Here is a 107,811-nt window from a genome sequence, read left to right as displayed (position 1 = left end):
CGCCCGCTTCACCTGGGACCGAGTACTTCCTTTCGTCACGTAGCTATCGCGCGCACTATGACTTGCAACGCCCCACCACCTCCGCAGCGCACTGGCGGCCGAGCTCACAACGAGGCAGCGATGCAAAATGGCGAGGGTTTTGTCTTTCCAGAGATCCGCAGACACCCATGAGCCCTCCCTTATCCTCCTCATCTCTCGCGAAATACAGCGTTCACTGAAGCGATAATCGAGGGCGCGCCAATGAGCGCTCGTGACGTGTTCAAAAGGATTTTGATCGCTTGTCGTGACAGCGTGCGACCGCATGCGTTGCAGTCTTTCTGAACGCTGGTTTCATTTCCTGGTAATGAAAAAATAAAGCAAACGATTAAGACAGCAGAACGAGACGTCTCGCCAGCAAAGCTCAGAGTTCAAATTTTAACGCAGTTGTATACAAAGCGCCGTATAGGGTTAACAAAGCGCGCATCTCATTTTCTTTGCTTATTGCAAAAAGTGCGACCTCTTCTGCAATTCTCATGTCTTTAATGCAGCATTAGCGGCTAGCGCTGCGAACAGGGTGCGCCTTCCTTCGCTCTCATACTTTGCTCGCGAAGCATTTGTAGTTTCCCATACCACATCGCCTATGCCATTCCTTTGCATAATTTTTTTGTAGCGATAGCTAAATTACGGCAGCATTTCAAGCTTTCAGCGTGGCGGCGCCCCCACGCTGTCACGTGGTTGGTAACGCGGTGCGGCGTCGTGACTGGCCACTTGGTTGACCACGAGACCAGCCACGTGGTGCGGAGCAGCTGCTGTTGCTGGCGGTGCGGCGCGCTGGCGAAACTGAGTTGCAACAGCTGTGCGCATTTGCTGTGTCAAGTGGGATGAACGAAGGAACGCCCGGCGGAACGGAGCGGGGAAAGACTGACCTTGCGATTCAACTGGACAAGTTCCACCCGGCCGGCCGTAGGTGTCGCGTCACTCCAGGTTTAACGAGAGCTAAACCACCGCCATAAGAGAGCCAGAAAAGCCACATTGACCACGCCAAGCACGCTCAAGTGCACCGAAGCATTATCCTTTCGGAGGGAAAAGGAGAAGGCCCTCCGGAATCGTCTAACCCTCGCTTTTTTTTTTTCGCGCATATCTCGCATGCTTCGATGTGAGCTCGCCCACCCCCCAGGTCAATCTGCGGCACGCTCCAGAGCGTTGCAAATCATACTACGCGCGTTAGTACGCGTGTACGTAATACAGCTACGCAGACGTACAACCGACGGGGTTTTCTCCTTTCTCTTATATGGCCACCGTGGGCACCATCCGTCCCTAACGCCCTGAGCTTTCCGAGACCACATCACTTTCCGAAGATCACCTGGATGCCGAAGAATGCCGGCAACTTGCCCGCTGTTTCACCATGCATCTGCAGTGGCACCAGAAGCACCGTCGGGATTCCTCACCTCTGGCGCCCTCGTTTGGCTCTGGTGCCTTCCTCCACTCCCGGCCTCGCCACGAAACTGATTTCTCGCTATCACGGACCTTAATTACCGCGTTGTGCAACAAACTTCTCCCGTGATTACATCGTCGGGCCACGCGCCCCCTCTTCGGAGGCGCGAAACTGCACGTTTATAGCGCCTCAAGCCATTATGATCCGCCCACGCTTTCTTCCCTGTAAGTCGACAGGATGGCTCCCTTTTTCGTCGGGGAAGTAACTGTAATAGGACAGACCGGCAGCAGTTCAAGCAGCGCAGCGAAGTGTTAGACGAAATGCAGCCGCGATTTTGAGTGACGCCTATATATGAGTGTGTCTGTCGTGACGCTCTTCGACCAACGCCCACCGACCTACGCTTCGAATAAACTACCTTTACGATATATATATATATATATATATATATATATATATATATATATATATAACACCGACCTACGCTTCGAATAAACTACCTTTACGATATATATATATGTTGTGTGTGTGTGAAAGAGGCTTAAATTTTTAACTGTATTATTTTTCACACCAATGGATGGTTAAAATCTCGTTGAGGTTGCAGCATTTATTTTGGTAAACTGGTGCAGCTAGATTCGCATATGTAACTGCAGTCTTGCTGCAGGTGCAAAATCATGCGTGGCAGATGCCTCGATCTTCTTCATCGACGCCAGAACTGCGCGCTCGGCAGCAAAGTCCGCCGCAGGTATGGCCGCTGCGCTGGCTGGTGCTCGGCCACGGCTCCTCGCCAGTTGTGGAATGTGACGTGTCACGTGATTCGCTCTTCCGCTTGGCAGTTACATCGGGGGATTAAAATCAAGAAGGTAATCAGCGTAGGCTGACAATCTCGCACCATACAGAACAGCCAGGAAGGAGTACCCAACACCACATATATCCCTCAGTAAGAATTAGGAGACTTCAAACCCCTTGTCTTAGGAGACTATACCAATACATACCAACGCCAGCTAAGTTGCACCAGTGGTACCCTACACTATACTCTCCGCAGTGCCCACTCTGTGGAGAAGTAGCCAATCTCTACCGGTGTGGGCATGTCAATTTAATCCCATAGTTGACCCCATTCCAAGCCCTCATAGGAGCAGTGGGGGGCTATTCTGCTCAGCGATGATCCTGACACCGGGGTGACTGGGAATCAGAGGGCCTACGATCTAGCTCGCGAGCTTACCAACCGAGCAGATACATCAAGTGACCCTGAGCCCACCACAACGGTGGAACCATCGTACGCGGAAATCCTAAATCACTACAGAGGATAGCGTATCCTCCACCATACCAGCTATTAACGCAATATGAGGCAGTCGGTTGGCGTAGACTGCAAACAGGAAGCTTTCATAACTTACACATACTTCACAAAATGTTTCCGAACCAGTACGCGGACACATGCAAGTGGTGTGGAGCCACCCCCACTTTATACCATATTACATGGGAGTGTAAAAACAATTATTCATTCCATAAACTAAAAGAGCCCAATGCGGAACAGTGGGAGAGCCTGCTCACCAGCAGCGTGCTGGCGGTCCAAAAAGGACTGGTCCAGCATGCGTATGAGGTAGCAAGACTCAGTGGGGCCCTGGAATAAGGGCACCACCCCTGGAAGACTCGGAACTTCAACATGAAGACACCCGGGTCCCGCTGAATCGACCAATTTTTGGCGCCAATAATGTTTTTTCTCTCTCTCTTTCTCTCTCTCTCTGACCGTCAGCACTGGCTGGTGGGGAGGGCCAGCGCAGCAGCAATAACCAGTGGACTACCGGACCAGGCGGCCTACCCAAGTTCTACAAATATCCCTTCCCTTACGGCGCGGTTCAGGTGTCCAAAGATATATGAGACAGATACTGCTCCATTTCCTTTCCCCAAAAAACCAATTATTATTCAGCAAATAAAGATGTTTTCAATCAATCTTGCACTTGTGGCACATAATGCATCACGTGATTTGCTCGCTGACGACGAAAAAATGAAGACGAACCAAAGCTAAACCCCGCCGCGGTGGCTCAGTGGTTAGGGCGCTCGACTACTGATCCGGAGTTCCCGGGTTCGAACCCGAACGCGGCGGCTGCGTTTTTATGGAGGAAAAACGCTAAGGCGCCCGTGTGCTGTGCGATGTCAGTGCACGTTAAAGATCCCCAGGTGGTCGAAATTGTTCCGGAGCCCTCCACTACGGCACCTCCAATTCTTCCTTTCTTCTTTCACTCCCTCCTTTATCCCTTCCCTTACGGCGTGGTTCAGGTGTCCAACGATATATGAGACAGATACTGCGCCATTTCCTTTCCCCAAGAAACCAATTATTATTATTATTATTAACCAAAGCTAAACTGTGTCTAACCATACGTTTTCGCTCTAGCTGTATTTCTTGGTTCAGGTGTGTTGAGCCACAGCCACTTTATTTTTTTTTAAAGCTGAACATTGGACCACCTTATGCAGCGGCAATGCTGGGATGGTGGTAGGGTGCACCTTGGCGGAAGTTTCTCTCAGCGGTACGAAAAGGAAAGTAACTTAGCAAAAAAAAAAAAGAAAATAGCGCACTGGCCTCGAAAACATAACGTAAGTTATGGTGAGGCATAAAAAAGAATAAAAATAAATAATAATAATAACAATAATTGGTTTTTGGTGGAAAGGAAATGGCGCAGTATCTGTCTCATATATCGTTGGTCACCTGAACCGCGCCGTGAGGGAAGGGATAAAGGAGGGAGTGAAAGAAGAGAGGAACAAATAGGTCCGTAGTGGAGGGCTCCGGAATAATTTCGACCACCTGGGGATCTTTAACGTGCACTGACATCGCACAGCACACGGGCGCCTTAGCGTTTTTCCTCCATAAAAACGCAGCCGCCGCGGTCGGGTTCGAACCCGGGAACTCCATAAAAATAAATCGAATAAATCGAAAAAATAAATCGAAAACATAACAATCATCGCAGATAAGTCAGCTTCGCGAATAGTGCCATATCGTCATCATGGAGCTAAAGTATGATACAGATTTGAAGAATTATGCCGCCACCGTCTGGAAAACGTTGAAGTAACGAGCGTTAGCTGTTTGGTAGCGCAATCTATCGTCCATGCGATGTATTACCACGTGATTAGGCTACTTATCCATACCTCACGGCGAGCGGGCGCCTACCGCCTTGTGAGCTGCCGAATGTTGACGTCACGGCCAACGTATAGATATAGTTAAGCCTAAGCATAACTAACCTAATTAGGCGATATTGGTGTCTGACATGTTCTACTCACCAAGCCCATTACGAATATGCCATTAGTTAGGCCATGGCGTAATCGGTTAATTTATTATAAGAAATTAAAATTAAGCCTAACCGTAACTAAATATTAACTTCCTTAGTTAATATTGGCGTCTGACTTGTTCTGCTCATCTGGAGGATTCCAAATATCTAATGAGTTTTATGATGACCTCATTAATTGCTCAGTTATAAGCGATTATACATAGTCTCGTGAATATATAGTTAATTATGACGTCACAAAATCGGTGCCCTCGCATCAATCACCAATTGGGTTGCCATATAGATTTACTATGGAGGCCGCCATCTTGAATTCCTCCGACTCGAGAAACGTGAGCTAACGCTCTTAAAATAATATAATAGTAGTAATAATTGTTTTTTTTGGGGAAAGGAAATGGCGCAGTATCTGTCTCATATATCGTTGGACACCTGAACCGCGCCGTAAGGAAGGGATAAAGGAGGGAGGAAGGAAGAAAGAGGTGCCGTAGTTGAGGGCTCTGGAATAATTTCGACCACCTGTGGATCTTTAACGTGCGCTGACATCGCACAGCACCACACGGGTGCCTGTTGCTGACTCTGGGCCACGGTCCGTGGGGTATCGTATTACTCCGCTGGCTAATCGCAATAGCAAATGAAATCACATTTTTAATTTTTGACTACAATAAACAAACCAGGCATCGAGATTCATGAGCTTATGTCTTTTTTCTTGGGATTACCTTCTTATTTGAGTAATAATACAAGTTTTAACAAGGATCTACTCTTTTTGTCGTGAAGGAATTCTGTGCGGTGGTCCTGAATGTTGGCGGAGCTTCACTGCAGTATCCGACTATAGCCAGGCCAAGTCGCAGCATTAGACGCGCAACAAGTTGACCTTGCTTTGCCGGCAGAAGAAGCGCGGTAAATACAGTTGCGACGCTCGAAGGGCTGAAGGGAATACAAGTGGCAGTTTTCCTTCGTTTGTTCGTCCAAGTGTATAACTGCGCTTCTGCCAGGCCTTCCCTGGGTGCTGTCTCTCTTGCGTGCGAACGCATCATGTGACTCGGTCAGACCAGCTTGCGTGCTCTGCATTGGCATTCGTGTCTGACATGAGCCACGGCTCCTGGCCCAGTCGTGGTCGTTGGCGGTTCCGACGGCGCGCTGGCGGCTCGAGGTTCGATGCTAGTCGACGGCGTCCGGTTAACGCGGCTGTCGGGGGCGACAACAGTGAGGAGGACAGCAGCCAGCCGTCTCCCGATGGCCGCCACCGCGCAGCCCGTCGCCATTCGCCGTACCCAGGCTGGAATCGCTACTTCCCGAACGAGGACTACTCGCCTGACGCAGCCGTCTTGCAGCGACTCGCGCTTCTTGAAGCGTACTTCGCTGAACAGATTCCCAAGCTAGTGGGGCCAGCGGGTGTCTTCGACCGGTCCCGCAGCTCCTATGAAGTCAACCTAGAGGAGATTGTGGCTGATGCACGCGTTCGGGAGGGCTGGCCTGACCTGAAAGTCTGCCTGAAACTCCGACCCTGCGATGTCCTCAAATTGCTGGGTGAGCAGGTTTCTGGGCCACGTCGCGACACGCACACCGTTTGCGAAGTTTGCTAGGTGGAATACTTGCACTGAAATACTGCATGTGCAACTTCAGTGTTGTAGCCACCAGTGGATGTGGCCTAAGTTATTTCATGTGCATGAACTGGTCGAAGATCATTATTCTTCCAAGCAACTTCTGCACTTCACTTCTCATTAGGGTTTTTCTACCTCTTCATCACCGTGCAAGCACGATGCAGGGCAAAGCTGTTAGTCATATGCCAAAATCAGCAAGTGACTGTAATGACAGCTATTTCTTTCCTTCCAGGTCTTTCATTACACCAAGCCTTCACAAAACACGACCAACATTATATGGACGAGGCCATGGAAGACCCGTTTCCGGAGCTGACAGTCCGCATTGCTGGGTTTGGGCCAGTGATGCCACTGCGGGATGTTCGCAGCACGACGTGTGGCTGCATGGTGGCTATTCGGGGCACTGTTGTTCGTGCGAGCGAAGTGAAGCCGCTGTACCGCACTCTTGGCTTCCGTTGCCTCGGCTGTGGCACAGTCCAAGCGGTTGTGCAGCCAGGTGGCTACTTCACGACACCCACTGGCTGTCCAGAGAGGGGCTGTCGGTCCAAGTCCTTCCAGGAACAAGTGGCGTCACCTTTGACTCAGCTTGCTGACTGGCAGTCATTGAGGCTTCAGGTACTTTTCACTCTGGCATTGTGCAGCAAGATATGGAAACATACAGCAGTTAGCATGCATAATATAAAACAGCAAAATTAACACACGTGACTGGGTGGGTGATTCTCTAATTCAGCATATGCTAACTCACCTAGTGATCCATTGTCTATTCCATGTTTCTGTGCTTTGACGAAATAGAGTATTTATAACCCTCTAACTATGACTGCAGAGGATCTATGTTTAACGGGTTACTACTTCGTGTGGGTGGCGCTGAGTGATTAATGAATTGGCTCTGTTACCCTGGTAGATTAAAAGATTCACCTATTAGTGGAGGAGTGTTTACTAGTCCTTGCCCTTCAGTTAGATGCGTCATGCTGATGTAAGTGCAGAATCTTTATTTCAACATCATCATGTTGGGGGTGCACACAAAAAGCCAAGAAGATGCCTGACGGGGAACGTGCCCCCTGTACAAGGCATAAGCAGTTACGTCGGGGGGATTAAAATCAAGAAGGTAATCAGGTTTGCATTTCAAAATTAGGACACAGTTTAATCATATAAAACACCATGTAGCACTCACATAGTACAAAGTTTGAATCATTTATGCTGGCATCTCCATGCATGAAACGAAAGATTAGTAAAGGCAATGATACCCGTTTATACTTATCTAGATGGTCATTAGGCAAGACAAGCATTATGTATACTGTTAATCATTTGACAGCTGGTTGTTTAACACTGTCTCTAAGGGCAAGAGAAATTGCAGGCACTGAACATAGAAAATTGATTGGGGTCTACAAGAAGTATTTGTGTGCATTTTGTCTGACTGAGTGTGTCCGGCATTAAATTAAGCTTAGGTGCCTTGTCAATAAAATCTCTCTATATGATTATACAGGCTGTGGTTAATAGAAACGCTGAGATGGTATTGAAATTTCTTGACTAATGCAAGTTTTGCGTGAAGTGCATGAGCAGAAAATGCATGAGCACATCACAAAAGGAAAGCGAAAAAAATTGGCGGTGGTTTAGCTTTGGTTAAACCTGGAGTGACGCAATAGCTGCAGCTGACCGAGTGGAACTTGGTCACGTGATCAGCCACGGCGCTGCTAGGGTCGCTAGAACTTTTTCAGGTGTGAAAAACGCGGCGCGTTTCCCTTGCCGGAAGTGGCACCACTGCGGACCGCGTTTAATTGCGTGATTTGCGCGCTGTGCTTTGCTTTTGGTATGCCGCTGACGGTGAAAAATGGCTCCGCGATGGTGGTTTGTCCACACGATGCAGTTATGAGCTCTGAGTTCTGCAGAATTATTCACCAAGCAGAACCGCTTTCTTGCGCAGCAGACGACAAGCAGTTGCTGGAATCCTCTCGCTTTGTTTCTTCAGCAGGGCATTTGCGAAGGTTTGATTTAAAGGGAACGGGAGAACTTATCAGGTCCGATTTGTGTGCTGGCGTGAAAGGCTGCTGCGCATACGTCCACACGTTTTTCAAGAACCCGCTCGAATGGCGCACTCGACTGTTCGTTTGTAACATGAAAAAAAGTGCCAAAATTTTTCTCCTCCCCCCTCCCTTCTTTTTCCGCGCCGCTAGAGCGATTCGCTCGCGCTGCTTGTAGCCTTTCAGTTTTAGGAAATTCTTTTGCTTCCAGATGGGCTTCCTCAATAATATGTGGTATTTTTGTTTGGCGTCAGCAGCCGCCGTGGTGGCTGAGCTGTTATTATTACCCTCAGCTGCTGACGCGAAAGACGCGGTTTCGATCCCGGCCGCGGCGGTCGAACTTCGATGGAGGCGAAATTTTAGAGGCCTCCTGTACTGTGCGATGTCAGTACACGTTAAAGAACCTCAGGTGGTCGAAATTTTCGGAGCCCTTCACTACGGCGTCCCTCATATGGCCCGAGTCCCTTTGGGACGTTAAAATGTATGAAGTGGGAAGTGAGTGTCTTACATCAGCACCTTCTCTTGCCTCCTGCGATGGGGTTCGCTAGGATACACACGTCAAGTAGCAAAGGATAACAACAGAGCAACTAGATCTGTTTTTCAAGAGCTTTGATTTGAAGCCCAAATGCTCTAACCAAAGCATTTGTGCTGCTATTGTGTTGAAAATTTTAACATATTCGGAAAGCGTTGCATGCTTTTCTTCTGCTCCTTAGACCATTATATGTCAAGACTACATTGTGTCGCATACGCATCTGTACTGTGAGAAATTCAGTGGGTGTTTACGTGCCGAAGCCGAAAATAAACAGTAAAAATGTAGTGGGGGGCTCCGGACTAATTTTCCACCGCGTGGAGTTTTTTACATGCGTTGCAATCTCAGCAAACGAGAATTCCCTTTTCAATGAAACGCTCCCAAGAAGTGTGGCTCATGAAGCATAGAAGTGTGACAAGGGCACTTCCCCAGCAAAACAGCACAATAAGAAAAAGACGCGTTTCTGGAAGATCGCTTATTTTCAGTTGTTCATCCACGTAGTACACAACAGCATGATAAGCCCGCTAAAGAACGCATGGTTTCACGGTTTTTCCGTTCTTTTCGTCTTCCTTTTGATTTACTCCTTTAAAAAAAAGTGAACCCGTGTTATAAGCAGTAAAACTTGGCTCGTGGGCATGAAACACCAGCGCTGGGTTGTTTTTTTTCTTTTGCTGTTGGTGGCATTCTCAAAGCTCGCGGCAGAAATGACGCATCTAGCGGTCCATGCAACTTAACTTCATCTGCTTCAGTAAGCAAAAATCAGCGCAAACGATGCTTTCTTGCTGCGAGCAATGCTCCGGTGGCTCACTCCGGGCTGCTCTCTCTGACGGCGCCGCTGTTTTCAGCGCCCCCGCGCTGCATCGGTGCGTTTTGGGGGGCAGCTTCCGGCGGCCGCTTTACACACCTCAAAAAGTTCTAGCCACCCTAGCGCCGCCCCGCCGGCAGTTGCTCCGCATTACGTGACAGCGTGGCGGCACAGCCCGCCAAGGCGCCGCCACACTGAAGGCTCGAAATGCTACCGTAATGCAGTTATCGCTACAAATGGTTGGCTGGTGCCCATCAGCTTTGTGGTCCTCAAACCAGAGAGAAGAGGAATTTGAAGGCATAAAAAGTTATAACTGGTAGTTGTCTAAAAGCAAGGGATATTTCTTTGAGGTATTGTTAACATAACGAGTTCACTGCACTGGCTGTTGGAGTGCAAAATTCTGCAAGCAGGCCTTTATGCAGGACAGAATATAGTGCCATAAGCACAGTGGCAATTTCTAGTTTAGTAGACAGCTTTGCATGGGTAATTTTCATTGATATCTTTGTTGGCAGTGGTGAGGTATCCTTTATCTGTTGTAATAATTGTACTATATCGATAATACTATGACCATACGAGTGTGAACTGTGTTCAGGGAAATATCCTATCTTCACACAGCCACCAACTACTAGAGTTTGAGTGAGAAGCGCAATTGCTGTTTTATAGGTCATTTTGCTCTGGGCAGATGATCCTCACAATACTTTTCTTAATAAAATGAAAGAGACTGTCGGTGACATGACACTGTATGGTCCTTATTGCGCTTTTTTGTGAAATCTCATGACTTTTTTTTTTTTTTTACTAGGAATTAGAGGAGGGTACTGAAGGCGGCCGCATTCCACGAATAATCGACTGTGAACTGACCGATGACTTGGTCGGGGCAGCTGTCCCCGGTGATGTGGTGACCGTGACAGGCATTGTGGAACTAGCACGGTCCGATACTCCTTCCAACTCTACGGGTCCCGTGGACTGTCACTTGGTAGCGAACCATATTCTCGGTGAACAGCGTGAGGCAGTCGTGGCCGCGACGCCACTTGGACCCGACCTTGGGAGGCTCGACTACTATGCCATCGAAGCAATCCATGACAAGCAAGACTTGTTTCGTCTTCTGGTGAATTCCTTGTGCCCCGCCATTTATGGTCATGAGGTCAGTGGCCTTCCTTTTCACAGTGTGTCAGATAAATTAAAATGCATGGCAACACGTTCTGCATGAAAGCAGGGCCTCTAAAATGTTGCTCTTTCTCATAGCAGGCCATTGAAGCTGCTATGAGCGTAAACTTGAGAGGCTTGCATTAGGCAGCATGGCGCCAACCCCCTGGTACTTGACTTACTCACAGTGTACATTAAAGGAGGATAGACACCTCATTTCAGTTGCATGTTTTCTTCTCTGCAATGATGCGAAAGGCACTACTATGCATGAATCACCATGTGGTATTCACCTATGACTAATAAGTAATTTATAATCGAATTTTTATGTCATGCTGTTTCAGTTTCGGTTCCATCAGCTGAACAATAGCTGTGACGTCAAAGTGTGGTTATTATGTTACGTGAGGCATGGAAAAACTACAATATAATCGTGGCTTCATCGGTTTAATTCTCTAGAGAGATGAAGCCAGCCTTCCTCAAGAGCCGGAATGACAACGAACGTAGAAGCAGTGATTATATTGCAGTTTTTTCATGCCTCACGTGACCTATAACCATGCTTTGACGTCACAGTCATCATTCGGCTGTTGAAACCGAAACAGCATGGGAAAGAAATTCAATTATAAATTATTTAGTGGATGCAGTAATCCATGTATAATAAAGCCTTAGGCATCATTACGAAGAAGAAAGCACGCACCCAAAAGTTAGGTGTCTATACTCTTTTAAGTCATTTAAGTACTACTGTTAGCAATCCTTCAGCTGTGGTCTTTTCTGGTATAGCAGTTTAAAGTGTTCAGTTGCAGCTCTGCACAATGGCTCCGATGCTCTTTCTTTGTTTCTCGTGCAACTCTGAAGAGATTGGAGCTGTGTAACTTTCGAATGGTGCTGTCAAATTTTTCTCTATGCTATGCAATCCACCCCTCGAAAGTTGCTATACTCCATCCCATAACTAACTTGTAGCACTACCAAAGGCAGAGACCTCCTCAGTCAATCAGGAGAGCACGTTAAACGTGTTCCTTCATGCCAAGCCGTCTGCGTGTCATCTGCTCGCAGAGTACACAGATACAGTTATGCTGTCTACGTACCATTACCCTATGCACGCTTACATACACTAAACTCGAGCATTTTACATGACGTTACACCATTTGTCACATTCGTATTTTAGTTCACTGCATGCAAACAGAGCCCCACAGTGGGGACTCAGCCTAGTGGTTTGAACGGGAAGCATTTCTGTCAACAAATCGGCTCTTACCTTTAGGACTAAAAGTGGTGGAATAGTCACTCTAAATAAAATTAAAGCAAATTTATTCCTTCCCCGCCGGGGGGCATCTGCTTCATGCAGATGTTGGTGAGTGGTGACACCACGGGTTCCTGAGTATCCGCAGGGACATCCCTGTAGGGGATGATGGTGAGCAGTGCATCACCACAGACTCGAGCACCCGTGCCTAGCCGTGCGTGGCATCGCCGTGTCCGGGGAAAAGGGGACTTGGTGGATAATCCTATGCCGAGCGTTTGGGCCTCTAAGGCCCCTTGCCGGCCTGACCCGATTGGGGGAAATCGGCAGTCGAGTCGCCTTGTGCTATCCTCTCCTTTGCTATCTCTTTACAACTCTATCTCCTACTCACTTCTTGGTTTTTCCTTTTTTCCTGGCGGCGAGGGTTAACCTTGTGTGGCCAACCACCCTGAGGTGTGTCATATTTGGTTATAGTTTGGGGTGTACAGCTGGCGTGGCAGGACTTGCTTGCAAGTTCCTGCCCTGACCCCTCGTTGGGCTCCGTGGTGGGCGGCTGGCACCGTGGCTGAACATAAAATCATATTCTATGGCTCCACCTCCTACACATAATGATCGCACTCTGAAAAGAGTGCGGTCCAATGACAGCACTACCCAATGCTTCAGGAAAACGAAAGAATCATTTCCTAAATATCATGTCCTTCATAGTGAGGAAACAGAAAAAACTGCGAGAACTATGTCCCCGTTCCTAGCCTCTGAATGTCTGACTGATGCCAAAGGTCCAGACTACAAACTGTCAAAAATGCTAAATGGTGACTTATTACTAGAGCTAAAAGACATTGTCCAATACTCCAAACTTTCTAACCAAGTGTCCATTGATTGGGGACAACATAGTGTCTATCACTGCACACCAATCCCTGAACACCGTCCGTGGTGTGATTTCTGAAACAGATTTTATCTGCCTCGCTTAGGAAGAGATGCTGGCAGGCCTGAAGGGTCAAAATGTCATTGAACATGCACTGTATAAAGATGAGGAAAGATGACAAAGAAATCTAAACAAAACATATAGTCCTGACATTCAACTGCAGCACACTTACAGAGTCCACAGAAGCAGGCTACTTGGAAATAAATGTACGCCATTACATCCCAAATCCACGAAGATGTTTCAATTGTCAAAGATATAGACATGCGTCACAGAGTTGTCGTGGCCACAAAACGTGCGCTAAATGTGCCTCAAAAGACCATGCTTCAGATAACTGTGAAGGAGCAACAGTACGCTGCGCAAACTGCAAGCTGCCTTGATCTAGTTTTTGCATCACCATCTCTTTTTAACGTTTTTAAATGGGATGCTTTAAATTACCCCCTGGGAAGTGATCACTTACCTACTCTCATCAGGCTCTCATCGTTTACTCCAGTCAGCCATCCCACAAAACTATGGCGCTGGAAAATAAACCTCGCCGACTGCTCGTTCTCAGTTTTTACAAGAAGTACCACTCTGGAAATATAATTTTGTGAAGACCTCAGCATAAATGAAGTTAATGAAAGGTTTACTGCATGCATAATATCAGCCGCAACACTCACTATACACAAACAGCAGAACTCGTACAGAAGAAACACTAAGTATGGTGGACACAAGAATGCACATTGGCAAAAAAACAGCAAAGTGGGGTGCCCTCCATCGGTACCCCACCGCAGAGAACTTACTTACCCTTAAGAGGGCCAAGGCCGGAGCACGGTGCGTGCGCAGAAAAGCAGAGAAAGCCTCGTGGTAGATTTATGTGTACTCAATTAATAGTTTAATATCGCCAAAGAAAATGTGGCAAATGTTTGTAAAATCACTGGTGACCGTACCCCTTTAACATTTTTCCGGTTGACAACACCCATCGCAAACATCTTTACAAGACGAGGCCAATATATTGGGCGAGCATTTTGCTGAAGTCTCAAGCTCATCCAGCTACACAAACACATTCCAGAAACACAAAGCAATAGATGAAAAACAAAAACTTCCACTTGGAGCAGGCATGCATGAGGACTACAACCAGCCCATCACACTGCAGGAATTAAATAGGGTATTATCTTCTGGTAAAAAGACAGCACCAGGCCCAGACAATGTACATTACACTATGCTTGACCATCTCTCTGAGGCTGCCATAGAGGCATTGTTGAAATTCTTTAAAGGAGTATAGACAATAATGGCCACGTTTGGGCGAGTTGGTTTTCCATGCTGAACGTAAAAGAGCAAAAAAAAAAAAGGACATAGGACATCCATTCTTTCTACGTATGGAAACTTGCGAAGCGCGGTTTCGTTGGTGGCAGCGGCTCTGGCCCGCGTGGTTCAGCGAAGCGGGCGTTCTGGGCTCGCTTGCCTGCAGCGCTATAATTTTGCTTCCGTCATCATCGTATTATCAGCGTCTGGCTGCAAAGTGAACAATAAAAAACTGATCGCGCTGCGCAAGTTTCCGTACGTAGAAAGAATGATTGTGGTGCTCCAGTGGCAAAACGCGAAAAAGAACGTCAAAGAAAACAGAAGCAAAAGTGTTGCAAACCGGATGGGCGCGCCTGGGTTTCCTGTTGACAGGCTGATGCGTAAGTGGGACCTTTGGCCAGGCTTTCTGCTGTTCACATTTCATTTGACGCTGATAGTACTTACAGGTCACGTGAGACATGAAAAAGTGCAATATAATCGCTGCTTGCTCATTCATTGTCATTCTGACTCTTCAAGAAGACTGGCTTCAGCACTGCAGTAAATTAAAGCGATGAAGCAGCGATTATATGGATGTTTTTGCATGCCTCACGTGACACAAAAGCGCTCTTGCTTGCAAGTTCCTGTCCTGCCCCCAAGTTGGGCTTCATGGTAGGTGGCTGGCACCGCAGCAGAAAAACACTCGTATTGTATGGCCAACTCTCTCTCATCAACTGATCGCCCTCTCGAGAGAGGGCGGACTGATGTAACTGAAAAGTTCATGCAGAAAAAAAGGCAGTTTTCCTAAATTCCATGTAATTCATAGTGAACAAACGGAGAAATCCGCCAGAATAATCTCCCCATTCATTGTCAAAAATGGCCAATGGAGACCTCTTGCTCGAACTCCGAGATAACATCCAACACTAAAACTCTCCAACATTATGTCCATGGGTGTCATACTTGTCTCCATCACTGCCCATCGATACCTCAACACAGTCAGTGGTGTAATTTTTGAAATCAAAGGGCTTGCTGAAAAAAACGTCGTTGAGGTTGACAGGATAAAAATAAGAAAAGAGGGCAAAGAAATCGCGACAATCCTGACATTTGCGCATAGTACGCTCCCAGACTCGATTGAAGTGGGTTATCTGAAAATAAATTTGAGGCCTTACATTCCTAAACCTCGACAATGCTTCAACTGCCAGTGGTACGGCCACAGTTCACAGAGTTGCCGGGTTGCAAAACTTGAGAGAAATGTGCTTCCAAAGTTCACTCTTCTGATGAATGCGATGGCGTCCCACGCTGCGCAAACTGTGAAGGAGACCGTGCTGCATACTCCAGGGCGTGTTCGTCCTGGAAGAAAGAAAAAGAAATAATCACACTGAAAAATACTGAAAACATTTATTTCAAAGAAGCAAGAAGGTGATGCTCTCAGACAAACACATTCTCCTTCACCGCAAAAACAAACTTCTTCAATGTGGTGCATGCGCGCGGCACACCATACCAATCTTCCGCATCTGCCCAGGCTACTCACAAAGAGCCTGTGGTGGGGCCATCCGCGCCCCTGGATGGATTAGCTAAGACTTCTCTGTCAACCCAAAAGGAGGCCTTGCAGACCTCTGGGTCGGTGGCCCTCAAGACCTCCTCCCACAGGTCGAGGTCTACGTGGCCTCCACGTGCTCTCCACGTGCCCTCTGCACGGTCGTCCAGCGCTTCTTCAGAGGCGATGGACATGGCCCAGGGCAGCCCCATGCTGTCCACGTCAGATGGTCAGCGGAGCTCTCTGGATCGGTCAAAAAAAGACAGGCCCCGAGTCACGGGGCCATAAACAACTTGAGATAGTTTTTCACTACATAGAAAAGCAAAATTAAGATGGCTTTCATAATTGAGTGGAACCGTTGAGGACTTATAAATAACTACAGTGACATAAAAGATATCCTAGGAGCTCACGCTCCTGTTGCTATATGTCTACAAGAGACAAATTTAGGGCCAAAAAAGATAATTTTCTTAAGAATTATACTGTTTTCCACTGTGACCGAGAACAGGCGAGCAGGCTGTCAGGAGGTGTAGCCATCATAGTGAAAAACGGTGTCCCGGCTAGTGAGCTTAAACTAAAGACACGACACGAGGCTGTGCCACCCACTCTGCTTGCACATAAAATCATTACAGTGGGCTCTGTATATATTGAGCCACAGCTGAAAATAACACTCCTTGACTTAGAGGATCTTTTAGAGTAGCTACCAGAGCCATACCTGGTAGTTGGCGCCTTTAATGCACATTCTTGTTTTTTGGGGAAGCGAGAAAACTGACGCTAGCGGGCAGCTTGTCGAGGATTTTATTCTATCCACCAATGTCTGTTTGCTGAACTCGGGTAAACCGACATACTCTTCCCCATCCTCGGGGAAAATGAGTGTTTTAGATTTGTCTTTTAGTTCACCGTCTGTTTTTAGCGATTTTAACTGGAGCGTTTTAGACAATCCATGTGGAAGTGATTACCTCCCTGTTATAACAGGCCTGTCCTCCTCGCCAGCAGTTATTCTGACAAAACCACGGCATTGGAAACGACATTTAGCTGATTGGGCATTATTTACAAAAAAAGACAGTTTACTGGATATAATTTTAGAAAACCACAGCATAGATGAGATAAATCAAATGTTCACAACATGCATTCTTTCTGCTGCACATGTATCAATTCCAAAATCCACAGGACTGGTGCACCAGAACCACAAAGTTTGGTACACACGAGAATGTAAAGAGGCAAAAAAAACAACAGAATAAACCGTGGGGAGTTTTTCACAGATACCAAACTCACGAGAACCTTATTTTTTTCAAAAAAGCGACAGCACAAGCACGGAGTATTCGGTGCAAGGCTGAGAAAGCATCATGGCACGCTTTTGTCTCTTCTATAAACAGTTCAACCACATGAAAAAAAATGTGGGAGCAAGTTCGAAAATTAAATGGCCTCTACTCACATTCCACAATTCCTCTTTTAACAGCACCTGGTAGACAAACAAGTATAGGGGAACAGGCAGACATATTTGGGGAGCACTTCGCTGTAGTTTCCGGTTCATCACACTATATGCAGTCATTTCTAAAACACAAAATTATAGCTGAAAAACAAAGGCTCCCAACTAGTGGAGGCTTTAATAAACAATACAATAGTCTTATTACACTTCAAGAAATCAATAGTGTACTGCCATTGGACCATTGAATAACCATTGAACAAATAGTAAACGATAACCTCTCAAACAGTGTTATTTACAGAGACTCCTTAAGTTTACTTACTGCTCTCCACTCTAGAAATGCAATCACTCCTATGATTGGTGACATCATGCACAACGTTGTAAGAGCCACAACTCAAGGACAAAACAAAACTGTGCTGGGTCCGGGTCGTGTAGGAATAAAAGGGAACAAGAGAGCAGATTTGTGTGGTGCTCAAGCGCGTGGCAACGAAATAAAAAAGTAAATATACCCTTTAAAGATTGCATTAACTTAGTACAAAGGAAATTAAAGAAAAAATGGCAGACAGCTTGGAACAACGAAGTAAAAAACCAACTGCACTTGGCAAAGTTCTATTGAATGGAAGTAATGTTTGCACCAGGAGCGTTTCATTGAAGTTATTGTATGTCGTCTCCGTATAGGCCACACGCTCATAACACGCAATTTTCTATTGACAAAAGAAGACAAACCGGTTTGTGAAATATGTGGAGATGAGCTAACAGTTAACCATATTTTATACTCATGCACAAGACTTGAAAAACTTGGGAAAAAATATTTTACTCATTTATAATGAATGCATTCCTTTACGCCCAATGTTGCTTTTGGGTGAAGATGCAATTGTTGACATGACTTGAGTTTTTAGCTTTTTAAGAGAAGCAGGTTTTCTTTGCAAACTCTAAATTTTTACCGACTGATTCGCTTTGTTTTTTTGATGCACCTCGGCCATCTTCTCATTCCTGAGAAGAAGGCTGAGGTTTTGTTTTACTGGTTGGGTGGCTCAACATCCTTGCCCATCCAAGGATGCCTGCTGAGTCTACCCGACCTTCTTCAAAGCCCTTAATGTCAGCCATTCGTAAAATTTCTTTCTTCCTTCACCATCAGGTAATACAAAACATTGTTTTACGCCCTTTACACCGCATAATTAATATTTCTAAAAAAGTGCAGAAAATAATATTTCCCTTAGCTTGAGTTCGGCACATGATGGCCTGAGTTGCCTATGTGCCATAAAACACAAACAACACACAGAATGGCGTACCCCAGGGGTGCATTCTAAGCATGACACTCTTCGTAGTAAAAATGAATTCCTTAGCCAAAGTAATACCCAAGTCCATAATGTATTCGGTTTATGTAGATGACCTACAGATAGCATGCACTTCATCCAGCATATCATCCTGTGAGAGGCAAATACAAATCACACTAAATAAACTGGCTGCTTAGGCAGAGAAAAATGAATTCCAGTTTTCTCCTCAAAAAACGGTAGCTGTTCTGTTCTCATTGCTATGAGGCCTACAGGTCCATCCCAATCTATACTTGAATCAAACTGCACTACCAATTAAACAAGAACATAAATTTTTAGGCGTCGCTTTTGACAAAATCACATTTCTACCACACATTAACAACCTTAAAAAGGTGGTCTCGCGAAAACGATGGGGGTCTGATAGAGCATGCCTATTACAAATCTATAGCTTTCTGGTGCACTCCAAGCTGTATTACGGGTGCGATATGGTTCAGCAAGAGCATCCTACTTGAAACGACTGGACCCTGTTCGTAATCTTGGTCTGTGCCTATCAACTGGAGCATGTAGAACATCCCCAGTAAACAGTCTTTATGTTGAAGCTAATGAGCTTGCACTAGACGATAGAAGAGTCACACTTACATGCTCATACGTCCTAACAACCGTTTTGTGTTTAAACATCTCTACCATCTCACTGTTACCAAGTGCCCATCTAAAAGATCATTCAACAATAAACCACATTTCATCAGGCCATTAATAATGCGCTTTGAAGATAAACGAGGAGTTAGCAGTACTAGATGCCCTACCGAATATTGCACAAAGATATGAATATTTGCTACCATGGTACAGCCTCCCTTCAGTATGTGACTTCACACTGACACACTTACACAAAAAGGAAACGCCGCATGAGCACATACTACAAGAAGACTATGACACCTAGGCGAATTTTACACTGATGACTCAAAAACAAGGTTATGTTGTAAGTTCAGTAATTCAAGGAAAAAAAGAAAAAAATGATACGATTGCCACAGTATGCATCGGTTTTTACTGTCTAGTGTCATGCCATCTTTGTAGCCGCAGAACAAACGGTAAAAGAAAACATAAAAAATAGCTTAGGAGGGTAGATGTGTAGGCCAGTTGGTGAGACATGAAGGAGCTAGACACCGCAGCGGACACGGGACAGAGAAAGAAGACGACGCTCAAAGCACTGCTCTCTAGAAATGCTGCTGACCCCATAATAGGAAACATCATACATAACATAGTTAAAGTCACAAAACGAAAACATAAAATTATATTCTGCTGGGTCCCTAGCCATGTTGGAATTGTGGGTAATGAGAGAGCAGATGCATGAGCAGCACAAGCTCGAATTGGTCAAATAAATCAAGTGAACATACCACACAGGGATTTTTTGAAATTATTGCACAGTAAACTTAGAAATAAGTGGCAGGTTGCATGGAAAGAACAGGCAAACAACAAACAGCATTCTATAAAGCCTGTTTTAGGAGAATGGAAGTCATGTAGACGTCAGGAACGTTTTACTGAGGTTATTTTATGTCGGCTACGCATTGGACACGCACACCTTACACGCAACTTCTTACTGACAAAACAAGACAAACCTCTCTGTGAAATGTGTGGCGATGAACCCGCAGTAAATCACATTTTAATTTCATGTACAAAACTTGAACAGCTAAGAAAAAAATATTTTAGAACATTCTACAATGAACACATCCCATTACACCCCATGTTGCTTTCGGGCGATCGAGCACTGGTTGATTTTTCAAGTATTCAGTTTCTCAGAGAAGCCAATGTTTCAAACAAACTCTAGGTATAAAATGCGTAACCTTTAACAAAAGCTGTAACTTAGTGTTTGGCGCTTCAAAGCCTCAGTTGCTTTTGCGCCATTAAAATCGATGTAACAAACTAAATTTATTTCTCACATGTTTTATTGTAGGAAAGGGGAGACAAAGCGAAAACTTGGTGCCCCATTTATGGCCATTGAACATACTGAAAATGGCAGTAACAAGGCAAGGGGTCCTGCTTTGAAGGGCACCACCATTTGGAAACAATGCTTTGGAGCACGCAAGAGTCACGCATGCAAAACTCTAGAAATATCGCACGTAACTTGAGCAAAAGGGTACTTGTCTGGGCTAGTCGGTATCGAGCGTACGATAAGGCTCGATATCAAATAGCGTTCGGCGCATGTTCACTTTAAAGCACCCTATCTCATATGTCCGTATGCCTATTTTATATTCGCACTACATTCCGCAGTGTGAGAATGTTGCCTGTGTACTCATCGCAGCTTAGGTAGTGCTGCGAGGAACTACTGGGATGGAGTATAGGCATAGCTGCTATCATGTTTTGCTGCCAAGTAATTATCTACAGCATATTGTTACAAATGTCAGATTCGTTGCTGGATATGGCAGCATGTAAAGAAAAAGACACTGTTGGAACTTGTTTTTGCATAATGTCTGTTCGCTTTTGAGTTAGGTGTTGATTGTATCATTCATTTCTTTGTCCACTTTGATGGACCCAAACTGCAATCCCTCATTTGGAGACAAAGCTGCAGATGGTGAGTTTTGTGCCAGGCTTTTAAAGAAGCTAAAATCTTGAATCATCATATTGGGGCCCTTAGCCATGCCGCAGTGTTGCTTGCGTCAGTTTGTACCAGTTCTATTTTTATTTTTTTTTCAAAGGTGACCTTTCCAGCTTGTTTCTTTCTTGGAGCTGACATAATTTTCCTACACCCAGAGTGCAAATTAGAGCAATATGTAGGCTGTAATTATTGGCCCGGGCCTGGCACCTTCTATCATTACCCACCCGAGCCTGGCCCGGTTTCTCTAATACGTGCCTGGGCCTGGCCTGAGCCCAAGGAAACTCTGACCTACCTGGCCCGGCCTGTCCCCCACCAGGTGTGCGGGCCCAGCTCAGGCCTGAAACAACACGACTATAAGTGTACTACACAAGCACTGATGTTCTTATTACTATGAATTTCAGTAAAAAAAAGAAATGCTTGGTTTTTAGAACAGAGATGTAAAATTCTCTAGTTTTTGGTTTTGTTTGACTTGGTCCTTTTTTTCTGGACAAGTGTCTTGAGTTCCGACATACCAAATTGCTAAGAATAATCTACTGAAGTCCGGTTTCTGCTTCATAGTTTAGGTTTAATTTTCACAAGCATATGTTAGACAGCCTGTGATCGGTTTGCCATCGACATAAGAGAGGTCACGCTATACCATTAGGCAGCGGGATGTATGCTGTAGTGTTTGTTCAAACAGCAGAAGCATGCCCCTCCCGCTCTCGCTTGTCTCTTACTGTTCAGCAACAACAAAATGCAGGAACATGCATTGGGCTCGGTTGGGCTCGGTTGTGCCAGCTTCTACAGGCTCCGTGCTTCGCTGAAACTGAGATTATTAACGCTGTCGTATCTTGGGCAATTTTTTAGAATTAAAGGGTGCAAAGAATTGAAAAAAGAAAAGGCTTGACAGGCAAAAGAGAATGTCTTATAGATGTTGCGTTTTCATTTGGAAAGTCCTTAGCACAAACACTCATAACGAAAGAAGGTAAATTGCACAATACGGGGGTGCTGTGGACTGAGCATTTATTGGATGCACCCTTGGAGGGTGCATCCAATAAAAGCCTCCTCTTTACCACCACATAGCAGGAGAAATAATACTGTTATCAGGAGATATGAGACTCGCTAATATCGAGTGTGGAGCAAAGGAGTGCGCTGTGGAGGAGGTAGTTGGAGTGCATTCAGAGCTGAAAATTTAGCACCCTCACAGTTCCTGTTGGTTATTGGACTGGTTAAAGTAAAATGTTTCGTCATTCTGCGGGTGGACGTCGTACTTATGCTTCTGCTATCGTGCTTGACGTTTCTCATAAAAAATGCTTCAGAACCTGAGAGGGTTGCAAAGGGAGCAGGTAAGCTTAAGGAAAACATGCTGGAATGTGCTGTTTTGTTTGAATTTCTGCATCGTTGTAATCTTTTTGCATGCTTCACTTATCACATGAAATATTACCGAAGGTCAAGAAGTTTGCACTCTGGAAATACAGTTGAACCTCGGTATAATGAAATTGTTTATAATAAAATAGTGGATATAACAAAGAATGTAAACTCCCCTTGAAAGCTCAGTCAACACCGGCTATAACGAAGTAATCGCCCTGCCTCTTCAGCTTCGTTATAACCAGGATCAGGTAGTTGAAATCTGGCACTGATTGCCCTGACCTGCCGTTTGTGAACCCCATGAGAACACAAGCTTTCCTGGAAAGTGCTCGTTCACTGCAGAAGCCCGGATCAGGCCCGGCAAAAATGTGCTGCACCCAGCCTGGCTTGGTCCACAGGCAGGGCTGGGCCCATGCTTTCGCGTAAGCCTGAGCCCGTGCAGTGTTATAGTGCAAATAAATTTAAGGTATTATAATCTGGGCCCCAAAACATGATTTTTTTTTTTAATTGGTTTTTGGGGAAAGGAAATGGCGCAGTATCTGTCTCATATATCTTTGGACACCTGAACTGCGCCGTAAGGGAAGGGATAAGAGAGGGAGTGAAAGAAGAAAGGAAGAATTAGGTGCCGTAGTGGAGGGCTCCGGGATAATTTCGACCACCTGGGGATCTATAACGTGCACTGACATCGCACAGCACACGGGCGCCTTAGCGTTTTTCCTCCATAAAAACGCAGCCGCCGCGGTCGGGTTCGAACCCGGGAACTCCAACCCGGGAACTCCGGATCATTAGTCGAGCGCCCTAACCACTGAGCCACCGCGGCGGGGCCCAAAACATGATTAAAATAGCTTTTGCTGCATTTCGAACCTTTGGCTGCATGAAGACAGGGGAAGGTCAGAGCTTTTGTGGCTCAAATATGTGCTTATGTGTGTTGGTTTCACTATCACTATAAGCACCTAAAAGTGCTTTACCACATGCACATGCGGTGGCTTTTTTTTTACTATGAAATGGGTTCACACTGACTCCCACTTTATGAAGGCTCCTGAAGAGGAGAGAAATGATGTATAACTTTGACTATACTCTTTGAATATATAACTTTGACTATACTCTTTGAATAGCAGCACAGGTTATTAATGTGGCTGAGAAAGCTTTCTACAGCACTGAATCTCCTTCCCTGGCTGCTGCGCCCTGCTGTTCTGCTGGCCTATATATTGACAAATTTTTAATTGCTGGATAGGATAGTAATGTGTGCATAGTGTCACAGGGACTTGCTTTAGAGGATCACAAATCCTTAAAAATCAGTATGGCATATTTCTTATTGCAAAACAAAAAATGACAGCCATTTTCTTTCCCTGTAACACAATCACAAGTGTCATCTTCTGCCAGGTTGTCAAGGCTGGCCTGCTGTTGGCCCTGTTTGGCGGCGTGAGGCGTTACTCGGACGACCCTGACCATGTGCCCGTGCGTGGCGACCCCCACGTTCTGGTGGTTGGTGACCCGGGTCTGGGCAAGAGCCAGCTGCTGCACGCCTGTGCCCGGGTGGCGCCCCGAGGAGTGTTCGTGTGCGGGAACACAGCCTCTGTCGCGGGTCTCACCGTCTCAATCAGTCGGGGATCAGCAGGAGAGGCATCTCTCGAGGCTGGTGCTCTAGTCCTTGCAGACAGGGGTGAGCATTTGTCTCAGCAGCTTTGTTGTTGTTGCCATGCTGATTGGACCACACTGCGGATAAAACATACCAGAGTGCCAAGACGGGCTTTGCGTGGAATCAGCTGAAGAATAGTGCAAATCAAATGGCACGGTGGTTACAAACATAAGCGCTGGGCTGTGTGGCCATTTTCCTTGTTTTCTTGCACTTTACTTTCCTGAATTTACAGCTTAAGTTAAGGACAACGCAGTGAGCCATGGAAAGAAAAATGATAGGTGTAACGTTAAGAGACGGGAAGCGGGCAGAGTGGGTCAGGGAACAAACGCGGGTTAATGACATCTTAGAAGAAATCAAATGGAAGAAATTGGCTTGGGCAGGGCATGTAATGCGAAGGCAAGATAACCGCTGGTCCTTAAGGGTAACTGAGTGGATTCCAAGAGAAGGCAAGCATAGCAGGGGGCGGCAGAAGGTTAGGTGGCTGGATGAGATTAAGAAGTTCGCAGGCATAGGGTGGGCGCAACAGGCAAAGGACAGGGTTAGTTGGAGAGACATGGGAGAGGCCTTTGCCCTGCAGTGGGTGTAGTCAGGCTTATGATGATGGTGAGGACAGCGGTGTGCGGATGTTGCCATTGCACAGACCTTGCATTGTACTAAGACAGGGTGATCATTATTTGAACTTGTCATGCACCGAGACATGGAGTGCATTGTCCGATTTCAACATTGTGACAAATGTGAGGCCTGCACAGAAGCAGCAGAGGTTGAATAATGACGCTCTGGAAAGTTTACAGGCAATAACAACTTTTGTGCCTTTATAGAGGGTCAGCTTCACAACAATGGATCATAGTGCTTTTTCAGGGCACCCGCTGACTGGTGCTGTGTGCATTAATTTTTGTGCTGCCATGGTTGGTGCACACTAGCGACAGAGGAAAATGAAAGCGCACTGCGAAGACAGGACTGAAGTTCATAAATGCAGATAAAGAATGAAAGCTTTCAACAGTGCTCTGTGCGCTTCTTGTTTTGCATTTAACTTGTAGAAGAAACTTGTGCCTTGTGAAATGTTTTTTTTTCTTTTCGTTGTCTGCAACCTTCCCAGAACCTGTGCAATTTTGTAGATGGTCAGAGTGTAATTCTCTGTTGACATTGGCCTGTCAAAGAGCAGATTCATAGTATGCAGTGTGCTGTCTATTTCGAAGGAAACGTTTGGGTATTTCGACCTCAAAACTTTGCAGTGCTTTGTGGCTGGCAGAAATGGGCCAATTCATTTTGGCTGTCAAATTAAGGACTTCAGTCAGCCCTTTATCAAAGTCAGCCAAGTTTACACAAGCAGGTATCAAGAGAGGTTCCTGTCCTGTGTCCTCCCAAGGGTGCTGCTGCATCGACGAACTGGACAAGATGTGGACGGCGCAAGGGGCCCTGCTCGAGGCCATGGAGCAGCAGTGCGTGAGCATAGCCAAGGCCGAGCTGACAGTGTCGCTGCCAGCTAGAGCTGGTGTCCTGGCCGCAGCCAACCCCCTCAAGGGCCACTACCACCGTGGCAAGACGGTGGCCGAAAACCTGCGCATGGGCAGTGCGCTGCTATCCCGCTTTGACCTGGTCTTCATTTTGCTGGACCAGCCTAATGCAGTGAGTATTTGTTGTGATTCCCTCAAGGATTGATGCGCAGGCATGTCCTAGTCTGATTTCTCCAGGAGGTATAAAACGCATGCTTGCTGGCAGGACATGTGCTACTAACACTGGAACATTACGTTACTTTTTGTTGTGGTCAAACAGTAATTCATGTCCTTGATGTCCTTTTTCTAACATTCCAGTAATGTTGCAAATAAGCATTGCAGCATCCTTTCCCTGATCGGTATGCAGCAAATAAAAGAACAAATTTGCTCAAAATTTTTGGTTTCTTGATTAATTTTTATCGATAACCTTCACGTTTTAAATAGTATCAAAATATGCAGCACAAATTTAGAAAATGACTTCTTTTTGTATGTGTGGCCATCAAAAATTGTGAGTGAATTACGCTTGGAATGGATGCACTGCATTGCGAATTCCATGGGTTTCCTGCGAGAGAGCACTGCCATATTGTTGTTCCCCTTCACAAAATGGCACATACCCACAAGGGGGATTGGCCATAACCAGGCGGTGACTGCCATCTTAGTATCATCATCACAGCTTCCATTGATCATCTCTGACAAAAAGGAAAAGCATGGGAGGCAATAAACGAGGTAGTGGGAATTTTATTAAGGTTGATTTTCTCAGCTTTTATGTTTTCGGTGATTGGTATCATTCATCTTTTCGGCATTTCATTACGAGTGACAGTAGAATGATTCTGTTTTTTGTGCATACATCCGGGCACAATTGAGTGCAATAACCCTCTAGAATGTTTTGGATACACACGTGCAATATTTTCAAAGTTAATTTTGTAAGAAGTGTTTTGTTGTAGATATGCACCCTAAAATTTCCTTGAGTACCAGACATCTTAAAAAGAGCTAATAGTTTTTTTTGCATAGAACAGGGCATTGTGAAAATGCTGACACAAAAAACTTGTGCACTTTCTTCTTCATTATTTAATGCCCTGGGGATGACTTTATGCGGGTGTTAATTTTAATTACTAAGCAACTATGCCAACTAGCTGAAAATAAAATGCAATTCTGAAATCAATACCAAAAGTTTTATATTCGTGCAAAATTTGGTTAAATTTCATGCATAAATAGCGAAAATAATTTTAACCGCCGCATCCTCTTTAAATATTTAAATAACATATGAATGCAATATTCTTGAAAGTGGTAAAACAAGCATGCAGGTACCCATTAACGCTTTGCAAGAACCAACAATGAGGGTGACACTTGAGCTCCAGAATAAGCACAGTATGCAACTCATTGCTCACCTCTGGACGCATACCGTGGCGTCGAGCCAGTAGAAATGAAGGGTGTCTTATGTGTGGTAATAACGAATGGATAGTAAGCAAAGCTCTCTTAGAAAATAGTGGGGCTGTGCATGTAATTATAGGCCAGCAGAAAGCGTTACCATGTCAAGGTGTTTACTATTTTAGTTTCTAGTGATGGCATGTGTCTAAGGATGCTCTCTGGCTACTTACTAAACACAAAGTGTTAGTTTATAAAAGAAACTCCCAGAAATACCTTGAGAAATACCATTACAGTCTCCAGACTCTGGGACCCTCGCCTGTATACTCATCCCTCATGGACGCAGTAAATTCCTATTTGACTGATTCATTTGATTGCACCGCAGCGGTGGCCGAGTTGTTGAGCATCCGCCTCGCATGTGGGAGGTGCAGGGCTCAATCCTCAGTGCTGCCAGGCACCCACCGGTGATACAATGGGTACCAGCTTTCTCCTGGCCTGGTGCTCGGCTTTTTTAGGGTGAAATGCTTGGAAAACGGGCCTTTGACCCTACGTTGAGTAATTGAAAAATACATTGTGCCATGGCGCTCTTTGGCCATAGATGTCCTTGCGTCATAAAAATCCATCATCATCATCATCATTTAATTGCGTGAGCACGGCGTCATCTTCCGCAGCTGCAGTGTCATTCTAGGAGGCAGCAGTTAAGCGATGCAATCAAGCGTGGCTCCCCAGTGCTTCGCCCTTGTCTTCCCTTCTCTTCCCAGCTCCTACTTTTATTACCTTCCTTTCTCATCGGCCTGTACTGCCTAAGTTCATAAGCCAGCTCTGCTCTTCTTTTTGTGCGTGCAGCACGCTTTCAATCTTGGTGGTGAAGTCATCTAAAAAAAGCGCCATTTTTATCATCCTTGGCACATATGGGCCTCGTAATGTTGGCGTCACAATCCTAGACTTCATGCGGGCCACGGAAGTATGTCGCCACGACTAGGCATGTCGCCACGACAGCCACTTTTTGCAAAAAATCTGTAAACAAAAAAAAAATGTAGAGTCATCCATGGAAGGCGAAATGGGACTGCAGTTTTGCTTCACTACTAAGTGGTGTTCTGCTACTGCGAGTTGAAAAGCATCTTTACTGTAAGAACAGTGGGAGAAGTTCTGGTAATTCGTGCCTTAAATGTTTGTATTGTAGTTTTCTAGTTACGGTTCAAACATTATAGTACTATTTAGAAGACCGTATTAAAACAATGTTTGTCATTTATTAAAGTAATGTTTTAATGGGAAAGCATTTCTAGTCCAATTACGAGTAAAGCCGGCAGCGTAAATCACAGCAATGGCAAGAAAAGTAGGGTGACGTCATCATGCAGCCACATGACGCACACAGCAAGCCGAGCACTGCCACTCCAGACAGTCCTATAGACGTTGTTTGTCTATATCCACTCCCCATTGGCTGACTTCAATGTGGCATCAGTTTTTCCGACAACAGTCGTTCCAAAGCTGTGACACAACCTTCTGTCATACAGTGTTCTGGGTAGTGTCGTACGATTTCTCGTTGCATATAGCTTACATGTGCTAGTCAAGTTAGAGGCTAACCTGTGTCCGGGATTCGAACCGATGATATATGCACCTTGAATTGTTTGTCTTCGCAGACTTTAGTATCAATTGGGATGCAACCATTCATCATACAGCGTTCTGGGCGGTGTCATGATTGCATGCGTGCATGCGTGTTTGTGTATGGCAACCAAGCGTCTTGTCGTCTTGCATCCACGACATGCAAACTAAGTCAACCTTGCCACAGTGCAGTGAGATGGTCCGAATGTTTGCGGTCTGTTGCAATACGCAAACACATAAACTCGTTGAAAATAACTTCAATGCATGTACAAACATTATGCATAAACAATGCCTCCAGGGACTGTGTAATGCTTTCTTTCGCATTCCCACACGTAACCAGTCTGAAGTGTCTCTGCCGAGTTGTTTTTTGATGCAGTGCATGACTTGCTTGTTAATTTTTACGTTGTAATGACATTTAAAGGCTAGCATCAGCATAATGTTTACTTAGAGTGTTAAACATGTTTTTGATGCAACGTAACATTGTATTGGTTAATTTTTAGCATTGATGTAATGTTCTAATGTAACATACCATAACGTTACTGCAACTTAATAGGTAACAATTTTAAAACATCATTGTAATGTTAGGTGCTACCCATGTAGCTTGACATTCATTGTACTGATATGCTATTAATGGCATCTGTAGCAGTGCATATCATTGCTTTCTCCTCTGATAAAACTAGTTTCATGCACAACTATGCAATTCATATTTGTTTACTTTTTGCTGCAGTAGATGTCTATAGTTTACTGTGGCCAACTGGTGGCCTCTCACAGAATGAGGACATGCATAATGGAATCCAGAAACTAAAGCTCAGAATCTGCAGAAGACTGATGGGTAGCTCTTTGTAGACTTCAAGGGGGACACATCTTTCAAATCCCCAAAAATGGCTCAAAAAAAATTTTTAAAGACTTTTCTTAAAGGCTTTTTTTAAAGACTGTCTGTTTGTATGCCTTGTTTTTTATGCTGTCTCGAAGTTTACTTCTGAAATGGACTGGAAAATGGACGTTTTTTTTTTGTTACTGTTTTCTGCCTAGATGCAGGGTAGATTTTTTCGTGACTGTTTCATTGACTCCATTTGTTTTGTTGCATTTCTATGACCATAGTGCAGGTCAAGACATTGTTTGTTTTATAAATTCTTTTATTTTAGATTTCTTGAATGAGATTTTCTGCTCACTCAAGATTTTTCAGCAGACACTACATTGCAAAAATTCAAAACCATAATTTGTTCTTCATGAAAAAAACATTCTGAGATTGTCGTGACCTGTAGCACACCATTATTAATGCAAACAATGTTGATCCAGTTTTCTGCCTCAATTTTTTAACTCTGCAGCGTTTTCACCAGATTCAGAAAAAGTATATGAAAACAATTTTTTGGAAATATAACCGTGACATTTTGTGAGAGCAGTCATTACCTACTTTCATTGTCTTCCTTCTTGCTTGATGTGCTGGTGGTTTTGTATCAGTTTTGACTTGATATCTGGCTGCACATTTAGTTTATGGTTTATGGGGGTTTAATGTCCCAAAGCGACTCAGGCTATGAGAGACGTTGTAGTGATGGTCTCCGGAAATTTCGACCATCTGGGGCTCATTAACGTGCACTGACATCGCACAGTACATGCGCCTCTAAAATTTCGCCTTTATTGAAATTCAACCGCCGCAGCTGGAATCGACCCAGCAGCCGAGCGCCATAACCACTGAGCCACCACGGCGGCACTCGCACATATAGTGGCGGAATGCTGACATGAGCCATGCACATGTCTGCATCTTTTGATCTTTGTGATTGCCATCACTGGTATAAATACAGCTGCCTTCTATGAAATAAACTAGTTTTTTTTTTCAAGTGTTGTTTATTACCTCAGGGCGTAAAGGTTATGAAATGAGAGATGAGTAACATGCTTAAATAAATGAAAAAGGGTGGGCTGATCTAATTAAATCAAGTAGTGAACAATGATATGGATCCTGTGCCCAGGCAATATAGGAATCCGGATTGTCCGGTGAGAGACCCACCGCCACCAGGTGCCGAATTCTCGTCGGCTTCAGCGCCGGGCAAACCCACAAGTGGTTTATATCCACCTCACAGTCTCTGATCTTGCAGACTGGACACCCGTGGCGGGGATATAAATCTTTGAAATGCGGCCACTTGCGTGTCACAGCTGGAGTTAGGGCAACCCCAACCCGTATCCTCCGAATCAATCAGTCTCAGTCAGCCAGCCAGCCAGCCTCAGCCAGCCATCCAGCCTCAGCCAACCAGCTAGCCTCAGCCAGCCAGCCAGCCTCGGCCAGCAAGCCTCGGCCAGCCAGCCAGCCAGCTAGCCTCAGCCAGCCAGCCAGCCTCGGCCAGCCAGCCTCAGCCAGCCAGCCTCGGCCAGCCAGCCTCGGCCAGCCAGCCTCGGCCAGCCAGCCTCAGCCTCAGCCAGCCTCAGCCTCAGCCAGCCAGCCAGCCTCAGCCAGCCTCAGCCAGCCAGCCCGCCTCGGCCAGCCAGCCTCAGCCAGCTAGCCAGCCTCGGCCAGCCAGCCAGCCAGCCAGTCTCAGTCAGTCAGTCAGGTTTTATTTTTCCAGGAAGGAAGGAAGGAACACAGCAAAGTGGGCGAGTTGGTATTGCATCTTAAGGTACGAAACAGCGCAACTAACACAAAGGACCAAAAGAAGAATACACGGACACGCGCGGCCGCGGGTTCTCGTGCGGCTATTTCTACGTGGGCTAAACAGGCAGGTGCCTCAATGATCGCCTGTTGGAACATTCTAATTCTTTGGGAGGCTCTTGTTCATCAAAGTTGGTTGCACACTGCAAATCCTGCATGTGCACACCGTACTTTGACAACACTGTTGTGCTGTGTCGTCATAAAGAGCAACTAGTACGAGAAGTAGTAGAGGCGTATCATATCTTCACAGAAGCTGACTCGTGTGTGAGCAGCACTTCGATGGCCTTGTCTAAGCGCGAGATATGGCTGTTGGAACAACGTGGGAGCCTGTAGGTGATTACGTTTCAGCAATTGTTATTTTTCTTTCTGTTTAGGTTGTAGTGTGTGATGATGACGTGAGGCTCTGACGCGGCGATTAGAGATTATAAATCTGTGGTTTTCCAATTAAAACAGACAGTTGTAAGTCAGCGCGTGTCCGTGTATTCTTCTTTTTCTGGTCCTTTCTGTTAGTCGCGCTGTTTCGTACCTTAAGAAGGAAGGAAACACATACAACACGTGTCATATGTGTTTCTTCGTTTTCGTTGTGTCCTGTCTTCTTTGTGCAAGTGTGCACCTTATTAGAAACAATCCAACTTGCCCAAACAATCATATTCATTATATCAGTCATTGTAGTTTTACGTGGGTTTAACGTCCCAAAGCAACTCAGGCTATGAGGGACGCCGTAGTGAAGGTCTCCGAAAATTTCGACCACCTATGGTTCTTTAACGTGCGCTGACATCGCACATTACACGGACGTCTAGAATTCTGCCTCAATTGAAATGCGGCCGCTGGGGCTGGGATTGAATGCGCGTCTTTCGGGTCAGCAGCCGAGCATCATAACCACTGAGCCACCGCAGCGGCTCTGCCATTGTGTTGTCCAGCATGCAAGTATATGGATGGTGGCTTGTTTTTGTTGGCTAGAATGAACTGTCATTTATGCCAAGTCAGATGTGCAGGCGCACACATGTGTGCAAGCCATCATTCCGCATGCCTTAGTGGCCTTTAACAAACCCGAGATGAACTTCACAGCAAAATTTTAAAATTTGTCTGTCCATCTCCGAGGTTTTTGGAGTTGTGTTAGAAAGTGGCGTTAAACTTGGCTTGTCAGAATTGAGTCACACACTGACTCGAGCTGTGAGAGGAGGATACCAGTGAAGGCATACATAGCATGGCTGTTTTAAATTGCATGGTGCCAGATCTAGCGCATTATATGCCAGCACCTACCTGAATTGAAGGGACAGACCAGCAAGTTTTTGGATGCATTGAAATGTGTGTCAGTGACAGATTAGCGTCCATGCAACTGCAATTTTAAGCTTTTTAGCACACCAACATCAAAATATTTCTTTCTTTTCTTTGTTAGGATCTCGACAGGCGTCTGTCAGAGCACGTCATGTTGATGCACTTGCAAGGATCTGCCCCGCTCCAACCGTGCCATCAGCAGTTGGAGGGAGCAACAAGCGACCTTGAACTGCCCCTGGATACACAGCCATGCAAGTCGCTTGTGGAGAGGCTTCGTGGGCCTGTTGACGACCCAGTGCCAGCAGCACTGCTGCGAAAGTACATTACTTACTCACGCCAGTACGTTTCATTCTCTTTGCTTCGATAATTTGTTATTGTGAGCTTTTTGCAACCCCTTATGCTGTAAGCATGGATCGTGCTGGCGTGCTTACTTAATTCTAATCACTGCTCTTTTTTCACTGCTGAATGTACAAGAGCGATGCAACGGTTGTTCGGAGCAGTCTAGGCTCAAGACGTGTGAAAATGTGGACGCATTGTGGATTCTTCTGCTTGTTACGAGAGCTAGTGGCAGTTGATCCACGGCTGTGCTTGGGGGATAAACCAGTTCCTCCACCACCAGAGAAGGCCATTGGTTACAATCTAATGTCTGGCGAGTTTTATTTAGTTGCTGCTTCTTCGTTTCACTTGTAGTTGGGGTCAATGCTTCATGCTTCTGACGTGAACTTCTGGAAGCTGAATTCTGTTAGTCTGCATGTTGTTGTGGAATATTGAATAGCCTGGGTGTCTTTGCGAGTTGAAGATTGATTTAAGCACATTAGCGTCACATAACTGCCTGACACCAAGATGCAAACTGCGTAGGAAAAACACAACACAGAGTGAAAAATGCAGGTGTTGTGATGCTTCTTCCCTGGAAATTGATAAAGGTCAGCGGCGATAAAGTTATGTGTTATGTTCAGGCTTGTTTCTGTGATTGCTCTTTACATCCTCTGATGTGCATAACTTGTCTCAGTTGTCTCATTGACAGTCATCTTGCCATTGCTTTTAGAGCTGCAATTTGCTGCAATCACTCGTGCTGCATCCTGCATTTCCTCTGCTTGTCGTAGGTATGTCCAGCCGACGCTGAGCAGTGAGTGTGCGGCACACCTGCAGAAGTTTTACCTCCACCTGCGCGAGAAACGGCAGGCAGACTGTGTCCCAATAACCACTCGGCAACTTGAGTCTTTGATTCGGCTGACGCAGGCCAGGGCCCGGCTCGAACTGCGGGAGGAGTGCATTGCCCAAGATGCTCTCGACATCATCGAGGTGATGTATGGCCCGTTTTGTTCATTTTCTAGAGCAGGGGTCGCAGACATGTGGCGGCCTGCGGCCCGCCGGCCATCGAGTTTCTTACTGTACACTAGAGGGAAAGCTGGCGGCTTTTCACTGCATCTACCATGGACGCCCAAGGCATGCTGGGAAGACAGCAAACCTGATTGACATGTAGTGGCTTGTTGACTGTGCTACGGATTGGAATTTTTTAGTTTGGATTGGATTTTTTTACCACTAGGTTTTTTTGTTGATGTTTTGTGTTTTGGGGCTGTGTATTGCAACTACACATATGAGATCCGAAGCATCCGAAGGTGCTTAACTCGAAGTGAACTGAGCACATTGTCTGGTGCCTGCTAGGCCTAAAGTCCGTTTGCCCCCCCTCTATGGGAGTCATTTACGCAGCAAGCTGGGTTTTTCTTAGTGGGAACCTGTGCTACCTGTGCATTGAAATGTGAATGAAGGGATAAATTTTTTTTTGTGAACTGAGAACTCGGCAGAACTCGGCTGCTGTGACCACTCTGTGCATTTCTCGTAGGAGTCTCGGAGACACAAAAACACCAAGTACTGCGACAAGCGTAACTTATGTTAACCGTATTTGCCGAGGATTGCCTTTGTTTCATTTCGAAGACTGGCGGTGGCCGTGCACTGCATGCAGAAATGAATTCACGCACGCACCTGCGTGCTGCACTTGTCAGCATGAACACGGCATTGCACTTTCTTGTGGTGGGAGAGGTTTGCACTTCCTAATTCATGGTTTTCTTGGCAAAATGTAAACACAGTGCCAGGACATGCCAAGAGCTGTCACTTCGTACGCGCAAACCAGTTTCTCATAGGAAAACGGGATCGGATATGTTTCTCGCGGCCTGAACATATTCTATGCACGGACATAGGGCATGTCCCGCAATAGCACACTACACCAATGAAACGTTTCTATTTCTCACAATGTGAAAAAAGAAGCTTCTAAAGTGTAGTATTTTAAAAATTACCAATTTTTTTGCAAGAATATTTGCTCTAAAAAGTGTGTCTGTTAAATGAAAAAATTATTTTCCACGGTTAGCTATATTTGACAGCATGAAGAGAGAGCCCCCTCTGGCCATGGGCAAATTTGGTGCTTGTCTGCTTTTCTGCTAATTTACTTCAATGTACAGTTACCATATTTTATTACAGGACACACTGCGGTGGCACCAGCTTTCCTTCTAGGTAATAGTATTTAGAAACTCTATGCTGCTGGCCCTCCAAGTTTCGTCTTTTATTCCAATAGCTTGTGCCAGCTTCCTGAGTCAGCTTCACCACCAGACTTGTTTTCAACTAAAATTGGCCATAAAGTTACATCCGCAGACTAAAACAGGCAGGGGCCCCTTTACCTGCTTTCCGTCAGCTGCCTTCACCCCCTCTCTTTCACTCTTCCGCACCTGAACGCACTCTATGGGGACAAAGGCCCGCCTTCCTGCACGCCCTTTGCCACAGAAAGTTGTCCGGGAGTGGAAATTGAAGCCTCATACCTTTTCCTTTATTCCTGACTGTGGATCACTTACTTTCATCTTGTACAAGGCGCAAGTATTGAGCTGGTAATAAAAGGCACGGACGATGCACTTCCTGGTAGCCTTGGCACAGGTAATCTAATTTATTGGCCCATTACCTGCCATCCGGGGCACTTCTGCAGCAATGCTGCTTCGTTAATTCGGTGAAATCGCATTCAGACAATGAGACTGGCAACTACAGGCAACTAATAAAAGATCTGAAGGCACTGAGGAGCCACAAACCATGCCTATGTTAGCCACCCTGCCTACCATATTTACACGATTGTAAGTCGACCTATTTTTCAAAATTTGAAAATCCAAAGTGTGTGGGGGGAAGGGGGGGGGGGGGTTGGCGTGAAATTGAAACCAAAGCATCACACCGTAAATAAAGGCGAGACAAATGAGATATCAGGCATGCTACAGCGTGGCTGCATTTTTGCTGTGCGGCTCCGTCGCATGCACCGTGCACTCGGTGCTGATAGTTGATGGAAGGGCCGCTGTTGTAATCGTGGTGGCACTGCCACTTGGAACTGCGGCAGCGTCAGGGAGTGTCGGTAGCCGAAGGAAGAGCCGACGACGCTCATGCGTAGTTTCTCTTTGGCTCTGACGCACTTGACTACTGCCGGCCGCATTTCACAAGTTTTTAAAGTAGTCATGTTTCGTCATTTGTGCTCCGGGTCCAGTAAGCGACCGGTGCTCATTCACGGCTACATTTACGATGGCTGTCAATCTCTACGCTGAAGAAAGGAACTACGCTAGGCCGCAAGTTCGATGTTCACAATGGGTGATACAGGTGTGGCAGCTGCAGCGAGGCAAAATTTTCAGCTGTTCCACGGGATGTCGTGATGTGGCTGTTTGCGAAGTGCAGGATTTCGGTGCACGACGATGTTAGAATGACGAGCTGTGGGACCAGAGCGGTGATCATGACGGCAGCACTAGTGAGGACGATGGCGCAAGTGTAGACGCGAGTAGTCCAGTGACATACATTTTCGTTTTGGAATGTGCCCATGGGCGCTCCCGCGTTTGGCAGCCGATAGCAGCTGGCAATAAACAGACTGCAGGATAGTGCTATCGCGTTCTATTATTAAAAGCCAAGTGTAAACGACTGCCAAGTTTTTTTTCTCTTTTCAGAAATGTGATGTGGGGGGATCGACTTGCATTCGAGTCGACTTACAATCGTGTAAATACAATATGTGAGTAGGCCGGAAGAGCTGCATGGTTTCTTTTGATGGGGAGAGCAGGGCATTGTGCCGGCAGCCCTTGTTAAGTTCTCGCCTCCTAACTGAAAGAAGGAGAAAGGATGCCCATCTACCATTTACTTTTTCCTGCTCGAGCCATGGACTTCCTGGCTGCCAGCAACCCTATGAAAGCTTTGTCCTCCTTCATTCCTGAAGCCTACTGTCACTTACATTTCCCCGTTTTAAGTAGTTGAACAGCGAAATCACGGCTCGAAATACCAGGACAGCCAAGGTGAAAATGGCTACAAGTATGAAGGGCTGCAGGGTTAGCTGGTGGAGATTGTCTACCAATTTTAGCAATTGGAGGTAAGAAATTCCAGGGGAGTGTTAAGGCACGCAGAATGAATACAAAATTAAGCTGGCCTCCACCATTGCTTGTTTCCTTCACTGCATTCAGTGAGTACTGATAATCGCAGTGCCGTGCAAGCATTCCTAGAAAAGCATACAGTTTGGGTTGAGGAGTGGCCCTTTTAGCCAGAAGTATGTTGCAGGCTTCATAGTCCACTTGCCGCTCGCAGACATTGAAATTCACATACCGCATATACACTCAATTTCTTGGGGAAGATTTTTCCTGTTTCTCTCACCCTTTGTGACATTATTTGGAAAGCTATATTAGGCGCATCACTGTACCGAACACCACTCAGCAATATCCTGCTTTAACTTGTGTTTCACTTCTGACACGTCTATTTTCTGCAGCCCTTGTGGCAGGAAGAACATAAGCTTTTTGCAGTGAAAGTCCAGCGTTGGAATGTAGCTGTCGAAGGTGTCAACGAATCGAAAAGTTGAAGATGAAAAATGGTGTTTTCAACTTCGATGGGAGCAGTCGTATTTCTTCATTGAGTCGCGGGTCGAGGTGATTTGCTTAATCTGCCTTCAGACTGTGTCCGTGGCGAAGGAGTACGACAGACGACGCCATTTCATGTCCCATCGTCATGTCAAGGACGGTGCAGTAACTGAAAGATACGTGATGACAAAGTGGATCAACTAAAGGCATCACACAGAAAGCAGCAAGGGTTTTTTCAAAATCCTGTCAAAATAATGGAAGAAACAGTACGAGCAAGCTTCGTTATTTCTCAGCTAGTTGCAAAATCTGCAGAACCTTTCACTGATAGGTTATTTGTCAAAAACTGCTTGCTTGAAGCCGAAAGCGCTAGCTGTCCTAGCATGAAATATGAATTCGAAAAGGTAAGCCTTTCAAGTACTAAAACTCTTGCTAGGGCTAGTTGGTTCATGCTTGAAGATAAACGGCGTGACGAATGAGGACTAAAGTAGGACACAGGCACTGGTCCTGTTGTTTGTGTTTTGTTTTTGCCCTCATTCATCGCACTGTTTTCATTACATCTATAAGCTTTGCACCCCACACGGTTGCAGATAGAATTACTGAGAAAGGCCACAGCACTGAAAATGCCTTATGAACCGATGTCAGGACTTTGAAGTCTTTTCTCTCTCCATCGACGAAAGCACTGACGTTACAGATAGTGCCCAGTGTGCCATCTTCACTAGGCTCTTAGATAAAAATCTCAACGTGACAGAAGAGCTACTGGACATTGTCTGATGAAAGGTACCACTACAGAAGCAGACATCATTTCGGGCTTGCAGTGGGAGGCGGATGGTGTGTGTGGCACCTCACGGTGCTCCTTCAATGGCCAGAAGCAGGAGTGGTCTTGTTTGGGCTCAGAGTCACGGAACAGTTTGTGGTGGTGCACTGTGCAGCAAGGCACTGAATATGAAATGACATGGACACTGTGTTGGGCGCAATGAACCTCATTTGTTCAAGATTGCTCAGCCACCATCAGTTCACCTTGCTGTTACAAGAAGAAGAATGCAATCATAAGATTCTATACTACATGAACGTGCGCTGTTCAAGCTGCGGCAAAGTGCTGAAGAGACTTTTTGGCCCAAGAGAGGAAATGACAGCTTCTTGAGGGAGGAGAATGCGCCACTTGCTGAGCTGAGCAGTGAGAAGGGGCTTCATTCCCTTGCATTTCTCACGGACATCCATGCTCACCTGAACACCTTGAACGTAAAACTTCAGGTGAAACAAAAAATAAAAATGAATATGAATGAGGTCTTTCGCGCAATGCAGGCCAAATTACAACTCTGGCAGTGCCAGATAAAAGCGAATAAGGTGGACCCCTTTCCAACTCTCAAGTTGCACGCGTTGCCCAAGAATCTTGCGATGTTTTCGCAGATTTGCTCTGCAGTCTCGAGGATGAATTCAAAATTTGGTTTCAAGACATCCGCAGCCTTTCAAAACGGTTCAAAATTTTCTCTGTGCTGTATGAGTCGACGATGTTGAGCCCGAGTTGCAAATGGCACTTATTGAAATTCAAGCAAGCACCATATTATGACAGAATCTGTTTGAAGACATAGGTGTGCCGGGATTTTACTTTTCTTAGAAAAGACAATTTTTCCAACTCCGCGGCACCAAGTGACTAGGATCATTGCCATGTTCGGGAGCACACACTTGTGCAAGCACCACTTCTCTCCATTGAAAAGTGAACAAATCTGCTCTGCGTTCAGGGATGACAACCACCTCAGAGCCAACATGCAAATCGTCTCTGCACGAGACCTGTTAAGTGTTGTTAGACCTCAAGCCTGCAGCATGCTTTGAACTAAAGGGCAATTCCTGTGACTAAAAATAAGACCTCTTCTTGACAAGGCCTTTTACTTTCTTTTTGTTTAACACACTGCAAGATTGAAGATTCACCCGCCTCCCCTTCCAAAAAAAAAAAAGCCATTGTGACCTGATCCCCTTCCCCCTATTTTTGTTATTTTCTGGCTTCTGGCCTGCAGGAGACGAAATTTTCTACATGTGGCCCACATGGCAATATGACTTTGAGACCTTTGCACTAGAGGGTGTGGAAACATCATTAATCAGCATAGACTGTACTTAGCGGTCAGACTGTTCGGTTTAAGCCGGAAAATTCTGATAAAAGTAAGCTGAATTTATTTGCTTTGAATTCAGTTTAACTGAACAAGGTCAGTATTTTTGACATGCGTACCAGAACTGGCTGGCTCTTCAGTATTAGCTACAACTGGTGACAGGAAAAGAACTAGAGCACTGAAACTGGGGACATGCCAAAACAATGGCATCGTCATTAAGTACTGTGGCTGAAAGTTTTGAGGCATTGCTTTGGGCTCCACCTCCTCGCCAAGCGCTGTAAACTAGCGTGCAGCTGCTTCGTCGTTAATCCATATATGCCTGCTGCTTTTTTGCGCAGAAACTACAAAAGTTGATTGTGTAAAAGCTTGTGTCCGCTAGCATAGGTTCAAGAGGCTCTAAACTTTTAACTCTGCAAGAGTTATGTTGCACGGTGGCTCTGTGGTTATGGCGCTGAGCTGCTGACCTCAAAGACGCGGGTTTGATCCCAGCCGCAACGGTCCATTTTCGATGGAGGCAAAATTCTAGAGGCCCGTATACTGTGCGATGTCATCACCATCATCATCATCATCAGCCTGACTACACCTACTGCAGGGCAAAGCCCTCTCCCATGTCTCTCCGATTAACCCTGTCCTTTGCCAGCTGCGGCCTCCTTATTCCTGCAAAATTCTTAATCTCATCCGCCCACCTAACCTTCTGCCGACCCCTGCTGCGCTTGTCTTCTCTTGGAATCCAGTCCATTACACTTAAGAACCAGTGGTTATCTTGCCTTCGCATTACATGCCCTGCCCAAGCCCATTTCTTCCTCTTGATTTCGACTAGGATGTCATTAACCCGAGTTTGTTCCCTCACCAACTCTGCCCGCTTCCGGTCTCTAGACGTTACAGCTATCATTTTTCTTTCCATGGCTCGATGTATTGTCCTTAACTTGTACTTTTTTCGTTAGCCTCCACGTTTCTGCCCCGTAGGTGAGTGCCGGTAAGATACAGCTGTCGTACACTTTTCTCTTGAGGGATATTAGTAAACTGCCGTTCATTATCTGAGAGAACGTGCCATATGTGCTCCGCCCTTTACTACGTCGTCCCTCATAGCTTCAAGATGTTAAACCCCCACAGTCCAAACCGGTTATGTTGTGTGTGTTCAATTTTGTACGTTGTGTGCATTTGGAAAGATCCGCCAGTCTTCTCTGGGCGCCATTTTCCAAATTTGTCCCTCATTGACTACATTGTGATCCTGCAAGAAAAAAATAATTTTTGCGCACTGTCACAAGAAATCCACTGCATGTGATGAGAAATGTGATCTTAAAAGTTGGTATTAAATGTTTGAAGCTTTGCTAGCGAATTTGCTTAGTATCCTGCATTGTAGGACGGCTCAAAAGTCAGTGTTGAGAAAAATATTTCCACCATTGAAAGAATGATTCTGAATTCCGTAGTCAAATAAGCGTTTGGTATAAAAATATCTTAATTTTTTCCAAATATTTGAACTTTGTGCATTAAAGTAGGTTTTTCAACAGCGAGAACATTTGCTACCATAACAAGCCGACATCAGCATGAAACCATCCATAAGTCACGTGAAAAAGTGCATTTTTAAAAATTCCGTGACGTCAGTCAGTTCCAGCACTACAGTCGGCACGCAGAGCACATATTGTATGGCCGTCTCATTCAACACAGTGCTACCAAGATATGAAGACCAAGATTTTAAGACTAAACTTCCCCTAATATAATTTTCTTATGGCTTGCTGACTTAGTAACTCCTGCATTTTTACTTTTTGTTGTGGCAGTAGGATTTTGTTAAGCAAAGAAAGCTTTAGCACTACCATTTATGATGTTAATTACTGGTAGATGAACTGCTTGTGCCAGCAGAAAGACCAAAATCAGCTGTATGTCACTTTCGACTGCACAGGGACGTCACATGTATTATTACCGAAAAAAGAAATGAGAATTCTGCAGAACTTTCAGCAGATGAAAACCAAAAAATGCCACTCCTAGCTGCATATTAAGGCTGGAGTGATTGGGTGCAGGGGAAGCAATGAGAGGTGTATTCACCTTACTCTAGAGTAATATATTAATTGACACAAAACAGGCTGCTTCATTTCTAGTTTTGACCAATTTTTGTTGCGTATGTTTTGTGCTGTCAGAATAATTGATGTGCATTTAGGCGAGAAATGTATTCTACATAACCTGGTTTGTTATCACAAAGAATTCACCTACAAGTGCTTAGCAGATCATAAGTTATAATTGGGTATGTATAATAGTGAAACTTTGAAATTAAAATTGAATAACAGTGCTGTGCAGGAAAACTGGTTTAGAAACAGTCCAGTTCTAGCTTTGCGTGCCACTCTTCTGACGCTGATGTCTCTTCTTTCAGCTCATGAAGCACAGCATAGCGGACACGCAAAGCAACGAACTGGGCGGCCTGGACTTCAGGCGATCCCAGCATGGCTCTGGCATGAGCAAGCCGGCCCAAGCGCGAGCACTTGTCAGTGCCCTCACAAAGGAGTCGCAGAGAACGGGCAACCGTGTCTTCAGCACGAGCGAGCTGCGGACGACAGCTGAGCAGCAGTGTGGCATACCATCCACATCCGTGACCGTCATTATTGACGCCTTGAACGTCCAGGGCTTCCTTCTCAAAAAGGGCTCTGGCCGATATCAGCTGCAAACTACAGACTTCTAGGTAATCATCCACTGATAGCTGATAGGGATGTGAGTATGTGCGCACCATATATTTTATGTGTGTGTAAGGTGCCGTATTTACACAATTGTAAGTCGACCTATTTTTTTTTTTCTAATTTGAAAATCTAAAGTGGGGTTGTCGACTTACAATTGAAACTAAAGCATGACACCATCAATCAAGGTGAGAAAAATGAGATATCAGGGATGCTACGGCATGGTTGCAATTTTATATTTGCTCTATGGTTCTGCAGTAGCATTATGCTCTTCTGCTTGGTTGTTCGGAAGAGCTGAAAATTTTGTTTACTTTTAACTGCGCACTCGGTGCTGATAGGAGTGTTGATAGTTGATGGAAGGGCTGCTGGTTCTAATCATGGCGGCATTCCGGGCAGTGTCGGTAGCTGATGAAAGAGCCGACGCCGCTCACGTCATGCTCATGCATAGTTTCTCTTTAGCTTTGTTTGGTGCATTTGACTTGACTGCCGGCCACATTTTACCAGCTTTTACTGTCGTGCTTCGTAAATCGTCATTTGCGCTTCAGGTTCAGTAAGTGCTTGAAGACAGCTGTCATTTTTTGCGCCGAAGAAACGAACTGTGCGCCGGGCCGCAAATTTGACATTTCAGGACAAGTAATGCAGGAGTGGCGGCTGCGGCGAGGCAAAATTTTCAGCTGTTCCACATGATGTCGAGCTGTGGTTGTTTGCGAAGTGCAGATCCACGATGTTAGAATGCCTTGCTGTGGGACCGCAGCAACGTTGACGGCAGCACTAGTGAGGACGATGGCACAGGTGTGGATGATTAGTCCAGTGACTAAAACATTTTTGTTGTGGGTGTGCTCACGGGCACGCTCTTTTTCTCTGACTTGTGATACAGGCGGGGGGGGGGGGTCGACTTACAATCGTGTAAATACTACTAAACGCTAGTCTCTGGACAGAATTTCTAAACTTTGTGGAAATAGGTGTGTGCTTCCCCCATGAGGGAGTCTTCCCTCCTTGCCCAGCCAGTGCTGTCCTGATGCAAGATGATGATGATGGTCCGCCGCGTCGCAACGGAGGGAGACAAGTTTCCCACAACATTGCTGTTAATATTTCTTTGTTCGAGCGCTTTTGCTGTTTGACGTTCCATTCCGACAAAATATACTCTGGCATCAAAAGTAGGCTGTTCATTTTGTTTTTACCTCTAACCCTTTTGTGCTGCTGCCATGGTTGCTCAGTGGTTATGCCGCTCGGCTGCTGATCCGAAAAACGCGCGTTCGATCCCGGCCGTGGCAGACGAATTTCGATGGAGGCGAAATTCTAGAGGCCTGTGTACTGTGTGATGTCAGTTCATGTTAAAGAGCTCCAGGTGGTCGAAATTTCTGGAGTCCTTCACTACAGCGTCTCTCATAGCCTGAGTCACTTTTGGGACATTAAACGCCTATAAACCAAACCATAAACCAAATCTAACCCTCTCGCAGTTTGGTCCCTGCAGTTAGAAGTAAAATTGTGTACTAAGGTATGGCTACACAGCATTTTTTTTATAAGCAGAACTAGCCTTGTACCCAAAGCACAGGTAAGGCTGTTTGCAGTGCAAAAATAATAGCTTAAGGGATATGGTCGGGTAAATGGTCATCTTGGTTTCAGTGTACAATTCCCTAATGTGTGCCAACTCATGTAGCTCATTTTCATAAGCATTTCTCTTCAGGTGATGCAATGAAGAGGAGAGTGAGCTGAAGGTCATGCTTTTCAAAGTGAGCAGCTCATATGGCATACACACATAAAATTGTGGTAGTTCTTATGATGTGACAAGCAATCTATGTGTTATTTGACTATCACACAGGAAGTGAATTTGCCTCTGCAAACTATGCAAGCTGATTAGAATAATAAGGAAGTAACTTCTTATTGCGTCCACCTGAGCACAGACTTATGGCTACAAAGGAAAGCTGCATAAAGCTTTCTCAGAAGCTTCGCAGTGGTAGGAAAACTCATCATTGTCCAGAGATCGAAGCCACAGGAACACTGCCTATCCACGGCAGACATTTATTTGCCTTATTACGCATGCAGCCATTCTAACATGGTTTAAATTTATAGCAGGCACGCCTTGGGCAAACATCTTGAAGGTGCTTTGGGAGCAATTTGGTATGCGTAAAGCGAACTGCCATACAAGAAATATATTACAAAGAACCTGCAAATCAAATAACCAGTTAGCAACCAACCCTTTGTCCTTCCTTGAAGAAGCATTGTCATCATTTGCTTCTGACTGTGAAAATGTAGCAGAGAATATGTTATACAGGCAAGGCTGCAGCATTGTGTTATTTAATTATGGTGTAGGCTAATAGATGACAGGCAGTCAAAGGCTGTGGAAGGCATTTGTCTTAGTGAATAAAATGCCATACGCATGGCACGACGGCATGTAGCAGGGTCACACAGACTACGCATGCTCCTTTTTATGTTTTTTTTTTCCAGGAAATGTCAAGTCACACAACAGAGCTCCCCACGTTTTTGCATGCAGTCCAGCTTGTGTTTTGCTTGATGGCACTACCGGCAGACAGAGAGCGTCCATGTAAAACACAGGTGTATTCAATTAATTACTGCACTTTCCAGATAAACACACATGAAGATGGGGCTAAAGGCAAGCACAGCTTGATAAGACCTGTGTCCTCACAGAGATCTTGACAACATGGCCACATGCCGGCATGTGCATAGCAGGTACAAGTTAGAAAGGTCCCATCATCCCGGTTGCTTATGCTATATGCTTCCATGCATGAAATAATTCACAAAGTAAGAGAAAAGAAGGTGTATTGGATAAAATGAAGAAAAAATGGAAATTATTTAACGGTTTGCTTGCATGTGAATAATTGTAACTGCTAATTAAATAATTTGTCACATGTTAGTCAGATATGTATTTGGCTTTTTAGATGGATCAATCCACATAACTATTTTGTCACATTAAAGCCTTCAGCAGGTGGATGAACAAGTGATTGCCATGCTTCCTTCTTTCTGGATCGCCCTTTGCTGTCATTCTGTAACCAGTTTTTTCACACTATTCCAACCAACTTTGTTGCGATGCAGACATACGGCATGCTTGAGTTTAAACTATTAGCCTGCTGTGCAATAAGCACGTTTCTGATACGAAGCTGTGTTCTCATGCAACAAAACACCAATAATTATAACTTATGCTAATGATAGAGCAGACAAGTGAAGGTAAAAGAGGGACTCGTTATGACGTACATGATTAACAAGGTAAATATTTAATGATAATTGATCTTATCTTTAAATATTTACCTTGTTGATGTCCCATTAATGAACACTGCAAATTAAAAAATTCCCTTTGCTCCTTGGTTTCAGTGACTGTTGACTTCGTCATGTGTACTAAGGAATAATATAAGTTACTATGGTGCAAGTGAGGAGGCCCGCATTACAGGGACAACCACAGTGCATGCAAGGATTTGGAAAGGCAGCAAGTAAGTTCAGTTATTGTTTCTCTCAGCAAAGGCAGTTAAGTGTGTCAAAAACATTTCAGTGTGTTAATTAGAATACACTGTAGCAAATTATTTTGAAATACATGATCTTGGCAGTTTAGAAATCAATGTGAATTTGGAAATAATATGATTGACCTGTACTGCTAACTTAGCTCATTTTGAGGGCTGAAACCATCAAAACGTACCCAGCTAATACCCTTTATTCCTTTGATTCACACGCCAAAGGGCGAATTTGCGCAATAAAATCCTGAACCGTTATGCAGTCCTGCATGGGTTGATAGAACGAGAAGCTGTACGTTATCATAAAGTTTGACATATTTTTATTGGTTTCTGTAATACAAACGTTTAAACTCTCCTGCGGTGTTGCGTTTGTCGTGAATTCATTCACGCATGTGTTCACACGAGATCCGTGGCCATCACAGCCGATCGCGGTTTTACCTTAGACGAAAAACCTAGCAGCTAAGAATGTATATGCAACGGATGTCTCGCGAAAGCCACAATACCTGCAAGAAGTCTGCATGCTGTGCTGCCGGGCACGCTGCAATCACAACGCTGGGGAAGTCCAGCGCACGCTCGCAAGTAGCGAAATAGATCGCAGTACATGCATAATACACCTTCCTCTGCCATGCCCGCATGCGGACTCAAAATGTGCGGCCTAAAAACTTGTGGATTAGAATCAAACGATTGTTCAATGACTTTATGCGCGAGGTTTTTCATACCGCGGTTCGCTCTATTATGTGCGCGCTATGTCGCACCCATGGATTGTCTTTTCGAGGTAGGGAAGCTGTTTGTGTGGTGGTAAACGACCATTATTGCCAGTGCACCTTGTCGAGGGCTCTTTGCTCATGTGATGTGACCACGCACGTGTCTGCTTGGCTATGTTGACGGTGGGTGGTGCGGCCTAAAAACTTGTGGATTAGAATCAAACGATTGTTCAATGACTTTATGCGCGAGGTTTTTCATACCGCGGTTCGCTCTATTATGTGCGCGCTATGTCGCACCCATGGATTGTCTTTTCGAGGTAGGGAAGCTGTTTGTGTGGTGGTAAACGACCATTATTGCCAGTGCACCTTGTCGAGGGCTCTTTGCTCATGTGATGTGACCACGCACGTGTCTGCTTGGCTATGTTGACGGTGGGTGGTGCGCTTGGCATTCAGGCATACCACGCTCCGTTGGCGAGAAGGAGCGAATAATTCGCTCCCCCCACTGTCAAGATTAAATATCACATGCACGTCAGGAGATAAACATACGCGCGACATCGCTGCGAAAGTACTGCGTTTGCTCCTGCGCCGTGGTGGCCACGGCTGGCATCGTCTGCTAGCAGGCGGCGGCGGCCTAATCGGCTATGGTGGCTAAAAGCGGGAGGTGGCTCAAGCGCACATTCCGCCGCTTGGAGAAAACTCGTCTTTGGTTCATTCCACCGCCAGTTGTGGCCGCTGTGGCACTGCTGTGTGCTCTTAGATGCATTCGTGGCATTCTGTCCTGCACACGCCGGCGAGTTCAGTCTCATTTGCTTGTGGATGCTGCTTGAGCTGTGCTGCTATTTATTGCTTGCATACTGAGTTTCTTCTCTTTTCGGATTTGTTTGGTGTCAACTTTTTCCGCCGAGGTGAAAGCGCTAGTATGTGCGTGAGCATGCTTTTCTGTATCTCTTGTGTTCAGATCTTTGCTTTTCAATTAACTGCAGTGTGAAAGTGAAGAAGGCGACGCAAACTCACTGCTTCACTCCTGGCTGCACGTCTGGGTATGTGTCGTCGAGGAAGCATGATCGGTGTGTGTCATTGTTTGCTGTGCCTAAAGATCCAGAGTGCTTCCAAGCTTGGAGTCGGGCGGTGCCTCGTGCTGACTCTGGACGCGTGCTCAGTGCTTTGCGAGCTCCATTTTGACCAGCAGTACAGGATGAGTGATTTTACGCATGTCATTAATGGACAGACAGTCCCGTGTGATCGCCCTGCACTGACGACAGATGCTGTCCCCACCATATATCCTAATGTGCCGTCGTACCTCTAAAAAAAGCACCGCAGAATAGGAAATCAAAGACATCAACCTCTGGCTTGACCTCTAAGGCCTCCCACCTTGGGAGCAGTGTCACTCTGAATGACGAAGGAAGTGAGGTTCAAGAGGGACAAAGCAACAAAGCTTTCCCTGCTGGTGACAACATCTTGCCATTTCCTAACCTCATGAAATGTGAATTGCCGAACTGCTACTGGGCAAGGCATCAGATCGCTGGTGTTGAAAATTTTGTTGGTTTTACAGTGTGCGGTATAAACAAAGTCTTTTTCTTTGAAAAGGAGGTTTTGTGTACAGCGGATGACCGCAGTATTCAGGCTGCAGGGTTTGTGCAAGCCACAGAAGTGAGAAACCTCAAAATGACAAACGCTGCAATGGTTGAAATTGATTCGTTGAGTCCGTGCAGCGGTTTTGGTGAAGAGGGTGACTTCCAAATAAGTGCAAAACGGAGGACGAAGACTTGTGGAGGCAAGTGTTTTATTGCACCCTGCCCAGGAATCAGTCAGACAGCTGGGAAACATTGCCCGCAGTGCAAGTATTTGAGAAAACTGCTTCTCAGCGCTGTGTTTTGTCCCTTTCTGTTTGGCTTCGAGCCGTTGCGCTGGTTTACAAGAACCATGTCTGACCAACTCGCCCACCAGTTCATGTTGTTCTCAATCAAGCTTCATACAAGAAGAGAGCTGCCAATGGCCCCGCTAAAACGCCTTCATAAAGAATGAAGCTGAGGACGGCAAAACTAAAAAGATCGAAGCTTTGGATCCTGAACATGAAGTTCCAAATCCAAACTCTGAAACGGGAATATGCGCAGATCAATTCCGCAGTGTTCCAGGAGAGGATCAAAGGCATGCCTATCAAGCGGCAGCAACAGATCTTGACATGCCTCACAGCTTCAAAGCAACAAAGTACGAAAGGAATGAAGTATGAGAGTGAATGGGTGCTTGAGTGTGCTATAATGTGCATGAAAAGCCCACGCCTTTATGAGCATATCAGAAAAAAACAATTATGACTCTGCCTTCTCATACTTGCTTGCGTAGCTACCTGAAGTGCTACAAGAGTGGATATGGTCTAAATGAGAAAGTGTTTGCAGCTATTGCAGAAAAAAACCAAAACAACGGAGCCATTTCATCATCATGGTGGTCTCCTTTTTGATGAGATGAAATTGTTGGAGCATATAAGGCTTGTGCCAGACGGCAACATTGAAGGCCTCGTAGACCTTGGGAAGCTGACCCCAGAAAACCAGAAGACACTCGCATGTGACCTTGGCCTGGTTGTCATTTTTAAACCTTTCTCAGTAGGATGGCATCAAATTCTTGGTGCGTTTGCTTCTCATAGCAATGCAAAATCCGATATTTTCTGCCAGATAATCCTGGAAACAGTAGTAGTGAGTGAGAACGCAGGACTGCACATTGATTTTGTGACTTGTGATGGGGCGTCGTGGAACAGAAGTATGTGGTGCTCATTTGGAATATGTGGAAAAGAAGACAAAACAGTTTGCAGCAGACAGCACCTCACTGACCCAGAACGGCGGCTGTATTTTTTATCAGACTTTTCACACCTCGCAAAATGTGTGAATAGGTTTGTGCAAACTGGCTTTAAGCTACCTGAAGGACGCGCTTGTGTTGATCATTTGCACTATGCCCGTCAATGTGATGAGAGGCATGATACTACCCTGAAAGCAATGTGAACAAATCACATGTGAACAAATCAGTTGTGCATCGAAATGGATTTGAGAAAATGAGGGTGAGCTATGCATTTCGCCTTTTGAGTGATGAGGCCCTACGAGGCCTTTTCTTGTACAAAGACGAAATTGAGAGGCAAGTCCCGTGAAAATTGCATCAGTCTTTCTGACCTATATGGACACATGGGAAGAAACAACAGGGTCACAATGGCAAGGCTACCTTAGCCAGAGCACAAGCGAAGGACTTGGCGTCACACTTGCAAGCACTCTGGCTCTTCTCGCCTATGTGACAACGAAACTGAACTATTGCTGCCTGATGATGTCCAGGCTGAGCCAGGGCCCCATTGAAAGGCTGTTTGGGATTGTGAGGCGGATGTCGGGGTGCAGCGATCATCCCACCCCAACACAGTTTTTAATTTCAGTAAATTGTCTGGCCTTCCAGAACCTTGCATAATCACCGAGTCATGGAAATGCTCCCAATGGACTTCTTAACAGCCTCATTGGGTCTGATGATGTAAAGAAGGCGAAATATCAGAATGACCAGCTTCTCGACGTGGGAGACCTCAGTGAGGCAAATGAGGTGTTGAAAGATTGCGGCATTGAACGTGAATCTCTCATCACCCAGGCCAGTGATTTCGAGGCTGATATTTTATATCGCCGGATATGTGGCAAAGAAATGCATCGCTGGCACAAAATGTGAATCAGTGTTGCTGGCAACTCCTCAGTCTCAAAGAAATCTCCGGAGCCATCAACTGCAGCGTCCCTCATAGCTTGAGTCGCTTTGGGGCATTAAACCCCTGAAAACCAAACCAAAATAATTGGCCTTATAGCGCGACCATTGTGCACACCGGGACACTGAACATAATGCGTCTTCAGACGTGAACTTCGCCATTTAGTACTGCAACAAGCAAAACTCTGAGCCGGCGCAGCTGAAGCCCCAGATCAGGGGCAATAATCACCCGCTTTCATGTTTTCAGCCTGCAGTACTCCTGACTTGCTTATTTTACTTGTCTGGTTAAAATAAGGTGGAAAAAAATTATGTTATTATTTTATCAGCACAACTGCGTCGTGATTGCAGCAAGGTTTACCCAGCCCGCCCATCGAAGTGTGGAAAGGAGCGCCACTTACACGAGGCATGAAACAGAGGAGCGGCGCTCCCCGCCCGTTCGCGTCGCCTACCCTTTCTGTCCGCAAGCAGCATTTTTCCTCCATCGCAAGCTGCAAGTGAATCATGTGACTATGGTGGCCCACAGATGGTGGCTTTACTCCGGTGCCGCTTCTGAAGTCGCCGACTTTTTCTTGTGTGCGATAGTGTTGTGCCATGGTGCTCCTCGTATCCTGATTAGCAACCGTGGGAAGACATTTTTGTCCCATGTCCTTGAAGAGGTCTTCCGTGTCACCAACACTGTCCACGAGACATCTTCTAGCTATCATCCTCAAACCAATGGTCTCATCGAGCACTCGTTCTACCCTATATTACGTACGCCTACAACACTGCTACTCAGTCCACCACCGGTTTCTCCCCATTTTTCTGCTCTGCGGCCGACATCCATCCGCTCCCATCGACACAGTTCTCCCATACCGCCCTGTCTCATCTCAGTGTACAACTATTTCTGAAGCTGCCCAGCACACCGAAGACTGCTGCCAGGTTGCATGGTTGCTTACGGCAGACACTCAGGGGCGCCAGGAACACTGCCATGACGAAGGTCAGCTTGATCCGGATTTCCCACCCGGTTCACTCGTCTGGCTGTGGAGTCCTTCCACTGCTCCCGGCCTCTCAAAATACTTCTTTCGGAATACCATGGCCCCTACCGCGTCCTGGAGCGCAAATCCTCCGTGAACTACCTTATTGAGCCCCTCGCATCGTCTTCCGATCTTCGCCGACGTGGTCGCGAGACCTTTGCATGTCCAACGACTCAAGCCATAATACGATCCGGTTCTGTTGTCGGCATCCTGAGTCGCCAGGATGGCTCCTTTTGTCCCCGGGGCCATTGTGGTGAAGAAGGCCATCATCCTATATTTACTGAGGAAAAGTAAAAGAAGTGGCCGCACTGCCATCGCTCAGACCAAGCGCCCGCTGACCTGAACAGACGAGAGACTCGGTCGCCGCCGTGGTTTCGCCGCTGCCTGAGCGTTAACCTAAGCCCCTGTTACAAAATAAATAACTCATGTTAGCCCTAAAAGATTGCACTACACATATGCACCAACATTTGTTTTGGGGAATCATTTCTAGAGAAGAAAACAAGTCAGTCTCGAAACTTTACGGACAAAGGTTGTATGTATGACCAGTTCAGGTCACCTGTTGTTAAATGATTTGATGGCTGAAATACTATCAACCAAACGGACTAGCAAGTTGTGTGGACTTGTACTGCTTTGTCCAAGAATTTATGAAGGAGAATTCAGAATGTAGTGCTGGACACTCAGAGGAAAAAATACCAGCAACTTTTTTTTGCAAGTCAGTGTCGTCACGTGACACTTATCACATGACCATTGGATGACGTCTGCAACATTTTTTTGCAAGCCATCGTCAAACATCAGTACACACTTTACCATCGTACACACCACAACGAGTTCACTTCATTCCCCTCTAACAAGTTTAAACCAGCGACCCTTCGTGGCACATGCGTTGCGTGCCCGCCTGGCACACAGAGGGCCTGGGCTCAAACCGCAGTGCCGGTGAGTTTCTTTCTTCAAATGAGGACTCGTGAGCGGACACACTCTGCTGAAAGGTTCCGTACATGCCACTCACGAGACAAGAAATACTTACACATTAAAAATTTGGAGCAGACGCTTAAGCTCCGCCTCAAGGGTATGACGTAGTTGTGTTAATGGGTTAATGCCCATGTATGAGGAATTAGTCATTCTCGACTCTGCATTCATAGATGCCTGGGAGTCCTCATACCAATGCTGGCGCAGTAGCACAGCGGTTAAGTGATGCGCCACTGCCCCAGCACGTGGTAGGTGCTGCCATCAGTGGTGCTTGTGTGATGCAAGTTGCACTTCCCGAGCAACTTCTCGCGACCAGACATTAATTTAATTGCCACCTGCCACAGTGGTCAGTTTGCTCATAATCCAGGTTGTGATGACAGCACAAGATCACATGACCTAGGCGGCCCACATAGGTTGCTTCTTGAGGGATTTTTTACTCACCACCCCGACGACAGTGATGCTAGATTTTCTGCTGAACGGAAATCTTAACATTATCACATTACAAAGTAAAAAAACTCTGAGCTGTCTAGGGTTCCTTCTTATTCTCATATGTACACTGCTTCCCAAAGACAGCGTCTTGTGAATAAGTTTACCTGTTTAGTGATTTTCTTTTCCTAGCCATTGATAGTTGGGTTTATTTGTTTATTTAATTAAATGGATGGACACCAAACAGCGTTCGTCCTGCGTGCATCTCTTTTCTGAAAAAATGCATTGTACTTACCAAGACCAACTAGCCCTAGTCTTTCCACTTTAAACGAACATGTATTTCATGTTTTTATCTGTGAAGCCAGCACTTCTTGCTCATGCTGCTCCTGCAGCAAGACATGGTTACTGCACTCACTACGTTATCAAGAGAGTCCTTTGCTAACATTCATATTGGGGTCCTCATGGCTGGTCAGTAAACATGTTGCAAGATGTGTCTTGTGACTAAGTAAAGAAAGAAGTGATTGCAACCAGGATTACTGCTTGCCTTTGGCAACAAATTTTTCCACCATTAATTTCCTGTAGGTGCATGTTTTTATGTGTCTGGTGTTGCCAACAACACAGGTACTGTGTTTGCTGTCTTCGTGTTCACTCTGCAGCCGTGGGAAATGTCCACATTTTCACTGCGTGCCTTACGGTTGACCTGCAGCACAAACAAAATGTCTATGTAGTACGTGTGCCTTGGTAGATTACAGCTTGGATCGCATCTCTCCCATGAGCTTGTCGAGCTTCATCGCCATTGGCAGGTCACCCTTGAGGGACAGCTTGCCACCCATGAAGGCACTGGTGGGGTTCAGCTTCCCCGTGAACATCTTGATGAAGGTGTCACGCTCCATAACAAAGGTCACGTCGGCCTTGCCCTGAGGAGGGTCGCCCTTGCCAACAGAACCCTTGCCGTTCTTGAGGTCCACATACCACTTGTTAGGCTCACCTAGGTTGAACAGTCAAGATGAACTTTTATTGGTCTTCAAATAGAGAATAGTAGCCTCATTAAGGATGCTGTCAGTTAAGCTTGGTTCATTGACAAGCTGACACTTTGAGGACCGTTCAGTTTGCCATAAGCATAATGCATCTGTTCAGCGCAAATCATTCAACTTGTGCTAGTTAGTTAGGGAAAACTTGCAGCTGCATTTCAGGTTCTTGGTTTGTTTTATTCTTAGAAAGCTGTAATTCAAATGTGCTTTAGTAATATTGAAGGAACAAGGACTGTCAGGGGAACATCCGGTTACTAAGTGGAAAACAATGTGTGCACAATTGTTCAAATTTACATTTTATGCATCATATAGCTCAAACATCTATGAAGAGAGACAAACAGGAAAGTAGATTAAAACACACTAGAGTTAGAAATTTACAAATCAGAATTCTTGACACTGTTTTAGAAAAACCTGTACAACCAGGTATTTTAACATAGGTTTATCAGATGCATTGTTTATTGCATGCACAACAGATATTGCTCATGCATCCATGAAGAGAGACAAACATACAACCAAGTGTTTTAGCAGAGGTTTATCAGGTGCATTGCTTATTGGATGTACAAAAGCCCTTGGCTTGAAAGACTTTATAAAGCCAATTATATGGAACATACCTTTGACATCAAAGACAAAGACACCACCAATCTGGTTGACCAAGTCATCGTTAAGGTACACAGAGATCATGCTGAACACCCCTTCCACGGTTTCTGCTGACACCAACTGGGCCGCCATGTCTCTCCTGTTGCTGCCTGAATATATAAGAACAGATAAAGAAAAGACATGCAAACTTTGCTGTGGATATTTAGGCATGAAACTATATAAAGCACAATGATTTTTGTGTACGCAAAGTGTGATTGTTGCACTCTGCTTTCAGGTTCCAGTTTTCGGAATGTTCATAGTGTGAGCAGTGGCCTGCATTTTTTAGTGTGTTACCAAACATATTTATTGATAGGCGTGTTGCTTGTGGAAATCCAGTTAAAAAAAAAAAGCATTGGAACCAATTGGACATTCCAACTGGTTCCAGTTGGATATTCCAATTGGTTCCAACCGGACTTTCCAATTGGAACCAATTGGTTCCAGTTGTGTTTTTAGCCGCCCGACCAATTGGACCCAACTGGACCTACCAATTGGACCCATAAGGCCAGGCAGTTACTGTACCCAGGTAATATTCACAAAATATAACGCAATTAAGTTCCGCAAAATTCGCAGTGTGAAAAATACTTCTACAGCAGCATATTAATAATGTGAAGTTGAAGTTTATTTCTCGCTCTTAGTGGTACAAGTATCACTGGGAGAGAGAGGACGCAGGGAAAAAAAAGTCGCTTGAATGCAGCTTGAGAGGCACCCTACGCCCACATTGCCGAGGCAACATATTGCTACATATCGGTTGTTCACAAGACAGCTACATTTGAGGCAGTCGAAACAAAAACTAAAGTATCAACATGAATGAAATATTTACAGTAGCATTTCAACATTTACCATCACAATCGCAACAAAGAGTGATATAAATACTCAAAACACAAGCATCACATCATCCAAATGCACAACATATGCAGAGTTCACCGACGTTATAGTTTTATTCACAGTTCAGAGCAAGTTCTAGCTAAACTTCCTCAAAAAGGCAGAAAATGGTTTTTAGGCTCTTCACTGTGAAGTCTCTTAGCGATACGTTGCTATTTTCTATAATGTTCAGGTATTTTGACAGAATAAAAGACCATGATTGCATACCGTATTTGGTGCGACAAAGAGCCAATGACCAAGGAAAATGAGAGCGGGTGTCATAGACGATTGAATAGCGAGATATTTTTGAAACGAGAAAGTGGTTTCATTGTTAGTAATATCCGCAGTTTTGTACATTGATAGCAATATGAAAGGAAACAAAGAAGTGATCTTTAGATGCCAAATTTAATGAAGTATGGCTGTGTGTGGGTATGCCACGATACGTTTGCTATTAGTCTAATTGCCCGCTTTTGTGCTGTTATTAGTTTGGATATGTTGTGCTGGGTCGTAGTTCCCCAAACTGTGAGACAGTATGTCAGTGATGGGAGAAAGAATGCTTGATTAATAAGGACCTTTACTTGAGACGGAAGTGTGTCTCTATGTTGGAAAATAAGACTGTTGAAGCGATTTAGTTGTTTCCGAACATGATTGACATGCTCGTCCCTGGTGAGACACTCATGAGAGGATTACTCCTAAGCATTTTATGTTTTGCATGATTGCAATTGTTTTACCTCCTAGTGATACTGTGAAGTTGCTGTGAACAGTTTTGTTTCTTGTTCGGAATAAAACGGCCTTCGTCTTATCAGAATTCACTTTCAGATGGTTATTTCTTGACCACTCGTGAAGATACTCCAGGAACTTATTGGCTCGCGAAAATATTTCGGCTTCTGTGCCACCCGACAACAGTGCTGTAATCGGCTTTGCTGTAATTGTCAGCAAAGCCTACAAGGTCAACGGCAGGGGTAAAAAAAGATGTCATTGATGTAAACAAGGTATAATAAGGGGCCCATTATGCTGCCCTAGGGAACACCAGAGAGAAGTTGCTCAAGGCTTAACAACTTGTTATTGTGAGCAACCTTTTGTCTGCGATGAGCTAAGCACGATTTTAGCAGAGACAAAGTGGCTCCCCTAATTCCGTATTGTTCCAGTTTTTGTAGCAGCAGATTATGGTTGAGCAAGTCAAATGCCTTTGAAAAATCGACATAAATGCCAAAGGCCAGACATTTCTTCTCAAAGAATTTAATTATTAGTCTCAAAAGGAAAACTGATTTGTGAGGACTGCAGAGAGTTACTGTGCCTGGTGCCAATCAACATTTTTACTGTGGAATTGAAATTATCATACTTTTATGGAAATCAAGGCCAAGAGACACATCACACACGAGAAACACTACAAATTCAGACTCTAGCAGCATATATTAGCTCAATATGTACAACCTTTGTCCGTTAAGTTTCGAGACTGATTTGTTTTCTTGTCTAGAATGATTCTCCAAAACAAATGTTGCTGCGTATGTGCAGCGCCATCTTTTCGGGTGAACTTGAGCTATCTATGTTAGTTGCCGTGGCAGCCACTAGATGGCACATGTAGAAATATACGTTGTCACTAGTCGTCCGCGGATTTTACTGTGAGTGAATGTGGAGAGATGGACATCCACCTCGAACAGCGTGTAAACATAAAATTCAGTGTGAAGCTTGGCAAGACTGCCACACAGACGCATGAACTCCTTCGTGACGCTTCCGGAAACGAGACATTATCGCGGGCGCAAGTTTTTGAGTGGCACAAGAGGTTTGTTACAGAGAAACCGTCGGTGGAAGACGACACAAGGCAGGGGCACCCTTCAACCTCACGGAATGAAAACAGCGTGGCTCGGGTCAGGAAAATCGTACAGCAAGACTGCATCATTACAGTCTGCATGCTATCAGATTGTCGAGCTCTCGACATTAGTAAGACAACATGCCACCAAATTTTGCGTGAGAACTTGGGGAAACGAAAGCTGAATGCCAGACTTGTGCCGCACTCCCTCACACTTCCTCATGCGCATTTTTTTTAATGGACTCAGTCTCGGAACTTTACAGACAAAGGTTGTACATCCAGAGAGCACACTTCTGCTCCAGCTTATATTTATTTATTTATTCAGCATACCCCTAATGGCCCTCCATCGAGGATATTACATGGGGGGGTCTATGTAAAACACGTACAAGGAACATATCGGTACCGCCATTTATGAGGCTGTCATGCCGGTGCCAGTGGTGCTTGCCCACTGAGTGCAGTTATTTAATTTTTACTGCAGTGGTGGTGTAGTGATGAATACAGTAGGTTAAGCTGCTGATAGCTCTTATTATAAGAACCAGATTAATTCTGCCTTGTTTACCAAATATGCTAACATTCATATGGATACAGTGGGGGCAGCTGGGCAGACCAATTTAATGCAATGGGACGAATCAGGCTCACCAATTGGAATCCCAGTTTGTCCAACTGGTTAGTCCATTTGGACTATCCGATTGGAACACCATTCCGATGGGAACCAGTTGGAAACTGTGTTGGAACCAGTGTTGGAACCAGTTGGAAATCCAATTGGTTCCAGTGATTTTTTTTAATTTTTTTTACAGTATTGATTCCTGAACTCTCTGGGCTTGGTGCAACAAAACGTCTCATATTTGTAAGAATCTGCACCGATTGTGCAGTGCAGTTTTTTAAGAGTTGTGAAACTGCGATGTCCAGCATTATCTTCTCTAGATTTTATCCAGGCGAATCATTCCATATCTCATTTTGGGCTTTTATCTTTCTCTCTCTCACACACACACGCGCGCGCGCACGCACACACAACAAGAACATCACCTTTCTCACAATCCTTTCATTCATACTTCGAAGTGAGTGCTTCCACGATCAGCGATGCAGCAGTACAAACAACGCCAGCCGTCTTTAATGCGCATGCACTTGCGGCGCACGTTCTGAAGTGTGTTTGTAGCGAAAGGTGCTCATGTGATAGCTTCGTCGTGATGAACGTTTACCGGGCGTAACAATTTAAAGCAGTTCCCGTTGAAAAGCATGAGGAAAAGTGTGCTTTCATGGGTGTAGACGCGGCGTGCGCCTTCGCGCGAAACGAAAGCGGCAAAAGACCAGAAACACGAGAAAGCTGCCACGCAAACAGGTTTCGGAGCGCGCCAACAAAAACCACACAGACCACTCGGACAGGCCGACCTCGGCGACGCGCCCGTTTTGAAGCGGGCAATAGCGCGTCTGTTGTGTAAGCGAAAGTTGGCTGAAGGACGCACGCAATATTGGTTACGTAAGTGGCACGCGGCTGCGGAAAAAAAAAGACGAATGCCCTGTAGTATGACGAGGCTATGGTCGTACCTTTTGTATCGGCCATGATCGCGGCGGCGGCTGCGTTTTGTGCCCTCCGCTCGAGCCTTCTCCGCGCGTGTTTGCACGGTGACCAACAGTTGTGGGCGCCCCGCGCACGATAGCGCGGGTCAAGGTCTGTGAACGATCATATGACCGTTACGAACATCGCCGCCTCCGGAGTCCGGAACCCCCTCGTAAACAAACTTGGCTTCGGGCAGCCCTCTCCCAGATGCAGCCGGTGGCCGCTGCGAGGGCCTTTTTTCTTAACCTACACTGGCTACACTAGTGTGGCGAGTGTAGCATGGAGCATGGCTCCATCTTTTTTTTTTGCAAGTGTAGAAAAAGTGGTACTCCGCGAATCTACACGAACGCATTTCCTTTACACTTAGTGTAGCACCAGAACTACACTTTAGGCTTGTTCGATTCGTCTGCACTACGTGAACTGGTCCTCGCGGTATCTCCACAAAGGCAATTTTTTTTTTTAACCTACTCTTGCTACACTGGTGTATCCAGTGTGGCATTACTTTTTTTTGCCAGTGTAGAAAAGTGATGCTCCGCCCACCTACACGAACGCATTTCTCTTACGCGTACTGTAGAACGAAAACTGCACTTGCTACACAGCTTTCTTTGGAGGTGCAGGCTAGCAGACGAAAAAAGAAAGCGCGTGTTTCAAACGCACAACGCCATTTTCTGATGGTAAATGCCGCTAGCGGTTGCAGCGCAGCCTCGCAAGTCCGTGAAGTTCGTCCGCGAGGACGACGGTAGCGTTGTGGCGGTGCAGCCATGCCTCTGAGACAGTGGCAACCTTACCTTTGACGGAGATGAAATCGCTTGCGCGACTGAAAGTGCACATTTTAGTCCGCTGAACGCTACTTCGCGTTTAGGCAAGCCGCGTTCAATCATTTGGTATCGACGCTGGACGACTCACGTGAAAAACGTAAGTATATTTGCATGCATGGTAATAAACGTATATATTTGCATGCATGGTAATCTACGTATCAATGTATGTTGGTGCGAAGCTCCCTACGCTGTTACAGTATCTTCTTTCGTGTCTGTGTATTAATACGGCGGCGTCTCAAAGCGGTCGATCAGTCAGTCAGCCCGCTGCGGCTGAGAGCCGAGAAACAGCCATCAAAAGTCGCACTCATATGCCGCGGAACGCCGGTTTGTTTCAACGCGGCGCATAACGCTGTACCCCTAGTCACGACAGAAGCATGGATGCTCTATTACACACGAGTAACTCGTCATCGACCCTTCATCCGACTTACTGTGCAAGAAATTTAGCGACAGCTGCATGGTACGCTCCATGCATCCGCTGAGCAGACAAGTTTGTGTGTTACGCTCCATTTGAGGGGAAACAAAAATGTCCTTTGCGTTTCTCTACCCTTATAAACGCCACGCAAAAACGTTTTGCAGTATATATTTCTCATTTTATCTGATAGTATAGTATATTACGACGACCCAAACATTGAGAGCTTGTCGTCTGCTCCCGAGGAAGGCGACGGTCGGTATCACGCTATTGGCTGACGCTCGTGCACACGAGTGCATCTCTCACGTCATAGCTTTAGCCACGCCCGCCACTCGCCTACACCAGTGTAGGTTAAAAAAAATAGCCCTACTGCCAACGGTGCAAGATGGCGCCGTCTGCGGCATTCGTTAAAAAAAATGTGCAGACTGTGTGAAGGTGTAAGACTTCAGGCAAACTGCACCTCCTCTGTGGTCGGTGCCGAAATCGTGCTGCTGCAGCCGCCATGGAAGCAGACGGTGGCTCGTGAGTTGCGATAAACGCGGCGAAGCGACTCCGGTTTTTCTGCTCGTCGACGAGAACGGTGCACTGGGGACCTGTTGATATCAGGCGTGAGGAGATTTCTGTGCAGTGTGTGCGCAGTGAACCGCACGCGTGTCCGGCCATCCCACGCGCACGGTGGCACTATCACTGTGACATGTGTCAATACCTCTATGCCCGCGTGCTGCGAACTATTACTCGTGGGCAGGCGCGCGTCGAACACAGTGCAAAAGTGGCCGCCCGCCGGCCGTCACAATCGCGGCGGACGCGCCGCTGTTCACTGTCACTCGATGGGCGCGCACGCACCTCAGTTTAAGAACACACGTGCGTTTCGCACCAGCTGCTGCGAGGGGCACATGCATCGATCGCGGCTGGTTTTTCGTGGCAGCTCTTCGCTGCGATGCTGTGTTTCACGCGGTTTGGGATGTTGGCTGCCGTTGAGGTGGGCGGCGCCAAGGCTAGCAGACGGCCAGGCCTGCACTCGGCCTCAGCGGCACCGCTTCAGAACGTTACAGAACTGGTGCAGCGAGTGCAGGCGTATCGAACGGGCCTTTTCTACACCGCTTCGTTTGGAGGTGCAGGCTAGCAGACGGAAAAGAAGGCGCGCGTTTCAAACGCACAACGCCATTTTCTGACGGTAAATGCCGCGAGCTGTTGCAGCGCAGCCTAGCAAGTCGCTGAAGTTCGTCGGCCGGGACGATGGCAGCATTATGGCGGTGCACCCACGCGTCGAACATTACCTTCTACGAAGATGAAATCGCTTACACGACTCGTGCATATTTTAGTCTGCTGAACGCTACTTCGCGTTTAGGTAAGCCGCGTTCAATCATTTGGTATCGACGCTGGACGACTCACGTGAAAAATTCAAGTATATTTGCATGCATGGCCATCTACGAATCAATGTATGTTGGAGCGAAGCTCCTTACGCAGTTACAGTATCGTTTTTCACGTCTGTGTATATTAATACGGCGGCGTCTCGAAGCGGTCGATCAGTCAGCCCGCTGGCTGAGAGCCGAGAAACAGCCATCGAAAGTCGCACCTCATAAGCCGCGAAACGCTGTTCCTCTAGTCACGACAGAAACATGGACGCTTTGTATTTCGCACGAGGAACTCGTCGTCGACCCTTCATCCGACTTACTGTGCAAGAAATTTACCGATCATCGCGTGATATGCTCCATGCATCCTATGAAGAGACGATAAGTTCGTGTGTTGCGCTCCGTTTGAGGGAAAACAAAAATGACTTGCATTTCTGTACCGTAATAAACGCCACGCAAAAACCTTATTTCTTAATTTACTCAAAAGTTCAGAGGTTGTCGTCTGCTCCCGAGGACGACGACGCTCGGTACCACGCAATTGGCTGACGCTCGAGCAGACGTCATAGCTTTAGCCCTGCCCTCCACTCGCCTACACGATCTTCCACGGAGTGTAGGTAAAAAACAGCCCTACTGTGGCGGGTCGCGGTGGCCGCACGCGATTGTTGTACATATCAGTTAAACACTGCATTTTTCAGTTAATTGCTATTTATCGCAATGGATGCATAGGGCTGAACCCTTTGAATCGGGCGTAGGTTCAAGCCACCTAGCCATGACTTGTGGTATTTTACTCTTGTCTTGATTTTAGCCACTAATCTGGTAGGCTTCGCTTGGTTACTTCTACCCGCCTAAAATCTATTTGTCTTTTACTGTCCTTAAACCCCAGTGCTTTGGATAATTAAATCAGCCCCGCTGCTTTCCACTGTAGGGTGAAGCCCTTTCCAGAAAAGTATCAAGTGTTCAGCCGTTTTTTCCTCCTCTCCGCACGCAATGCACAACGTGTCTATCTCGTGGTACCTGACTCTATATGTCTTAGTACGCGAAACTCCCGACCTGGCCTCAAATAACAAAGAGGTTCCTCTACAATTATCATCCTGTATATTCCTGTATCATCCAAAGGTCCTGTATATTCCCAGTGCCGATTTCGTAAGCATCCCTGTTTTCCACAGAGCTCTCTCTGTTTTTTTTTTCTTAACCGCTAATTGCTGATTCCCCCCCCCCCCCCCCCTACTGCTGTCCAGATACTTGCTTGTCAATTTTCTACTTCGCTTCCTCCATTTCGTGTCAACATTCCTTATGTACAGGTATCTGAAAACTTTCCTAGCCCACTGACTGCATTTCCCCCATTTTTCTCAATCGCTCCTCAAATGCTATCTTACTGCTAGCCCCTCTGCTCTCGAACGACGCCCATCCCATATCACCCTGTACCCCCTTATTTGGTGTATTGCCATGTTTGATTTCTAACTTTGCTTAAACATCTGGCCTCATGCCAGATCTGGAAGGTAGCAGATACTCACGCCGCCTATGGAAAGCATCGGGAACGATTTACAGCCGACATTAAGCGAAAAATGTCTCATCTTATGCCTTTGAGCTCATTCAGATGGCGCGACGATCTGTAAGTACCGATGCAAGTACGAGACGGACACGTGCGCTGCGTGCGGAGAGGAGGAAACGGGTGAACACTTGATACTTTTTTGTAAAGGACTTCACCCTACAGTGGAAAGCAGCGGGGCTGATTTATCCCAGGCATTGGGGTTTAAGGACAGTGAAGGGAAAGTAGATTTTAAGCGGGTAGTGGTAACCAAGCGAAGGTTATCTGATGGATGTCTAAAATCAAAACAAGAGTAAATTTTCTGAAGTCATGGCTAGGTGGCTTGAACTACCGCACGATTTACAGGGTTCAGCCGTATGCATCCATCCATCCAACCGATTTCTAGGGCTAATTTGTGCCGTTTTTCGCCGTTGTACATCTACGAGGAACGATGCGACTGTCTTCGGTCTTAGGCAGTTAGCTCATTGGGCTTAGAACTGTTTGCTCTCTTCGCGGTTTCATCGCTAACGAGTGCGACGTTTCGCGTGAATGAGTGCCCGTATAGCCAGATACATTAGAACGCCACTGTGCCCGATTGCAAGTTTTGCAGTCCGGCGTTTCGCTTACGTAATTAGCTGCACGGAGTGGCTACGCTGTCTGAGAGGAAATAAAAGCGACGCGGAAAACAGCAACGGCAATTATGCCAGAGTCGATGCACGAGGATAAAAAAGCTGGTACGGCGGGCGATGCTTCACGAGGAGGAAGTTAATGTCCAGCAACGCGTGGGCACATGTCGAGAGAAGACGAGCGAAGGGTCGAATGTCTCGATATCAGAAACAGTGCTTGTTATTCGTACCGCACTGCCGGAGCGTGACGGTTGTTTTCAATTATCTCCTTTACGAGCCGTGAAGGTTGGCGCCGCCCTTGGTTCTTCGAGGACGACGGCAGACGCGTTCGTTGAATCTACACATGGCGCTGCATTCTAGAAGTGCGCGTATTAGTGCGTTGAACCTTTGGCAGCGTGAGGCGCCACAAAGTCACGCAGGCTTCGTTGGGCGAAGCGTGTCGAGTGTCATTTATACAAATGCTGCATCGCCCCCCAAAAGTTCACCAGCTCGGTGAATTGGAACGCGGTGCCAGTGCACCTCGAAGATCCCCTCTTTTCGTGTCGGCTGTCCACCGAGATCGAAAGCAGTGCACGTTGATTGAGTAGCCCCTTCCTCGTGTCCTCCTCTTTCCCTCGTCCTTTCCTGGTCACCACCTGGCGCACTTTACACTGTTGCGACGATTGCACAATCTTCTACTCCGAGTGACCGTGCAATTGCAGTAGTATAATTATTTTTTACGATTAATATGTAATGTAATGAATTACTAGTAAATTCGCAGAAAATGTAATCACTGCATGCCTATGTGGGCGAACCGTTGTGCGCTGGTTTCCTGCAGGTGGACCAGCCTTGTGCACGAAGGGGCACTCGCCACCATTTTTTGGCCTTGCACCGTGTGTTGCCGCACGAGCAGAGCTGCTCTTCACAGCAGGAAGTAATCGTGATGCAATGCGATTAGAGCAGTAATCGGTAGTGCAATTTGCAGAGTAACTGGTGCCATATACTTTATTTACTTTGCAGCAGTAATTGTGCCCTGTACGGGTAGCGTCTTCGTTATCCCTGACGGCACTCATCGCGCAAGCTTCCCACCACCGCGGTGATTGCGCATCTACCAGGAAAGAAACTCTCTCTGGAGATCGACTGACCGCCGTGGGGCGTATTCCTCCTTCGTCACCGCGACTGGTTCTTCACGCGCGGGGACCTTCGGACGACGCCGCCGGCAATCGCCCGCTTTCTTTCTTTCTCCCTCCCTTTTCCTTCTTTTCTTCATATCCGCCAAGGGCTCGAAATCATTCCAGAGGCCACGGGACTCGCAGTTGTGGACACGAGCCTGCAAGTGTTTCCGTGGGACGTAAAAATTCCTCAACCGTTTTGTTTCCTTTATTTATTTACTCTCCTCTGAGCAGAGCGGCCTCGCTCCTTTTTCTCGTTCGCTGGGCTAATCGCTTCCTCCCCCCCTGAACTTTCTCTGTCATTCGGGTCAGCGCCGTTACAACACACCGTGCACCCCTCTCGGCGCCCATTGCGAGAGCTTCTCCGCCGAGGAACGGAAATAGAGAAAAAAAGGAAAGAATACTTTGGCAGTTTCAAACTGCCTTTGCTTTTGCCTGACCTGACCTGACTGTCGTCAAAGAAGATCCCCTCCATGCTAGCGGCCAAAGAACTGTCGGGGTCCGGCGACAGCCTGTGTGCGCCTTCCTCTGGTCTTGCGTCTTTTCTCGCTGGTTTTTTTTTTCACGTCAACATGTACCAACTCGCCCAACAATTCACGCTTCGACCAAACTCTCCGGGTGAACTGAATAGAGTGACACTGCTTGATTTGCAGCTCGCGGCAGTCCTGCATGTCAAGTGTTGGAAGCAAATGAACTTGCAGAAACAAGATTTAACCAGTCACAGTTAGCCATTTTGTAAGTGACTGACTAGTTAGGCAATTATGTCTTCTAGCACTACGCAGACTAGTGAACTTAATTATTCCTTCCCTGTTTGGTTGTTAACAACTTCATTTAAAAGTCCTGCAGAGCTTTCGCCGACGGGGCCTTAGGTCTCCCACGTGGGGACGTCGAGGTGTTGCCTCGCCGTCGCCTCGCGGGCCTGCTGGACGGTCCAGTGTTGGTCACCGAGGCTGGGGCTGCGCAAGGCAGCGGCCCACCGCGGCGGGACGGTTCCGGAGTTAGCACCGTCAGGGTTTTTGCTACAGTCCCGGAGCATGTGGGGTGAAGTTGCTCGTAATTTTTGCCCAACCTTCTTCCACCGGAAGTCGCGCGCACCTTCGCGGCAACGAGCTCTTCGCACGGGGCTTTGTCGCCACGGTTAATTCAGTGACAGGCTGGAGAGCTGCCCAATTACTCTGCTGATAAGGCGCGCAGAAAACGCAGTTTGGGCACGCTAATGCTTGTTATTCCTCGCGCCGTGTATTGCGAGCACCTCGTCATCGGACCACCGATATCTCTTCTTTCCATCACCTCTTTGACTCTTCCCTCCCGAGCCTCCATCGGATCAACTGCGCGTACGTGCATACACTGCAGGGGCCTCAGGCGCAGGTCGGACTGCAGCGCTTTGTATACGCGAAGGCAAGCGAACGTGCCGGTCCCTCTGTTCGCAGTGCATGGTCTGCAGTTATTCCACACAGCATCCATGCAGCGATGAATGTCTCTCGAGACGACCAGCTTGCCTCGCAGACATTTCTGTAGCAGTAGTACACTCTATTGGACGTGGCTGAATGGCAGCTGGAGACGCCTAGCTCGAGACGCTTACGAACGCTCTGAGAGCGAGTCACCAACGAGCTCTGTAACGTTCGCCACAATTGTCGGGGCTCCAACCAATCGGCGCGTACCGAAAAGAGTCCTTACTCCACTGGCTTGACCATTCTGCTGAATGCGGTCCACGCTTCGAAATTCAGGGCTGATGGGTCGAAAGGTGTGCGTCGGGACACTTTATTGCATTTCCTAGCGGGCGCTGCTTTCGTTGTTGTCGCCACGAAGTGACGCCTTCGTCAAAGACCAAAACTGCGAAAGAACGTAATGAGACGCGGCGTTGCTCTCTCGTGGCTTAACACCGCTTGCAGCGTCAGGTTTCTCACCGCCCTAAAGAGATCCCCTTCGGGGGGGCTCGGGAGTTTTCGGCTATATTAGATACGTTATCGTGTCGGCGAGAGGCCTCTGCATTTATCTCCGCCAAGGCAACGACGCCATACGAGGCATTACCCGTAAATACAGCATGGAAGGTCCGCCTCAAGGAGAACGACTTCGAAGGCGCACTTGAGAGAACTCGGCTGTTCAATGCACCGTGTCGGCCGATGCGATCGGTGCGTTGTGGAAAGGCTTCCTTCTAAGCCCAATGCCGATTGGGAAACCCTGAGCCAGTGGGGCGAGAAGCGAAGCAGGCCACGTGATTACCCCTCTGAAACGAAATAGATTTTAAATTTGCTATCCACGGCAGAGCTTGACAATGTGTGGCCACGGGGTGCTCGGCCGGCATATCGACAAGAAGACTGGTATGGCTGGAGACCAGTCCTCTTGCAGATACGTTGGCTCAGCACCCTGAGGATCCCTTCTCAACCGTTGTTCACTTCCGTGTTGTCAAGCTGCGTTTGTGTGGTTGTATCTTGCAGTAGCTAGCCTCCACTTCAGTGCCGCACGGTGATGAGTGCAGGAATAAATGCGAAGCAAAAGCGACCCTCGCGACACTTCCGGCGTTTGAAGGAGCGCCTGTTTCTGACCAGGGAGGACTGCTCAGTTTAGCCCGGAAATCCGCCTCCCGGGATTCGGGTGGGGAATCAATCCGCGGGGGCCGCCATGGACCAAGCCTCAAGGTAGCCCTAATGGCACGGCTGCTCGAATGATTTCGGATGTTTTCTGCACGAAAACGATGCGCAACAGCCGAAATATTCGAGCAGTGCGTACGGAAATGCTTCCATTTTCCCGCGACCACCTGTACTGCAAAGAGCATATATAGTATGTCACATGGTCCTCGTCATTGTGTCGGGGGATGCCTCCCTGTTCAGTGACAGCCGCCGTCTGTCCCAGAAACATCTTCCCGCCTGTTTTTTTTTTTTTTGAGCCACTGCCGTGTTTATGCAGTCACACCATTCGCTATAGCTCGCATTTCGTCCGTATATATGCTCACTCGGCGTTGGGCTTCCCTGCATGAGCCGACTCCAACCCGTGCTCTCCACCGCTATCCCTATTTTTTCCTATTCCACGCTTATAGCCTCCAGGTGATAGACCATAGCAGCACTGTTGGACGTGCTCTGCATATATGCTATTCCAGTCGCGCATATGCCCAAGTTGGGCCACCCCGTGTTAAATAGTTCTGGCCTCCGTAGGTGCGCTTACTCTAGTCTCGAGCCTTTCGCCCACCCTCCAAGTCCCGAAGCCACCGCTGAGCACGCACTGCACACGTCGAAGCGCGCGTGCCGGAAAAGCAGCGTCGGGCAGCTGTGACGCTCACCTTGGCTGTCGCGGTGCGTTCGCCGTGGCGCGTGACGCCGATCTGCGAGCCGTCGAACAGCCCGCCGATCCGGCGCTGGGACGGACGTCCTTGGCGAGCGCGCACGTATCGGCGCTGCGTTGCCTTCCCCCTAATGGCCGGCGCTGGTGTGCACATACCGCGCGCCTGGTTCGAGGAACGATCGCGTGGCCATCCAGCTGGTTGGATGCATGTCTGTGGGAGGTGAATGATTTGCAGGTTGGCTTAGCGCGAGACAAACGAGGTCAAGCGCCAACTTGCGATTGGAATAATAAGACGAGCAGGGGTAAAGACAATCTGAACCAAGATAATGTGGCGATAAACGACGATATAAAATTGCGCGGAAAGTAACAGGAATTCAATATACGCAGCATTTAGAAACACAGGTTCCTTTCGCAACCGAACAGTAGACGCTTCACTCGCGCACTTATCGCTTCTTGAGGCGTCATTTATTCGTAGGTTAGGAATAAGCTTCGAAGACTTCCCTGCCTACCTGACTGCTGCTGTAGTATCGGATCTCAGTATTATGCATCGCTAAGAACACGGACACGTGTGTGGCGAAACCGTCCGTGGCTTTACAGGAAAATGAGATATATCCTTCCTCTTCCATCCGCAGTATAATCTTCGATGTGTTTGTTTTTTGTTTTGTGCGTTTGTAGCCTTATATATTTCACGTGGTTTTCCAATAAAATTCAGTTGCTAGACAGCGCCCGTGTCTCTTTCCTAGGTCCGTTTTGCGTTGGTCCACATTACTGTAACTTAAGCAACAATTCTGTAATATTCTACTGTTCGGTGCTACCTGGGTGATAACTTACTCCTTTCTAAATTGCTATCACCGCTACTTCGAAAAAATGAGTGTTGAGTTCGCAGGTATTATAGGCTTTTTTCTCTCTTTTGATAGCCGTATTTTTGGCGAAATCTATTGATTTGGCTCGTTTTATGTAGGTGTTTATTGTACTTTTAACAGTTCATACATTCACTGCATCGTGGCCATTGTTATGTACCTTAAAGAAAGTGAAAATCTATTGCACTTTTTCAGAGAAACGTATTCTAACCCGTTTCGTGATTAAGTGAAAACTTGTGAGACAAACATAAAAACATATGCTGACTTTCACTCGAGGACCTGGAGGAGTTTGTAGGTCGGTATGTATAATGACGGCCCCATGCACCACAGGTAATTGGCCCAATATTTTAATTGTATTGGCAAATGCCAGCCCCACAAAGGACCAAGTTGGAGCCATCCTGTTGTAGTATCGGGCCGATTACCTATGCTGCTTGAGGCTAGTGTGCCCTGATTTGCGCATGCAGCCGGTTTTCGCGTGTACGAGTAGGAGATTTTCGAAATGAACCTTCTCTAGACAGGACTGTCTTTCGTCGTCGCACGGGAAGTGCCTTAACACTTGGGAAATGATTCCGTATAGCAGCTCGACCCGCTTCTTTTACGAAAATGGCGTAAGGGGAAGAAAATTAAATACGCGGAATTGGGCGTATTCACGCGTGTGTATGTACACCCGTTTATGCCATATTCCGTACATCTCCATACATGGCATTTCATGATTCTGAAGTGTGCTCGAGACAAGCATAAAAGCATACGCCGACTTTCACTTGAGGAACTGGATGAGTTAGTAGGTCGGTGTATATAGTATAATGACGGCTAGTCTGCATGCTGGAAGCCCGCGTGAAACCGCCATCTTTTTTGTGCCCGTATTGGTCAAGGAGCGGCTTCCGCGGTCACTGCAAGGTAAACTTTCGCAACACTGCCGGTTTAGGCTGTTCGTCGCGATCGATGGATGATGACGGCCGGGGGTCGTGTGCATACACGGCGGTTATGCTACAGCAGTGTAAAGGGCACTTCGCCCACCCGTCCGGCGACACGTTGCCAGTTGGGGCAGCGATTGGCACCATCCTCTTGGCAAGCAAAACGGATGCATTAAGGACGGGGCCGCAATACAAGACAGTTTAAGAGACAGGCTGCATAAAAGCGACGGAGAGTGGGACTCGGCGCGCTGCTTCGAACTCTGTCTGCAGCTCAATTCAGAGCGGTAGGTAATTGGGCGGAGCGTTACTGTTGCAGCTGTCGCCCAATTTCGACCAATAGAAGTGCAATGACACCACGCATACAAGTTGGTCGGAGAGCAGGGCTCGAGAGAGCCCAACCCCGCACCTCCTGGAACGTGCAGGGCGCGCGGTTTCGCAGCTCGCTACGTACGTGTGCAATGCATCGAGGCGCCCCGGATGCTGGAGAGCTCGTCCTTCCTCAGCGGCCCTTTGCGGCCCCGACAGTCTCACTCCCCACGCGTCCGAAGCGCGCGACGCGATGTTCTAACCCCCTCCCACGGAGGCGGCAGTTCCCGGCGACTCGGGGGGAACAGCTCAGCGACCATCTTTGCTGCCGAGCTATAGCTCCTCGGTCGTGCACGCGTCTGTGCCAGCCCCGGTGGATTGTCAACACCAGCTTCACGGATGACTGCGAGTTGGGATTTCCGGTCACAGTGCCAAAGGCACGTTCACACTGGCGAGCCGCAGAGAAGACGCCACTTGCTCTGGCGACATACGCGTTGCGGTTTTGCGAGGAGAGGCGCCGCTCGCGTGCCTTTTCAGCTCGCACGCACCTGACGCGGTGTGGGAGCTAGGCCACAGCATCGCGCACCAACGACAGCTGCCCACAGCCTCTCTCTGGCTGGCTCCCGTGGACACCTCTTTCCTGGACGGTGAGAGTAACCCAACAGTGCAGGTTGTTGGGACACGAGGCAGAAGCCCACGGAGCAAAGAAAGCGTATATCGAGGCATGGCTGGCATCAGCGGTAGGCACAAAATGAAGCCACACTGCAGACCGTTGTTTAGCTCCCACTTGTCTCTTGAGAAGGGCCACTGATCATGTCGCATACTATAATCCTGAGAGCCTCCACAATTTCCCGGACCAGCCGGACGGCACTGTTTTCTTCCGTTCGCATCCAGGGCGCAATAAATGCAGGGACAGGTTCGAGCCACCATACGAACCCAGGGATGCTCGCTGAGCCTGTCGTCCTCCGAGAGAGTCTGCTCGTTACAGTACTCCGGGAAGACGCTGCAAAGTCCATCTGTCGCTCTTCTGTGGACATTCCGGAAACGCTTCACGAACAACTTTTCTTGGCCGTCCGTGAGTGGCTGGTGCAGCGGCTTGTCAAAACTTGTGCGCTGTTTCACTGGATGCCTTTTTAGCGTCATTGAACTTGTACTTGAACTCAAATATTTTACTTTTGAGAATCGATGTTGTGTGTTCTGTGCGAGATATCTTTAGCCAAATCTGACCGAGAATTGGACTGACCTTGACATATCCCTGGTATTTTTAGCATTTTTAGCACTGTTGTGTAGGCGTTGCCAAAGAAAAAGTAACTAAATGCGTTACTCGTTGCGCTAAAAGAAAGGAACGCGTTACCGTTACCGAAAAAAAGTACCGCACGTTCCTTTGCCGTTCCTTCGTGACCATTAATTTTAATTAGTCTTCGCCTTAAGAACTGACGATAACAATTTTATAAAGCTCGCATTTTACAAGAATGCTATCCCAAACAACGATTTTACGCGAAATCCTGATCTAACGAGAATACTTAGCAGGAGCTTAGCAATGTTAAACTGGCCTAATGTTGCCTGTATTTATATGCGATGGCTTCTAACTCTGTGGCACATGATAATATATTTTCTGAATGTGACATTAAACACAAAATGACACTTCATCATAAATTCTATCTTCACAACAATACACAAGAAAACATCGCTGAACTCGCAACAAATTTAAGTTAATTCTAAAAAATGTGATGTTCCAAAATGCTCCGCATGCTCTCACTCTTTAGAGAGTTGTGTGTGTCTGAGTGGTTTGCGAAGGGGAGTTAGGTGAAGGCAAGTGTGTGAATGCGCGTTCGTGCACGTGTTTCGTGCTTTATGGCTATTGTCTTTTTTTTTAGCTGGTTGCGTTGTCAAGGGCGGGTGTTTTCTGGCATGCATGCGAGCCGCAACAAAGGTCGTCGAAGAGCACCTGTACACTTTGTTTATTTGCAACTGCAACATCGCTTTAGGTGCTGTGCGCATTTTTTTCTAGAAAAGGGGACGGAGAATTGGAAGAAAAGGTAACTTTAGTAACGTGACACCTCACGTTACCGCAAAATGTTAACGTAAGGACGTTACCCGTTACAGTTCGGAAACGGTAACGAGTACGTTACTAAGTTACTGAAAAAAGGAACGCGTTACAGCTAACGCCGTTACTTGTAATGCGTTACCGCCAACGCTGATATTTAGATGCGTTGACTATTTTATAGTCCTTTTACAACTATAGATGATGTTTCTGTTGTTGCTGACTTGGTCTTGGGGAAGTTTTTTTTTTGCTTGCTCCAGGACGTTGAATTTTATCCTTGAACTGCCTACAATTTTTAGACCTAAAGCTATTTTTAACTAATTACAACCACCTTTGTTGGGCTTATATGCCAAATTCGAAGAAAACTGTTGCCCTATGACTATTCTCAGTCCAGACTCGTAAAACGGGACACTGCGCCTTGGTGTTCAGCCCCTTCGAAGTCCTGCACGCAGAAACTGAAATTTGTAATTTGTAATTTGTTCCGTGGCGAGACGTTGGCCAAACAAATGCGAATGTTCCCTCTCTCAGGCTGAAAGAAGAAAATAAAAAGACCTGCACAAACTGTCGCACAATACGAAAAGGGTGGCTAACAAATTTGGCGTGGACGTTGTTTGTAGAGCCCCCTTGAAGTTGTCCCGCCTGTGCTCTATGACCGGCAGCTGCCAAGGCAAGAAGGAAAAGAAAAAAAATTGGCTGTGGTTTAGCTCTGGTTAACGCTAGTTGAACTGCGAAAGCTTCGTGTCCTCGGCACGTCGTCTACGCAGCGTCTCATTCCGACGCTCTCGAAAACTCAAACCGGTCTTTTCCGCAGTTGGAAGAAGTCGTGGCACGAATTCTTCTAGCCGCATCTTCGTTATGACGCCTCTCGAGTCGTGCGGCGCGTTCTTCTGGCGTCTCCTGAGCGCGTTGTCTCTTGCTCGCTTCGTTCTGTCGTTGTTGCGTCTCTTTCGCTCTCTCCATAACGACTACAATAGACTGAGGCGAAGCGTATATATATATATATATATATATATATATATATATATATATATATATATATATATATATATATATATATATATATATATATATATATATATATATATATATATATATATATATATATATACACACACACACACACACCCCGCGAGGCGACACCTCCTCTCCCTCTACCCCAGCGGTGCACATATGTTGGAGCGCGGCTGCGGCGTTGCTAGGCAACGGCGGCTGAAGGTCGGCCACGGCATACGGCTGAAGTGCGCGACGAGCCGAAATGTCCCTTGCACTGTTGGTGGATCCCACTCAGCTGTGGCTCTGTGTAGGGCGCTGCCTCAATTACAGGCTCAGAGAGCATGCTAATTCCCTGGGTTCGTATGGTGGCTCGAGCCTGTCTTTGCATTGCCTTGGATACGAACGAAAAAAAGCGGTGCCGTCCGCTCCTCCCTGTAGCCAGAGATGTGACAATGCAATGAAATTGGTGGAAAGGGGCGCGAGACAGCAACCGGTTCCCAGTGATTCACACGAGGTGGCTGTTGTACCGCATGTTCAGAGGTTGTCGCGTGAGTTAAAGACGATAGGCCTGGGCAAATACGGCGTCAAGGTTGTTTTCTCGGCACCGAATAAGTTGAGTGACATCTGTTGACAACATAAGCTTGCGTGGTGAAAGGGGTTGACGTCAGGTCAAGCATCATACGAAGGTCATTTCGTGCAGTATTGGAGTTGTGTGCAGGTTTTCGCTTTCTTGCGGTGCTGTGTACATTGGGCAGACCGGACGATGCGTTTATAAGAGCCTTCATGAACACTCCAATTCTTGCGATAATAACTCGTCGAAATCGTTCAGTGACCTTGCCACGCACCGCCGTTTGTGTGGTTGCATCCCTGATTTTTTCTAGTACAGCCGTTCTATTTAGGAATTGGTTGGGGCAATTACGGAAGCGTTTTACATGCATAATTCTGGAGACACTTGAGTCAGTCGGCCATCGGTTGCACGAAATGAATTCGATTTCCTAAAGAGTGTGTTGCTGGCATGAATAAGAATGCGTCCAGGGCTGTCTTCCTCTGGCCAGAGTGTTCTTTGCTGCCGGACACGTGCGTAGATGGTTCCCGTCTTGTGCCGAGCGCGGTCCATGGCGCTCGGCTGCGGACTCGAGAAAGGCGCCGGTTCGATCCCGGCCGCGGCGGTTGAATTTCGATGGAGGCGAAATTCTAGAGGCCCGTGTGCTGTGCGATGTCAGTGCACGTTAAATAACCCCAGGTGGTCGAAATCTCCGGAGCCCTTCACTACGGCGCGTCCCTCATAGCCTGAGTCGCTTTGGGACGTTAAGCCCCCATGAACCATAATAGTTGGCGCCTTGTATGCCGGTTTCGTTTTTGTAAGATATTCTTCCCTTTTCTTAATAAAATTCAGTTGAATTCAGCGCTTGTTTTATCTCCCTTCTGTCCTTGTGTGCTGCGCTGTCATGCCGATCCGACTGCCTTTTACGGTGTCACAGACGACGTGAAGGAAAAACATAACCCCGAGTCAGATGGGCTTTGGGAATTGTCGGAATGCTTGCACTTATTTATTCGTACATATTTTATAGAACGTAGACTGCAGGTATTACTTGGTGAATGGGTTCACTGTGTCCGATGATTTAGTAGTTGATGGGCCTCCATAATGACAGCCGCAGAAATGGCCGCTAGCCCCAGAACGCTGCGGTGTTCTTTCGGTGTATCCTTTGTTACCATTATCTTCTTGGCCCCGCAGTGGCGAGTAGCTCCAAAGGGCGTGCGTATCGCCATCAGCCTCATCGATCGGAGTCCCTCTGTTGTCCGAAGGAGAAGAAGTGGAAGCGCATCGTGTGTGGGTGGAGGCCGCCATGAAGAAGACCAGCAGAGCGGAGATTGGGGGCAGCACAAGTTCGTACTCGACGGCGCTAGCGAACATGCCCCCCAAGACGGGCGAGACGCTGGGCCCCGCCGAAGCCGACATGTACGCCGCTGTCATGGCGCTCACTGCAGCCATCGAAGCCGGTGAGCGCTTGAGGGGGGGGGGGGGGGGGGGGTATTCTCGTGCGTCACCCACGCCATTTTGTGCTGCCTGCAGAGTCATTAGGCGTGTTAGGCCTGCTAGTGCAGGTGTGGCTTTAAGAGACCTGAAGACGGGTCAGGGAACAAACGTGAGTTAGTGAATGCGAAGGCAAGATATCGGATGAGCCCATTTGTGAGTGGATTCCAAGCGAAGGCCCCGTGGGCGTCGGAGTCGGTTGGGGGTAAGGTGGTCACAGGACACGGTGGTAATAGAAGCGGCCACGGTACGTGCTGCCATGAGCGGTTTACGAAAACTTGGACCACTGTGCAATGCAGTGCTTGAGATGCATGAAGAAGCGAAATATTAAATTTCAAAGTGCGCTGGCGTGATGTGCAAAACGGCGCTAACGGTGCCCCCGCTTAATTTGCACTACAACGTACGAAGCAGGAACTGCCGTGCCATGCGTCCAGCCGGCCACATGCGGCGACTGTTCGCGAGAAAGTGTGCCCGTCTGTCGTGTGTAGTCAGTGCGGCACACGTCACAGCTATACAGACCGCACACCTTGCCAGGTCACACCGTATTCCTGATCAACAACCAGTGCCCGGCAGAGTTAGTCCTCGGTTTGGGCGCACTGTGGAGTTTATGTCCGCTTTCCAGAGGAGGACAGCAGAGCCCCACCGGCAGCCTTCGTCCCAGTCGATGGTGCTTCGCCCAAGTCTCCAGCTGCGGCCGGAGCTGGTGCGCCGGTGCCACCGGGCGCATACCACATCCACCCGGCCGCGCAACCCGCGGCGAGCCACCAAGAGGGACGTCAGTTCAACGCCAGAGAACCTGCAGGCCGCGATGGTAAGCTGTTTCCTCGGTCAGGCCGTCACGTCACGGAGATGCGGCGGCACTGGTGTCAGCTAGTGACTTTCGAAGTGTAGCCAAAGGCGTATGCCACGCTTGCGCGTTTTTGGACGTACTTCGGGATATCCCGACGAGCGGTGGCGCGGGTGGTTGAGCCGCAAGGCTGAACAAAGGCAGCGGCATACGTTTCCACAAGTTTATCGGGGTCAAATAGGCGCGAAAGCCATGGGCAGCGTCCGTGAGCGGGACAAATTCAGCGCTGGATCGGCTGCGCGGCTAGTACATTTCTGCATTGAAATCGGATAGTTTGCATCTCTTAACCCGCATGGTTTGTCTTCACGCCCGGCGATCAGTGCAAGAATCAACGCCTGCAACTCGTTCGTGTTCTGTCGGGCTCTCATTATGAGAAGTTTAGACGCGATATTCCGCGTGCGTTCGATCGTAAGGGGGTCCTTTACAGATTCCAATTACCCGGACTACGTTCCGGGAATCTCTTCGCGCAAAAAAAAAAAGATCAGCGAATGCGAAATCAAATCAAGAGCGTTAGCAAAGTTGTCTTCACCTATGCTTTCGACAAATTCGGATACCAACGTATACATCACGAAACGACGGTTCGTTTGGTACAACTCGCACCTCAGTGCGACCACTGGCTCTCCCACCAATTAGGCCCTCCGAAGGTACCCCCCCCCCCCCCCCCCCAGTACGGTTTCGAGGGTAGAAGGTTATCTGTACGAATCTCTCGCACACACCAGGCTTCAACTCGACTAACAGCTTGGTGCGCCGAATCCCGATGATTCGTTTGCCACCACTCCGAACCCTCTGCGTCAAACGGGTGGGCCACAATTTTGTCACTAATGGCGACCCTAAGTGGCACCAGTCTCGGAACCCGCTCAGACGGTACGTACTGACTGTTGCTTAAATCATAGAAAATCGAACATTAACTCCCTCTGCCTAACCGCCCGCCCGTTAGCGCTGAAAATTCGCACAAAGATGGCACTTGGCAGTCAGTTTTGTTTTATGTTATGTTTGGGTGGAGTACCCCAAGAAGCATTGAAACTACTGTGGACGTCGTTGCTGGACGTCCCGTGGACGTCCTGAACGTCCACAGGACATCCAAGGGAGCTTCAGTGCCCGCTGGGGTATTTGCCGGGTTCGGTAAAATTTAATTGGAAATCTTCATAGTCTGGTCACGGCAAACCAAAACTGCGAGCTTTCGCAGTAATGATGCCAGTAGCGCCATCATTCGCCCTCCAGACGAACAAGCACTCTACCATCGTGCAGGGAGCTGCGGAGAAACTCAAGGTGTGAGGAGGGGGCAGTAGCGTGCAACAGCGTTTTCTGCGGCCAATATTGATCAAATAGCCGAGAAAGTACTTTCAAACCAACCACGCAGCCACTTTCACCCCTTGTGTTTCAGCGCAGCCTCAGTGGTAGAGTGCTCATTCCTTCGGCGAGCACAGATGGCACTACGGGTACGATTTCTGCGAAAGCTTGCCGTTTTGGTCCACTGTCATCGCAGACGATGGAGATTTTCTATTAATTCTGACCGAATCGGGCAAATACGCCATCTGAATGTAGTATCAAACAAAACTGACCAGCAAATGCAACCTCTGTGCGAAATTTGAGTGCGAACAAATGTACGATTTGACTGAGATATTTTTTTTTTGTTTTTCTGCAATTTACGCATATAGCGGAACGCCAGCATAAGGGGTAAAACTGGCCGCTGTGCCTGCCCGACGACTGTGTGTGAGCGGTCACGTGAGGGGGGTCATATTTTGCTGATCTGAGATTTCTGGCCGCCATCTTGAAATCTAGGACGAACAAGAAATGTTCAAATGCGAGTAGTAGGGGCTCACGCTCTTCAAAACACAAAACAGCTGTGTCCAGTCGCCTAATTGAGTGTTCATAGCGAGCCACTAAGGCACGACACTTGAAGCAGTACTCTTGTACATGCGACGCATGGTTCTTTTTCTCTATTTCTCACTTTTGCGAGTGAGAACAAGCGTGTCTTTTCAACACGAGTGCTCGAAAACGATGACTTTGGCAAAGTAACGCAGTGTTATTTCCAAGGTTATCTGAATTTTACTATTGCAGGTGGATCAGAACCTGACGAAAACGGCAAATACCTCGCCAAAAGCCACTCTGATCAAGCAGAACAATGTGTGCACTTAAATGTAAATTTTAAAGTAAGCAGAATGACTTAAAATATTTAGCTCTACAGAGCAAAATGTAAATTTTGTTGGAAGCTCGAGGAAAACTTCTATGTATGCACTTGTGAAGCTCTCCCAAAGCCAAGAGAGCAAGACGAGCATTTTGCAGACATTACCGATGAAGCGAGACCTATACTCATGCGTCACAAATGTCTATTCATCAAGCACAATAAAACATTTAAATTCGCTGCGCACTCAGCAAAATTCCAGAAAACCGTAAAATTCCATTTGCATGCCTTATTCAAAGTAACTGTATGGCTTCAGCATCCAGTGATATTCTGCGTTCTCCGGAATGAAGTGGCTCGGCAGAAACAGGAAGCACATCGCAAGTATAGTGCCTAGTATATACTGGCTATCGCAAGGTTCGTCATGAGAAAAAGCTGTTTTGCATCATGCATCCCGTCCTATTTCTTGCACTTAGCAGCCGTGTATGCTGTATCGGCCCAGAAGTTGAGACAGTATTGATTAGTTTCCCTGTATATCTCGTGCTTTCTAGTTTTTAAAAGCGAAAGCTTTTACTACTTTCGTTGGAGCGATCTCGCCTTTGCCGCACATTTGACCTTGAACGTCCTTGCTGCATCACTGCCATAGCAACGCATCATGTGACTTCGCTGCCAAGCTGAGTCTTCGCGTCGCTGTGCTGCAGCTCCACAGCCACGTAGCGGCTGCTGCCTGACCACGTGATCTAGCCAAAAAATAAGCTGCGGTTTAACTACTGCTGAACCTGGCTAGAGAGCGAAAGCTGTGGTGTATTGGGCAAGTAGACCCGGCTTGGCATCTGTAACGTTGAGTGGGTTCCGCACACTGGATAGGCAGCGTGGCCACCCTGCCATCCTGGCAGGCGGCAGTTAAATTAATGGTTGATCGCGAGAGGTTGGTCACCCAAGGAATGCTGCGGCCTATTGCTGCAGTGCCGCGTGTCTGCCGCAACGTTGGCGCTAATGCATGCTGACTACATCTTGCTCTCACTACCGCCACCTACCTCAAAGTGTGATTGAGGCGTCCACTGACCCAGGCAGCCAGTTATGTGCCCTTTCTTTACTCAAAATCATCGGAGTCTAGAACGTTGTCAACACCAATGCCAGTGAACACCAACAGCTTTTACTTTGTATATCCTGGATTAGCTGATCTAATCCACAGCCTAACTTGTTGTTTAATGTCAACATAGCCACCTGCCGTAGCCGCGCTGTTGTAACCAACTAGGAGTGGAGAAGGAAGCTGCTCTGTCGCTCCATTAGGCAGTTCCGTCTGGTGAACATGTCGGAAAAGTGCTGAACTTCTGTCCAGGCACCAAAAAAATTATTTATAACCACAAGCGACGTGAACGCTTTGAAACATTTGCGTACACGAGTTGGTTTTGAAGGCAGCATCGCTTGGCTCAGTATAGGTACGCTGAGTTTTTGCTAGCACCCCGTGTTGCTTGCGACCACAGCACCACCTTTGTTTACAAACATGACGATACCAGCTTCTTTCTCTATGTATAAAAGTATGGCACTGTGATTGGTGTAAACGCTGGAGTTTAGCTGGCTGTTACACCACTGGCTGCATTAAAATGAACTTATGTTTTTGCTGCTATGCCTTCCGCTGCTCGGACCAGTTGGCCCTGGCATGACGCTGCACTCCGTTGACAACAGTGCAGTTGACAAGAAACTGCTTTTTACAGACCAGTGGGATGCAGCAGGTGGTCAAATCTCGGATGCCTGGGATCATCCAAAGGGCACAGAAGGAAATGGTCACTTGGCGCTGCGTAGGCTCGGCATGGTGACCGACGACATCTATAGAGGAGAATCTTGCACGTGGTCATCCGACGGCAGAGGGGGCGATGCACTGAGGTAACGCGTTGCTTCCTTTCTTAAACGACGTTACTCACAGTCTTGCACAAAAAGACCGACTTCTACGGTCTTCTTTAAAGAGGTTGAAGCCTGTCTAAAACGGGCTAAAAAAGGAGTGTAACAGGTGCGCCTTCACTTAATGAAAGCTAGTGTCCTCCAAAGAGGACATGGACAAGGGTAGGGCATGGAACGCAGCTGATCACAGCTGATCGCACAATAATATCTTGTTTTAGAGCAAAAGCTCTACTACGCTAGTCCGAACCAAAGTTTCACTGCGTGTTGCCGGAGCCTCGACTAGCAAGTGGTTAGCAGTGCCGCCCCTAGCAACCGGATCTGCGACTAGAAACAGAAGGTTGCTGCAACGAGCTCCATTATATGTACATTGCGTTATACCGTATACGACATAATCCGTTCACCCATTGTTATTCTTACATTTTTATTGTTATTCTTACGTTTTTCAAGGTCAATCTGAAGCTTTCATCACGTCTTAACACTTGTAGTTATCCATTGCTATAGCAACATGCATATCTACTGATTAATTACGGTAATTAATTTGTCCAATTAGTGTCACTTAATTAGGCTGAACTTCCTCTTTCCAATTCTTTATTCAATGATTACCTTGCTTAGCCCCAAGGCGCTACAGCAGGGGGGTTAGAGAGTGGAAAAAAAAAACACATCTTCATTTATACAGCACACCTGTTGATGTGAAAGCAGATTCCATTTGCTGATGGAACGAACAAAAAAGAACTGGCCTACATGTTAGTTTTGGCACGGTATTCCAAAATATTTAGACAATGATCTGTGTGAGCAGAGACATAATGTGGGCTCTGTAAGTACATTTTCTTTTGAATACCTTTTTTATTGCTATATATCTGAAACAAGAGGTTAAGACGCAATTTCTTTCGTCGGGTGGAGAGAGTGTCCCAACCTAATTCATTTTTCATGTTGGTGCATCTATCAGTTCTCAAGTACTGACACTGGAGAAACCTTGCTGCAATGATACATTAAATGTGGGCATTTCTTATGTTTATTAAAAATTATGCTCATTACTATACTATGACGTCATAATGGTTAATCACATTCTCCAGTAGAGCGCTGGTGATGGTCAGTCTTGCAAGGCTGGTCATCGCGCCAGGCGCAAATCCGTCTGCGACGCAGCGCAACGGCTGCGCCTGGAGAAGCACATGCGCAGTTGATGCTCAGTACTTTCGATTGCACCATGTGTCGTAGATTTGTGAAGCAGCATGGCCCCGATGAGAGGAGGGACGGGTCTGGTTGGGCCAGTGGTGGCTGGCGCACTCGGCGCGAAGTAGAGACGTGCCTTAAGTCACGTGACTTAGCATGACGTCATTCAGCACACGGAAAGGGGGCCTACCGAGGTGGCTCTCGCCACAGGCGGCGGCGACGTGAGCAGGAATGGTGACACAGTTGCTTTGACGAGCTCCGGTGCTGGCAGTTGTCCGGAATGCACCCTACAAAATGTCAGCAACCCAGTGAATTCCCGAACACGTCTTTCGGCCTGCTTCGAATTGTTTCTGCGCCCACACACATGACCGATCATTCATCTAACATTCTTGACTACTCACCTTGATGAATTCTGTGTTCATTGTACATTACAGGCCTCAGTGACCATGTTGTAGTGACGAACATTACTAAAAGTCTTAAATCCAAAAAGTACTAATGCTGTACGACAAAGGAGACTACATTAGCATGTTCTTGCATTCTGTCATGATTTCGCCTCTACCAATCACCTACGTTCTACAGAGTTGAACTGGTCGCTCTCCAAATTCGAATTGCTGCGCTTGATAAGACTTTACATCCTAACTACCAGCATAGCAGAGCGGACACGTTCTTCACATTTTAATGTCGTGCTAAAACGTTTAAATAACAAGAAAAAACATCTTTTCCGATCTGCCAAGTTATCTAACACCACAAATGATTTACCAACATGCCCAGACTGCTGTCCTCTCGAAACTAACCGCTGGCTCTTTTCCATTACCCTCCTTGAAAAATGTTACAAACCAATCAGAAGCGCTTCTGGAAAACAGTTGGCCTGATGTAAATACTATTTCACTCTGTGACAGCACTGGCTCACCAGTAGGAGTATCCGACGTAGCTGATGTCTTGGAACTACACCTTCTGTTCAGTTTTTAACTGACGAAGCAACTCATGATGTTCCTGATCTTCTGCCATTGCCACATCCACCGATAGATGGCGTCACCTTCAACCCATACGGTATTGTTAATATTGTTACGTACTCGGCAGGCACTAAGCACGTCTGCGATGTCTGTGCAGGACGTTTTGTGACTGCGGCAGAGAGCCCAACCTGGCCAGGCTGACCAGCTTCTTTTTCCTCCTCCACGCTACCCATTTCCTCCGCTTCGTCATCGACACAAAGCATATTATCGGCTCTATAAAATGTTCATCTTCCTGCGGCATCGATGGAATTAATTCCAAAGTGTTAAAAGACACTAAGCATGTTTTCAGTCTTATTCTTTCTCTCATTTGTCAGCAGTCATTTGATACTGGCTCTGTTCCACATGACTGGCGAATTGGGAAGGTTATTCCATTTTTCAAGAAAGCTGACCGATCATCCTCCCCAGGTAACTGCTGGCCCATTTCGCTAACCAGTGTGTGTATGCTCTAAGATCATGGAACACATCATTTACTCTAATGTTGCGACATTTCTGACATCGGTCAACTTGTTTCATTCCAACCAGCAGGGATTCCGGAAAGGCCACTCATGTGAAACCCAATTAGCTTTGTTCCTGCATGACATTCATTCCGACCTTGACTGCAATATCCAAAGATTTCTTCGACAAAATGCCCCCATTCCCGCCTTTATACTTGAACTGTCCCTATTGAACCTTCATCCGCTTGTCTTAAAATGGATTCGAAGCCTTTTAATCAACCACATGAAATTTGTTTCCATTAATAGCTTCGCATCGTCTTGCTCACACGTTCTTTCAGGAGTACCCAAAGGCACAGTTCTTGGCCCCTTGCCCTTTCTAATATGAATTAATCACCTGCGTTCCACAGTAACATCTAGCATCCGCCTTTTTGCTGATGTACTCTACCACCCTCTAACGCTGATGAAGGTTCTGTCCTCCAAAATGACCTGGATACTGCAGTAATAGCCAATGTCCTTGAACACTACAAAGACTACTAATCTCCTTTCACTGCCGCCGAAATTATACTCCACCTTCTTATAAAATTATACTATCATTATTTCTACTAATCTTTTAATACCTTGAAATTAACCTCACTAGTGATTTATCATGGTCTTACCATGTTAGGGACATAATAAATTCATCTGGTCGATCAATTGGATACCTCCGCTGTAACCTGCGCATGGCACCTTCATCCTTAAAATTAAGAACTTATAAAAAACACTTGTGCGACCTAATTTTGAGTACACTGGCGCAGTTTTTGACCCGCACCTGTGTAACCTTATTCCAGGTCTTGAATGGTTCAGAATTGAGCTACTCGCTTCATTCTTTCAAACTACTCACGATACTCTAGCATACCCGCCTCAAAGTTTAAACTGCAACTTTCTTTTCTCGCTTCCCGTTGCCGAATTCCACGCCTCTGCCTTTATCACAAGTTTTTTTCATTGTTCGCCCCGTGATAGCCAGCTTTTTCAACAGTACGTCGAACATCTCGCACTGGCCTTGCTAACAGCGTCACCTGCATCGTGCCCACACTACTACATTCCAGAAGTCATTTTCTGTGCACACAGCTCCGACTGGAATGACCTTCCCAGCGGCCAAGCACTAATCCCTGATCTTGCTCATTTCAAAACTGCCATCGAGGAAGCCATGTCATTTTCACGATTATCACGCAACAGCCATTGTTAACCACTGTTTATGTGCCCGCCCCTCATGTAATGTCCCGCCTGGGGACCCTTGAGGTTCAAATATATAAATAAATAAAACATTAGACTACAAGCTACGTCTAGTTGCCCAATACACCAGAGATTTCGCTCTCTACCAAGTTTAATAGTTGTTAAACCTTGGCTAATTTTTTCTTTTTAAATTATCTCACCCTTTAGGCAGTGATGTAACTGGTGCGCCAATTGCGCCAAACTTGTGCATGCTGGCACAAATCGAGTCTGCTCACTTCTGCACCAAACCTGCGCCAAAGATTCATTGAAAAACTCTGAGCCGGGAGCGAGACTGAAACTGACGCCGGCACTTTTAAATGTTGGCTGTGCGTTCGTTCCAAGAACATGTCACAAAAGGTAGGGTTGCAGAAATATTGGAAATTTAGAATATCTTGCGAGTACAATCTGCTGTCTGAGTACCGAACGAATATTCAAAAGTCACGAACGTTCCTGCTGCTCGCAGTCGGCAATTGTGCAGTTTCTAAACAGTGCTCATTAGCTTGATGCCTGCCATTGATTGCTCACATTGCCAGCACGCAGTAGGCCTTACATGAAATCCATTGCAGGAGCCAATGGAAGTGCAGCCCTCCATATGCAGCTGTGAACCCTTTTCGGTCCCCACAGCTCACTGTAGCACTCCAGCGGTGTATGCGCAATTTTAGAATGGTTATTGAGGCCAGGAACGAAGTTGTTCCTGCCTTTGATGGTCTCACACTGCTTCGACGAGTTTTGTAACGCCACTTTTTGGGCGGCGCCGGGTTTTCCTGTCGACTAATGCGTTGACATAAAAAATTCACGCCGCACATAGGCATGTCGAGCATCATTTGAGAAATTTCCTGAAGGTTTCTGAAAGTGGAGTTTTCCGGCGATCCTGTGGAAGCACGCTTCAGACACCTTTTCATATGGCCGTCACTCTTGTGAATGAATGAAACCATCATTAAAATTTTCACATGGAACTTGCCAAAGCTAAAGGCTCAGATGAATCTAGTAGTGGTGTGCGAATATTGAAATTTTAGAATATGAATATGAAGAAAAAATGGCTTCGAATATCGAATCGCATATCTGTTCACTAAAAAAAAAAATTCAGAAAACAATGAGCAAGCAAACGTTGTTTCCCTTACTTTTTTCAAAATAGTGTGTGGTCCTTGCAACTAAAATAAACAAAACTAGACTGCCTCAGTACCATATAAAAAAACATGATGTGCGCAGAAATGTATATTACTTGATTAGACAGCATAAAAGTATCCAAACTGTAATGAGGTCATGGAGAACAAAATCCATAAATTGACAAGACTGGCAACAAAAAATAACATGACTATTAAACCTCATTCATTCGGAGTTCAAGGGACCGGAAGAAATGCCCGGTTCATCCGAAGGCCTCTGTTAATAAAATTGCCCCCCCCCCCCCCCTTCTGGAAAAAAAAAATGTTTCCGAAAATCCTGAAGATGCAGTAAGGCCTTATGAGGCGGCTCCATAGCGCTAACACCTGTAAGCCCGTGACGGGCCACCCGTTTTGGAGTGCTGGAAGAACAACACAAATGCAAGCAAGGGGCCGAGGAACACACACTGGCGTCGGAGCGCTGAGACAGTTTTTAAAAAGGAAGAAAAAAAATAAGCCGCGCGGAGCTGGGATTGGACTATCGGCGAATGCGCGGGCGGTCATTTGAAGTTGCCGCGGGGCAGCGGTGAAGCTCAGAAACCGAAACTACGCAGCCGGGCTATTTTTTTGCCCTAGCGACAGAGGCCTTCCGATCGTTGCCACGTCTGCCGTTACGCCCGCCAAAGAGGTGTGCAGGTCGCAATGCACCATGCAACAGGCGAGATTTTGACAGGATCGCTTGCCCTATTGTGACTACTCGACGCGCCCCTTCAGGAGGCTCCCGCGGCATTCCGCAAGTAGGCTTTCCCGCATGGCGTAGTTTACGAAACGGGATGTCCGAAGTCACTCTCGGAGAGTTATGGAGGCGACAGGACGCATTCTTCAGATGTGGGCATTAAATATGTAACGTATTACCGAAGGATTAAAAAAAACGCGATTCCGCGTTGCGATTGCTCGAGGCGGGCCTTTCGGCCATCTTGTTCGCAGCACTGGTGATATGTGGGAAAGCCCACTTGGGAAATTCTCACGAGGTGAAGCCTTGCGGGATGCGGTCGGTACGCGTGATAAACGGCGGAGAAGGAAGGGGATAGGACCTCTGTATTGTTTTCCTGGAATTTTTAACTCGATTATCGGCTAATTTGCCCAGATATTGTGGTTTTGCAACGGTCGATTTTATGAAACTATGCGCAGTATACGATTGCTGGCGAGTATTCGGGAATTTTCGATTATTCGGAAATTCACGAATATCAATTTTCGAATACGAATCGAATATCAAACATATTCGATTCGTATTCGAAATTTCGAATATTCGCACACCCCTAGAATCTAGCTTTGTTGATGTGCTGAGAATAAAGTTTATTGTTCAAATGTGGTAGCATCAACGAGTACATCGTGGGGCAGAAACCATACGCACGCATGCACAAGGTGACTCGCTGAGAAAGCAGCATTGCCACTGCTGCTTTCTGGGCGTTAAGTGGGAATGTGTAAGAGATGATGCATTGTAGCCCAAGCTGCTGTTTGCCATTCATTTGCCCAGCAATATCAGTTAGCCGACCGATCAATGAGGATGTTAATTTTGCTTGAGCAAAAAAGGTTACGGGAGAAAAGACTGCTTTGTATTGCAGTAATACATGCTGAGGGGCTATGGCAGCTTGACAGAGCTACTGCCACACATACAGATCATAGACAGTTTCATAGGAGTCAAGTCTTTTAAAAGAACAGTCAGCAAACAGTAATAATTAAAAATGCAAGTAATGAATTAGCCACACACTCAAACATAATTAAACAATATCCACAGTGTAAGATAAACATTTCAAAAATGCTTTTGTTTGACAGTGTCAGGACGTCTGTTGTTCTTCATGAAGATAACTGAATTCCCTCAAGAGAAAAGTGTACAACAGCTGTATCTTACCGGTACTCACCTACGGGGCAGAAACGTGGAGGCCAACGAAAAGGGTTCAGCTTAAGTTAAGGACACCGCAGCGAGCTGTGGAAAGGAAAACAGACAGGAAGAGGATGCAGCGGGTCAGGGAACAAACAAGGGTTAATGACATCCTAACCGAAATCAAGAAGAAGAGGTTAAGGGTAATGGACTGGATTTCAAGAGAAGGCAAGCATAGCACGGGGCAGAAGACAGTTTGGTGGGCAGATGAGATTAAGATGTTTGTGGGGATAGGGTGGCCGCAACTGGCACAGGACAGGGTTAATTGGAGAGACTTGGGAGAGGCCTTTGCCCTCCAGTGGGTGTAGTCGGGATGATGATGATGATGAAAGTATTATTCATGATGTACACATTCTTCTTTTTTATCACTAGTGATTCCGAATATCATCGCTTGTTCTTAATTTGCTAGTCGCTGTTCTGATTTTATGGTGGTAAGGTTGCACTCTTATTGCCTTTATTGAGCCTGCAGGCAATCCACCATTGGCTTGCAGTCGATTTACACTCTCACCAATGCGATACCACTGTACGCAGTGTCCTAAGTTTACCTTCCACATACGTTCGCACTCTCCTTGTCCTTTTACCTGCCACGGTGGCTGCTCAGTACTCGCTCATTTGCAGGCTCGATCCTAGCAACATTGACCACTGGAGGAGAAATGGTCGTATGATATTTAAAAGTCAAGTGGTTCACTTTCGGAGCCCTGCATTGCTGCGCTCACTATAGTCAGCACCTAAAAACTCGTCAGCCACTGAGCATCACTCTTATCCTTTTCCAGTTAATTACCCTGTCCGTTTGTGAGGATCGTTAGTGGCAGTACTCCTCCAGCACAAAGCCCACCCTTCTTATGAACCCGCAGGAAGGTGAGGAGGAGATTTTGATAAAAGGCATGGAAACAGGCTCGATGCAGTCATTGGACGCCTCAACTATGAAGGGCTGAAGGTTGAGTCGGTGAAATGAGGTTAAGCCCACTTGTGTGCAATGCATCAAAGGCTGTACACAATGCATGCAGGCGTCCCCTGCAGAGACAGCGCAGAACGGCTTTATTCCCTCTTTCAAATGCCCGCTATTGCTAGCGCAATTGAAAGAAATAAATAAGCGTGTTCCGCATGGACACTCCTCTGAGCGTGGCTTTATTAAAGCGCTGAAGCTCATCTAACCTCATCATCAAAATGTAAGGTTGGATGCAGAGCTCCTCCCTCGCACCACGACGAAAATCGTCCTCAACCTTCCCTGCGAATGCACTATTTGTCTGGCATCTGCAGCCACCCTAATTGTCCCGCAGAACAAATATCAAACACCAAGTGCATATGCCTCTTAGAGCAAAAGCTTCGCACTACAACTCCCAAGGTAAAGTTTGGTGCGTGTTTGACCTTGAGCCGCTGGAGCGAAGGTGTGGCAATGACGTCATACCACATGACTCACTGTGGAGAGGTGTTGCAGCTGCGGTCACTCGGCGCCTCACCACTGCTGTACCACGTGACTAGCGGGGGGCATAACTGTTGCTTCGCTAGCGCTCGGTCGCTCAGGCTCGCCTTGGATAAGGCACACGCTGCACCGACTCCGGTGCCAAACCATGCGTAAAGGTTAAAAAGCACTAAATCTCTCCTAGTTTTTTATGTCTAAGGGGATGCAACGGTGCAACAAAACAAGGACGAGAGCACACAACAGAATAGGAGACCGAAAACCTCACCTTTCCCGATTCCCCGACTTCGGCGCACTTGGCTGCACTCGGTGAAGCTGGAGAACCGAGCGAGCAAGCAACCCATCTGCATGAACTCTTAGTTCAATTTGGCAGAGTAAAAGTTCCATCTTCCGAGTGGTGCATGAAAGCGCTGTTGCGACTCACGCAGTGACGAATCTCTAAGGCATGGACACCGGGGCAGAGATGGAGCTGAAACACTAGTGTGCCAGGAGCCAGGCTTTGCGTCACGGTTCTCGCCGGTCACTTCTGGCGATGAGAGCAGGGCCATGATGGATGGCATCAGCAGATTCAGGGATGATGATATCCTCGTCGGACTCGGAGAAGAGGCAGATGGCAGACCAAGGTCGCCTGTGCCGGCTCCCCGGCAGTCTCTGCCCGGAGGAGACAGGAACGAAGAAGAGGCCGCTAAATCGTCAGGCGACGCCATGTCTCCTAGGACGAGGAGGTGGTAAGATTCAACAGATGCCGATCACATTAAATCACCCACTCAAGCCCACTTATAACGGCAGCAGTTGCTTTTTATGAACAAAGCTGGCGCTGCCGTCAAAATATGTATTAGGGCAATGCTAACTGCGTCTCAGGTGGCCTATGGGGCAGAAACATGGAGGCGAATGAAAAGCGTTCAACTTAAGTTGAGGACAGCGCAACAAATTATGGAATGGAAAAGTGTAGGCTTAACGTTAAGAGACAGGTAGACAGCAGAGTGGGTGAGCGAAGAAACTCTAGCTTGGGCAGGGCATGTAATGTGAAGGCAAGATAACCGCTGCTCCTGAAGGGTAACAAGTGGATTCCAAGAGAAGGCAAGCATAGCAGGGGGTGGCAGAAAGTTAAGTGGACGGACGAGATTAAGAAGCTTGTAGGATAGGGTGGCCGCAGCTGGTATAGGACAGGGTTAATTGGAGGGACATGGGAGAGGCCTTTGCCCCTAGTGGGCATAGTTAGACTAATGATGATGATGAATTACTTCAAATCTGTGCCAACCACTAACGGTTTTCCATGTGCTGCACAGACCACTGCTGTAACGAACCATGGATCTCGTAGCAAAAATTAATTCAATAGTGTTTGTGGAAAGTTGCGAAAGCACCAGCACTTCAAAACTAGCTAATTCTTTGTCCCTTCCCTGAAGTGCTGCACCCAGAGTGAGCCAGTTCAGTCAGTCAATCTGTGTTTTTTGGAATTGCAAAACAACGCAAACAAATAAGGACAGTTACCACATCTTCTCTTTGGTAAGCACGAACCCCATGGACCTGCAGGTGCACTCGCAGCTCACTCATGGTGATGGCATTCGTGTTGGCACTCTCGCTGGCCCTGGTGACAGTCATCGTGGCCGTGTATGAGTATCTGTGGAATCTTGACCGGCCTGTGGCCCGGGGCCAATTTGGCGCTGTGCGTGGACAGCGGATCGTGGTGAGCGACCAGGGGCGGGACTGGCCCGTGTTTGCTTTCTTGGGCGTCCCGTTCGCCAAGGCTGCCCGAGGGTCTCTGCGCTTCAAGCCTCCACTGCCTCTGGACCGGCCATTAGGGGTATGGCTCTTCGGTTCACACAGCTGCTGATAGCTCCCCATGGGCACACAGCTTGGAGGCTAGCAGACCGTCATGTCACATGTGTTGTTCGATTGAACTGCTCAGTGCTGATCGAAGCGCAGTTATGGTGGCTGAAACCAAGTTCTAGGGCGGCACACATACAGCTATGCCCAGCTAACGCAATGATCTCCAGAACCTGCCCGCAGCTCGTGCCCAGAGTTTTATTGGATATTTCATAACTTGTAAGCTTAGAGAACATTGGTCGCTTGGTGGCATGTTTTTGTAGCAACCAGGCCCAGCTCATGCAAGGCTGTGGCATGCAAGGTTCTTGAGTTAGCTGTTTGGCATGATGAAAAAAGCACTGGTCAAGGGCGTACTTTAACCTTGATGGAAATACAGCCGGACTCGCAGTTCATAACAGATGATTTTTCTCAAATCAGTCCTCACACAAAAAATTGTAATTGCAAAAAAGTGAAGTTAGGCTCTTGAGTAACTAAAAGTGTCGCCAAGCTCTTTGCCACCAGGGAACGCTCACTGCAATAAAAAGGACAGCCCTCCTCTTTCTCCAAGACTCTTTTGCATCAGCATCTCTAAAGCACACAGTACAAACTTGCAGGCCCACAGGACTGCTCTGTAGGTGTCCTGCTTCGTAAGGGTCAAATAGGCTGGGCACTTTTGAAAGCCACTGTGCGTTAACTGGCAGGGCGTAATTCCTTCTGGCTGACGTAACAGTGGCGGCATGGGCTTTGAGAACTGAGTTAAGCATTACTCTCGTTAATGAATTTTAATGCAAAAGCATTACATGGACCGTCCACAAAACCTGATGTCGGTGTCGACAAGCAGCAGTGGTCCCAAATATCGCAGATGGCATCACAGTGGTATCAGAGAGAAATAAAATTTCTTCCTAAGGTGCAGGGAATTGAACCCAGGACTTGTAGACTGCCAAGCGTGCATGCAACCCAAATGTCACAAAACTGCCTTCCTCCTTGGCGAGCAAAGGTGAACATCGGATATGCGTTGCCTTACGACTGTATGCTAATAGATGTTTCACTAGGAAGAAAAAGAAAAATTAAAGAATAAATACAAATAAAATAAATAAATAAATGCTTTTGCATTCAAAGCATGCAAGTGTAGTCGGCAGTGCCTTCGTAATTTTTATCAAGAAAAGCATCGCCATCGGTAGGGTTCTGCGTTTTCGGAGCCTTTATTTTTGGGGCGAATTGGGAAGTTTTTTTAATTTATTTTTTTCCGGGAAATTGGAAGATTATTGAATTTTTTGTGGTACATGCGATTCAGAGTTTTTCGGGTTACATATTTGGTTTCAGGCGTCAGGAAACCATCTTCTGTTTTGCAATGGAGTGCCACAACAAAGAGCTGCTTAAATGACAGGATAATTGCGTGGCTCTTTACTGCTTCTAATATATAATACATAGACGCGTAATGCAGCACCGTTACACGACAGCGTATACAGCTCGTTTGGTCGAACAGCCGTCGACGTAGTCGGCACCGCGTGTCTGAAATAATCGGGGGCTGTGTAAAAAAAATTGTATCATGCCAACAGTTTGCCGCAGAATGTTCCAGATGGTGTCATACGATTCAGCATTTCGTGCAGCATAAACTTACTAGTGAAGTTAGAGCCTAGCTCGTGGCATGGATTCGGACTGGCGGCCTATAATCGGGGGCTGTGTAAAAAAAGTTGTATCATGGTAATTTGTGGTTTAGTGATTGATGATTGATTGGTGTGTGATAGGCGATCACAAGTTAATTAATTTTAATTGATTATTTAAAGAATAATAAAAATGGGAAAAAATGGAATTCAAAATGCTCACAATGAGAAGTCAATGCTTAGTGATGCTAATTAAGAAAATTTAGAGTGTGTAATTGGGCAATTAATAATTGAAACAATTAGAAAAATGCACTCAAAGGTGTCAAACTGCTCAGAATGGTAAGCCTAACCCACTGCTCTATCGTATCATACTGATAAGGGGGAGCTTAAGTGTCCTTCTCAATTTATTTGTTTCTGTTGAGGGTAGTGAGAACTGAATTCTACCTTTTGTCATCTCACTGGAAAAGCTAGTGCATGCATTGCCGCTGTTTGGAAGTGCGGGCCAAGTCTGATACTTGAGCTACACTGGTACGTTCGAATAGCCTCCGAGTTGAATGGTATTTATGACTTGGAATGGGATCTGGGTCGACGGCTGTGGTACGACTGCAGTATGGCCACACTTCTCAGCCTTAGTTCGTAATGAATGGTGCCTGGTCCTCCCTCGCTGCGCAATTTTCCTCAACACTTCGGTGTTTTGCCCTATTTCGAGTTTTGATCTTCTAAAGCCTGCACATGCGCAGGCCATTCCTAGAAAAGCGTTCATTAATGGATTTAGTTTCAGAAGAGGCATGCGTAGTATTATTTCATCATAGAAGCAGTATTCGCAGATCTGCAGTGAATGGGTGCATATATTCTGCTTTTTATATCAATTCATTTACCCTTTGCCACATACACCTTGCCACAGGACATAACGCGATTATATTGTTCACGACGAAGTGCATTAAAAAGTTTGGCATCTCCAGGCTAGACTCCCTATAATATCAAACTTTTTCGAATAAATCCGAATTCGGGTAAATTTCACCAGTGAGAGTTTTACGGATATATCCAATAGCACAGATCCCTGGGTATAAGAGATGTCGTAGTGAAGGACTAGGTATTGTGGTTGAATGAAACAGACAGTCGGCAAAAATGGTTTTAAAACATGACGTTTTGGGACCTCTACGGGTCCCTTGTTCACAATGAAAGATGGACGAAATGGGCCGCTCCTTATATGCGCACTTGATAGCGCAGTGAATGGGCGTAGTTATCCGGGAGATTACCCTTCGTCCTGTCAATAACGTTCTCCATAGTCTGTACATAGAAAGATCCTAAAAGCAGTCGTGATGATGAAGGTTTCATTGTATATAAGATTGTGGCGTTTTCCCAGTCAATGGTGTGCTTCATGCCTTGAGTATGCTCTGCTAGTGGGTTCAAAGACATGCGACATTTATTGATGTCGTTCTTGTGTTCTCTTAATCTTCTTTTAAAATCACCTTACTCACCAATGTATGAGGCATCGCAGTTTTTGCAGGGGATTTTGTACATGACTCCAGCGTAACGTGAGTGCTCCAGGCGGTCCTTTACCCCAATCTTTTTATGTTACCCCGTGAGATTGCTGGCGTGGGATTGCTTTTCTCTGCCAGGAACAAACTGGGACGGATATGCAAGTCAGTCAACCAAGAAAAAAGGAGGAAAGCCTGTGGAAAAAAAAAAAAGCACCAGAAAAAATTTGTGAACTGCTGCTGTGGTGTTGCTTACAAGATACCTTTGTCATGTAGCCGATACTATATCTGTGAGGCCGCCGTATAAATGACTGTCTACACGAGCATGTGAAGGATAGAAAACTCATCAGCAAAAATAATGTGGTTATACATTGTACGGATTGCAAAGACTGTGAGATATATCTTATAAGACCACTATCATCGCCAAACACGAAGACCAGACCTCGTGGCTGATCTGCGAGGCATTCAGCATACATAACTATGGTGCCACATGTGTGCTTTCCCACGATATGTTAGATCCTTTGTGTTTTGCTTTTGCTTGTTTTTGCTGTCTTAATAAATCGTTTGGTTGCTAGTCAGTGCATCTGTCTGTGTTCTTGTCTTCCGTCCTGTCTGTTAGTGCTGGCCAGTCATTTCCATCGACATGCACCAACCAGCCCGACTAAGCCCTCTTCTTGAAAGTGGACCTCCACGTTGATAGAAAAGGCGTAGCCTATATCCTGGCTGTCCTCGAGGAATCGAACAACTTCTGTTGAACCTTTTGCCAGAAAGGGATCACTTATATTGAAGTCCTTTAAAACTTTTTGAAGAAATCTTCTAGCACAATTTTGCCACATACCCGTTCACTTACAATTGTATGGAATGGGGCTTTAGGTTTGAGTCTATACACTGAAGAAAACCTGCTACCACTACCTACTACCTTCGCTATTTGTAATCTCTTTAGCGAGTGGTTGTAGAGCTAAGAGCTTGCAAAACTCAGCAAATTTTGCTTTAACTTTTGTGTCAGGGTTTTTCATGGACACAAAGTTCTTCCGCACTGGTTGCATCGCTTTTTTGGTAAACAAGGATCTGGGCAAGGCCTCGAAGGCATCATCTTTATCTGCCTGCAGAAGACGAAGTTCATTATCGGAAAAACTTCACTATATCTTCCAAATAGTTTTTAGTCTTATCGCGTCCATCTGTTTTACATTCTTTGTCAGATGGTCAATTCTGCCTAAAAGGCAACGCTCCTGGCCCTCCTATGAGCCCTTCTTCGCAACGTGTCGATTCAGGCCAATGAGCTCACGAGGGGGCAAGCAAGGCTCCATTCAGAATTTGGGACTTCTGTTGAGAACGTTCCAAATGCCGGTAGGGACATCGCTTGGCTCTTTTACGGGCGCTGAGGTCTTAGTGCGCGCTTTTGGCTTCCATCGACCGCTGTGAGGACCGAACGCCTCATCACGACAGGTGGTGCATCTTGTGGTATGTCGCAGGATGGCAAGAACGAGGGCGGAGGAGCCTTAGACTGCTGGGCCAAGCGGCCGCCTTGTCCGCAGCAGGACTTCTACCTGGGCCGCGACCTTGTCAGCCCCGTCAATGCCAGCGAGGACTGCCTGCACCTGAACATCTGGGCGCCTCCCTGGAACTGCACCCCAGACACGCAGCCTGGCACCTGCGAGCAGCGCACGGTGCTCTTCTTCCTCTACGGGGCGTCCTTCCAGAACGGCGGCAACAGCTTCGAGGCACGTCTTATTGTTCCTGCTTTGCAGGGATTCAAAGGGATGTCGAGGAAGATGTGTCAAGTGTCACCGGGTATCTGCCACTTTTTGAACAGGTCCTGGTGGTTGGCTACTTTGGGGTGAAATCATCGAGAGTGGATAATTAGAGGTGTGTGAAGTGGTATTTATTCTCAAGGCTGATTGATATATGTCAGCTGGTCTACGTTTTTTTTTTTTTTGGTGTTCCGGTCTGCTTTGTTGCAGGTGTAGTATTTACTCCTTTTAGTTCTCTTCATACTGGCTATAAATTCATATTTTATTCTTTGGGCTTTGTGCTGCAGCTCTACGACGGCCGCTATTTGTCTGCTCTGGGCAACGTCGTCGTGGTGGTGCCGAACTACCGCGTCGGGGCGCTCGGGTTCCTCAGTGGTCCTTGGGACAACAGACTCCAGGGGAATGCGGGCCTGCACGACCAGCGACTGGCACTGGAGTGGACTCTGACCAACATCGGCTCGTTCGGCGGGAACGCTTCGCTCGTTGTCCTGGCTGGCCATGATGCTGGTGCATCATCCCTGGGCTTCCATCTCTTCAGTGGGGATACGGACTTCTGGACGCGCAATACAACACGCTTCATCCTGCAGAGCGGAGGGCCCTTCCACAGGCATGAGCACCAGGCTTAATTCCTTATTGGCAGATATCCCTAGTAGATTGCAAGACCATTTGTTTGGCTTTATTTGATCCAATCTTCACTAGACAAAAAAAATGACCGGACGTTTATCCTTGTGGTAATGTGATTTTCGGCGAAGAGGGGTGGGTTCGAAATGATGATTCCGGTCGGACTCTTTAGTAGCTCTGGGTAGAAAGTGCGCAGTCACGCATTGTCGTTTATTTATCCATTCATATCGAACAAAATACATCACGATCTGACGTCACTGTGTGCGGACCTGTTGGTGATTGGCATTCTGGCCAATAAGCGTGGTGCGTTGTTGAGACGTCATGCGTGACATCTGTTTAATCTAGCCAAACATCATGATGCGTGGCACCTGGCGTATTACGCCAACGACACTAACACCACATAAACGAGATACATGTTCTTCAATGCTGTCGCAGTAAAAGCGCTGCGATTAGTTAGCAAACTCGTGTTATTCATATGTTGGGGGAATTGATAGGCGCAAATGAATTTGGTGGTCTGTCGGGGGTTTGTTTTTTAGCTGTATAGTGGAACACTTATGGCTTCCCTGAAGGTCAGAATTTCTGGAAAGGTTAGGCTCTTGTCGCTTTAGAGCTTGAGGGTGCACCGTAAGCAGCTTTCTGCACAGCAGAAAAGCAACTTCAGGTAGCCTGAAGACATTATTCACGAGGCAATATCTGAGGGGGAAAAGGGCAAAGCTAACTGGAACTCTGGATAAGAAAAAAAGATGGACTGAAGAAGCGATTCAATGTACGCAGGACCTGTTTATGATAGTCAGTGCCGAGCTAAGCCGAAATGAACATCCAGACAATTTCTCTACTAAGTTTCTCTACTAAGTTTTCTACTAGTTTCTCTCTACACTTTCTCTACTGAGGCTGTGGTGGACGAAAGCGCACATAGATTTCCAGGTAAAAATGAAACGTTGTGATCGGGTTGTTATTTTTTGTTTTTGTTAGACGTTAATTTCTTCTGACGTTTCTGAAACATGACGCATAAGCAGTAGAATAACCTTTCTTTGAACTTAGCTGAATGCTTGAAAACACATATGCGACTTCTGATGAGGAAGTACAGGCATGGACATAAGTAAACGGAGCACTTTCCCATAGGACACGAGGAAACATTATTTGTTCATGAGCAAGCGAGCTGGTGTCTACTACTAGCCTGCACATACCTCAGTTGCCAGTCTCAATGAGGAAGCGAAGGCGATAGTGTGCTGCGTTTACTTTTGGGCCTGCCTGTACACCTTAAGCTGTATATAAGCTTGGATTATGTAGGATTATGTAGGATGCTCGGTCGCTGCACGTCTTATGGTAAGGAGTGTTATGGTTTAGCACGAACAAAGAAAAGGACAAGAGGGGCAAAACACACACACAGGTGCCATAAGCACCTCTGCATGAAGATGGCCTACCAACTCGCCCAACAGGAAATTTTAATGAAAGCGTTGGATAAAATGGCAAAATAATCCAGCCAGACCAGGTCCGCCAATTCTGATAGCACAGAACTTCAGTCAACACCTTGCAAGAAGTGAGAGACAACGAGGGTGACACTTGAGCACTACCGCACAACACAACTAATATTCATGAAAATCATGCACTCACCTTCCTCAAGATTATATAGGCAACTGTGGAGGGTGTCTCATAAGCGACAGCGGTGATCAGGCAAGCAAAGTTTTATAATGAAATGGTGGGGCTTTGTGTACAAACATAGCATAATTCTGCTGGTTGAAATGCATTCCTATTCTTTGCATGGAAACAGCGCAGTAGACGGACCAAGAAAAGAAGACACACACACACGGGCACTGCCCGGCTTACTCCTTTGTTGGATTCCTATTCTGCCCACAGTGGGAAAGGGAAGGGAACAGAGGGGTTTGCATTGACATAAATGAAGGAAGCTAACAGTCACTGAAACCAAAAGCATAGGAAATCTTTGTTTTCTTTAATTTGTGGCATCAATAAATGGGAGATATAAAGATAATTGATTGAAGAAGCAACGGCATGGCGCCAGTGGGATCTGCAGCCATGACCTTTGAATTTCGCGTCTGGTGCTCTACCAGCTGAGCTACGGCGACGGCTGTGCAATCTTCTGCTTTAGGGGAACCTGAGAGCGTTCACCCTCGTCCATAGCGGAGTATGTAGTACATCCTGCATTACTGCCAGTGCCTCGTGGGAACGTAGTCGAACGGTGAGGGCGGAAGCTGTGCGAGAGCCCATTTATGCTCTGCCAGAAACGAGGCCCTCGTTAAGTTATAGAGCAGGTAAGGGAACGGAATAGAGGGGCTCGTAATGACGTACATGAGGGAAGCTGACAGTCACTGAAACCAAGGGGCAGAGGAGATCTTTTTTTCTTTCTTTTTAATTGGTGGTGTTGATCAGTGGGAGATCGATAGTGTGATTTTTTTTTATTGTTTAAACATAATTTATTGGGTTCGGATCCTGCTGGTGGTGCATGTGGTTTTTTTCTTCTGTTTTTTAATCAGTTAACCTTGCATGCAATTAACTTTGCATGCTGCAAAAGCGCTTGAACAAACATTGGACAAAATGCAAAAAAGTGCTAATTGAGTGCAAAGTCTATTATCAAGCACCACCATGATCCAAAGTGTGTCCAATTGTTGGCCATAAGTTTGGCCTTCATTTGGCCAGTTGTAGGCTTTGTCATCATTTTCAAGCAAAACCTAGATTGGTCAGCAATGGTGTGCAAATGATGGACAGCTTGGCCACTGGCGATTTGCCAAGTTTGCTTCTAGCGATCTCTGCTGCTTGTGGTTACACTGCACAAGATATCCCAGAAAGCTGAAGATTGGACAGCTGTCACCGTAGCTCAGTTGGATTCGAAATTTGAAGGGCGTGGGTTCGAATCCCACCGGTAGCATTGGGTAGTTTCTTATTTATAATCAACTATCTTGTGCCATAAGAGAAATACATTATTAATCTCCCTTTGATCAACATCACAACATTAACCACAGATTTAAATAAAGAAAGATCTCCTCTGCTCCTTGCTTTTGTTGACGGTTAGTTTCCTTCCCTGTGGGAAAGTTCGTTCCGGGACACAGTGCTTGAAATATATTTATAGCATTGTTTTTAGTGATGATTTGTACATTATAGTAATTTTTAAATTTTTAATGCTTTAATATGTTTAAGACCTGAACAATGTATTGTTTAGAACACAGCACGCCTGCGGCGGCTCAGTGGTTTTGGTGCTCTGCTGTACCCTAAAGACTCGGGTTTGATCCCGGCCGTAGCAGTTAAATTTTGATGGAGGCGAACTTCTAGAGGCCCATGTACTGTGCGATGTCAGTGCACGTTCAAGAACCCAAGGCGGTCGCCCATCACTCCGGTGTCCCTCATAGCCTGAGTCGCTTTGGGACGTTACACCCCCTTAAACGAAACCATTTAGGACACGGCATTACCATAATTTTTAGTTTTAATGCTAAACAAATGCTTACGACACAACATATTACGTTGTTTGCTAATTTTTAACATCTGCCTATTGTTCCAATGCAGTATATGCAAGTTACTGCAGCACACACAGCAATTTTAGATCAATCCAATGTTCACTACTGCCTAGGTTCAATAAAACGGAGAGTTGAGCTAGTTGGTACATACTGCTGGGAATAACAGCGCCGAGACGAGGGACAAAGAAAGAAGACAACAGGACCGGCGCTGACTATCAACTGAAAGTTTATTAGAAAAAACACGCAAAATATGCTCCTTTGATGACCAGGAGTGTGTGCGCAACACTAAAAGCCATAGTGATACATCAATCGCTTGAATCAAGATACATTAGTCTCTTTCTTTTAATCTTCTTCTTTCTTTGTCCCTCGTCCCAGCACTACCTAGGTTATGAGCCCTGGTTCAGGTATTTACTGTGGTGCAATTTTTTAGCAATTCGGTGCGTTCACTTAAAGTGACAAGATGGGATCCATTTTTTTGCCATGTATTTTAAGCCAATGTATGTATAACGTAGTTGTTTCTAGCTGCTTGCACTTGCATGCCTGTAGCTTCATTTCCCATTGTGTTGGCTTCTAGCTCAGGCAAAGCCATAATTTAGGAGGTAATTTCCTCATAACAATTCTTTTTCCCAAAAGCAATCTATTTTACTTCTTGTTTTGCTTAAATGTGCTTCTTGAACAAAAAAGCTTAGCATTTAACCACTCTAGTCTGGTGGATGTGTGGAGGGTGAACCACATTTTTTGGACATCCCGGTAGCCGCGGGTGCTGAGACGGTGGAGTGGGCTGTTGACGTTGCTGGCTAGCTGGTTGCCGAAATCGTTCTCTACTGCGCGAGCCAGGTCGTGCTCCAAGCTTCGTCTTCATCAGCGCCGCAGGCGATACCAGCGCCGCTACAGATGTTCCTTTCCCAGTACAAGTTCAAGTTCTAGTTGTTTATTTACGTGATACTATATGTGGGTAGGCCTGAGTAACAAGTGAATGGAGATCACCAGAGGGACCTCTGGACCCCCTTTACATGGCATACAGGAGGAAAATGAGACAGTACTGCAAATATCAAAACGATCGGTTAACACATCACACAAAACTTTTTACACACATACAATATATACATGCAGAATATTTTAGACATCGACTGAAAAATACATCCTAACAACGTTTCCCTTTTATGTTAAAACGGCTCTAATTTTGCGCAAGTTTTTTTTTGTAATATCAGTATTCATAGACTGTAGTTGGTTTAGTAAGTAGGGAATGTTGAAACAATGGGAGCAACACCGTGTCCAGTCATCTGTGCATTCATTGCAGGGACTGCACGAAAAAAAAGAAAGAAGAAACCATGTTACCCCATTTTCAGCCGGTGCAAAGTTTTGACAGATAGCCACATCAAAATCACTAGAGATATTATTGAATTGGTGGCAAACAGCGCAACGACGCGGACAGAGTGGAAGAAAATACAGGACAAGCGCTGTCTCACAACTGGAATTTATTTAAGGAAAGCAGTACATTTTATAGAAAAAGTGGCCAACTTATCAGCTAGTATATAGACAAAGCAGCGCTTGTCCTGTATTTTCTTCCACTCTGTCCGCGTCGTTGCGCTGTTTGCCACCAATATGTACCACCAACTCGCCCGTTTGGCTATTGTGCTGAGATTATTGAAGCCTGCGACATTCATAGACGTCACGACCAATATCTAAGCACCTCCTCAACAGCTTTGTCACTTAAAGAACTACGCTTTCTTAAAGATCGTTATGGAAATGCGCACAGCTAGCCATGTGTCACTGACGCCACGTGCAGAGCACTTTTTATGTCATTCTTATTATTTGTATATGTGTGTATCTTCATCTGAGATTGATTGTTTGCCACAGTCTTTAAGCAGTGGCAAAGCCTCAATAAAGATCGGTTGTAAGTTTAGCGCTATGTCTGTGTACTGCTCTTGGCCTCGTCGTTTGTGCTGTAACAATAAAGTCTGTGTGAGGAAGATAAATTTTCGCTTATCATAGTGCAGATATGTTTTGCGTCTTATTTGCTAAATAATATTCGCACAAGCTATGTACTGGTATAACGTGGTAGTGTGAAATTAAGGGATCGGTAGGAGAATGGTAATCAACATTGGCTATGTAACATGTAGATCTTACGCATATTTTTTTCCGTCGTAGTGTCCCAGACCAAAAAACAGTAGTTTGCAGTTCCCGAAAATAGTGCATTGTTTTCACTCCACATTTTTAATCCATCCAATGCGTCACTTATAATTGGAAGAAGTTGAAAGGAGGTGCCTTGGAAAAATAAAATTGTGTCACCAGCATATATAACGTACTTTGGTTTTTCATGAGTTGTAACTCTATCATAAATAATATGAAGAGATGCGGCCTTAAAATGCTACCTTGTGTTAGAGCGGTACAAATTGTTTGGAATGATGGCATGTGGGGAGCGTATTTGAACTTGAAAACGATGTTGAAGGTAAGACTTTGTGAGGTGTAGGGGTGTTCCGCGTGTACCGTATAATTCCAGTTACTGCAATAAAGCAGCATGATTGAGGTAGTGGAAAGCCTTTGAAATGTCTGCAAAGACTCGGATACAAGTTTCACACTTTTCGATTGCATCTAGTATGACTTCTTTTTGCGTTAATAATGCCGTTTCAATTGATCTGCGAACTTACCGCGAAGGCTGTCGTGACTATGCGCTGCACAGGTACGAGGGCCAGGCCACCGAGGGCGCCCGCCTCCTGGCCTCGAGTCTCCGCTGCCCTGCGGACCTGGAGTCCGACAGGGCGCTGCAGTGCCTGCAGACTGCAAGCGTGGACGGGGTGGCTCGCAGCCAGCTGGCGCTCGCTTTTGCTCCGGTGTTCAACAGGGCACCGCTGCTGCGACCCCGACCTCGGGAGGGCCTGGAAAGGTCTTCGCATTCAAAGGTAAGGACGGAGCGAACATACGAATGAAAGAGAAAATACAGTGGGCGTAACTTTTATGGAAACAAATCGTGGGCTTCTGAACAGGTGCTGTGCGGTATGCCGGCTGAGTATTTAACTAAACCTAGGCCCAAAAAGCAAAAATAATTAAAACAGTGGAAAAGGAATGCCATAGCGTCAGTGGTGATACTTGTTTCTATGCTCACCTCACCTCCTTCTGCTTTCGTTTTCTTTCAGGATTAAAGTTGTTGCAGTATTTTCTGCTATTTTTTTGCCAATGTCTAAGTCCTCATAGAAAAAACACGGGAGAAGCGTGGGCAAACTCAGAAGCCCAATGTAGTTGTTCTTTTCCCGATTCCCATCCTAGTGTTGGCCAAAGGCATGGTCTGGGCAGTAGACCTCAGCTGAAAATCGAAAATTGATTTTTGAGGAAAGGAAATGGCGCAGTAACTGTCTCACATATCTGGGTGGACAGGGAACCACACCATAAGGAAAGGGATAAAGGAGGGAGTGAAAGACGAAAGAAAAAAAGAGGTGCCCTAGTGGAGGTCTCCAGAGCAATTTCGGCCACCTGGGCATCTTTTAGGTGCACTGACATCTGACATTGCACAGCCCATGGGCGCCTTTTGCATTTCGCCTCCATCGAAATGCGGCCACTGCGGTCTGGTTCGAACTTGGGTACTCCAGCTCAGTAGACGAGTGCCTTAACCACTGAGCCACCGGGGTGGATGTAGATCTCAGTTCAACTTTGTCGCGACAGCAATTCCATTTCTTACTTTCTACCATGCATTCACACGCTGATGAGGACCACCAACAGGGGCAAACAAATACCAGACTCAGCCAGCCTTGCTGTTGATCGTGCAGGCGGAGAACCCCCGGGGCTTGGAGTTCCTGCTGGGCCGGGTGGGCAGTGAGGGCTCGTACCCGTGGTTCGTGACACAGCACCGCACGACTTCCAGCGACTCCCGGCGGCTGGCCACCCGGCTGCTGGGCCAGAAGGCGCTCGAACGCTGGCAGACCGCCACGGGGGTCACTCTGGACTCGCAGTCCGCGGACGCTCCCTACCAGGAGGCCGTTGGCGACGTCCTGGTGAGGGCAGACTTTCTTGTGCCTTATTTGAAGCACGTGCACTTGGTGTGCCGATGTGCTTTGTGCACATACATCATCCGTTTGACTTAGGACATGGAAATATGGATTCATCGAGGCTGCAGATGGTGTACAGATTCGTGACCTCAACAGACCAGCTGCAGTGATGGCTATCGTTTTAAGCCACATTTCATGGGAGGCATTGTATGCTGTGCTACATCAGGGCACCACCAGGTGGTCAAAATTTCTCTGCAGCCCTCTGTTATGTCATTCCTGTTGGTCTTCCTGCAGCTTTGGGATGTTAAATCTCACAAACATCCTGTGTCTTGACTTGCTTACTACAAAGGTGTTGCCGTGTTTTCTCATAGACACAGGGACCACAAATGCTTTTCATATCGCACATCATTTCCATTTGGAATAACACCCCCAGCATCAGAGAAGAAAAAAAATTTCTTCCCCTCGTCTTCTCTCAAGGGGCTTTTAGCCCTCAGGAGCAGCTCGTGGAGACTTAAGAATTGCTTTAAGACTTTCCTTTGCAAAAGGAAAACTGTTCAGGTTAGGTACATAAGTGGATTGTTCACGAAAATCTCAGCTGGAAAGTGAGCTTGTAACTGAGCACAAAAATGAATGCAGTGAGCACAGCTTGGATGGATGGATAGAAGACAGGAGCATCCCCTTTGAAATGGAGTGGTGGTAGTTGCCACCATGCAGGGCTTTTTTTTTTAAATACAATTTTAATCCTAGTACTTTAGAAGTGTTGCTTGTTGGGTGAGTTGGTGATCCATAATAATAGAGCAGCGCGTAACAAAACAGGACAAAAGGAGGAACACAGAACGACATTAACTGCCAACTGTTTATTTATCGCTGTTGCTACATATAAATACATGAACCACAGCATGAAATGGGAAAGAGCGATCAGGTCAGCTGATACAAGCTATACAACTCAGCCTTTCGCTGGTTGCCATCTATTTAGAAAAGCGAGCTCTTTTGCTGATAGTGCCAGTGATGCTGCGCTCACACACTTGTTGCCTGCACGTGAAATATTAAGAGCCTCAATAATCTCTCTAACAAGCTTATCATTGTGGCGGTTGATAATTTGGCTCCTTTTAAAAAAGGGGCATGCATGGCTTTGGATGGCCCCGTTTCTTAGACTGGATCTTGCAGTGGCGACAGTGCTGGCTTTATCGACACAGGCACTTTTAGTTTGAAGAAATAATATTTTGTTGGCTCAGTGCCTCAAGTCACTACAGCATGGGAAGTTGCTGTTCCCATTTCCACTGTGTACAGAAAACTTAGCCATGTGGCAGCGTCCCCCCTTTATGACAGAAAAACTCTGACAACAGTGTCTGCATGTGTCGGCGACTGACTACGCAACGATGCCGCTGCAGTGGGGCATTGTGAAAATCTCCAATTTAGTAATAGCTCTCTCATCCTTCTCCACTCCACCCCAAGCCATGAAAGTGCTCCTTCCAAAGCGAATTACCTCTAGACGTCGCCGAGCGACACGGTCTGCTTAACTGCGCATGTGCAGGAAGTGTGCCCGATGGCCGAACTGGCCGAGCAGCTGCACGCTTGGCAGAATCGGGTGTACGTGTATATGCTGGGGTACCGGCCCAGCTACTCGGAGTGGCCCGACGAGACCGAGGCGGTGCACTTTGAGGACATGGAGCTGGTGTTCGGCATGCCGTTTAGGCCCATGGTGTCCTCCAGCGACCGCGACAAGCAGTGGGCGAGAACCATGATACACGTGTGGGCCACATTCGCCCGCACAGGGTAGGCCTATGTATTTGCGGGAAGGATGTGCTATGCTTTCTTTTTTTTGTGTTTTCCAAATGCCTATTCATTATTCGTTGCTTATCATACAAAATATTACTTTGCTCACACGTTCTCGTTTTGTAACACGATGTTGTGCACATAGACTCTGGGACCCTTGACCGTACTTTCTGTATAATGTGTGATAGTTATGAAAAACTGAACCTTAAAATGATCGTATTAAAATGATTGTTTGAGGCCTTCAGAAACAAACTTGAGGTTTACCTTGCATGTGCAACTATTTTGATAATTGTTGCCCAAGTGCTTCTTACGTATGTATGGCTGGATGTTAGGAGTGTCCTCTTTGGAACTGGGTGGTGGCATGTGCCACTATGCTTGCTGCTTTTTTCCTCTATATTTCTCTGATGAATAAATACAAATTCCATTAACTTTCATGCTGTATCAATTTTGAATCGTGAACTTTTATCTTTAGTACAGTACCCTGCTTTAGACCACGAATCCTCCAACCGTTTTTCTCGACATCTACCGCTGATACATTCACATTATCTTCGTTATCTCTAAACCCTAAGGCCTTGGGTATACGTCAGGATAGGCACTGCCACATTCTAGCGAAATATGCTGAGTTGTTGTGTCATTACCGTGGCTAAATTTTTTCTTCTAGTTTCGCATTCTAAAGCACCCTGATCTCGCTTAAAGAGCCGGGCTATGCCTCCCGAATTGTCATAGAACGATTCCTTCCAGATTTGTCTTTTTCCCTTTTCAGTACAGGTCTGGTATGTCTCGCTGTCCTAATTACCAACTAACCTAGATTCCCATTTCAGAAGCCTTGTGATGTGATCCAGGAAAACATGAGCCGTTGTTGCAGCGACGTGTATGGGAATACTGTATTTCTTCCTCCACTGCGTTCTCTGCAGTAGACCGCCCACAATCGAGGGCGCGAAGTGGTCCGAGTATGACAGCTCTCACCCCACGCTCATGAAGCTCGGACCCAAGGAGGTGGCTGAACACTTCGACAGAAAACGGCAGCTGTGCGACATAATGCGCGCCGACCGCTTGTCGTCGCCTGGTACGCCCTCACTACCGCCGATGGGCACCGACAGGCCGCGCTCCGCCGCAGCAGCTGCCAGCGCCACCTGGACATCACCTGCTGGTTGCATCGCGGTGGTCACAATAATATACGCGAGTGTATTGCCAGTGCCATAGCTCAAGGACGACTCGGCTCTGCTCAGAGAGACTGCACTTTTGCCCAGTTTCTGTAAGGCTTCATGCGAGAAGCCTTAAATAACTAACGCCCAAGGCTGTCCTGCAAGTAGAAACACGCTTTATGGACGGAGATTAGAGCGAGCACTAGTGTGCACAATGATAAAGGCTGGCATGCGAAATATGTTGATGTGCCTTCAAGATATTTGTTTAGAAGGGCGAGTACCCAATGTGCCCAGCATGTACCCAACATATGCATTCCGCGTGTCCAATATATTGCTTAAAAAACACGGTGGTGGAAGAGCGCGAATTTTTCATTCTATACAAATACTTGAACGAAAACTTGCATGTTGGAAGTAAAGCAGCAGGATTGTGAATAATTTAGGTGGGTCATGTACCAGATGACACCCATTTGCCAAACCACAGACAAGTTTTTTTATTGTTAATAAGTGTATTGTATTACCAGAGTCCGTGTATTACTGTTCTCATACAAGCTCAAGGCGCGAGAATTGTTTGATAACATTTAGCGAATTTGAGGCTTTCGTAGCAAGATTACACGAGAAGTCACACATAGGGAGGATGCCATGTAACTGATAAATGTGAAGTCCATCATTCGTGGCATACATTGAAGCGAGCACCAACTCAGGTTCTGAGGAGTACATTCTGTTCAGTAGATTAGTTTGACTTGATATACCGTATAAACGCGTGTAAGCGCCGTACCCATGTATGGGCCGCACCCAAACTTTCCACACAACCTACGCGGAAATAGCCTTTGAAATGTACGCACCGTGGGCTCCGCGATCAGCTCAGGCTGCGAGCAACGGTGCGCTCCATCGCGGAGGCGACGCATGCGCACAGGAGCTTCTAGGTGCCGCCCACGGATGGTGCCAGAGGCCGCGGCTCATTATCATCATCAACTTCTTCCTCCGCCGTGAGTTTCGCCACCAGCTGCCACCATCCATGTCGGCATCAGCATCACAAGCTGTAGCATTCTGTTGCAAAACCTACTGAACTTGAGACCTGCACATTTGGCGGGGTCCTATGGAACTGCGTGCGCCAACTTTCGTTAACTTTTTGGCCGTTGAGGGCGCCCGGTTAACCCGTTTGTCTTACAGCAGAGTTAAACAAAAATAAAGGAGAAAAAAAACAGCATGGTGGCAACCAGTACCACCGCCCCGTTTCAAAGGGGACGCTCCTACCATCCATCCATCCTGTCTGTCATGATCATCATCGTCTGCTTTCGCCAAATGATTCCTCTCACTGCCCCCCTGTGTGTTTTTCCTGTCTTATTATTTTGAAACTTAGTAATTAACAATGCAAATATGACATTTGTTCAAATCCTAGCGGTGAATATTTTGTTTGCGCGTATGCAGGCGTGAGACTTTCTGGCATCTTTGCTAGGCAATGGATGAATGATGAATACTCAAAAGGTAGACAAATGACAAGGCTATTACGTCCTTGAAGTAAAATAACCGACGCCATCTTGCTCAACCGGTTAATTGTAGCGCCACGCCGCCCGTAGCTGCCCTTCCCTAGCGGCAAAAGGCATGAACTAGAAGGTGCGCGCTGGAGCAGTCCCAAATGTGCAGGCCTCTAGTTCAGTAGGTCTTGTTTTGTTGCTGTCGAAGGCACGGGTTTTGTTTGTGGCTTTCGTGTGCTGCCACGGAGCATTGCAGTTTTAGCATGATATCGCAAGCACCTTAATAGCTACACGGCTGGGAGTTTGCTATCAAACACGGCAAGCGCGCGGCGGGCAAAAAATTCGACGTGGCCGAGAAGTGCTTCAGACGATGGTGCATCCAAAAGTATGCATTGAGGAACACAAGCTGCAAAAAGCGCGCTTTCCGAGGCAAGCCGTGCAAGTTTCCTGAACTGTAAGAAGAGCTGCTCTGCTACGTGATGGAAGCACGGAACAATGGCTACGCGTTTGCAACGGATGGGCTGCGCGACCTGTGGGATGAGCGTGTACCGGAGGGCGATTGAACGTAAAATAAATGCCGCTGATTTCCTGATTGGTGTGTTTTTATTTTAAACAATGTTTTTTCGTAAATCGCGTGTATAGGCCGCACCCTAAAAATTAGCCCTCAAATCTGAAAAAAAAAGTGCAGCCCTTACACGCGTTTATACGGTAACTCATGATGTCACACATGATGTCACTGGTTCGTGTACAGTGGCTGGCTCGACTGTGCATCTGTGACACCACTTCGGCCTTTCTTTCGTCATTTTCATACTACCGTTAATATGCGACTAAAAACGTTAGACTGAGAAGCATCCATTGTGTTATCCTACTTTCAGTCCTGTAAATACTTCTCACAAATAAATTACGGGCACATCCAGTAAGCTTGCTCGTCGCAAAGTTGGTGTGACTTTAGCCCTGAGAAATCAATGTTGGATCATCGCTTGTTCATTCATTCCATTTTATTACCTGCAGAA

General features: G+C 46.6%; 3 protein-coding genes across 11 annotated transcripts; 1 reads left to right on the top strand and 2 right to left on the bottom strand.

Annotated features, from left to right (window-relative positions):
* Window positions 1-5,510: 5,510 nt before the first annotated feature.
* Window positions 5,511-107,538, top strand: LOC144110291 (DNA helicase MCM8-like). Of its 8 annotated transcripts, XM_077643133.1 has the most exons (13): window positions 44,661-44,681; window positions 45,321-45,436; window positions 74,189-74,454; window positions 75,111-75,299; window positions 79,176-79,344; window positions 88,118-88,417; window positions 89,223-89,493; window positions 94,053-94,301; window positions 94,619-94,938; window positions 101,103-101,322; window positions 102,184-102,408; window positions 103,937-104,178; window positions 105,093-107,538. In XM_077643133.1, exons 3-13 carry the CDS (start codon window positions 74,301-74,303, stop codon window positions 105,379-105,381), a joined length of 2,628 nt encoding a protein of 875 aa, XP_077499259.1. In that variant the 5' UTR covers window positions 44,661-44,681; window positions 45,321-45,436; window positions 74,189-74,300; the 3' UTR covers window positions 105,382-107,538. The 8 variants fall into 8 exon arrangements, 7 of the variants coding, with proteins under 7 accessions (XP_077499264.1, XP_077499263.1, XP_077499262.1 ...); XM_077643135.1 differs by lacking the exons at window positions 44,661-44,681; window positions 74,189-74,454 and adding an exon at window positions 41,871-41,998; XM_077643134.1 differs by lacking the exon at window positions 74,189-74,454 and having other exon boundaries at window positions 41,994-44,681.
* On the bottom strand, window positions 13,844-16,659 carry LOC144110108 (uncharacterized). Its single transcript, XM_077642924.1, has 2 exons — window positions 15,718-16,659; window positions 13,844-15,536 (listed from the first exon to the last, which is right to left on the bottom strand). The coding sequence occupies exons 1-2, from the start codon at window positions 15,933-15,935 to the stop codon at window positions 15,404-15,406; spliced, it is 351 nt and encodes a 116-aa protein (XP_077499050.1). The 5' UTR covers window positions 15,936-16,659; the 3' UTR covers window positions 13,844-15,403.
* Window positions 52,477-67,490, bottom strand: LOC144110294 (hydroxysteroid dehydrogenase-like protein 2). 2 transcript variants are annotated; one of them, XM_077643147.1, is made up of 3 exons: window positions 67,335-67,490; window positions 53,920-54,054; window positions 52,477-53,265 (listed from the first exon to the last, which is right to left on the bottom strand). In XM_077643147.1, exons 2-3 carry the CDS (start codon window positions 54,035-54,037, stop codon window positions 53,024-53,026), a joined length of 360 nt encoding a protein of 119 aa, XP_077499273.1. In that variant the 5' UTR covers window positions 54,038-54,054; window positions 67,335-67,490; the 3' UTR covers window positions 52,477-53,023. The 2 variants fall into 2 exon arrangements, with proteins under 2 accessions (XP_077499273.1, XP_077499271.1); XM_077643145.1 differs by lacking the exon at window positions 67,335-67,490 and adding an exon at window positions 58,161-58,379.
* Window positions 107,539-107,811: the final 273 nt, after the last annotated feature.

The sequence above is a fragment of the Amblyomma americanum genome, chromosome 11 (genome assembly GCF_052857255.1).
Source record: "Amblyomma americanum isolate KBUSLIRL-KWMA chromosome 11, ASM5285725v1, whole genome shotgun sequence".
In the NCBI taxonomy this organism is placed as follows: domain Eukaryota; kingdom Metazoa; phylum Arthropoda; class Arachnida; order Ixodida; family Ixodidae; genus Amblyomma; species Amblyomma americanum.
Note: the sequence above shows the minus strand (reverse complement) of the source record. Positions and strands in the feature narration are given on the sequence as shown.

Bases quoted from the DNA above. Each gene is read 5' to 3' on its own strand.
- LOC144110108 (XM_077642924.1), bottom strand. From the start codon at position 15,935: ATGGGGCTGCCCTGGGCCATGTCCATCGCCTCTGAAGAAGCGCTGGAC. The intron at 15,537-15,717 runs GTGAGTAGCCTG...TCTTTCTTCCAG, and splicing joins GGCCCCACCACAGGCTCTTT to GACGAACACGCCCTGGAGTA.
- LOC144110294 (XM_077643145.1), bottom strand. The intron at 53,266-53,919 runs GTATGTTCCATA...TGTTCAACCTAG, and splicing joins CTTTGTCTTTGATGTCAAAG to GTGAGCCTAACAAGTGGTAT.
- LOC144110291 (XM_077643131.1), top strand. From the start codon at position 74,301: ATGAAGAAGACCAGCAGAGCGGAGATTGGGGGCAGCACAAGTTCGTAC. The intron at 75,300-79,175 runs GTAAGCTGTTTC...TGCTTTTTACAG, and splicing joins AGAACCTGCAGGCCGCGATG to ACCAGTGGGATGCAGCAGGT. The intron at 101,323-102,183 runs GTAAGGACGGAG...TTGATCGTGCAG, and splicing joins AAAGGTCTTCGCATTCAAAG to GCGGAGAACCCCCGGGGCTT.